The 142,921-nt window shown below is 35.4% G+C and overlaps 13 protein-coding genes, 1 non-coding gene and 7 pseudogenes across 17 annotated transcripts; 12 read left to right on the top strand and 9 right to left on the bottom strand.

Annotated features, from left to right (window-relative positions):
• Window positions 1-4,453: 4,453 nt before the first annotated feature.
• LOC147937181 (uncharacterized) lies at window positions 4,454-16,310 on the top strand. The gene is made up of 8 exons (XM_087468700.1): window positions 4,454-4,616; window positions 5,373-5,402; window positions 5,484-5,562; window positions 5,685-5,809; window positions 5,896-6,046; window positions 6,158-6,247; window positions 6,319-6,384; window positions 15,573-16,310. Exons 1-5 carry the CDS (start codon window positions 4,454-4,456, stop codon window positions 5,910-5,912), a joined length of 414 nt encoding a protein of 137 aa, XP_087324826.1. The 3' UTR covers window positions 5,913-6,046; window positions 6,158-6,247; window positions 6,319-6,384; window positions 15,573-16,310.
• A 138-nt stretch (window positions 16,311-16,448) lies between these two features.
• LOC104719463 (E3 ubiquitin-protein ligase SINA-like 7 pseudogene) lies at window positions 16,449-17,439 on the top strand (annotated as a pseudogene).
• A 21,151-nt stretch (window positions 17,440-38,590) lies between these two features.
• On the top strand, window positions 38,591-39,521 carry LOC104720541 (E3 ubiquitin-protein ligase SINA-like 7 pseudogene; annotated as a pseudogene).
• Window positions 39,522-44,593: 5,072 nt separating this feature from the next.
• Window positions 44,594-47,572, top strand: LOC147937180 (uncharacterized; annotated as a pseudogene).
• Window positions 47,573-48,395: 823 nt separating this feature from the next.
• LOC104719461 (1-aminocyclopropane-1-carboxylate oxidase homolog 3) lies at window positions 48,396-50,152 on the bottom strand. Its single transcript, XM_010437398.3, has 3 exons — window positions 49,357-50,152; window positions 48,945-49,266; window positions 48,396-48,845 (listed from the first exon to the last, which is right to left on the bottom strand). The coding sequence occupies exons 1-3, from the start codon at window positions 49,875-49,877 to the stop codon at window positions 48,591-48,593; spliced, it is 1,098 nt and encodes a 365-aa protein (XP_010435700.1). The 5' UTR covers window positions 49,878-50,152; the 3' UTR covers window positions 48,396-48,590.
• Window positions 50,153-62,016: 11,864 nt separating this feature from the next.
• Window positions 62,017-63,652, bottom strand: LOC104719460 (1-aminocyclopropane-1-carboxylate oxidase homolog 3). The gene is made up of 3 exons (XM_010437397.3): window positions 62,991-63,652; window positions 62,579-62,900; window positions 62,017-62,454 (listed from the first exon to the last, which is right to left on the bottom strand). Exons 1-3 carry the CDS (start codon window positions 63,509-63,511, stop codon window positions 62,200-62,202), a joined length of 1,098 nt encoding a protein of 365 aa, XP_010435699.1. The 5' UTR covers window positions 63,512-63,652; the 3' UTR covers window positions 62,017-62,199.
• Window positions 63,653-65,134: 1,482 nt separating this feature from the next.
• Window positions 65,135-66,426, top strand: LOC147937179 (uncharacterized protein At3g43530-like; annotated as a pseudogene).
• Window positions 66,427-67,129: 703 nt separating this feature from the next.
• LOC147937178 (uncharacterized) lies at window positions 67,130-69,375 on the bottom strand (annotated as a pseudogene).
• Window positions 69,376-78,138: 8,763 nt separating this feature from the next.
• On the bottom strand, window positions 78,139-79,471 carry LOC147937177 (uncharacterized; annotated as a pseudogene).
• Window positions 79,472-79,984: 513 nt separating this feature from the next.
• On the bottom strand, window positions 79,985-81,117 carry LOC147937176 (glutathione S-transferase T3 pseudogene; annotated as a pseudogene).
• An 8,856-nt stretch (window positions 81,118-89,973) lies between these two features.
• On the top strand, window positions 89,974-91,037 carry LOC104719459 (uncharacterized). The gene is made up of 3 exons (XM_010437396.3): window positions 89,974-90,012; window positions 90,110-90,185; window positions 90,278-91,037. Exons 1-3 carry the CDS (start codon window positions 89,983-89,985, stop codon window positions 90,904-90,906), a joined length of 735 nt encoding a protein of 244 aa, XP_010435698.1. The 5' UTR covers window positions 89,974-89,982; the 3' UTR covers window positions 90,907-91,037.
• Window positions 91,038-91,463: 426 nt separating this feature from the next.
• On the bottom strand, window positions 91,464-94,973 carry SOS4 (pfkB-like carbohydrate kinase family protein). Of its 2 annotated transcripts, none has more exons than XM_010437395.3 (13): window positions 94,683-94,973; window positions 94,476-94,582; window positions 93,974-94,067; window positions 93,742-93,846; window positions 93,518-93,601; window positions 93,252-93,325; window positions 93,005-93,069; window positions 92,668-92,731; window positions 92,443-92,508; window positions 92,273-92,329; window positions 91,956-92,000; window positions 91,805-91,858; window positions 91,464-91,722 (listed from the first exon to the last, which is right to left on the bottom strand). In XM_010437395.3, exons 2-13 carry the CDS (start codon window positions 94,554-94,556, stop codon window positions 91,582-91,584), a joined length of 930 nt encoding a protein of 309 aa, XP_010435697.1. In that variant the 5' UTR covers window positions 94,557-94,582; window positions 94,683-94,973; the 3' UTR covers window positions 91,464-91,581. The 2 variants fall into 2 exon arrangements, with proteins under 2 accessions (XP_010435697.1, XP_010435696.1); XM_010437394.3 differs by having other exon boundaries at window positions 94,476-94,572; window positions 94,683-94,809.
• A 1,834-nt stretch (window positions 94,974-96,807) lies between these two features.
• Window positions 96,808-98,069, top strand: LOC104719457 (uncharacterized protein At1g66480). The gene is made up of 2 exons (XM_010437392.2): window positions 96,808-97,422; window positions 97,830-98,069. Exons 1-2 carry the CDS (start codon window positions 96,838-96,840, stop codon window positions 97,881-97,883), a joined length of 639 nt encoding a protein of 212 aa, XP_010435694.1. The 5' UTR covers window positions 96,808-96,837; the 3' UTR covers window positions 97,884-98,069.
• A 425-nt stretch (window positions 98,070-98,494) lies between these two features.
• On the top strand, window positions 98,495-103,345 carry LOC104719455 (5-oxoprolinase 1). 2 transcript variants are annotated; one of them, XM_010437390.2, is made up of 3 exons: window positions 98,495-98,775; window positions 98,954-102,452; window positions 102,655-103,345. In XM_010437390.2, exons 2-3 carry the CDS (start codon window positions 98,965-98,967, stop codon window positions 102,965-102,967), a joined length of 3,801 nt encoding a protein of 1,266 aa, XP_010435692.2. In that variant the 5' UTR covers window positions 98,495-98,775; window positions 98,954-98,964; the 3' UTR covers window positions 102,968-103,345. The 2 variants fall into 2 exon arrangements, with proteins under 2 accessions (XP_010435692.2, XP_010435693.2); XM_010437391.3 differs by having other exon boundaries at window positions 98,607-98,775; window positions 98,936-102,452.
• A 1,359-nt stretch (window positions 103,346-104,704) lies between these two features.
• LOC147937175 (mediator of RNA polymerase II transcription subunit 31-like) lies at window positions 104,705-107,131 on the top strand. 2 transcript variants are annotated; one of them, XR_015568098.1, is made up of 6 exons: window positions 104,705-105,277; window positions 105,587-105,652; window positions 105,763-106,151; window positions 106,232-106,329; window positions 106,444-106,540; window positions 106,854-107,131. XR_015568098.1 is itself a non-coding variant. In XM_087468278.1 (6 exons), the coding sequence occupies exons 2-6, from the start codon at window positions 105,885-105,887 to the stop codon at window positions 106,870-106,872; spliced, it is 285 nt and encodes a 94-aa protein (XP_087324404.1). In that variant the 5' UTR covers window positions 104,705-105,652; window positions 105,763-105,884; the 3' UTR covers window positions 106,873-107,131. The 2 variants fall into 2 exon arrangements, 1 of the variants encoding a protein (XP_087324404.1); XM_087468278.1 differs by having other exon boundaries at window positions 104,705-105,652; window positions 105,763-105,901; window positions 106,098-106,151.
• A 161-nt stretch (window positions 107,132-107,292) lies between these two features.
• On the bottom strand, window positions 107,293-108,741 carry LOC104720540 (putative aquaporin NIP4-2). Its single transcript, XM_087468276.1, has 5 exons — window positions 108,527-108,741; window positions 108,191-108,415; window positions 107,841-108,038; window positions 107,661-107,722; window positions 107,293-107,555 (listed from the first exon to the last, which is right to left on the bottom strand). The coding sequence occupies exons 1-5, from the start codon at window positions 108,656-108,658 to the stop codon at window positions 107,456-107,458; spliced, it is 717 nt and encodes a 238-aa protein (XP_087324402.1). The 5' UTR covers window positions 108,659-108,741; the 3' UTR covers window positions 107,293-107,455.
• Window positions 108,742-109,248: 507 nt separating this feature from the next.
• LOC104719454 (putative aquaporin NIP4-1) lies at window positions 109,249-111,688 on the bottom strand. The gene is made up of 5 exons (XM_010437389.2): window positions 111,378-111,688; window positions 111,048-111,272; window positions 110,414-110,611; window positions 109,798-109,859; window positions 109,249-109,595 (listed from the first exon to the last, which is right to left on the bottom strand). The coding sequence occupies exons 1-5, from the start codon at window positions 111,507-111,509 to the stop codon at window positions 109,361-109,363; spliced, it is 852 nt and encodes a 283-aa protein (XP_010435691.1). The 5' UTR covers window positions 111,510-111,688; the 3' UTR covers window positions 109,249-109,360.
• Window positions 111,689-115,688: 4,000 nt separating this feature from the next.
• On the bottom strand, window positions 115,689-116,992 carry LOC104719453 (putative transcription factor bHLH086). The gene is given in 7 exon segments (XM_010437388.2): window positions 115,689-115,808; window positions 115,911-115,976; window positions 116,074-116,139; window positions 116,274-116,354; window positions 116,456-116,724; window positions 116,727-116,838; window positions 116,840-116,992. Coding segments are annotated over 7 exon segments (867 nt in total).
• Window positions 116,993-119,867: 2,875 nt separating this feature from the next.
• On the top strand, window positions 119,868-119,941 carry TRNAN-GUU (transfer RNA asparagine (anticodon GUU)). The gene has a single exon. It is a non-coding gene; the product is annotated as a tRNA-Asn (tRNA).
• Window positions 119,942-125,627: 5,686 nt separating this feature from the next.
• On the top strand, window positions 125,628-128,958 carry LOC147937174 (uncharacterized). The gene is made up of 5 exons (XM_087468698.1): window positions 125,628-126,737; window positions 126,834-127,193; window positions 127,450-128,201; window positions 128,361-128,626; window positions 128,711-128,958. The coding sequence occupies exons 1-5, from the start codon at window positions 125,628-125,630 to the stop codon at window positions 128,956-128,958; spliced, it is 2,736 nt and encodes a 911-aa protein (XP_087324824.1).
• A 9,279-nt stretch (window positions 128,959-138,237) lies between these two features.
• LOC104719451 (putative serine/threonine-protein kinase PBL7) lies at window positions 138,238-141,085 on the top strand. The gene is made up of 6 exons (XM_010437387.3): window positions 138,238-139,130; window positions 139,350-139,607; window positions 139,707-139,885; window positions 139,960-140,039; window positions 140,135-140,282; window positions 140,414-141,085. The coding sequence occupies exons 1-6, from the start codon at window positions 138,521-138,523 to the stop codon at window positions 140,765-140,767; spliced, it is 1,629 nt and encodes a 542-aa protein (XP_010435689.1). The 5' UTR covers window positions 138,238-138,520; the 3' UTR covers window positions 140,768-141,085.
• Window positions 141,086-142,921: the final 1,836 nt, after the last annotated feature.

The following is a 142,921-nucleotide window of genomic DNA, read 5'->3' as shown; positions in this document are numbered from 1 at the left end:
AGGTTGAACTTACGGTCATTGTGCGTGAAAATGTAATGGTTTGTTCGACCGTCATGAGTTGTAGCTCGGTCAAACTGCCATGGTCTTCCAAGAAGAAGATGTCCGGCTCTCATTGGAAATGCATCGCAAATGACTTGATTTTGGTATTTCCCGACGCTGAATGATACAGTAACTTGTTCAGCAATTTTCAGCTCAGTGTCATCGTTCAGCCACCTAAGTTTGTATGGCCTCGGGTGCTTTGTTTTCTGAAGACCTAACCTGTCCACCATGTACTTGCTAGCAACATTAGTACAAGACCCTCCATCAATTATCAAATTAAATACCTTGTTCTTGATTGTGCATCGAGTGTGGAAAATATTTTCCCTTTGAACTTTCTCCTCGGGATTGATATGTACACTCAGCATACGTCGGATCACAAGGAGCTCTCCTACGTCAGGATACTCCACGTCATTCTTCGGATCGGTCTGGTTCTCATCTTGCTCGTCTTGAGACTCATAATCTCCACTAGGTATGACAATCATCACCCTTTGGTTTGGACATTCTCTCGCCATGTGTCCCCTACCTTGACATTTAAAACAAGTAATGTCACGGGTACGATATTTACTAGTGTTAGGGATCTTACCTGGTTCGGATTTAGAGGTTTTAGGTGCCTCATTAGACTTGTTCTTGAACCTAGAGTCATTGTCTACGGTTTTGCCTTTGTCCATGCTCCGGTTGTTGCTTGCATTCCAAGGCGTGTTGTTTCTAGTACGGTTCCTTAAAGACATCTTACGCTGGATTTGTTGCTCCACTTGTACAGCCTTGTGAAGTAGTTCATGTAGGCTGTGTTGTAGTTCGATGTCTCTACCTTTCGGGCTATACGCTCTTGTAAACCATCAATGAATTGAGCCATTAGGGACTCACTCGATTTTTCCAGCTCCAAGGAGTTCATGAGCTTCTCAAACTCCTCAAAATACTCATCCACAGTCCTTGTTCCCTGAGACAATTTTCTAAAACGTTTTTTTAAGTCTCATTGATAATGATTAGGGACATACCTCAACCTTAAAAGGTACTTCATATCTCCTCAACTGCTGATGGTAGCAAATCGCTGCCTCCTTCTATCGGCTACCGTCCTATCCCACCATGACAAGGCATTGTCAGTGAGCTGCGCCAATGCAAGGGCTACCTTTCGGGCTTCTCCATAGCCATAACATTGGAATATGTATTCCATACGTCTCTCCCAGTCCATGTAAACTTTCGGATTAGACTTTCCTGCAAAAGTAGGAGGTATTAGTTTAACATCTCGGTTTTGTTCTCGTGGTTCCACCTCTCTAACGCGGTTCCGCATCAAAGGATCTTCTCTCCGCCGATGTTGACGCCTTAATGGATCTGGTGGTGGATCATCATCATCATCCATGTCAATGGATTCGTCTTCCACGTCGCGGACATTCCTTCGTTCTGGATCTGGTCCAACGTCAACCCTCGCCTGAGGTTGCTCCAAACGGAATATCCTATCGCCAAGTCCTCTCAACTGCTCTGTGAGGGTTCTCATCATTAGCATCATGGCGTCTTGGGGTATTTCTGCGTTTTCTCCCATAGTGAGTGTCTAGAACGGATCTGCGCTTAGACAAAAACAACAAAGGATCAACGTACCACAGAAATTGAAAAGGAAATCACAAAAAAATGAAATAAACTTTTTTTTTTTGAAATACGAGGTGAACTAGTACGGCAACTAATACAGAGAGTGAAACAGGAGACTTAAGGAAATAATTTTTTTTTTTTTGGATTTAAGGGTTGTAAATAAAAGCTAAACAACGTAGAGACAAGGCTGTGAAATAAAAGAAACTAGGTTTTTTTTTTATATATAAGATAAAACAAAAGCTACAAATCAAAGGAGAGTAAATGGAAAAGATAAACCTTGCAAGGGAACAGCGAGAACTGCACTCTGATACCAGATGATACAAAATGATAGAAGTCCTAAGGATTGGAGTAATTGATGTCAGCGGAGTCTCCTAAACTACCAATTGTTTAACATGCCACAAGAAAACTATCCCTAGACAATGAACATCATAACTTAGCTAATCCAATCTCTTGGCAGAAGCTACTCAAACTCGAACACTTCCAAACCTAGCTCTCGCTAGAGAAACATGGTCGAGTAGGCATGACTAACCAGTTCATTCACGTCAACCAACACCCTAGACAACTAATCTCTTAGGCTAGGAATGCAAGTCTCTGGCACTAGTTGGTCAGACATTTCATCAAACACCTTTTGGATGCGGAAATGTCTAAGACCTAGTTCCAATTGATCAGAGAGAAACTAGTATTTCTAACTCTAGTTCAGAAGGGAGTATACGAATCTAAACTTAAACACCCTACATACTAAGATCCTCCACCTAATCTATCCCATCCTCAAGAACCCTAACACTACTCATATCCGGAAATCATCATCAAGGATACAAACTCAGAAAGCATTGAATCAAGCATCATGAGGTAGATAAACATGAGGTGAACAACTTTGTATAAGAAATCCAATGAAAAAACTCAATAAAATCAAAGCTATCTTGATTACAAGATTAGAGAACGTTTTAGGTGGCTAGTAAACCTTAAGGAAATTCGAGATGTCTCGGGTAAAAACTTAACAAAATGTATTTATAGTAAAACATGGAAAGCCCTCAAATATAAAACGACAAGATAAAATGTCGGTTCAGGAACTTGGTAGAGTCGCTTCTAACATATCCGATCGAGTGGGAGGTCTCCTTTGCGTCCAGGTCGAGTCGGAATTCAGAACGTACATGCATCCACTAAAACGGTGATAACTTATGAACCACGCCTCCGATTGGCTTGAAATCAATGGCATTAGAAAGATGACTCGACTCTCTACAACTTTAATGAAGACGTCAAAAGCTGAATCCCAAAGTAAAATCTTCACTCGACTCGATCAAAGACGTGGTAGGTTGGGTCGTTGGATTGCTCTCGTGTTCCCTTTTTGCTTTTGATGGTTTGGACATCTCCTAAAACACCTGAAACAACTCCAATATGCAAGATGCATGCAAGACCAATACAAAGACTATCTAATATGAATATTATGCAAAAGATACTTAAAACAATGCAAAACAATGAGTTAAGAGAATAAAATGAATGAGAAATGCATGATGAAAGAGTGTAAAATATACACATATCAGGTCTAAGTTTGAGATACACCCAATCTCCCACCAGAAATTGCAGGTCTCGGCGATGCTTATTAGCTTCTTTCTGCATTGTCCGCTGAGCTAGCTCCAAGTTTTCGCCCAATTCAACTAGCAGACAATCTTAGTCTCGAAGCAACTCATCTACCTGAGCATTCGCCGTAGGTACATCTCTATAGCGTAAAACGTTTGGGAGATCTCTACCATAGAGAGCATTGAAGGGTGTATTATTAAGAGATGAATGGTAAGAGGTGTTATACCAATATTCTGCCCAAGGTAGCCATTGTGCCCACAATGATGGTTTCCTGCTGGTGAAACAACGGAGAAAAGTCTCCAAGCATTGGTTTACGACTTCAGTCTGGCCATCGGTTTGAGGGTGATAGGCGGTGCTTTTGTGAAGAGCTGAACCATACAACTTAAAAAGTTTGGACCAGAAATTACTCAGGAATACTCGATCTCGGTCAGACACCAGTATCTCTGGAAACCCATGCAAACGTATTACTTCCTGCACAAACGCTTCAGCAACGGTCTTAGTAGTCAAAGGATGCTTTAATCCAATAAAGTGCCCATACTTGGTTAACCTGTCTACCACTACTAGGATAACATTGAAACCTTTGGAATTAGGCAAACGTTCAACAAAGTCTAGGGTAATATCTGACCAAACTTGTTCTGGAATGGGCAAGGGTGCTAGTAGGCCTGCGGGGACAATGTTGAGTACTTGTTCTTTTGACATACTTGGCAATTAGTTATATACTCCACCAAATGTTTTCTCATGCCACGCCAATAAACCTCCTACGTCAATCTCTTGTACGTCTTAAGAGCTCCCTCATGACCTCGAAAAACACTTGAGTGAAATTGTTCCAAGAGTATTGGAATGAAGGGAGATCCCGAAGGTATTACTAATCGTCCGTCTTTAAATAACATTCCTTTCTCCAAGTTGTAACCTTCTTTCACTTGTTCTCCATCCTCCAATCTCTTGAGGATGACTCCCAATTATTCATCCTTTCTCACCTGCTCCAACAATTCACTCTTATCCACGATTAAGGGTGCCACCAATGTGAGCTGACACAAGGTTTCATTAGGGGGCCTCCTTGACAGTGCATAAGCTACTCTATTCTCCACACCCGGTTTGTACTCGGTAATTCAAACTAATGAGATTGGCAGCCTACTGCTACTGCACGGTTGAAATGGCTTTCTGCTCCTGAAGATGCCTTAAGCTCCTTTGATCTGTCTTGATGACAAATTTACGACCAATAAGGTAGTGCTTCCACTTGGTGACTGCTTTTAATATGGCCAGTAATTTCCTCTCATACACTAACTTAATGCTCCCTTGTGAAGAGAAAGCTTGGCTTATGAATGGTAGTGACGTCTCTCTTCTCTCTTGTGACAGAACGGCTCCTATCCCAGCTCCAGAAGCGTCAGTTTCAACGGTAAACTCTTTAGTAAAATCAGGTAAGCACGGTTTGTTAGTTGCAATTTGAGGACAGAGAGTGCCGTATCTAGAGGCATGATTTAATCAGCATATTCATTAACCAAATAACTGCTCTTAAACTTAGGATCGCACAGGGATATATGAAACACACCCATATGCTCTTTAGCTGCAATGTTAAATTTCTTTACCCAATTACCGGAACTGGATCCATGAACGAAAATGAAGAAGAATGAGGAAAATGAAGTTATGGATATCTCTGTTGATGTGAAGAAAAAGTTGAAGAACATGTAAATCCTTTACTTTTGAACAAGGTGAAGAACAAGAGTCGAAAAAAGACGTTTCATATTTCCTTTGATGATCATGACATGGAATAATGACATGGAATGATGTATCCAAAGTGGCAAGTGAGCCACCAAACGAACATGTAATCAGCCTAATTAAACCAACCATCAAATAAAATAATTATAAGTCAGTCGCAACATGAAAACTTGATTATATTGTTAATTTTTTTCGAAAGAACCAAAGCAATAAAAAAAGGACAAATGTTTTATGCATATCTATTGAAGTTCTAAGAGCATGTCCAGTGAGATTTCTAATAGGGTTGCTCAAACCATTTATGGGCCAAAAATAAACAAAAACAAAAAAATGGCCCACTAAGCTTAGTATCGTTCTCAAACGAGAATTGGAAGCAACCTTGAAGACAAAGTACGTGTCAAATTCTGGTTGGGTGTTGATTAAATATAATACACATTTTTTCGATCTCCGAGTGCGATAAGGGACGGCGAGGTGCACCGGCGAGAGGCAAGGTTTTTTTTCATTATTCAATCCTGATAGGGGTTGTCTAGGTTCATGCAAAAAGAATATGAGGTTTAGGTTTTGTTTTGCAGGTTCTCTCTCATCAAGAGGTGTATGTCTGTATGAAGCCAGAGAGATTGTGTATGCTTCTCTCTTTCTCTCTCGTCCACGGTTTGCCTTCCAACTTTGCTTCTTTTTTTTTTCTTTTTTTTTCCTTTGATCTATGTTAGCTGATTTTGGTAAGATTTATTTGTATTTGTATTCTTTGTGATGTTCTATGTTGTCTATCTTAGACGAGACCTATGGTATTTGGTGAAACCAAAGATTGCTTTCGGAGTTGTGATGTTTAATGAGAGTCATTCCTGGAAGCCATTCGTAGCTGCCACTGATCTGTTTGATGAGAGTCATGCCTACCAAGGTCTGTTTGGTTTGTTTGTCTGTTTTACTTATCTTATAGATTGTCCGATGATGTATAATCTGTTTTGGGATGTCTCTTTCTTGTAGGTGCATCTTGGTTGTGAAAATACATAACAGAAAGAGGCAAGTTAATGTTTGTTCTGTTGATTTGTGGACTCGATGAAGTAGGCTTCTCGCAAAGCTAAACTCAAAAAGCCAATCTCAAAGAGCAATCCAGCTTCTCTCTTTCTCCTCCACGGTTTGTCTTCCAACTTTGTTCCTTATTTTTTTTTTCGGTTTGATCTCTGTTATGTAGTTTTCTAAGATTAACATTTATTTGTTTTTTTTTTTTATGTTCTATGTTGTGTAGCTGAGACGAGACATTGTTGTGTAGTTGAGATGTTCTCTATTCTGGCCATTGAAGATACACATATCACAGGCAGCCAATCCAGAAGTCAAGGTAAATACCCTAACCTTTTTTTGTTCTCTTCTTACTTGCAACTAGTTGAAGATGTTCACCACTTCTGCCAGGATTCAAAGACGGTTGTGGGCTGAGTTCATGGATCATCCAGATTATGGAGCAAGCATAAAATCCAGGTACATTCTGATATTTTTATGTTTGTTGTCACACGTTTGAAGATGCCTGTTTTGGGTTTAGGATAATCTAATTGTGTTTTGGTTGAAATTTGCTTGGTCATGCTTACTCTAAAAGCATGTGCAGTACGGCTCTCTCATTGAGTCTCTCACCACTAAAAATAAGAAAAAATATTAAAATTTTTGGTTTAGAAAAAAGTAAGTGAGATTGATTATTACTTGAGAGACATTGAACCTGTTATGTAGGTTCCATATAAAATATGTTTTCTTCATAATTGGTTCTATCAAAATCAATCTCTAATAGTTTCAAAAATTAATTAAAAGTAATATATATTATTTAAAATTACAACAGTTTTTAAATAAGAAATTATGTATTAGTGTTTTATTTCTTAGATATAGATTTCATCTCTTTATTTCTGTACACACCTTGCATTTCTTATTTCTCTCTCTTTCTTTGGTGATAAGAGTATGGATTCAAAACTACCATTTAATTTCTCCATGTTATGAATCTTCTTAGCACTCAACAAGAAAGAAACACTACGATTCATTTTCCTTTTAATTCAACCTTATTATTTGGAATTTAAGGTGTCATGATAATAATTTTACACATAATAATTGTCCTTTATGTAGATTATTTTGGAGAGTACTAGGATAAGAGAGTATGTGTTTATTTTATAGAGTAAATGAGATGTCGAGATCACACTTTATATAATAGGATAAGAGAGCCTTTGATATGTTAGTAACATCTATATTATTATGCCCTTTTGATTTTACTTATTTAATTTTTTTACAACATTAACCCCTAAAACAATTCTATAAATAACATTGCAGAGAAATTCAAATACTAAACTTTTTTAAATTGACCAACATTTGTTACATTTATTGCCAAAAAATCTTAACAACATATATACATTATGATTTTTCCAAAAACAACTCTATCCATTAAAGTTTTAACCCATTAAATCTCAAAAACTATTTTTATGGATGCTAGAATCTCTCAAATTTAAATGATATACAACAGATTTGTCAAAAAAAAATTATAATCTCCATAATTATATTAACTGAAACGACCTGACCCGTTTTTATTTTTTTTAATAATAAATAATAAATAGTAATAATAATAATAATAATAATAATAATAATAATAATAATAATAATAATAATAATAATAATAATAATAATAATAATAATAATAATAATAAACTACAACAAATGGTCCAATACCCACTAGTCACCTAACCACAATCACAACGAACAGCGGAATAACCAATACCAATAAATAACCAATAATAAACCAATATCATAATTATAACAATATCCAAATACCAAACAACAAGAAAACATAGAACCGGCAACCTAGCAATGTTTCTAATGACCCAACTCTAGCAACCTAGCAATGCCAGACAACATCCAATCGAGTCCCTAGAACATCTTCCTCTTCATTGCCTTGATTCCACAATCACACTTTGCCTTTACCTGCACCACAAACACAAATTGAGATGCATGAGTATTTGATAAATACTCAGTGAGGCAATCCTCCCATCTACTGTGTTATACACACAAGCAACAATGAATTCAATGTTCCAAACAATAGACAAACAAAACACACAAACCAGGAAAACGAACATCGTCTCACTGGAAGGGAGGTGTCGACCGACACTGGCTTGGTGTCGACCGACACCAGCCTATTGTCGACCGACACTACCCCACAGTTTCGATCGATGCCCATTTTGCTGGTGTCGATCGACACTCCACCTGCAACTGCGATCCGTACGAAGCCGAGAGTCGAATATGGCTTCCCAATCTCCTCCAAATCATCCAATACTCAAAACCCATGCCGGAAACATCATTATGAACCTGTATAATCGAATCCCCAGCAGGAAAACACACAAAACAACAACAAACAAGCAAGAACAAGGAAATCAAGGGCTTAAATTAGCCATGGTCATGCACTCACCTCTTTGCAGGAAGATTCAGACCAAAAGCAACGAATCCAACCCTCCTAGCAAGCCTCTAGATCCTTCCTAGCTCCAAATCTCTCAAGAACAGCCAAGAAATCTCACAAATATCTCTCTAAAACCTCAAGAACAGTTTCTCTCCTTTCTCTTTGTATTTTTCTTAAAAACCACAAAGCGGCAGACAAAATAAAACTCCAAAACCCTTCTGGTAAACAATTCCCTTATATAACCCGGTCCAATGGTTTTTCCTTAACCAAACCGGTTCAAATCGAAAATTAAATCGATCTGGTCGAACCAGAATAAGTGGTGTCGAGCGACACCACCATGAGTGTCAATCGACACCCACCCCCAAAACGCTAAGTTTGGTTCGCGGGCGTTACAATTCTCCCCCACCAAAATAGATTCGTCCTTGAATCTCGAACAACACTCACCAAGGACTCATGTGCTACCGACTCCACAGCCCGCACTCCTCCGACCGACATACGAAAGGTCACCTCCAGGTGATAGACTCACGCTCCAGGCGTTATTTGCTCTCGACTTTTGGACTTTCCTTTACTCATAGACCTAAACCTTGAGTTTTTGTTGGCTCCTCATCAGACCTAAGTCTACATGCCATAATGTTGGCTCCTCATCGGGCCTAAACCCGCATGCCATAATGTATAAGGAGAAATCCAATATTCGTTTCTCGGGTCGTCACCCTACAGCGCGCCTTCGGATCGTCATCCGAAGTCGATATACCAACCACACTCCCAAGCCACAAAGTCTTGGAATATGACGGTACTAGGAGAACCAAAGTCCCCCAAGAGTCGCGAGCAAACAATTCTGAACACGTCTGAGTCCTATCCCTAACCAGGTTCCCTTCCCGTGGCTCGCATAAGACAACACAATGTCCTACCAACCACATATCCCCTCACTGGAATACCTCATGACCACACAAGGATCATCTCACTGCCCCACAGGCCGCCACGAAGGCCAAACAAATGTCCTAAATAGGACCGCCTCAACAGGCACTCTGGCTAAACAGCCCGCCACGAAGTCCACACAATGGCTAAACAGCCCGCCACGAAGGCCACACAATGGATAAACAGCCCGCCACGAAGGCCACACAATGGCTAAACAGCCCGCCACAAAGGCCACACAATGGCTAAACAGCCCGCCACGAAGGCCACACAATGGCTAAACAGCCCGCCACAAAGGCCACACAACGGCTAAACAGCCCGCCACAAAGGCCACACAAGCCCTCTCCCAGGCTCTCCGCCACCAAAAATGGACAAATTCTAACTCACATAAAACTTTCCATTTTTAACACTTACCACTTCTGGAAGCTTTCCACTTATAGAAGCTTCTAATTCAGAAAACTGTCCTCCAAAACACTGCCTTGCGGAAACTTTGTACCCCAAATACCACCTCATCTTGTTACTTAGTCGCACAACCAACCATTCCAAGCGACAAAGTAAACAACAGAGATGGGCTGGAATACTCCATTCCCGCTCCAGCAACGGATTACAGACGGGACCAGGCTAGGCAAGCTCAAGTCGCGGCTTGCTTCTCATACCACTTCTTAAACATTGCCTTCATCCTCGCCTCAGGCTCCCAAGTCTGCTCCTCAACACCATCACAGTCCCAAAGGACTCTCATCAAAGGAATCTTCTTCTTCCGAAGTCATGTTAGGCTGAAGATCCTCAGGAATCTTAGCCAACAACTGATCATCCTCACGGAGACACTTCCGCAACATAGACACACGGAAAACCTTATGGAATGCTCGCATAACCTCAGATAACTCCAGTTTATATGCCACTGGTCCAACTCGCTCAATCACTCTGAACGGACCCATATACCTCGGACTCAACTTAGTGTCAGTCAATGACCTGTTCGGTCCCCGCAACATGAACATCTTGAGGTCCACTCTATATCCAATCTGAAACTCAAGACCTCTCCTCCTCCTATCGGCATAACTCCTCTGCCGATCCTGAGCTTCCTTCATGTTCAGCTTGAGAACCCGAATCTTCTCCGAAGTCTTCTGAACAAAATCTGCCCCGTACATGCTCCTCTCCCCCACCTGAGTCCAGCATAACAGTGTACGACACGGCCTCCCATACAAAGTCTCATAAGGAGCCATGCCAATACTCGCCTAGTAACTGTTGTTATAAGCAAACTCTACCAAGCTCAAATGATCTGCCCAATGGCCACCCCAATCCAACACACACATCCTTAGCAAATCCTCCAACGTCTGGATCGTCCTCTCTGACTGTCTATCTGTCTGGGGATGATAAGTTGTACTCATATGCACCTTGGTGCCCATCTCTGCCTGAAATGCCTTCCAGAACACCGAAGTGAACTTGGAATCCCTATCAGACACTATGCTCGCTGGCACCCCATGCAACCTGACTATCTCCTTCACATACTTCTTAGCCAAGACTGCTGCTCCATCAGTTTTCTTAATGGCAAGAAAATGTGCTGACTTAGTCAACCGGTCCATAATGACCCAAATAGCATCAAATGTCTTGGACACTGGCAAACCCACCACGAAGTCCATAGTAATCATATCCCACTTCCACTCTGGAATGGGAAGACTCTTCAGCAAACCACCAGGTACCTGATGCTCAGCCTTCACTAGCTGACACACATCGCACCTCGCAACCCAACTAGCCACATCCTTCTTCATCCCGACCCAGTGATAGTACCGCTTGAGATCTCGGTACATCTTAGTCGCTTCTGGATGAATAGAGAACATGCTAGCATGAGCCTCTCTCAGAATCTCCTACCCCAACTCCTTATCCTTGGGCACACAGATCCACCCATGCACTAGAATAGTACCATTAGCCGAAACCTGATACTCTGAGTCAACATCCCTTGAGCCATTCACCAGCCCCAAATCCAACTCCTGAGCCAACCACACTCTGCTCAACAAATCTGCTCTATCAGCTGCAACCAAACCTAACGGCTTCTGAGAAACCGCACACAAACTCAATGCACTGATCTCTCCTACCAGAGAATCCATATCAATGCACTGATCACTCCTGAGCCGAAGCCGCCCGCTTCCGACTCAAAGCATCTGTAACCAAGTTAGCCTTACCGGGATGATAGGCTATCTCAAGATCAAAATCCGCCACCAGCTCCATCCACCGCCTCTGCCTTAAGTTCAGCTCGGACTGAGTGAATATATACTTCAGGCTCTTATGATTTGTAAACACCTGTACTTTTGCACCATAAAGATAAGATCTCCAAATCTTCAGGGCAAAAACTACAGCACCCATCTCCAAGTCATGAGTAGGATAGTTGTCCTCATGCTTCCACAACTGCCGCGAAGCATAGGCAATCACCTTCCCATGCTACATCAACACACACCCCAGACCAACTCTGTATGCATCTGTATAAATCACATAGGGTTCTCCCTGCTCAGGCAAAGCCAACACCGGTGCAGTAGTCAACATCTCCTTCAGGCTTGCAAATCCCTCCTCACACTCCTGTGACCAGACAAAAGGAACATCCTTCCCCGTCAACTTAGTCATAGGACGTGCTCTGTCCGCAAACCCCTGAAAAAATCTCTTGTAATACCCTGCCAACCCGAGAAAACTCCTGATCTCCGTGGCATTCTGCGGTCTAGGCCAATCCCTGATAGCCTGAATCTTCTCCGGATCTACAGAAACACCATCTGCAGACACAATGTGACCCAGAAAAACCCATCTCACGCTGCCAGAAACTACACATGCTCAACTTAGCAAACAACTTCTGCTCCCGCAGCTTCTCCAGAACTGCCCTCAAATGCATTGCATGCTCTTCAGGACTCGTAGAATAAACCAAGATGTCGTCGATGAAAATGATGACAGACACGTCCAGAAACTCCTGAAACTCGCTGTTCATCAATCTCATAAACGCAGCTGGTGCGCTAGTCAACCCAAACGGTATCGCCACAAACTCATACCCATACCACGTCCTTTTACTTGACGAACAACACCGATGCTCCCCACGGTAAAGTGATAAGACGTAAGAATCCCCAATTTTATTCCTCAGCTCTACTAGACTAATAATCAAATATGCTGACATCAACGCACCACCACCCACATATCCACACCTCTTGTCCATCCAAAAACCTCTAGTAACTTGCCTCTTAGGGAAACTTCCACAAGATAGCTTATTAGAAAGTTAGTTGTTCGCTTAGCAATTCTCCACAGCAAATCATCAATACGAGCGTAATAAACAAACAAGTACCATACGTTTCGCACATTCTGATTCACCGCATCAAATGCTTTGCAAGCTGCCAACTCAAACCACTTGCCTTATTTCCCACAGCAAGCTTACCAAAACCTTGAATCTAGTAACCTTGTCCATCTCCAATGAACGTAATCCAACATCGTCGCAACGATTAGATTATCCTACCATGAAGGCTTCTCGTGAACTTATGTATCTGGAAAACATGCCTTTCCCGGCTCAAACCAGCACCACCGACCTCATAATCCTGGCACAACAGCCACAAATTCATAATCGCTCTGGTCAATAAAATCCTGGCCCATTGGTCAACACATCTAAAACCTGAGATTAAACCACCGTCAATCCCTCGAGGTCTACATTCAATCGGTTTGTTTATACTCATGTCCTAGGTATTGCCTGCTTCCAACTTTCCACCCTTAGGTTGCAACTTTCGAGTCATACTGATCTCACTCTCAGACCACCGTCTTCGAGTTATACCATCTCACTCTTGGACCATAATCTTCAAGATCTCGGTATCACAGGAAATAATCATCCCCTCAGGAGAACATCATCCCCTCTGCCCCTCTCGGAGCCCACAGCCCCTCGAGCTATCGGTATTTTGGGAAAACCACCATCCCTTCAGGAGCAACAATCATTAACGACTATAAACATCTTCTGACCAAAAGTACCTCCTATGGTCCGAGTATAACATTGAAATGTTACACCTGCCCACTCAACTTCTAACATCCAACTGGATTAACCACCAAACAGCAAAATATCTGCTCCAAAAACATATGTCCACTTATCCCCCTCTCTAGGCTCAACAACTCTCGCAAAGCATCTCGCACCAGTCATCTACAACTTCTCCATCCTCCTAACATAAGATGGAAAAATCCTCAACCTCCTCAGCCCTCGGCTGCACCACGCCACATGCGGTACAACTGGAGCCTGCACTGGTACCCCTCACGGTCACCGCTCCAACAGCACGTCAACAGATCCGCCAAGCGATCATCTCGACCCTGGGCTTCACCAGCTGCAACCCCACACCTGGGTTCCCAGCACATCCGGCACACTCACCGGCTGAAACCCTCTCTGGTCCCTCCTGATACGCTTGCGACCCTCTAACATACCTCCTCGTGGAACTCTGGACCACACACTCACTCGCCTCGAGAACTCGCCCGACCACGGCCACGACAACGCCCACGTCCACGACCAGCAACTCAAACACCTTTAACCACTGATGTTCCAAGAACAGAGGCTAACAAGCATAGAACAAATCAAAACCACACAAAAAACATAACAATAACTCACCGTGGAATCTCATTGAAGGCTCGAAGAGGATTTTCTAGGACTCCATGCCACACACAATTTACTAACTCACATAATCAATCAAGACATGCAATCCCAAACATCACAACTCACGATCACACTTTGCCTTTACCTACACCACAAAAACAAATTGAGATGCATGACTATTTGATAAATACTCAGTGAGGCAATCCTCCCATCTACTGGGCTATACACACAAGCAACAATGAATCCAATGTTCCAAACAATCAACAAACAAAGCACACAAACCAGGAAAACGAACATCGTCTCACTGGAAGGGAGGTGTCGACCGACACTACCCCACAGTGTCGATCGATGCCCATTTTGCTGGTGTCGACCGACACCAAGTAGTGTCGATCGACACTCCACCTGCAACTGCGATCCGCGCGAAGCCGAGAGTCGAATCTGGCTTCCCAATCTCCTCCAAATCATTTAATACTCAAAACCCATGCCGGAAACATCATTAGGAACCTGTATAATCCAATCCCCAGCAAGAAAACACACAAAACAACAACAAACAAACAAGAACAAGGAAATCAAGGGCTTAGATTAGTCATGGTCATGCACTCACCTCTTAGCAGGAAGATTCAGACCAAAATCAACGAATCCAACCCTCCTAGCAAACCTCTAGATCCTTCCTAGCTCCAAATCTCTCAAGAACAGCCAAGAAATCTCACAAATCTCTCTCTAAAACCTCAAGAACAGTTTCTCTCCTTTCTCTCTGTATTTTTCTTAAAAACCACAAAGCGGCAGACAAAATAAAACTCCAAAACCCTTCTGGTCGACAATTCCCTTATATTACCCGGTCCAATGGTGTTTCATAAACCAAACCGGTTCAAATCGATATTAAATCGATCTGGTCGAACCAGAATAAGTGGTGTCGACCGACACCACCATGAGTGTCGATCGACACCCACCCCCAAAACACGAAGTTTGGTTCGCGGGCGTTACATTAACATTAATAAATTTCCTAAACCGAAAATTCAATTTTAGAATGATTAGAAAACCAATATTCACAAATATTTAACTTTAGCAAGAGGACATACATTTAATTCAGTATATATTTTATTTAGAAACTGACAATCTATATATACATGATGGTTTGAATTAACATTAATATAAATATAAAATATTATTAATTCGGTCTTGAAACACAGGTTTTCTTCATTTAATTATTTGGCCAATACTACTAATATTAGAATATGAGAAATATTAAATCAGGTAATTTAACTAAAATTTTGTAAAAGAATTAAAACATTGGTAATATTGTGACTTAATGAGACAATAGCTTATAAATTACATATTTATGTATTTAATTCCCTTATTATTCTTCTAATAATTAACAATCCAAACAAAATTAATCAAACAAAACAAACTAAATATAATAAAAACATATTATTTTTTAAAAAATGAAAAGTAGTCGTGTCTTTTATTAACAAATAGTTTCTTTTTTGTATTCCAAAATATTTTAAAATCACCAAAGTTTAATAAAAAAAAAATCTTACATAATCACATTCAATACCCGTCTAAAAACAAATAATAATATATTGATATTGATATTAGACTGACTGTGTTGTTAGAGTGGGTGTCAGGGAACTTAGGGGATGTGTCAGTTCGGTTTGATGTTCCGTGGGCTATCCTGTTCGGTATTTGTGTATGGTGGGCATGAAAATGGAGGTGTGGTAATGTGTTTGGTGTGGTGGGAAAATGTAGGGACAGGGTTCAGTTTGTGAAGGATATGGCAAAGGAAGTTCATCGTGCAAACTTGGCTTGTCAAGTGTTATCGAATGAACGGGTAAGGGTAGAGAGGCAGATCTCATGGGTTCCACCTAGGGAGAACTGGTTTAAACTGAACACGGATGGTGCCTCACGGGGTAATCCAGGCTCTGCAGCGGCTGGTGGGGTAATTCGTGATAGTGAGGGACGATGGATCCATGGGTTTGCGTTGAACATAGGTTACTGTACGGCCGCATTGGCAGAGCTATGGGGGTTTATTATGGTCTCTATCTCGCATGGGAGCGACAGATCACTCATGTGGAGCTGGAGATAGATTCAGAATTGGTAGTTGGGTTATTAAAGACAGGGATTTTGGATTCTCATCCCTTGTCATTCCTAGTACAATTGTGCTATGACTTCCTTTTAAAGGACTGGTCAGTCCGGGTTACACATGTGTATCGTGAAGCTAATCGTCTTGCAGGCGGGTTAACAAACTATGCTTTTACTCATCCATCAGACTTCCAATTGTTTGATACTTGGCTGGAGGATCTTCTTTCTGTTTCGATGAAGGATGCGAGAGGGGATGCCATTGCCAGATGGATTTGTTTGTAATTTTTCTTTTTTCTTTTCAGGGAGGTTTCTCCCTTTGTCTTACCAAAAAAAAAAATATTAGACTGACTGCGATATATAATAGGAAATAATATTAACACTTGTGAAATAAAGACGTATTAGGGTTTCTCTCCGGTTTTGATTTCTTAGAGCCGCTGACATGATGGGAGCTCCGAGCGCAGGGAATGATCTCACAACATTCTCTTGGAAAAGAGAACACGTCGGACGTTATCTTCCGGTGATGAAGCAAAGAGACGCTCGGAGATGATGCTGATGGATCTTGATATTCTTGATTGTCCTATTTGCTACGAAGCATTGACGGTTCCTATCTTCCAGGTTTGAGTATCCCTAGCTTTTTTTATTTTGACGATTTTTGGGGATTTTATTGAACTTTCGAAAGTTATGTTTTTTTTTTTAGTAAACAAATTGTTAGTTCTTGAAAATATGTTTAGAATTTAGGAAGACAAGGAGTATATATCACGAAGTTTAAAACATTAATGAATCATATTTGTTACATTATGTTCTCTCATATACTAATGTTAGTACACATTGCAAGGGTTAACCGGAACTCATTGGTTTGCTATTTCAGTGTGATAATGGACATATAGCTTGCTCTTCTTGCTGTCCTAAACTGAAAAATAAGTGCCCTGCTTGTGCTTTGCCTATTGGTCACAGTCGTTGCAGAGCAATGGAGAAAGTTGTTAAATCAGTTTCTTTCCCATGCCCAAACTCCATCTTTGGTTGCACCGAGAGTTCCTCTTATGGGAAAGAATCAAATCATGAGAAAGAATGCAACTTCTCTCCATGCTCATGCCCTGAACAAGACTGCAATTATACTGGCCCATACAAGGATCTCTACAATCACTATGCTCTTACTCACTCGAAAGGATTCAGGCTTGATTCCTTCAGTTGTGGCGTTTCCTTTACCAGCCTTATAAACATCAGCGGCACGATGAAAATCGAAAAGGAAGACGTCAAGAGGCTACTGTTTGCAGTGCAGTGTTTCAGGGAACCGTGTGGTGTGTATTTAACTGTAAGCTGCATTGCACCATCTACTCCAGAAGTGGGAGAGTACTCATATCATGTTTCCTACAATGTGGACGATGGACACACTTTGACTTATGGATCACCAAATATGAAGAGGATTCTCGAAGTGAGTTTTCATGTCCCCCAACAGAATTTCATGTTCATCCCGAACCATTTCTTGCGTGGTGACTGGTTGGATATAGAATTATGCATCCGGAAGTTGAACTAAAAATAACAAAGTTGGGGATATAGAAGAAGGTCCCTTTATTAATTATTGTTTTTGTTGTCATTGTAGTTAAAAGTTTTGACATGATGAACTAAGATTAGTCAATGTCTTGACTTAGCAAGGTTTCAGATTAGACCCGATGATAGGGTTGTAACTCGATTAAAGCTTTTGTTATAAGTTGTAACTCGTTTGGTTTTGCATTTAGTGTGATGATGGACGTTTTGTTAGTGTGATGATGGACAATTTTGTGGAATCAACCAACAAAACAATTCTCAATCAAAAATTCCATGATATATTTATGCATGGACCAAACTGACAAATCTTTTTTTCTTGTTCAGTTTATCTATGCATAAATATATATAAAACTTTTATAACCGATGTGCTTGACTACAATGTAGTATAAAACTTTTATAACTTTATCTTTATTAGTTTCCCAGTACAAGGTTTGATCAAATAATATTTGGTGATAGAAATCTTTTAAGAAATCTTGTTAATTTTTTGTCATTAGTTGAGCTACTTTCTTGTGTAATAATTATTAATTTGAACTCAATTTTATAAAGATAACCAAAAAGGAATTACCAAAAAAAAAACGAACTAAATTTTCATATAGTTGATTTATATTTGGTTTTCTTTTCTTTTTAAAACCTGAAAACTGAAAACCCCAAAAAATGAAGCGAACCAAATCAGAAAACCGTACGTCCACCTCTAATTTTACATAGGGAAAATCACATTTTAAACCTTCGGAGTGTCACTGAGTAGCACTTTAAACCTCGAGAGAATTTCACTAACACTATAAACCTTTAAAATGATTTTACTAACACTTTAAACCTTTAAAATGATTTTACTAACACTTTAAATCTTGAAACTGACTTTCATGTTTGTACTGCTATAAAAAATAGCAGAATCATAATATACGTCAACGCAAAATAGTTAAACTATGGTGGTTTAATTTAAAATTTAATTAGTTTTAGTTTTTATATATAAAATATATATATATATATATATATAAATGTGCATTCATATTCATTCTAGAAAAAACTTTTACATGTTAGTGTTCACATTATTAATCCTTTTAATAAATGCATCTTCATTCGAGTGTTGCGGCAATTGTGTTGCAGAATTCTGTTGGGCATGCAATTTCGAGACATGTTAGTATTTAAGTCTTGATTCATTAATAAAATTGGGAGTCTAACTCCCTCTGTTTTACCAAAAAAAAAAATGCATCTCCACTGGATTCTGATTCAAACCGATTGACTTCTCATTGAAAATAATGAATCTTCTAAATATGTTGTCGTCTTCAGTTTTACATTTGTCAAATGTTTTAACCTTACCTCTGATTCTTCATTTTTTTTCTTTGATGCATTTTATTTGTTTGTTTTTGTTTTTTAAATTTTTTATCAGTCGTAATAAATAATTAAATGAGTATTTAAAACAAACTAGCATAGTTTAACTATTTCATGTTGACAGATATTACTGTTTCATCATCTTTAATGGTGGTAAAAACATGAAAGTTAGTTTTAAGGTTTAAAGTGTTAGTAAAATTATTTTAAAGGTTTATAGTGTTAGTGAAATAATCTCAATGTTTAAAGTGCTACTCAGTGACACTTTGAAGGTTTAAAATGTGATTTTCCCATTTCACATATACTGTTAGGATTTTTTATAGGTTGGTGAAATTTAAAAATTAGATTTTTTTTTCTTACTATGTTAACATTTGCAACAATCAACTTCAATTAGATTCAAAGGTAAGCATTCATTATCCCTATATAAGTAAAAGAGAAGTACAAAATTGATTATGGGTCGGGTCAATTAAAAAATAAACAAAATCAAAGGTACTCGGATTCGGTTGTGAAATATCCAAATTCTATAAATGGGTTACTCGATCATATATTTTATTAAATCATAAATAAAATATTAAATATTAAATGAAACTAAAATACATTTTCTAAAATAAAACTACAGTAGTTGCGAGAATATTTTCTGTACCTGAAAGTTAGGAAACTAACAAAATTAATGTTATATTAATCAATTAGTAAATAGTAAAATACCAAACAAAATATTTTAGGAAATCTTAATTATAGAAATACAATTTATGGGTAGAACCCGTAATCATAGGGATCTTGAATATTTTATATTTTATGAATAAATTAATAGTAAACAAAATTTATGGGAATGTTTTTAATTTATTATTTATATATTATTTTATTTAAATTTGGAATGTTGTAGTTTAAATCATTTTATTTTGGGTAATACCTATCCTTGGGCGTTCGGATATCGGGTCGGTTTCAGGTCGGGTAATTCGGATTTCGGATAATTTGGATATTGATTCTAATATCCATATGGATTATTAGGCATAATTGTTTGGATGTCGAATTGGTTTCGGATCGGGTAATTCGGATTTTGGATAATTTGGATATTGATCCTAATATCCGTACGAACTATTTGTAAAATTCGGATCGGATTTCGGATCAGGTTTTCATGTATTGGATACTCTTTTCAGATATTTCAAACCCAATTATTCTTTGCATATCCGAACAATCCAAAACTTAGAAGAAAAAAAGCCAAGAACATATTAAAATGTTGAAAACCATGTCGATAATGTCTTTAAAATTTTGAAAACTATGCCAATAAGGCAATAACATCTTTAAAAATTTGAAAACTATGCCAATAAGGCAATAACATCCTAAAAAGGTAAATCACCATCCAAAAGAACTAAGATAAGTAGAAAGATAAAAACAAAGTAAATCACAATCCTAAAATTTGAAAACCAAAGTAGAGCACCATCCAAAAAAACAAAGATAAGTAGAATGATAAAAGATGATCTTGCATTAATGACCTCCAATGCAAGCCAGCAACAACGACCTCCTTAAGATTCTTCTTAGTCCCATACTACAACTTCTTCATGTCCCTAATACAACAAAGAAACAAATTCTTAGTTAAAAATCAATTTAAGCATCGGTTTTTCATTTAACTTCTTCATGTCCCTAACATAAATCAAACATCAAATTTTAAACATTTACCTTACAAACGAGTGATGTGTTTATGCAAGTCTTCTAGTTTAAGTCTTGACATTCAAACTCTGAAAAGAAAGAAAAATAGTAATTGATAAGTGTCAGTTATTAAAACTAGTAACTACTAAGAATGAAGTAATTAGGTTTGGGCATACCTTTTTCAAGTTTATCAAGCAGTTCAATTTCCGCAAGCAATTGTGTATTCGTAACAATTGCTTTCTCGCCAAAGTGATTCTCATTCTTCATCCACTGCTGCGTGCATATCAAAACTTCCACCATATTATGCGTTAAGCAACTTCTGTGTGGCTCCATGTCCCTCCCACTAGTACTAAATGCACTTTCAGATGCAACTGATGAAACCTGCATTGCAAGAACATCCCTAGTTATTTCTGATAAAACTGGACAATACATCCCACTCTGATCCAACCATAGTTCTAGGATTTTCCACTTTTTCTTTCAAATACACATCCAACTCATCCCTACCATCGTCAACCCCAATCTCATCGACCAACTCCTTATAAGCAAAGTCCATCCTCTCATACCCCATACTATCAGACATTAAATCAGTGGACTCACCTTGGCTAACAGAAGTCGATGTCTGAGTGGACTGTGATGATTGACCACTTGGTACTTTCTGAAGACGATTGCTATACTCCTTAAACAGAGATGTCAAAAAGTGGTGATTTTATCACTCATCTCCTTCGAATCTGTTGTATCTTTCCCATAAAGCTTATCAAAGCACATCTTAGCAAATTGCATTTTTTTCCGTGGATCAAACACACTTGCAACAATCAGAAAAACATTGATGTTTCTCATTCCATCCCAGTACCTATCAAATTTCAACAACATAGCATCGACTTTTGACTTCAACTCACTATCAATATTATTGCTTAGTGACATCAAATTCCTCTCTGTAGTCACTATCTCTCCATAACACTTATAAGAAGCAACTGAAGTTGAAGCGGACACAACCAAAGTAGAACTATAGAATATGATTAGAAATCTCACTAACCTTTCTACGGCACTCCAATCAGCCTTTGTAGGCGGCCCAGTCTTTTTCTTCCCATTCTCGACCTCATTTAAATAGTCATTGTACATCTTGTCCTCCGCCTCCATTCTATCAAATGCCAATATAAAATCAATAGCTCTTGACAACATTAAGTATGTAGAATTCCACCTTGTTTTGATGTCCAACGGTACCTCCCTCTAGTCATCTTCCCTGAGAAAACTTTCTGCTCAAAGGAATCACATCTTGAAGTAGAAGACCTCACATACTGAACAGCATTGTGTATGGCTGTCACATTTTCACTCAACTCATGCAAACCGTCCCTCACAATCAAATTGATTATGTGATCACAACACCTCATATGCATACACTCTCCATTTAAAACAAATGCTTCACTGCTCCTTAAGCTGAATGCCTCCTGAAACTTTTTCAAAGCAGAAGTATTTGCAGTTGCATTGTCGACTGTCACAGTTAAAATCTTCTCTATGCCCCACTCAGCCAAGCAGTCAAGAAGAACCCGTGATATTGTTGCTCCTTTGTGATCAGTAATGTACTTAAACCCAATAATTAGCTTCCTCAATCGCCAAGAAACATCAATAAAGTGTTCTGTAATCACCATGTAACTAGCACCTGTAGCTTTAGCAACCCATATGTTAGTTGTCAAAGAGACTCTTGGCTTACTAGCAACAATCCAAGTTCTCGGGGATGCTTTCATCTCCACATACATTCTAACAATGTCCTTTGTAGTTGTTCTTCTCGAATATGGCTTGTAGAGGTTGACTTTGTTGCAGAAATGTTTCCAACCGATGCTTTCAAAGAAAGCAAGTGGCAATTCTGATAGCACAATCATCTCATTCAAAGCTTCTCTGAAAACTTCTTCAGTAACTTTTCCACTCTGAAGTTGACCCTGATTATTAATCATTGTCTGTGATTGTTTCTGCTTCCATGCTTGAAAATGCTTGCAGCTATCCATATGAGCCTTCAAGTGAGAAGTCCCTGATTTTGAATCACAGCTGTAACATTTGTGGCAGCAATTGCACTTACATCTCTTGAGATTATCATCAAATCTCGTGAAGTGTCCCCAAACAGTAGATCTTGTACTCGGTTTTCTCTTTGGCTGGGCTGGTTGTGAAGTAACTCCACCATCTTTCGGAGCATCTGTCGGGGCATCTATTGGACTCGGAGCATCTTTCCTTTTGGTTCCACTCTCAGGTGTCAGATTTGGGTCATCTCTCTCCATGCCAATGTTGTCTGGAAATGGTGAGGAATCCATCTACACAGAAAATAATGCATAGTTAACAAACTAAAGTTTTGTTTCTATTTAAAGTTGTAAACTATAGACCTTATCTGCATCCTAAGGACATAAACTAAAAGACAATTCATTCACTGAACAAAATGAGATACAAAGAGCTTTTGGTTTTCTCAAATTACCGGAGGACAAGATTGTCTCTGATATTTACGGACACTTCCTATCACCATCAAACCAGTCTCAATGAAAATTTAAAATCCTACTTGCTAGTTGCAGCAAATTTTTCAAATGATTGCTAATGCTACAACCGTTTCAGAAATGTATTGGCACTAAAGGTAACAGAGTTTCTAAACCAGAACTTTAACAATCACCTAATTACATCGTTGCAAGCTGATCTTAAATCAAAGAACATATAACATCTCTAATTATTAAACATAAAATCAGCAAATAAGTTAATCCAACCATTAGGAGTAAATAATCAAGAATCATACAATAACGAAGGAAGAAGAAGATGATAACTAAGGAAGAAGATGAATCATAGACATACCAGAGATCGATTTCTTGATGCCTCTGATTGAGGAGACTTGGGCGGCGAGATTGGTATTAGGGATTCCAGCTTGAAAGTTTAGGGTTCTACCTTTATTTATATGTACATAATCGTGAGAGATAAGGCAATTGGAAGAAGGTGTATCAAGGAGGATCGCGAGAGATAAGGGAACGGGAAGACTGTGTATCAAGGAGGATCGCGAGAGATAAGGGAAGTTGAAGGTGGTGTATCAAAGAGGATCGGGGGAGATAAGGCAAGTGTTCGGATGTGTTCGGGTGTGTATCGGATATTGGTTATTATCCGAACCGATCCGATATCCCATAGTTTTAGAAAGCGATAACCGTTCGGTTATTATCTCTGCTTTGGTTCATATCCGTATCCGAGTTTTTCGGATCGGAGACGGATCTGGTATTTGGGTTCGGATATAACGCCCAGAGCTAGTAATACCTATGTACACAAAAGAGATACTAACTAAATTTGATCTTAACAAATGTGTGTAATTTTCAAAGAATATTTTCAAAACCCTAAACCTATAGTCGGTTATCTCTAAACTATAAATATTAGCATCATGCTGTGTGATTCACATATCATTCTCATTTTCCCACTAAACTTTATTTGCAAAATTGTAACAAAATTATGGCTGGTAATGATGGTTTCACAAGCCTCAATGCTATCAAACCTTTCAAACAAATCTAGAAAAAATTCAGGTGAAAGTCGTTCATTGGGAGCAATACTCTACTATCACAAGAGAGACAAATTACAAAGTTGATGGTTTTGACCGAATCATATGTAAGCTCTAGCTCTCACTTTCTAATATATTAGTAAAATAGAAATGACATTTTCTCATTCATTTTGTTTAATCTTAATATTAGTCCTTTTATTTGAAATTGTAGGTTTTGGAAAATATAATATTTTGAAGGTAAAAAAAAACAAAACCTAACCCGTAAAGTCATTTTTATATGCTTAACTATATCTCTAATTTATATAAATTTAGTTGCACCATGTCTAATTTGTGGATACTGCTCTTCTAGAAAATCAAAAGCATTGGTAAGTCTACTACATTTTTCATTTTTATTTGTATTTTCTTGGACATTATTTAGTTTGTAACTTTCATTTTCATATTATTGTAGATGTGAATTGGTTGTAAAATGAATAATTAACTATGAAGTGGAAGCTCAAGAAAATGTACCTGAATTGGTTAGTTAGAATTTTTGAATATAATATTCGGTTGGTGTGTTATAAGTATGCATCGTTTAATGAATGATCAGACTTTAAATTTGTTTGTAGATGACTCAATCAAATTTTGTAGATGGTACACACGAATTTGTATTCACAAAATATACTATTCAAATATATACGAAAACAAATTTTATTGGAAAACTATATGACACATTTTGCTGTTTAAATTGTCGACTGGTTTTTTAATTAATGTGTGTTTGACAAAAAAAATTAAGCACAATGTTAACTACAAACAATGTTAAAATCTACCAATACTATACATGCAAAAAAAAAGTATTCATCTGCGATGGATAGTATTTTTCTTTTTTTGTCTGTATTATATATTTTAATACTTAAATACAAACAATGTTAAAATATATGTAAGTACCCACTATATGTCAATACCTCTGTAGTATCACTTATTTTTGCTCTAAGAGTTATGTGGTTTGTAAAATTCACAATTATATGTTTGAGAAGGTTAGATTTGATATTTTAACAAATGATTTTTTTTGCAAGTAGGTCTGTGAAAACATACACTGTAGTCAATAAGTGTGTAATTTTTTGCCAATTGCAGTTTTTTAAAACTTTTTTGTTTTGTTTTTGACTACTCCTACGTATTAATATAAAATTATACTATATCGATAAATATTCTTCCGCACTGTAGCACGGATCCGATCCTAGTATATATTAATAGATAAGCATTTTCTAAAAAAAGCTGATGTGTCATTCAAAATATTATTTTTTTACTTGCACTCAGTTTTTAATAATATTTACATTTACATATCATTATATTTTTTTCCAAAAAAATAATTAACAACCAAAATTAATTTCTTATATTATATTTCTAACTTAATTTTGTCCTTTCATTATACTTTCATAAAATCTTTAAAATAAATTTTATGAACTCTTAGTTCATATGGTGTGATAATATAAACTTGATATTATAATAACTCATACTGGTTAAATCTTAATTATTATACAAAAATTTTACATATTCAAATAAAACTAAAATATATACACTACACAAACAAGTTTTAGATTTCAAATAATATTTTTACAGATAATTATAATGAATTTTGTAAACAAAAATTACAATAATTTATTTAATAATTATTTTATTCTGCACATCGTGCGGGTTGTTATCTAGTTTATCATAAAATCATCCCAACATATTTTGCTTATTCTTTACTGCTGACACGTGGATTCTTATAAGATAATTATGATAATTCTTCTTCACTAGGAAGTTTTTGTTAGGCTTTTGGGCCAAAATCATTTCAAAATCATTTATGTATTTGTACATGTTGTTGGACTTTAACTCACATGTGTTTGTTTGATCTATTTAATAAAAAATAAAAAAAAAATGATAGAAAACAAAACGAATTATTATTAGCTTAGAAATTTTAGGTGTATTAATCCAAATATTTTCATTGGATAATGATTTTAATGATATGTTATGCTGAGAAGAGTCTAAAAAGCTAAAGAGGGGGTATTGAACTTGTATTTTAAAAGATTTTAGAGTATTCTTAAAATCCTTTGTTACTCAACTTAGATTTATGTAAAATCTTTTAAAATCCTATGTTATTTAACTTAGATTTCCGAAAAATCATTTAAAATAATTTACAATCTCTTGTTATTCAATCAATGATTTATAAAACTGACTTAAAATCTACTATTATTCAAAATTTCAGAACTTTTTTTATAAAATGCTATTTTACATGATTCTAGTTGAAAAATATCTCCCTCCAAATCACATCCTTTGAGGTAGATTTTGAAAGGGTTGCAGCAAGAAAAAAAAATGTATTTACTACTAGCAAAAAAAAATTGAAACAGAACTGGCTCTTCCCCACACCTTTGCTCCATTCCCACCACTGGCAAATTGGGTCTTGTGTATCCCTCAATCCTCATCTCTCTCGCCAACTGGAATGTCTACAGGTTCTCTCGGCAATTGGAATAGGGTCTTGGTCTAACGCCTCTTATCGACGATTCACAAGAAAGATGGGGTTAGAGGTATCTATAGAGGCTTATCTGCATCTCTACATGGTGTGATTATTCACCGTGGCTAATACTTTGGAAGGCTCAAGCTGTGACTATATCTGCTGGATTGGCTTCTTACCCAATGGCTATTGTGGAAGAGATGGATTTTTTTATGATGAAATGAAGCAGTTTTTGGATTGTAGGTGATAATATTCGTTTTACCGTAATCGGTTTTGAGGATTTGTGTGTATGAGGAAAGAAACAGAAGGAAACTATTTTTGTAAATAAAAGACATGGATTGGCCTAAGCCCAAGTATTGGCACTGCAGTCGTATTTGATATTTTCTTGTCAATCGCTTTCTTCTCCCCAAATGGATAAAGCTGTGAGGTAAGCTAGAAGTGATATTTTCTTGTCAATCGCTTCATTATGGATAAAAATTACAAACGTTCGAATTTTGAGATACTCTTTTTGTGTGGATACAAGAAGAAAGTGGGTCAGTGGGTCTGTCCAAAACATTGTACTATGGTTTCTCCTTCTAACACGGATAATGTGGATTTTATTACGTACTTGGTTGCTGCAACTTTTCTGCTGTTCGTTGTTAGATTCTTATAGACTGTTTTGTCATCTTCTTCTCCTTGTGCTTCGTTTCTTTTCTTCATCATCTTCTCACTAACTCCTTTCTCTTTGTTGCAGCCTTGCAGGTTAATCTCAACACTAACCTGGGTTTGTTTTTGTATTGCAGTTTGCCCATATGTTCAATACCAAAAAAATGAACATTTCGTCCTTTATGTGGATTATTTTAGAGATCTAGTACTAAGATAAGAGAGGCTGTGTTTATTTTAGAGAGAGTAAACGAGATGTCGAGATCACACTTTATACAATAGTAGTATTAGAGGTTGGTGTTCCGTTTTTCGGTTTGGTGTCGGTTCGGTTTTTTTGGTTTACGATTTTTTTTGGTTTTATAAAATTGAAAATTTTGAAACCATATAGAAATCATATGTATATCGGTTTGGTTAGGGTTTGGTTTTTACGGTTCTACGGTTTATCGGTTTTATTAAAAGTGAATCCTGTTTGTGGATTATTTTAGAGATCTAGTACTAAGGTAAGAGAGGCTGTGTTTATTTTAGAGAGTAAACGAGATGTCGAGATCACACTTTATACAATGGTAGTATTAGAGGTTGGTGTTCGGTTTTTCGGTTTGGTTTCGGTTCGGTTTTTTTGTTTTACGATTTTTTTTGGTTTTATAAAATTGAAAATTTTGAAACCATATAAAAACCATATGTATATCGGTTTGGTTATGGTTTGGTTTTTACGATTCTACGGTTTATCGGTTTTATTAAAAGTGAATCCTGTTTGTGGATTATTTTAGAGAGTACTACGATAAGAGATCCTTTGATATGTGGATTATTGAAATATACTTGTATAAAGTGTGATCTCGTTAGCAAAGCAATCCCGTTGATGATTCCTATATGTCGCGCCTTTGATATGTTATTAACATAAACTTTATAAACAGTAGTCGTTTCGTTTATTAACAAAAAGTTTTTTTGTGTTCTAAAATATTCTAAATCACCAAAGTTTAATAACGAAATCTTATAGAGTCACATTTATTTTCTTGTATTTTAAATATAAAAACCTTAAACTAATCAAATCTCCTAAAAACTCAATCAAATCTTTTATAATTCTAAAATATGGATTTATTGATGGAACGATCAAGAAACCACCTGATGATCATCGTGATTTTGGTTCTTGGTCACGCTGCAATGATATTGTGTCTACATGGATCATAAATTCTGTTGATAAGAAGATTGGTGCTAGTTTGTTGTTTATATCGACCGCATAGGGCATATGGAAGAAACTTATGTCCCGTTTTAAGCAAGATAATGCTCCCAGGGTCTTTGAAATAGAACAAAAGCTGAATTCTATCCAACAAGGCTCGTTGGATGTCACATCATACTATAATCTACTAGTGACCTTATGGGAGGAGTACAAAAATTATGTTGAGCTACCAATCTGCACTTGTGGTAAATGTGAATGTAATGCAGCTGCTCTATGGGAGAAGTTACAGGAACGAGGTCGTGTTACAAAGTTTTTGATGGGGCTGAATGCATCTTATGAGGCTACTCATCGACATATTCTCATGCTGAAACCTATACCAAGCATCGAAGAAGCTTTCAACATGGTGACATCTGATGAAAGACAGAAGACCATTACACCAAAGCCTGATAGTATGATCTTCCAAACCTCTACTCCTGTACAAGACAATGTTGCTTATCCTGGTCCTCTCGATAATGTTGCGTATGCTGCTATTCAAAAAAATTATCGCCCTAGAGGTTCTAGGCCATTGTGTACTCACTGTGGTCATACTGGACATGTCATACAGAAGTGTTTCAAGTTACATGGCTATCCTCCAGGTTACATACCAGGATTCAAGAGAACTTTTGCTAACTATCAAGCGAAAAATCAGCAGAGTTTTGCACCTGTGACTCAGTTTCGAGGACATACACCTCGTCCACAGACACATTCTGTTGCTAATGTGGTCACTAACCAAACTCCATCTTATCCACAAACTACTCCTGCTCCTGCTGTCAATCTTGATGTGAGTGCTCTAACTGGTGAACAGATACAAACCTTGATTCAACAACTGAATGCTCAGGTTAAAACTTCAAGAATCCAGTTTCATCTTCTCAAGTCTCTTCCATCATAGAACATGGTGCTATGGCTATTCAATCTTCCTCTGGTAGTTCTCTATCCTTTCCCTCTAGATTTCCATCTTCCTCTTTACGCTTTGAGAACAACCGCCTTACTTTTCAACATCAATGCTTATCATCTCTATCCAAACACATTCCTCATGGTAGTTGGATCATAGATACTGGAGCAACTAGTCATGTTTGCTCTGACTTGACATTTTTTAGTGAAACAGTTACTGTCACTGGTGTCACAGTCTCATTACCGAATGAGGATAAGGTGGATATCACACATTGTGGTTCTGTTCAGCCTACAAAGACACTCCTTTTGCATGTACCATCTTTCAAATTCAATCTCATTTCCATTAGTAGTCTTTTACAACATAATCAGGGTTCAACTCATTTTTTCCCTGATTCTTGTTATCTTCAGGAGTCTACTCAGGGCTTGATGATTGGTAAAGCCTACTTGTTGCATAACCTTTATGTTCTGCATCTCGATACATCATCCTCTCTCATCTCACCGTCTTCGTCATCTGCATCTCCTCATTTCACTGGATCCTTGGAAGTCGATGGACATCTTTGGCACCAACGCCTTGGACATCCATCCCCTGACAAGTTAAAGCTTCTTACTGGTACTTTGTCTCTATCAAGTTTTAAGAACGATGTTCCTTACTCTGTATGTCCTCTAGCTAAGCATAAACGTTTACCGTTCTTTTCTAATAATCTCTTGTCTTCTCTTCTGTTCGATTTAGTTCATCTAGATATATGGGGACCCTATTCAGTTGAATCTATAGACGGATATAAATACTTTCTTACAATTGTTGATGATTGTAGTAGAGCTACCTGGATTTACCTTTTAAGGAATAAAAATGATGTTGTCTCTATCTTTCCTGCCTTTGTGAAGTTTGTTTTTACCCAATATAATGCAAAGATTAAAAAAATTAGGAGTGACAATGCCCCTGAACTAGCTTTCACTGATCTAGTTAAGACTCATGGTATGATACACCAGTTTTCCTGTTCCTATACTCAACTCTGTTGTTGAGAGGAAACACCAACACCTCCTTAATGTTGCTAGAGCTCTCTTTTTCCAGTCAAATGTTCCTCTAGCTTACTAGACAGATTGTCTTCTCACAGCTTTTTTTCTTATCAATAGGACCCCTTAACCTTTGCTACAAAACCGTACACCTTATGAAATCCTTAATCAAAAGAAACCAGATTACTCCTTTTTACGTTCTTTTGGCTGTCTTTGTTATGTCTCTACTTTAACCAAAGATCATCACAAGTTTAGCCCTAGTGCTGATAAGTGTATTTTCCTAGGATATTCTTTTGGTTATAAGGGTTACAAGGTACTTCATCTAGATGACAATCGCATTACTGTTTCTCGCAATGTTATTTTTCATGAAAATGTTTTTCCTTTCTTTGACAATCGGACTACACATGACTCATCTGATCCTTTTCATATGTCCATATTGCCATTGGATATTCCTCATACAGTAGACTATTTTCATACTCCTGCATCTCATACATCTAATCCTGCACATGCATCCACAAACATAAACTCCACTGGTGACTCTTCTGATGATGATGAGACTGTGTCTCCCGAGACGACCATTGTTTCACCATCAAATGTCAGGCCCAAGCGATCATCCAGAACACCAGGTTATCTTTGTGACTATCACTGTTCTCTTAACCAAATTTCTTCATCTTTATCTCCTTCATGTTCTCTTACCACAAAAAAACTTACCACTCCTTATCCTCTATCATCCTATATTAGCTATTCTAATCTCAAACCGACCTATAGGTCCTATATCCTATCTGTTACTTTAGAAACAGAACCTAAAAATTTAGCATCCCTGCGATGGACTGAGGGTATGAATGTGGAATTGGGCAACATGGAGCATACCCAGACTTTCAATGTTGTTTCACTCCCACCTGGTAAGAATGTTGTAGGGTGTAAGTGGGTCTACACAATAAAATACTACGCAGATGGTTCTATAGAACGGTATAAGGCTCGCCTAGTTGCAAAAGGGTTCACACAACAGGAGGGCGTCGATTACTTTGATACTTTCTCACATGTTGGTCGTCTTGCTAGTGTGAAACTGATATTGGATTTAGCAGCTAAGAAGGGTTGGAGCCTTACTCAAATGGATGTCACAAGTTCCTTTTTGCATAGCGAGCTTGATGAAGAAATCTATATGAGTCTTCCTCAAGGTTCCACACCTTCTTCCGGTACTTTACCACCTAATGCAGTTTGCAAACTAAACAAGTCCATCTACGAGTTAAAGCAAGCTTCTCGACAGTGGTACAGATGTTTTTCAAAGGCTCTGCTTGATGATGGTTTCTCACAGTCGTATGCTGACAACACTTTGTTTGTCAAAGAAGAAGGTACCTCATATATAGCTCTAATCGTCTATGTGGATGACATTTTAATTGCAAGTAATAATGATGAAGTTGTTGCTTCTGTCAAAGTTTGCCTAGCAAAACAGTTCAATACAAAGGATTTAGGTCCTGCGAAATTCTTTATAGGCTTAGAGATAGCCAGGAATTCAGATGGCATTTCGGTTTGCCAGAGAAAATACTGCTTGGACTTGTTAGCTGATAGTGGTTTATTAGGTTGCAAACCTAATTCTGTTCCCATGGATCCTAAGGTTGAACTCACAAAGGAAACCAGAACTTTGTTATCTGATGAACGACCCTATAGAGAATTGATTGGCCGGTTATTATACTTGTGTATCACGAGGCCTGACATCACCTTTGTTGTTCACAAGTTAAGCCAGTTCCTTTCGTGTCCTATGGATGTGCATTTTCAAGCTGCTCGCAATGTCCTCAAGTATTTGAAGAACAATCCAGGCTAAGGACTCTTTTACTCTGCATCTTCTAAGGTTTGCCTCAATGGGTTTTCCGATGCTGACTGGGGAACTTGTAAAGACTCACGAAGGTCAATTTCTGGTATGTGCATCTTTCTTGGAACCTCACTTATATCTTGGAAGTCGAAGAAACAGAACATCGTGAGTTCAAGCAGCACGGAGGCAGAGTATCGGAGTATGGCTCAAACAACCAAGGAACTACTGTGGTTTAGACAAATACTCCAGGACTTACGCATCACACCCGTTTCACAGGCCAAGTTGTTCTGCGACAATAAGTCGGCTCTTCACATAGCAAGCAACGATGTCTTTCACGAAAGAACAAAGCATGTGGAGATCGACTGCCACACTACGGGAGATCAGGTTAAGAATGGTTTTCTTAAACTATTCCATATCTCCTTTGCGAATCAATTGGCTGACATTATTACAAAACCACTCCATCATGGTCCTTTCCATCATCTTCTTCAAAGAATGTCTGTTACAAGCCTTTATGAGAACAAAGAATTATCGGCTTGAGGGGGGGGGTATATTGAGTTATTAGTATATATGTATATAGGTTGTATACTGTATAGTTGAGTCTCCTTTAGCTCTCTATACTTATACACATGTATAGAGTATAAATACTCCCTATGTACTCTCTTTAGTGATTAATGAGAAATATCACTTTTACAACAAAGTTAATAGTTTTAATTAGTTTTTGTTCATTATGTTTAGTTTATGACTCATCCATCATATCATTATCATTTGCGATTAGAACTGATTGCTAAATCATTTGGTAAAACACTCCTTATTATAACTTGACCATGTCATATGATATGTATTTAGATCTACCTTTCTGTATTTAGCAATCACAACTATGGTAACTGATGAGGGGCGGAAGCTATAGCAAGAGAGATAGGGAGCGGTGTTTAAACGGAGAAGACGTATACTGAGCAAATGTGGAGGGTTGCTCTGTTTTGGTATGAGAAAAACAGAGTACCAAGAGAGAAGACGATGATGATGATAAAACGTGGGGAAGAAAAGAGATAGAGTTGGGATCTCTTCCAGGAATCGATCTCAACAAGGGTTGTGCAAGTCCTCCTTGCAGGGCTCTAAGACAAGCTCTTTTGGGTAGTTAAAACTACCTCTTTTTGGTTTTTTTCTTTTATCAAAATCAAAAGCAAGTTGTCCACGATCTCTATATATAGAGATGTAGATTAACACAAAGGAAACCTAAAAGCAAAGAGAATATTCTTCTCCCATAAAGAAATAGAAAACTAACATAAAGCCTAATTGGAAAATAAGTAAACACCAAAGCCGACACCACCGTAACTTGTTGGGCAAGAAACTCAACACTGAAACCCAACAAGAGTGTAAAATATGCTGCATCAGTAACAATCTTTTGAGATCTTGAAGAAGAATGGAGTGATGGACTGGCAACAGAGAAGAGTAAGTTAATTACTCAATTCTTTCTTATTACCATGCATCAATTTTTATGTAAACCATTATCTTTCTTTTTTTGTGTCTTCTTTGGTGTTGAACAACAGAGGTGTTAACATCAACATTAGGATTGTTCATAAGGTAAACGTGAGTTTTGTTATTTTAATATGAGGTTTCATAAACTGCATACTTTTAGTGACATTCTTTTGGGTTTGACATTGTTGCAGATTAAGATAATGGTTGGAAATCATACAAGTGACACCAAAGACCAACGACGAGACTAAGGAGGCCGCTTCGGAAGCACACAATTTTACTGCCACCGAGGTCTAAGATGCAGCTGGTTCCTAGAGGCTGATGCCAATCAAAAAGAAAGATTTCTCCTTCACTATCTTTGTTTTTTTTTTTTTTTCGTTTGTGACATATCAAACATAATACTATAAAATATGAAAGTAAATGTTTGTTTAGCCAAACTTAGAATTCTTCACTTCTACTCCATTTAGTACGCGTGGGTTTGAATCGCTTACATATTCCCATCTTCTAATTTTTTTTTTGGAAGAAACATATTTCCTTATCTATGGGAATCTTATTATACTTTTTTAAACATATTTCCTTATCTATGGGAATCTTATTATATAAAGTTTGATGTCAAAATTATTTATTAACAGAATTTTATGACATGTGTCAATTATATCATTCATATATTGACATATGTCAATTTTTAATTTATTAAAAATATAAAAAGAAAAATATAAAAATTCAAAACCTACCATAAAAAGGTTTTATATAAAAGTAAAATAGAGAAAAGAAAACCTAATTTTATTAAAAATATTTAAACAGTTTTAAAATTTAGAAAAAATCATTATAAGGAAATTATATATATATATATATATTATTATATAAAGTTTGATGTCAAAATTATTTATTAACAAGATCGTGACATGTGTTAATTGTATCATTCAGATGTTGACACATGTCAATTTTAAATTTATTAAAAATATAAAAAAGAAAAATGTAAAAATTCAAAACCTACCATAAAAAAGTTTTATATAAAAGTAAAATAGAAAAAAGAAAACCTAATTTAATTTCAAATATTTAAACAGTTTTAAAATTTAGAAAAAAATCATTATAAGGAAATTATATATATATATTATAAAATGCGAAGTTATAATATTGTTTAATTAAATTAATTTTAAGTTGCTAATTTTACAAGAAAAATATTACTTTTTATATAAAAAAAATGATTGTGAAAATTATACAATTATTTACTGTTTCTAAAAAAATGTAAATACCCACCTTTAAACAAAGAAAAATTGTTGAAAAAAAAATAGATTGTCTCATATTTTTTTCAGCAATCAAATAATCTATTCAAAAAGACTGCTATTGTAATATATAAGATAGGAGTATGTAAGATTAACATATGCGTTTTTGCAACTACACAAATGTTAAAGTAAAGAGACATATAATATATTTTTTAATGTGTTCATAAAGATAAATACAATTTGTTGGTAGTAGTAAATACAATTTGTTGATAGTACAAATACACCTTTAGTGGTGATGTAGATACTAGATTGTAAATAGATATACATTAGTGTATTACAGCAAAAAAAAACTATTTTCTATAATTAAAAGTTTATCTATTTACTTTTATATATTGTTTTTACTTACGAAAAGAACTAAATATATATTCTTTTGTTAAATTTAATTTTATTTTAATAACTTTGAACTCATCTACATCTATTTTCTTTAACTAAAAGTGTATCTATTTAATGTTTTTTTTTTCTATCAAACAATTAAAAGGAAATTTTTTCGGTTAGCTGCCCAAACCAGAGGGAAATGATTTACAAAAGAAACTTCAGAGATAAGAGAACACAGAGCACGGGCAAGACAATCCGCCTTCATATTTGACGCACGCGGGATCCAAGAGATGGAAAATAGTGGGAAAGATTCCAGCGAGTTAAACTCATCGAGAAAGTTGGAGAAGGACGGTCAATATTCAGAAGACTTCACCATTGTGAATAACTTAGCACAATCAGTCTCAAAACGTTGACAAGTGATCCCTTCAACACGTATCCGCTCAATGGCTCACAACAACGTTTTTAACTCCAAATGTAGGGGGAGGGGCTCTGTGTTAGACACTTGACCCCCAACAACAAGGTTCGCTCCTCACCAATGCAACACCACCAGCCCAGTCATTAATGCACATTAGTTGTTTTCTAAGAACCATCAATCTGGCAACGAGGTGAAGAAACCTGGACATCTGAATACGAAGATGGAGCTGACATTAATGCCATAAAAGACAACGTCTATTCCCAGGCTAAATTATCACCCAAAGTCTGAGTACTTATATTATTCGCATATGTCTCTTAACCTTGATTTTTTTTATGGTCTTAAAATCCATGGTAATTTAAGAAGTTGATCATGATCACCCTGTTGAGAGGCGTCCCTCCTGAAAACAAAATCCAAATTCGAGTACACCGACTCATATGGTAAATCCTCTGGCCTCTGACAAGACCGGAGTCAGAGATAAATCCCAAACTTCACACGAACGAGGACATTCAAAATAAAAACGTGGTTAATAGTTTCAACCTAGTAAAGTCGCATATTTTACATCAAATATCACATTGGACACCTCGGTGTATCTATTTACTTACTAAAAATATTTACTTTATATTCTTTGATAAATTTAATTTTAATTTAAAAATTATAAACCCGCACATCGGGCGGGTCCTAATCTAGTAAAATATATAATCTAAAATATATAAACTATTTTGTCTTCTTGTTGTCTAACACAAACTAAAAACAAATCGAAAACTACACTAATATAATTTTAAATTATAAAAGTTAATGATATTATAGGCAATTCTCATAAGTTCAAATCACAATATCTCTCTTACTAGGCCTGGGTATATGAATAATCTGTTTGGACTCGGGTATTAACCGTTTGAATTCAGATAAACCGGTTTAGGAAAATATACCATTGGGTAACTTAAGTGTTTCGGTTTGAGTTTGGTTTGGATACTCTCTTGTTTGTGTTTGTTTGGATTACAAATTTCAGAACCCGATTACTACCCAAACTACCGGGTACAAAAAAAAATTCTTAAAATTAGTTAAATTTAAATAAATTTAACTAAATTTTGACATATGTAACAAATATTTTTTGGATACTTTAATTATTTTAGGTATTTAGGTATAAAAATAATTGATATATTCAAAATTATAATTACAATTTTTGATAATTGAATTATATCCGTGTTAAATATTAGTAATATTGTAGATAATTCTGTATTTTTGGGTTTTATGGGTACCTGTTTGGATAGCGGATATTACCCTAACCCGAACCCAAACCCATCGGTTTAGCAATATAGAGCCCAAAAAAATTATTTAGGTATACCTGAATCCAAGCCTGAACCGATCATTTGGGGTCGGGTTTCAAATGTATTCGAGTATGATTTTTTCCCAGCCATATCTTTTACATATTTCTTTATATGTTGGATTAAAATATATAATCTCAAATGGATATTAAAACTACGATTATGAGATGTACGAAATGAGTTTTCTGTCTTGAAATAATCATACCACATTTCTGTTAATATATTTGTTTTTTTTCATGTAGTGTTCTTTACTTGGTACGAATTATGAATATGAATTTAATAAAATTATTAAAAAATACATTTATAAACATATTTAATATAATGCAAACATAATAACAAATTTAACTTTTAAAATTAACCCCGGTCACTAGTTTGATATTAATTTTCAAAATATTAGAATGTGTAAATAGTAAGTAGGATTTCTGTCAAAATTGGAAATATTTACAAATTACTATTAAATTTTATAATATTTTTAAATTCGAAAACCATGTATAATGTATTATATCATTTAACAAAATATATAAGTTTGCATTATATAAAACACCTTAGATAAATTATCTTGTTATGTAAATGGAGATTTTTTTGTAGGCAATTGAGAGTTACTTGTGTGTGGGTTGTTATATTAATGTAATAAAGATCATAGCATACAGAAATACCATTCATTGGTGTGACTAATTGTTTAATTAATTAGTGTAACCTGGTTTCTGAAATCATGTTAAGCATTGAATTAAACAAACTGTAGTGCTTCTATGTTAATTATATAACAGGTAAGAATGTGATATAGATGTCAAAAAGAATTGTTGTTACATTGGATTCTATAAAACGTACAATTAAAGCCTTCGTAGCCCTCTTTTTGTATGTCTTTATAAGATTCTTAAGACAAAGTTTAATTCATCATACATTTCCTTGTTATAATTTGTTTGTATATATTAACAATAGTGATTGTAATCAGTTGCCCAAAATATTATATCAAACAAAATATAGTAGTTTGAAAAGAATATAACTGATTTTAACTAATGCTCATATATAGACTCTCTGAGTTATGATACAAAAGTTGTTCAAAATACATTAAAAATTAAAAGTTATGATACAAAATAGTTTAGCCATTCTTCTATACTTTTTAATTTTATTGAATTTTGTTATAGAATGTGAGTTATTTATATTACCAATATACAATGTTTTTTATATATAGTCTCAAAAAGCCATAAGAAAACTACAACAACTATGCTGAATTAATTAAAACTTAAAAGAAATTAGGCATTTGTAAACCATTGAGTGAGAAGAGAAACCCATCCTTTGCACCTATATTGTTTCGCCCCTAGCTATATTATCTCACATGAGATTAACTCAGATAATCTCGACTCATATCGAACGCTAGATATTATCTATCATCTGGTGAGATTTGTGGACACATTTATAATTAATCTAAAGAGCAATTGTTACAGGACTAAACACGTGGCAAATCATTGTAAGACGTGGCTAAACATTGTAATTACGCTGATGAACAATGGTTACCACGCAAGTGCACACGTGGTAAATCAGTGTAAACCCTGGTGGTAAAAGTCATTTACGTGTGGTTAGTGGTTAGTGGTTAGTGGTTACAAACAAGTCCCATCAAACTCTTTGGAGTTTGAGAAGACAAAAGTAGGTTTATATATTAAAAAAAAGTGATTTTACAAAAGTAAAACCCTTTTATTTCCTTTCTTACATATAAAAAAGACTCGATTCTCCTATTTATATGTGCGTATGTAGAGTGTAGACGTAGTGTTTAAATGATTCAGTTCCATTTTCATCTTGAATTTAAGCTTATAGATATGGAGGGTGCCTCAAGCAGTGTTAATGGTTCGAGCAACATTAGCTTGCAAAAGAAGCAACGAACAGAGGATAAAACACGTCCGGCCATGTTTGATTTTGATGTTCTCGATTGTCCCCTTTGTTGCGAGCCACTCACTATTCCTATCTTCCAGGTTACGTTTCTACTTTCCAATATGTTAAGGCCAAGACTTTTCTTTAGCTTATTGGTTTTTTATATGCGATAACATAAACATATTCTTGTTCTTTTCAGTGTGATAATGGACATTTAGCTTGCTCTTCTTGCTGTCCCAAACTGAGTAATAAGTGCCCTTCATGTGCTTTGCGTGTTGGTAACAATCGTTGCAGAGCAATGGAGAGTGTTCTTGAATCGATCTATATCCCATGCCGAAACGCCACCTTTGGATGCGCCCTAAAAATATCTTATGGGAAAGACACAACTCATGAAGAGGAATGTGCTTTTACTCAATGCTCATGCCCTATAGAGGACTACAATTACACTTGCTCATACAGAAATCTTTACGCTCACTATTGTTTTTATACCCACCATAACATCCATGGCTCATACTCATCAAACAATTTCACATGTGGCAATTTTGTAAGTGTTCACATGAACATCAGTAATAAGATGTTAATTGTGAAAGAGCGTAGGATGAAGCTCTTGTTTGTAGTGCAATGTTTTAGAGAGCCATGTGGTGTGTATGTAACCGTAAGCTGCATTGCACCATCTGCTCCAGAACTAGGACAGTTCTCATATTATCTCTCTTATCTGTGGATGGACACACTCTGACTTATGAATCACCCGAGGTGGGGAAAGTTCTTAAAGTGAGCTCCCGAAGACCCGAAGAGAGTTTTATGTTGATCCCTGACAGTTTACTACGTGGTGATTCGCTGGATATGAAACTTTGCATCAAGAAGTTGAAGCAAGTGTAATAAAATATAGTTTGGTTTGAGATTGAAAGACGTACCGCGTTTGTGTTGGTTATCTTTTGTCTTTTTGTTATCATCTCTGTTGAATCACCCATGTAGCCCCCTTCGATGTAAAATGTTATGGCTGGAAGGAAAACTAGTAGAGTAACAGAGTTTGGGAAGTAGCGTACGTTCTTCTTTTTTTGTTTTGTTTTGTCGTGCAAAAAATTTATGTATCGTTCTTCTTTTAATCCGTAAGTTCAGCGTTAAAGTAATTCTTAAAATTTAATTGAAAGTATTACTAGTAAACTAAAAATATAACTTAGCCAGCTAGAAATTGAAACTCTAGAAATTGATGTTGGGAGAAATAATAAAGTAGAATTCGTATATGTTATTTATTGTTTTCCACTTAGAAGGAGAACGAAGAGGTTGAAGTGAAATTTATGACTGCGAGGGTATCATCTAAAAATATTTGATCCCTAAAGTTTAAGAGAGTGCTAAAAGTTTTGTTATGTCCACACGAAACTTAACACATTAACTTAAAGACTTTAGGGATTACAATTGCGATTGTTATGTGCACACTGAAAGGCGAAAGCTCTAGGCAGAGACAAGATTGTATATATTAATTCAGTTCCACTTTAAATTCAGACACCAGTTGATTATGTTTTCCGTTTTCGTGAGGAACAATTGTGTAGTATATAGAGGTGAAACGAAGATTTAATAAAAACTTGATAATAAATATAAAATACTATCTGTTCTATTTTTATTCGGAAAATAATAAAACAGCTATATCTGCGTAAATCATATATATATACATGACTACTTCTAATTTTTTTTTTGTCAGACTAATCCTAAATTTCTAACTTATTCTTTAATCGGAAATATCGATATTCCTAATTAGATAATGATATGACTTACGCAGATATAGTTGCATGTTTGCTTACTTTCTAGTATGCATTATTGGTGAAACTCATCTCCAGTAAAAGTAAAAAAAAAAACTATACAAGAATATATATTATGAACCAGAAAAAAAACTTAATTTTCAAATTAAAAAAATCAAAAATATAAATAGAAAAATCTATTCATAAACTCATATTTTAATAGTTTATCGATAAATTAATAATTAATATTTTTTAGATAAATTGAAATCTCTATAAATTAATAAAATTTCAATATCCACATTATTAATTTTATAGAAGTTTTACTGTATAACTTGCTCTTCTTGCTCTTCCAAACTTAATAACACAAGTCCCCATCATGTGGTTTACCTGTTGGCCAAATTCGCTACAGAGCAATGGAGAGTGTTCTTGAGTCAGTTTTTGTCCCATGCCAAAACGCAAAGTTAGGTTGCACCAAGAATATCTCTTATAGGACAAAATCATTAATCATCCCATCAGCTGGAAGGCACCTTTTCTCCATGTTCATGCCCAGAACCCGACTGTATATGTAGAAATGTGATGAGATTAATTTGTGATTGGAAGATTTAGTATTTATTCTTATAAGAATGGCGTTACAATATACAAGCTTATATGAATGTCATCTAACCTACTTTCCTAACTAATGAGATCATATAGAATATTTACAAATCATTTATTTGATTATGGAAGATTTACATATCTTCTAGATATCCTCTTATAGTACATACACTGGCTTATACAAAAATCTCTACAATCCTATAGGTTTTCGATCCACCACCTTCAAAGTTACTAGCAAAGATACATGTATAGTATAGGTATAGTCGTGGAATTTCTTTAGCGCCCAAATGTACATCAGGGACCATGTATTAATCAAAAGTGAGTATAACATGGGACTATACTATGGCTGCATTGCACTATCTTTAGGCTGCATTGCACCATCTTTTCCAGAAGTAGGACAGTTCACATATCATCTCTCCTATACTGTGGCTGGACACATATTATCACTTACGAATCACCAAAGGTGAAGATGATTCTTGAGTTTTAAAACACCTCGAGAGAATTTCATGTTGAGCTCTCAGATTTTATTGCGTAGTAGTGAATGGTTGGATATGAAACTTTGCATCAAAAAGTTGAACCATGATAAGAATTAAGAAGGTTATAGGGTTGTATAGAAGATAGTCTTTTTATTATATTCATAATCCTATATATGGAAACACTCTCTAATATTGCGCCTGCAGGTTTTCATTTTCTTGTTTAACTACATTGGTCCATTGTGGTTATTGTAGAAACTTTGACAAGATGTAGTTTCTTAACGGCTTTTATTTCTGTTTAGACAAGTTCTTTTTAAGGTCAATGTCAAAGAAACCTAATCTTATTATATAAATTTTGGTTCTCAAAGTTAGTAACTCACCAGATCGTAACACGTATTAATTTTAACGATTAAAGATCAAAATTAAAAACTCACCAGATCGTGATACGTGTCAATTTTAACGATTAAAAATTAAAATTAGAAAGTTCATCAGATCGTGACACATGTCAATTTTAACGATTAAAAATCAGAGTTATTAAGATTAGTAAAACAAAACACAAGATAATTGTAATCTTATTATATTAAAAATAAAACAACTAAGATAAATATACTATCTGTCATACATATCAAAGTTTCACTGTTATAAAGATTCTCAACCACTATATGTTAAAATAAATATATTATGTGCCATCCATATTTGGTCGTATAATTATAATATATAATCTAACACATTAAATTTTATGTCTTTGTTTGCACAAAATAAATAAATAAATGAATTTTATGTCTCTATGGTTAGCCAATTTTAGACACTAAGTACTGCAACAAGATTTGTGAAGGCACACGCGAAGAAAACGAAGATCGTGAAAAACCAATTGGCAGTCTTAGGAAAAAAACTTGAATTGAAGTCTGAACTAATATTTTTATTATATATATTAAAAATCTTATTATATAAAGTTGGATTTTCAAATTAGTCATTAATATGATCATGACACGTGTCAAGTACATTGATGGGATATTGACACGTGTCAAAAAAATATTATTTTTCAAAACAGCTGATTAAAAAAATAACATCAAATCTAAATAAAATTTACATGTTTATATCTTAAAAAAAATAAATCAAAAAACAAAATTAACAAAACTAATCTATTTTCCATTGTACGTTACTTATATTATACGTGTTTTCTCAATAAGATTTTGACATGTATAAACAAAAAATTAATTCACTAAGCATGTATATTATTATTAATAAATAAATAGTGAATAACAAATTTAAAAAGAATAACATAAGTTATGTCAAAAAAAATTATTATTTTTGAAACATATTAGGACAGCTAATTAAGAAAATAACATTATATCTACATATCATTACATGTTTATATAGAAAGCTTTGATCTTTGATTTTTTTTACGAAGATCGTGAAAAACCAATTGGCAGTCTTAGGAAAAAAAGCTTGAATTGAAGTCTGAACTAATATTTTTATTATATTAAAAATCTTATTATATAAAGTTGGATTTTCAAATTAGTCATTAACATGATCATGACACGTGTCAATTACATTGATGGGATGTTGACACGTGTCAAAAAAATATTATTTTTCAAAACAGCTAATTAAGAAAATAACATCAAATCTAAATAAAATTTACATGTTTATATCTAAAAAAAAATAAACAAAACTAATCTATTTTTCATTGTAAGTTACTTATATTATTCGTGTTTTCTCAATAAGATTTTGACATGTATAAACAAAAAAATAATTCACTAAGCATGTATATTATTGTTAATAAATAAATAGTGAATAACACATTTAAAAAGAATAACATAAGTTATGTCAAAAAAATTATTATTTTTGAAACATATTAGGACAGCTAATTAAGAAAATAACATTATATCTACATAACATTACATGTTTATATAGAAAGCTTTGATCTTTGATTTTTTTCCTGATATAATTTTGTCGATCTATTACGTGGGTCTTTGATTCGTGCAAGGTTTTTAATGGAAACTATGAGAGGCAATGAAATGAAATCGAAGTATATAAGTCCGCTAATTTAATCGTGGATAGAGACACTGATGGAGGTTCCAAAAGTGATTCTACAGTTAGTAGCATTATAAGTTTGGAAGATAAGTCGGTCGTTGATGTTTTTGGTCAAAATTTAGAGTTGTCTTTTCTGAATAATGTTGATGATTCCGGTACTGAAACAAGAACTGTTTGATCGAGTAATTGAGAAGCGGTTTCAAATTTGGGAAGTTGGAACGGTATACCATTTTTAAATTGGTTTCAAATCGGATTTATATGGTTTTCTATCAGATTAGGTTCGTAAACCGTTTAAATAAGGTATATAGAGAAATATATGTGAACTTTTGATTCGGGTAAAAATAAGTTGTGAATTTATGATTCGAAAATATTTGAGACGAGGTCATAGCTTTAAGTTGTTTTGGTACAATTGGATATTTCTGAAGAGTAAATAGGTCATTGATCCTTAACGTGATTATAACATTTGTCATGTTTTGGATTGGATATAAAGTGTCTATTTTGTGTATATGAGTTATTTAAGACTTATATGTACCATCCTGATTATAATTTTCAAATTATTATTTTCATTATATTATATTAGCTTTGTTTCAATTTCTCAACTTTTATTGAGTTAGTCATAAAATCATTGTAATCGAGTAGATAATTTTCACCAGTTGTTCATCCAAAATATCTTTGGAGTAAAAAAAACTTCATGGTTAAAGAAATTATGTCACAAAACAATTTTAGTAATTATAATAACTATAATTATGCCAAAACAAAAGTAAAGCAACATAAAATTTGTTTAATTTGTTTAGAAGACATTTTATTGGTGGTGATAAAGAGCATATTTTAACAATAAAATAATTTTGGGTATAAGAACATATTTTTAATGGTAAAACATAGAGTAAAATTATACGTGGTTACTTATTAGATGTTGCTTTGATGAATTTGTTACATGTCAAATATTTTGTGAATAAGTTGTGAAACGTTTTTGAAATTTGACAATAATAATATTTGTAATGATGAGTAGTTGACAAAAGTTTTACCACGATCATATGTCACTTTGTTTTTCTTTTTATTTAACAATTTAACATCTCGACTTCTTATAGTTCAATATTTTCATGGAATTGCAGCTATGTATACTGTGGAGTTTCAAAAAAGGGTCTCCCACATGCTCATAAAATCGTCTGGATGGATGCTAAATGTAAGTTCTCAACTGCCGATGAGATTGATAAAATTATTTGTGCTGAAATTCCAGACAAGGAAAAAGATCCAGAACTCTATAATATAATATCAGAGTGTATGATTCATGGCCCATGCGGAAGCGTGAATCCGTTCTCTCCCATGGAGGAGGGTAGTTGCTCCAAGTTTTTTCCTAAACCTAATGTTGATACTACAAATATTGACAAGGAAGGATACCCTGTTTATAGAAGAAGAAAGGATGGTCGCTTTATCGATATGTGGTTCCTTACAATCGTGCTTTGTCCTTGAAATATCATGCTCATATCAATGTTGAGTGGTGCAACCAAACAGGATCAGTTAAGTACTTATTTAAGTATGTACACAAAGGAAATGATCGAGTTACTGTCACTGTTGGACCTCACCAAAAATAAGTAGTTGAAGATCCTAAGAAGAAACTTGCCCAAGAGAATAAGACAGTACAAAAAAACGAAATACAAGATTACTTTGATTGCGGGTATATTTTCAATCTTTCAAAAATAAAACATTTTCTAATTTATGATTCAACCTAATAAAAAATACTTCTCTTTCACAGATATGTTTCTGCATGTGAGGCTATGTGGAGGCTCGAGAGCTATTATACGAAGAAACACCAAGCAGGTATATTTGGGATGGTAAGGATAAAGCTTTTTACAAGAGGAAAACAAGAGCTTTCGCTATAGGGAGAATTAATTATGTTCCTCCAATCATAGACGATGCATATCATTTGAGGATTCTTCTTAATTCCAAAAGAGGTCAGACCAGTTTTGATGACATCAAAACAGTGAATGGGGTCATACACAAAACGTATCTTGAAGCTTGCTATGCTCTTGGGTTGTTAGATGATGACAAAGAATACATTGAAAGTATCAAAGAAGCATCCTTCATGTGTTCTCCAAAGTATGTTCGTATAATGTTTGTGAGGATGCTACTATTAGCCGTTTTGAGTATGTCTCATATTGTATGGGAAGATACTTGAGAGTTATTATCTGAAGATATATTAAGACGTAAAAAAAAAAAAAAAATTGAAGCGATCAGGTTCTGTTTTTAAACCTTTTTTTTTTGTCACCATTTATTTGATTTTATGGATCAATATAATTTATGAGTAACACTCTTATTCTTGCAGAACTCACATTAACAGATGAGGAAAGAAAGATACTTTGCTTACAGAGATCAACAAACAATTGTTAAGGAATGGTAGTTCTTTAAAGTCTTTTAAAAAACTACCCCAGCTACGACATGAGAATGTACCAGTTTTAAACCAGCTCATAGGAGATGAGAGAAGATTTTGTAATCAAGTTGACTTAAAAAAGAATCATGATGAATGGTTGCATATGCTTACATAAGAGCAAAGGAAGGTATATGATGATATCATAGGCGCAGTTTTACAAAACAGAGGTGGAGTTTTTTTCTTATATGGTTTTGGAGGAACTGGTAAAACATTCCTTTGGAAAGTAATTTCTGCAGCGATCAGATCAAGAGGAGACAAAGTCTTAAACGTAGCATCTAGCGGTATAGCATCTCTTTTGTTAGAAGGCGGAAGAATAACTCATTCAAGATTTGGTATTCCTCTAGATGTTCATGAAATTAACATCTATGTGCAACATGTCAAGGTCTTCTGATGAGTAAATATTGCTTCGAAACTTTGGATAGAAGCCTGAAAGATATAATGTGTAATCCTGATGATAAACCTTTTGGTGGGAAGATCATTTGGTGGTAATTTCTGTCAGATTCTACTGGTTATTGTTGGCGCTGGTCGAAAACAAATAATAAACTCATCCTTGAATTCATCTTACCTTTGGAAACATTGTAAACTTTTATGCCTAACGAAAAATATGAGGCTGCTGCAGAACATTAGTCCAAAAGAGGCGCTGAAAATTGAAGAATTTTCTAAATGGATTCTAGATGTAGGTGAAGGTAGGCTTAGTGAGCCGAATGATGGTGTTGCTGATATTGAAATCCCAGAAGAGTTGCTTATAACTGAAACAAACTCTCCAATACAATCCATCATTAATGCAGTCTATGGAGATTCTTATGCCTCAGAGCATGTTGCAAGTTAATTCCAAAGCAGAGTTATTTTTTGTCCAACTAATGATGATGTCAAACTCTATCAATGATCACATGCTATCAAGATTAAATGGTAAGTATTTCAATACTCATAAACTTATATTATACTTTTGTTTTATTTAGTTTAAAAATAAAGTAATTTTTTGTTCTTCTATTTTTGTATTTGGTAGGAGAAGAAAGGGTTTATTTAAGTGCAGATAGTTTAGACCCATCTGATAAACGATTGGCAGGAAACCCAGCATATAGCCCAGATTCTTTAAACACGATGAGAATTTTTGGTGTTCCAAACCATGCTCTTCGCTTAAAAATTGGATGTCCAATGGTGTTATTGCTCAATATTGATCCACATGGTGGTCTAATGAATGGAACTAGACTTCAGATTATAAAAATGGCAGACCATGTTCTACAAGCTAGAATAATCACTGGTATGACTTTTACAACTTAATTCTAAGTATAATCTCCTATATAATTAAGAAATTAATCTCAAAGAAATATACCGTTCCATAATTACAGGTACAGAATTGGAAAAACAGTTCTCCTACCAAGAATGGTAATAATACCATCAGATTCAAGACTGCCTTTCAAAATGAGGCGTAGGCAATTTCCTGTCTCTGTTGCTTTTGCAATGACTATCAACAAAAGCCAAGGACAGTCGCTTTCAAATGTTGGATTATATTTGCCAAGACCTATTTTCTCTCATGGTCAACTATATGTTGCAATGTCTTGTGTGAGCTCTAAGTTAGGGTTGAAAATTTTGATAACTCATCCAAAAGAAAAACCTCAAAGCAAAACAAGGAATGTCTTCAAGAAAATTTTCCAGAATATTTGATGCATTATCATAATTATATTTGATTGGTTCATATTTTATTTTTAATAATTGTCGTAATATAATTTATATTTACAAACTGTATAAGATTTTTAATTTTAATTATCCCAACCGGGAACCCTTAAAGAATGATGGTCGGTTAGTGTATACAAGGAAAAACCGGATTTCAAGTGAACCATTATTGAATACCGGCTATAGTTAGTAACGAACAAAAACAAAGAAATAAATCCTTATAAACTAAATAAGTTGAAACAGAGAGCAACTATACCAGAGATTAAATCCATATTACCATTTTATGGATTTACATGTAAACAATTTTGCCCAGCACGGGTTATTACCTAGTTTAGATTATTCTATACAACATACTTAAAATATTTGTAGGTAATATGTTCATAGAAATCATATGTAGATACTATAATTAAAGTCCTAATTCGTAGGGAATTTTGATGTAAGAAAGATGGTTAGATAAAGACATGATTATAGTGCATACTTATTGATTGATGGCATGTGCATAATGGTGCCACTTCAACATATATAGATTGATGCTTCTGACTAGATACATGACGAGAAAAATACCGTTCCGTACATCAATAGTTTATTCCACATTTAGTTATTCTTAGAGATAGATGTACTCGCTGATTCATTTATTTTCTCAATTGGAAAAGACATTTTTGGACCGATCTTCAAAGCAAGGTGTTACGGAAACAGGACATGATGGATTTGTCGGATTTTCAGAGAACATCAAAATCCTAAGAACCTTTACTAGAGAAACTAAATGACATTCTCAGATCTTGAGATACCATTGAGTCCTTTGGATTTGTAGAAATTTGCATAAACTGTAATGGTTTAATTTTCCACAATGAAACATATCGTTTAACCATATCAGATCACACCTTCATTTGGACGTCCAAACCGAAATAACAATATTAATTCATCAATTCTACATGTGGTTCACACATCTCAACATCTTTACATATCATGACGTAAATGTGTAAGAAAATAGTACCTAGCTCGCCATGTTTCATATTTTAAAGTGGACCAAAGCAGAGATTCCGTCAAGTCCTTTGGCATTGAAGTAAGCATTGTAGTCTCTAATGGTGGTCTCTCTGTACTTGGGAGGGTATTCTTCAGACACAAGCTCTCTAATGGGTCCGTATAGTGTAGGGTTCGGTCCCATGGAGCTGGTGAAGAAACATGCTACAGAGATCCGAGCCCTAGTAGCTCTGTTCGCCAGTACTCTATGCTCTAAACTTGTGAAGTTGTCGTTTGTTATAAGCTGCAATATTAATACCAAAAAATATTCTTTTAACAAATCTAGCGTTATATGGATACTTGTGCATAATTGAGGAACAATGTTTTGGTTGAGCAAACTTGCCTGTAGGAGATCTCCGACGTTGATGATTAGAGCTCCGGGAACATGAGGAACATCGAACCAGTACCCTTCACGAAGTACCTGAAGGCCTCCGATCTGATCTGGAAGAAGGACGGTAAGGAAAGAGTTGTCTGCGTGCTGACTTGTGCCTAAAGTTAGGTCAGGTTCTGGACACGGTGGGTAGTAATGGCCAACCATCACCAAACCCTTAGAGCAGTCCATGTCATTGAGGTGATTAGGGTTCAACCCTAAAGCTTCTGATAGTAGCGTAAAGAGAAAGTCACCCACATTCGTCACCTGCTCTGAATATTCTATCATGACATCCCTAAAACAATTCGCCATATATAGAAATGAATAGAGAGATTACACTTGCTGACTTACACATCAAGTTAAAGATATGGATTCATAGATATACCTTAAAATTTCTGGAAGATCTTGTGGGTTCGGAGGATCTGGAGCCATGTTACAAGTAACTGTGTCTCTCCAATTTGCTGCTCGAGAAGTGTAGAGATCGAAATTACTTGAATAGTGAAACTTTCTTGTTAAATCACGACAGTAGAGCTCTTTCCTCACTTGTGGAGATTGCTCGTGAAACCCACGAACTCTATCTTTCATCTTCTCAAGAAGATCGAGTGAAACTCCATGGTTGATCACCTGGAAGAAACCCCACTTCTTTGCTGCTTCTTTAATCCCTTCAATCGCGTTCTTGCGTTCGATCGCGGTTTCAAAGATCCGTCCTCCAAGATTAATCGTTGGGATCGTCTTGAGATGTAGCAAGTCCAAGGGAAGCGATTTAGGGTTTGCTAGATTGGCAAATGAGTGATGGAAGATGCGTGGAATCTGTGAGATTCCTGCCTCGACGAGTCCTTTCACACCCGTATTCGTTTCATCGAAAGCCTTAAGCTCACGGGTACGATCGAACGAAGCAACCTCCATCGTTTTTGTTTAGTAGAAAATAGAACAATATTATGGTACAAATCAACGATAGGACCAGTTATGCTACAAGCTAGCAAAACCATTTATTCATAGATAAGGTTGATAGCAACTGGGGCAGACAAGTCAACAAGAAGTTATTTAAGACAAAAATTCAAAGTTTGACGCATCTTTTCATTAGAAAAATGATACATTCTCAAATCTTGAGATAGAGTGATCCAGAGCTACCATCGAATCCTTTGGATCTGTATAACTTAATTTGAAAGCTCTGAAACGGTGGTTTGTGTCTCTATATTGGGTTAGTTTTGTTTAGACAAAAAAAAACCAAATTTTGTCTCTTTTAACCTAGACCTACCTATTTTGAGTTAATTAAGGAAATGTCATTGTTTTCTTGAGGTTTTAATTAAAAACATGCATGATAAATGACTTAAATCTCAGAGCACCTCCAAACGGTACAGTTTATAAAGAAAAAAGTATGTATATATTATTTTAGTTATATTTTTTTTTCATTTTTTATATTAACTGAATTATTAGATATGTGACATGTGTTCATTAATTAGTTTTATAGAACCCTAATAGATTTTTCGTTTAAACTATATTTTAACCTGTGGTACATCGCGTGCATATAATTTTTATTATTATTTATATTTTATATGGTATTTTTTGTTTAAATATTGGATGTTTTGCAAATAGAGTAATAACTAAATTTCCTGGCCGTTTATGCGGCTGCATCCATACTATTGTTTTGTTTAGTGTTTACACAATAAAAGTGATTACACAAACTCATAATATTATAAGAGCCTAAAATAGTCAACCGATTACATAAAAGTGATTACACAAACTCATACAAAAGAAACTGATTACATAAAACTCATGAAAATTTATAACAGTCAACCGATTACACCAAGGTGATTACTAAAACTCATACAAGAGAAACCGATTACATAACAGTGATTATTAAAGCTCATACAAAGAAACCTCTCTACACAAAAAATCCTACCACCATAATGATGAAAATATTTCAAACACTGGCATCTCTCTCAGCCTCGGTAACAAGATTATCATTATTACTATAAGTCTATAACCTGTAAACCCTATCACTACGGCCTGGTTACGAGTAAGGAGTATATACCTGGTTATGTCTCAGCACCGTCAACATCTCATCGATGTGAGACTTCATTATCTTCTCCAATTGTGCAAACGCCTTCATTAAACCCTCCATTCGCAAGTTCACCTCATCGATCTTCACGCTACTCCTCTGGTTGTGGGGATTTCGAATCTATTCATGCTCTGTGTTTGAGAGAATGAACACGCAGAAAAAAAACTTCAACCAATTACATAAACTTCATCAAAGACCTGATACTACACCAACAACTCAGAAAGCTCTCGCTCTTCCACACTCGAATCTTTGAAAAAACTTGTATCAATAATAACAAAACACCAAACAACTCAGTAATCAACATACTGCAATAAACGCAAATCCAGATATATTAGGTACTCAAAAGTTTCTTAAATCCCTCTGTTTCTAATCAAAAAAAAAAAAAAAAAACAGAACCATCTATGTATACATTTTCGAAGTACATTTTGGGTTCTACCCTTTTATTTGTACTTTTTAAAAAACTTATTTACAAATTTAATCCCAAAAAAATTCTAAAAATATCATTACTTCAGATTTTGTTTCCTAAATATTTTACATATCATTCCAACTAAAAAATACAGCACAATCAATATGGAAACAGAAACTATGATATAAATAATCACACCTTCTATTGTGTATGGAAGATATTCTATCTATGAATCTTTTGCAAACAAAGAAAACAATAATTTAATTCTTTTTTTGTTTTCCAAAACATGTGAGTTTTGATTCTTAACGTGAAGAACTTCGATTCACATTTATTGAAATATTTCAAGAAAGCGGTCTAGGCGGCCGCCTAGGCGCCGTCTAGGCGCTAGGCTCTCAGCAACCGCCTAGACGACCACGTGAACCGCCTAAAATTACATAATATTATTTTAATATATATTTTTAATTTTTTAACTGTATATATTTTTATTTTTTTTTGTGGAAAAAAATAACTGTATATATTTAAAATTTTAAGTTTTATATTTATATACATATTTATAAATGAACATGTTATTAATCTAAATTAAATAAATGCATTTTCCTATTTTAAGTTTATGATTTATTATATTTTATTTTTTAACATATATTTTTATCTAATTTTATATATAACGTCATATATATAATGTTATATATTGTAAACACCTAAACCGCCTAAAAACGTCTAAACCCCGACTAGGCGTTCTAGGCGCTAGGCGCTGGGTCACCGCCCACATACCGCGTAGCGCTTTCTTGAACACTGGTTAATATATATAAACTTAATATAATTTTAAAATATTAAGAATATGTAAAATTAAAAAAGTCTAAACTACTATATAATATGGTTATATAGTAGATGGGTTATACAGAGGAAATGTTGGAATTATAAAATATCATTAAATTTGTTCTAACACGGGTTAAATCCTCATTTTATCATTTGTAAACACTATTAATATTAGAATATTTGACATATAAAATTAAGTTGATTTAACTAGGATTGTGTAAAATAATTAAATTATTTAACAAACAAATAAAATATAATATATAAATAATAATAAAAATTATAAGCACGCGGTGTACCGCGGATTAAAATCTATTTTATAAACAGAAACACCAACAAAATATAAAGCTCAATTCAATAATTAAGAAAAGAATTCAAACGACCTAACCCGTTTTTTTTAATAATATAATAATAATAATAAATAATTATGACTAGTGGTCGCATACTCACTAGCCACCTAACCACAATCACAATCAACAGCTGAAATAACCAATATCATTAACCAATAATTCACCAATCATAACCCAATAACCAACATTAATTCCAATTCATAAACTAATGATCCAAACAGCATAAACCAGAGAACCAACAATCCTAACAACATTCTAGGACTCAACTCTAGCAACCTAGCAACGCCAGACAACAATCAATCGAGTCCCTAGAACATCTTCCTCTTCATTGCCTTGATTCAACGATCACATTTTGCATTTACCTGCACCACAAACACAAATTGAGATGCATGAGTATTTGATAAATACTCAGTGAGGCAATCCTTCCATCTACTGGGCTACACACACAAGCAATAAGATCTCTCATGCCACAAACAACAACAATAAGACAAACCAGGAACATGAACAAGTGACCCGACACGATCCGGTTACTGTCAGAAGAGTGTCGACCGATACCAGAAGGTGTCGACCGACACTGGATATCTGGTGTCGACCAACACTAGTTGGGTGTCGACCGACACCTGCACGACACCCCTGAAAGCCTAACAGTGTCGACCGACACCTCCACATGATGTCGACCGACACTCGCTAAGTTCCCGAGCCGTCCTCGCGTCGGTGTCGACCGACACCACATTGGTCACCACATCCTCGCGTTGGTGTTGACCGACACCACCCGTCAACTTATTCATAGAACATGCTCTGCTCGCAAACCCCTGCACAAATCTCATGTAATACCCTGCCAACCCGAGAAAACTCCTGATCTCCGTGGCATTATGTGGTCTAGGTCAATCCCTGATAGCTTGAATCTTCTCCGGATCTATAGAAACCCCATCTGCAGACACAATGTGACTCAGAAAACCCATCTCACGCTGCCAGAAACTACACTTGCTCAACTTAGCAAACAACTTCTGCTCCCGCAGCTTCTCCAGAACTGCCCTCAAATGCATTGCATGCTCTTCAGGACTCTTAGAATAAACCAGGATGTCGTCGATGAAAATGATGATAGACACGTCCATAAACTCCTGGAACACGCTGTTCATCAATCTCATAAACGCAGCTGGTGTGTTAGTCAACCCAAACGGCTTCACCACAAACTCATAATGCCCGTACCTCGTCCTGAAAGCAGTCTTCCTCACATCTGCCTCATCTATCGGGATCTGATGATAACCCGACGCCAGATCTATCTTGGAGAACCAAGTAGCACCTCTCAACTGATCCAACAACTCATTGATCCTTAGAAGAGGGTACTTGTTCTTCACAGTGACCCGGTTGAGACCTCTACAATCAATACACAAGCAGAAACTCCCATCCTTCTTCTTAACGAATAATACCGGCGCTCCCCATGGTGATACACTAGGACAGATGTATTCCTTGCTCAAAAAATCCTCTAGCTGCTTCTTCAGCTCTGCCATCGCTGCTGGATCCATCCTGAAAGGAGCCTTTGATAACGGTGTCGTCCCTGGTTCCAGTTCAATCGTAAAAGGATCAAACCGAGAAGGTGGTAATCCCTGCAACGACTGGAACACGTCCTCAAACTCCTCTACAACCTGAATACCGCTAACCGTAGACTCCCTCACTGACTCTGGCATAGATATAGTAACCAAATAAGTCTCACGGTCCTTCTCGATCATCTTCCCAGCCTGAATGGCCAAGATCACGAGACTCCCTGAAGTCGGTCTAATCCCCTGAAAAACCAACTTCCCTCATGAACGCTCAAACTCCACTCTACCCCGATGACAATCCAGATGAACCATATGCCGATGTAACCAGTCCATCCCCAGGATAACGTCATACAGCTCCACTGGGCTGATAAGCAAATCCGCAGGTCAAGACTCTCCCGCGATCTGAATATCGATACCCCTCGCTCTACCAATGACCCTCAGAAACTTGCCTCCAGCAACCCTGACAACTCCTGTACGCTCTCCGGGATCCCCCACGATACCCGCACTCTCAGCGCACTCCGGAATAATGAAGCTATGAGTAGCTCCATAATCAAACATAACGTAGGACTTAAACCTGCCCACCAACAAGGTCCCTACACAAACCTCATGTGTTGAGAACCTAACATTGTATCACAGGACAACATAAAATCCGAACTTACTAAGAATTCACAAAGATAAAATATCAGAGATTATACCTGTGATCGCCCCAACACTGGTCCCACCAGTCTCTACATTTGTGTAAACCCGTGGCGCCTGCTCAATCCGTGCCACCTGCTGCCCTCCCGGCTGCACCAGCTGCAACGTTGTCACTGCTACCGGCTACAACTTGGGACAATAGGGATTGATATGCCTTGTCTCCCTGCAATAGCAGCACACATGATCTGCTTTCGACGGGGCACTTCATGTGTAGCACACCTGAAGCAACTCGCACCACTCGACGTCTGCCTAGCCTCCCACTTCCTCTTGGTTCCCTTTGCAGGCTTACCGCCCTTGCTAGAACCTCCCTGATGTTGAACCCTACTAGGCTGGACTGTTGGGCTAGCCGCCACTGACTGTGCCCGGATATCCTCCTCAATCCCTGCTGCAATCTCGACCAGATCTGCACGCGAAGCATAACTCCGCCCCTACAGTGAACCCTCAAGTCATCACGTAGGGCCCTCAAGAACCTCCTGATCTGAGCCTCCTCAGACTCCATATCCCGACCCTATACCTCAGAAGTCGACTAAACTCCAAGTCAAGCTCCCGCACTGACCGAGTCCCCTGAGCTAGCTGAAAGAACTGCACCTCCAACCTGTCCAGTGCCTCCCTAGGGAAATACTTGCGGTTGAACTCCAAGACGAAGTCAGTCCAAGACATCTCCCTCTGCACTCTCCTGGCTGTCACAGAACTCCACCACAACTGAGCATCACCAGTCAAATAGTGAACCCCAATGTCCACCCAAAACCCCTCAGAGCACCTCAAAGTATGAAAGTTACGTTTCACACTTCTCCTCCACACATCCACAGCGGTAGGATCTATACCTCCCGAAGACCGCTCGGTACCAATACGGCCCATCTCTGTCGGCATGCTGATATAAGGAGAATGGACCCCCACATCCGCAGCCACTGGCTGCCGCTCCTCTGCCACCACTGGTGGCACTACTTGAGCTTGAGCCGGTGCCACAGGTGGCAACCGCTCCAACAACTGTGCCAGCAAACCCGCAAGGTCGACACCCGGGACTCCACCAACTGGGACACCTGCACCTGGGGCCCTAACATCACCGGCTACTGGAGCATCAACACCGCCCCCTCCGGCCACACTCATGGAATCCCTCTTGTGGACACCCTGCAACTCGCCGACACCCTCTGCTGTCACACTCTGGTCCGCAGTCTCACTAACCACTGGGACTCTGCCCCTACCACGACCACGTCCGCGTCCATGACCACGACCAGCAACAACATCCTCTCTAGCCATCTGCACTACCATGAGCAGAAGGCTAAGCACACAATAAACAGAACACAAAAACAAAACTCACAGTGGAATCACAATGTAGGCTCGAAGAAGATGTTCTAGGACTCCATGCCACACACAATTGACTAACTCACATAATCAATCAAGACATGCAATCCCAGACAACACAACAGAAACCTAATGAACCCAAACCTAGAACCGTAAGGGCTCTGATACCAAACTGAAACGACCTGACCCGTTTTTTTTTTAAAAATAATAATAATAAATAACTATGACTAGTGGTCCCATACCCACTAGACACCTAACCACAATCACAATTAACAGCTGAAATAACCAATACCATTAACCAATAATTCACCAATCATAATCCAATAACCAACATTAATTCCAAATCATAAAATAATGATCCAAACAGTATAAACCAGAGAACCAGCAATCCTAAGAACATTCTAGGACTCAACTCTAGCAACCTAGCAACACCAGACAACAATCAATCGAGTCCCTAGAACATCTTCCTCTTCATTGCCTTGATTCCACGATCACACTTTGCCTTTACCTGCACCACAAACACAAATTGAGATGCATGAGTATTTGATAAATACTCAGTGAGGCAATCCTCCCATATATTGGGCTATACACACAAGCAATAAGATCTCTCAAACCACAAACAACAACAATAAAACAAACCAGGAACATGAACAAGTGACCCGACACGATCCGGTTACTGTCAGAAGAGTATCGACCGATACCAGAAGGTGTCGACCGACACTGGATATCTGGTGTCGACCAACACCACTTGGGTGTCGACCGACACCTGCTCGACACCCCCGAAAGCCTAACGGTATCGACCGACACCTCCACTCGGTGTCGATCGACACTCGCTAAGTTCCCGAGCCGTCCTCGCGTTGGTGTCGACCGACACCACTGTCGAGCAGTGATTTCCTTCGAACAGAACCTTCGAATCTTGCCTCCAAACTTCTCCTCTTCGTCCCACACAATCCCAGGAATGAATCCTAGCCTCAGGAGCTACGAAAACTCACAAACAACCAAAACAACAACCAAACAACACACAATATCACAGAAACAGAAATCTTAGCTTAGATAAGCCATGGTCATGCACTCACCTTAGCCAACAATGAGATCTAAGCCCAAACGATGAAGTTACCACCACAGAAACCTTCCCACCACGTTCCTAACCTTGGATCTTCACTCTCACAGCAAGATCTCTCCAAAAACGCCTTCAAAACTCACAAACTCTCACAAGAACTCTTAGAAACTGTTTTCTCCTCTTTCTCTCTCAAAAACAACAAACGGCGACCAAGACAACAATAAAACACGACCTAGGTCGTTTTCCCACTTAAATATCTCGGTTCAATGGTTTTTTCCTAAACCAAACCGGTCCAAATCGATAATTAAATCAATCTGGTCGAACCAGAAATAAGTGGTGTCGACCGATACCACATGAGTGTCGATCGACACCCATCCCCAAAACGCAGAGTTTTGGTTCGCGGGCGTTACAAGAATCGATAGATACAAACCTGAAAGGTTTTCTGGATTTGGTTCACTAAATTCATAGATGGTGACCACCGAATTGTTAGGGTTTCATCATGATGGTCTCGGTCTCAAATATCGATTCATTCTCCTCCGATTATTGTTCCAATTTTGAAACAAATCTCTTCGCTGCATTCATGAAAGAGAGACAGAAAAGAGGAACAAAAAGAACAAAATGAATTTTTTTAAAATTAAATCTTCACCCAACCATGTACCACACATCACCAATAACTTAAACATCTGACGATGATTACACATCAGCATACAACATCTTTTTGATAATTTAAATAATGTAAGCATGCATTAACTCTCCACTGCATATATAAACTAATATACAACTTGTTAATTGTATATATTTATAAACTAATTTAAATTAACTTTTCTTAATTTTTATAAAAGTATGTATACAAATTAAATCAATGAAATTTTAAAACTAATAAGTATAACAATTAAATAATATATTATTAGAATATTTACATTTTTGTATAATTTATATTTTATTAGTTATTAGATAAGGACCTGCCCGTTATGCGGACTTAAAGTTTTGTAAATTACATTAAAATTTACAAAAATATATTAAAATTTGGTTTACGTTATTTATAAGTTTTATGTTTGCTATAATATACATATTTATATCTATTTACAAATCTTTTATGTATGTTACCATTAAAAGCGTATTTTTTACACCTAAATATATTGTATATTACAAATATATTCTTTACCACCACCTAGAAAATGTTTGTATGAACACATTAAGCCAACTATTATGTCTTTTTACTTTCACTTTTACATAGTGTTTTTAAATACTAATATTGTTGTCTCAAAAAACATTTTGAATAAAAAATATATTACATAGTATAATCAATGATGAATCATCACAATAGTGTATAACCAACCATGGAGAGAACCTCGACTCTGCCCTCTTCCCTATGGAGAGAAGCTTGCCTCCAACCTCCTCCACCATGAAGAGAACCTTGGCTCCACCTTCCTCCCTCGGGGAGATAACCTTGCGTCCAACCTCCTCCACCTTCTTCCCTTAGGGAGATAACCTTGTGTCCAACCTCCTCCACCATAAAAAGAACCTTTGCTTTGGCCTCCTCATGTATGGAGAGAATATGTTCACGTCTTTTAGCTATCTCAAAATGGCTTTCTCCAACAACCAATGAAACTAAAGACCATTTTCTAACGTCGCAAAATCTTTTGATAGTAACTAATGTTAAATTTTCAATGTATTTGTGGAAGTGTTCTTCACACCATGATGTAGCATTTGTCTCTGGAACGCCCCGACTGCCACCTTGCTTAGTGGCCTATTTCCATGGAACCAACTTCCTTAGTGGGCCCTACATCTACTCCTGGCCCATCTATATCCGACGGCCGATCTGTTAAATCTGGGTGGCTTTAAATACTTGTTTACTGACCCTACAAATCATCATATGATATTTCCCTGTGTTTGGTTCTCACTCGCACAGTTCTGACAGTCACTTCCCGATATGTTACTCATCCTTAAACTACTCCACCTCAAACACGATTAACTTTGGAGTTCTCTCAGGACTCGTGATCGAAAAGATAAGTGCACTTTGGTGACATAGGTGGTTAAATCAATTCTTTTAAACATATCTGCAAACCAGGGTGTCACAGTTTCGGAACTCCTAGGAATCTATCAACAACAATTTATGTTTTTTTCGATCTATCTATCTATTTTTGTTGTAAGCTTATGTTTGATTAGCCTATTTTATCTAACCATTAGTTTGATGAGCTTCTACTCCTTATCTCAATTTGAGATTGAATGAATGGTAACAATTATGTTTGCACAGAAAGGGTTTATGACCAACCAATCAAGGTTGGGAAATTAGAAGGAAATTAATTTGACCTTAATATATAAATAATAGAAAATTACAATCAAGATAATATATGAATCCTAAATAATTCAAAGGTGAAAAGAGAAATTAAATAAAACAATCTAAAAATACTACATTAAATTCAAAAATACAGTATTAGTATAAGAAGACGCACATATTAATCTTACCTATTCGAAACTGAAAAAGGATAAAGTAGGAGAAAATTTTGGTTTAGAAAAATAAAAATAAGAAAAAATTACCTTTCCATTAAAAAAGTTTTACCAATAGAACAAAGTTGAAAGCAAGATTTTTGAATACATTATTTTGTTAAATGAATAATATGAGACGATTTATGTTTATATAGAAGTGAGTATTTATTAAATTTAGAATTAATAATTAACTGTATATTTTCATTAATCTCATTTCTATTTTTTTTGTAGAATTAATAACTTAAAATTAAAAATAAATGTTATAATTTCAAATTATATCCTAAATTATAATTATTTTTAAAAAAATATCATTTATAATTTTTTGATAATTATATTTTTCATTATTAATATTATTTAAAACAAAATATTTTGTTTTTTGTTGTAATTTTCAAATCCGTCCTATTAAATATTAACTTTTACACATGTCAAAATCTCAAATTGATATAAACTTGACACATGTCAAAATTTTATTAATGACTAACTTTCAAAACCAAACTTTATCTAATAAGATAATGAATATATTAATTGAATTTATGTTTTTTAAGAAAAATATGATTATATGAGTTATGAAATCAAGACTATTTTTATTTACAAATATTTTAAAGTTGCTTTTTTCTTACTTTTAGGTAAGTAATTGTAAATATAACTTAAATTATTAAATAATAATAGGAAAATAAAATAAAAATCGGATAAATTGCTTACTCAAAAGGATTTTTATAGTATTCATTAGTGTGTAAATCTTACATCAGACATAATGCATCATGTTATTTTACTTTTTTGATTTTTAATTATATTTAAGTATTGGTTGTATTTGTATGTTACTTTATAACTATGTAATCTTTGATTTAAGTTAAAAAATTAAGGTGTTAAAAACTATTAACACCAAATAATAGTTTATTAAATGAAAATTTAGTAGACATTACTTCTAATTTTTTCAGCCTCTCTGATATACTGCTTTTGTGTTGAGCTTTGTATAACCCGGCTCCTGGAGGGAGAATTACTCTGTCCAAAAAACTTGATGAATTCTACTAATATAACTGGCCATTTAAATATAAGCCAATAGCCTTTGTGACAAGTAACATGATTTGCTTGATTGGCGGTATGATTAATATAAACACATATGTCAACTCAAGGCGTTGAGACGAAATTTTCAATGCTCAACAATAGTCCCGACCAAGTGACCTATAGTGCATTCTAAGCAGATGGGAGCTAGCTAAACTTCTAGTATAAGCACCCTAGTATAAGCATGCTTTTGAGTTCTTTGTTGATGTTGAGTATACGAACTGGCGACCACGGATACCTCGATACCTTTCAATTCTAAAGAACCCACCACCACCACAAATTCAGCTTTCACTGGAATCTCCTTCTTCCCCACCTGAGGACACAGAGCCAAAGAAACAAACGTTTGATGAGTCAACTCTTTAGATATCTCATACAAACAATATGGTGTCATCAGTAGATATGTTGCATTTTTATTATTTCAATTTTTCATGTGTGTCTATAAAAAAGTTTCACTCTGTTTCTTCTTCTTTTCCGGTTGCACTATTTGTTTTGGTAAGGAGAAACGCGTTATTAGACTTTTATTTATAAACAAATAAAACAAAAAAACAAAAATATGACGTTATTAAGATCCTTGGTAAAATACATACAAAAACTACGTCATCGATTTAATTTAATTATATTTTAAAGACTCGAGTCACTCAACATTAATTTTTACACAAATCATATACTGCATATGTATTTTCACACTTTGCTTCAACTAGTCTCTCACTCTCTCTCTATGAGACCAACCAAACCAAAGTCTTTCCTTTCTCTTCAAAATCTCACACTTTTATCTGAAATTATTCATTCAATTCAATTCATCAAATAAAGAAACAAAGTTTGCCTTTTTTTTTCTGTATCAAAATCTCCGCAGTTATATAATTTTAGTTCATAAAAATTGCTAGTAATTAAAAAATTTTAAGATAACAATTAGATTACTGTTTATTCAGGTGCTTGTACCTTCGGCCTTTATTGGGAAACGAATAATTTTTAACCCATATTATCTATATCAGCTATTTACAGTTTGTGTAATTGTGCTTACTCTGTGATCATGAATGAACAATGAACTAAAAATCTTAGGAAAGTAGGGTTTAGGCATCTCTCCGACATGGTTGGAGCCTCCATTTCAGAAGCTTCCGGCCAAGGAAATGGATCTCACACCATTCTTCCGCAAAATAGACAACTTTCTTCTTTACTAGACAAACTGATTGTTATTCTCAAGATCTTGAGATACCATTGAAATTTGAATCCTTTTGGATCTGTTAAACTTTGCATACAGTGTAATGGTTTAATCATTTCTATAGGCTATAATGAAACAATATCGTTTAAAAATTTACACCTTTATTTGAACCAAACCGAAATAACAATATTAATTTATTATTTCTACATGTGGTTCACACTCCAAGTTCCAACATCTTAAAATATATCATGAGTCGTATATGTATGAAAGTAGTAGCTCACAATGTTTCATATTTTAAAGTGGAGTAAAGCAGAGGTTCCGTCAAGTCCTTTGGCAACGAAGAAAGCAGTGTAGTCTGTAATGGTGGTCTCTCTGTACTTGGGAGGGTTTTCTTCAGACAAAAGCTCTCTAATGGGTCCGTATACTGTAGGATTCGGTTTCAAGGCAGTGGTGAAGAAACATGCTACAGAGACCCGAGCTCTAGTTACTCTGTTCGCCAGTACTCTATGCTCTAAACTAATGAAGTTGTCGTTTGTTATAAGCTGCATTAAAACCCAAAAAGACAAAAAAACCTTTGAACCAAGAGGACGATCACTTAAGCAAATCTAGCATTATATGGATACTTGTGCATAATTGTGGAACAATGTTTTGGTTGAGCAAACTTGCCTGTAGGAGATCTCCGACGTTGATGATTAGAGCTCCGGGAACATGAGGAACATCGAACCAGTACCCTTCACGAAGTACCTGAAGGCCTCCGATCTGATCTGGAAGAAGGACGGTAAGGAAAGAGTTGTCTGCGTGCTGACTTGTGCCTAAAGTTAGGTCAGGTTCTGGACACGGTGGGTAGTAATGGCCAACCATCACCAAACCCTTAGAGCAGTCCATGTCATTGAGGTGATTAGGGTTCAACCCTAAAGCTTCTGATAGTAGCGTAAAGAGAAAGTCACCCAAATTCGTCACCTGCTCTGAATATTCTATCATGACATCCCTAAAACAATTCGCCATATATAGAAATGAATAGAGAGATTACACTTGCTGACTTGCACATCAAGTTAAAGATATGGATTCATAGATATACCTTAAAATTTCTGGAAGATCTTGTGGGTTCGGAGGATCTGGAGCCATGTTACAAGTAACTGTGTCTCTCCAATTTGCTGCTCGAGAAGTGTAGAGATCGAAATTACTTGAATAGTGAAACTTTCTGGTCAAATCGCGAGAGTAGAGCTCTTTCCTCACTTGTGGAGATTGCTCGTGAAACCCACGAACTCCATCTTTCATCTTCTCAAGAAGATCAAGTGAAACTCCATGGTTGATCACCTGGAAGAAACCCCACTTCTTCGCTGCTTCTTTAATCCCTTCAACCGCGTTCTTGCGTTCGATCGCGGTGTCAAAGTTCCGTCCTCCGAGATCGATCGTTGGGATCGTCTCGAGATGTAGCAAGTCTAAGGGAAGGGATTTAGGGCTTGCTAGGTTGGCAGATGAGTGATGGAAAATGCGTGGAATCTGTGTGATTCCTGCGTCTACGAGTCCTTTCACACCCGTATTCGTTTCATCGAAAGCCTTAAGCTCACTCGCACGATCGAATGAAGCAACCTCCATCGTTTTAGTTTAGTAGAAAACAAAACAATATGATACAAATCGCATATAACCCACAAGAAAAAAGGAATGGAACTTTTTTCTTAAGGTCAAAGTCAATCATAGGACCACTTATGCTACAAGCAAAACCATTGATTCATAGATAAGGTTGATAGAAAAAGAGAGCCGCCTTATAAGTTATGAAAGCAACTGGGCAGACAAGTCAACAAGAAGTTATTTTAAGATAAAAAATGAAAGTTTGACACATCTTTTTATTAGAAACATACATTCTCAAATCTTGAGATAGAGTAATATTCGAGAGGGACCATCGAATCCTTTGGATCTATAGAACTTTTCCATGCACTGATTTGGTTTGGTTTTGTTCAGTCAAAAAAGGTAAAACAACTTTTTTCTCTTTTATTCTAAGCCTAGCTATTTTTAGTTAATTAAGGAAATGTTATTGTTTTCAACATTTAGCTGAAAGACCATAAAAAATAGGCTTTCTTTAGGTTTTAATTAAGAAAACTTGCATGATGAATGACTTAAAATCTTAAAGCACCTATATAGGTGAAAGACTCCTTTGTATTAAAAAAATATCATCTAGTTTTACATTTTAAAAAAATTTCAAATTTTGATTTGGAGGGAAATATGTTTCAAATTTTATTTTCAGGGACATATAAATCAAGGTCATAGTTTTGACTCCAGTTGAATATATAGTTAGCTCTTCTATTTATATGTTATTTGAGAGGAATCGTCTGAGGAGTCCCTAAATTTCAAATAAAAATCTGAAAACTCCCCCATACAAAACATTTTTTATTTTGATTTATTTTAAAATCGAAAACAAACACAATTACAACCATACCCTAGTTAAAAATCAGAAATTACCAAAATACCTAGGTTTTTTTCCCTCACCCACAAACGACCCACAAACCCAATCGGATCTATCTACTCCACTATTTTTTTTAATTCCAAACGGTTGTCTCCTCCTCTCTCTTCGTGAAAAACTAGAGGATACTAAGAGAAACGAGAGATCCTTTGCTCACTTTAATTGGAGGCTTTAATTGTTGTGTTGTTTGATTGATTGTGGACACTCATGAATTTTTAGCAAAATGGTGAAGACGAGGTGAACTAAGAAGAGTAAAATTGCTGAGGAAGAACAAAATTCGGAGCCGGCGAAGATTTCTTAGCCTGCGAATCTCCCTGCGATTGGTGATGGAGATGATGATGACAAAGTCGAAAGCAGTGGTAAAGAGGATGAGGGAGTTGGCTCAGAGACTGCGGGAGTATATGAGAAGGGAGACGAAGAGGATGTCGGAAGTGACGACGAAGAAGAAGAGACCAAGCCTGATCTCGATGGCGAAGAAGAAGTAGATTCAGACTCATCATTGGGAGAGACCGATTCGGGCGACTCCACCGAGGCAATGGTACGTAGTACCGATTGGTTGACCATGTAGAAGTAGGGAAAACATGTTTTCTGGGTTTGTAATACTAGGATAACATAGTATAACTGCTTGGGTTTGAAAAACTAGTATATCTAGGTATAACTATATGTATTGGAAAAACCTAGTTTTACTTGGTAGAACTATTAGTTTGGTATAACTTGGTAATACTTGAGACAACTGTTTGTTGCAGGATGCCGATGATGATGAACCGATGGCACTACAACCTATAAGAATGTAATTCCCAGCGGCAGAGTATAACAAGATGATTAAGTTATCTACGAGGTGTTATATAAAGGAAGTTTTGACAACATTTGATAAATTGAAGCATCCGCTCACTACGTTTGAGAGGATTTGGTATGAGAACCATTCACAGTTAAAACACATTTGGCACTTGCCAAGGGATGGAAATCACAAGGTTATGGGCATGTGGATGCTCCTTCTCCGGACGGCATGCATTGAAAAGAAAAGGGAATTTTGGTTTGTTGTTAATGGTGTTCACATCCCTTATGATATCAAGTAACACGCCTTGTTATCAGGATTCAATTGCCGTAACTATCCAATTAACTATAACAAAGCTGGAAGTAAGACCTTTGTGAATAATCATTTTTCGTCTAAGAAGGTAACTCGTGAAGAAGTGAGAGAAAAGTTCAAGGAGATGGTACCTATGAAACGGTCTCGAGATAGGTTGAAGATGGATGTCCTATACTTCTTATCCAGCATTGTTAGAGCACCGGTAAAGACATGAGAACAAGCAACAGAAATTGATGATTTTTTGCAAAACGCGGTTAATGATCTTAATTTTTGTAAGATGTTTCCTTGGGGGAGATATTCTTTTGATTACATGCTTGGATCGATAGCTCACACGATGGATCATTTTGATGGGATCGTCACAAACGGTGTATTATGGCCAGTTCCATGTTTATGTATTCCTTTGGAGGTAAGTAAAATGTATTTAGTATTGGATGTTGCTAATTGTTCTTATAATTGAAGCTAAGTATAACTATATGTTTGTTGTCTAGCTTTTAGCATTTGAGGCGATTCAACATTTGAGGACTCAATTCGTAGAAGATAATCCAGGAGGAGACGTTACATGTCCTAGGATGTGTAGGATAAAGTTCAAGAAAAGTGAACTGAGAGGGTTTCCTCTTGAGAGAATAAATGATAAACTTGGTACAATTAAGGTTAGTTTTTATAGTTATTCTTATCATCCTATTTATCCTTTGCATATGAATGAGTTTCGGGTAATAGGTTTTAATCTTTATATGTTTACAGGACATAGATAGTATCCTAATACCTGAAAATGATAATGAGAAGTCTCTTATGGCTGGAATCACTAAAGAAGATGACGTCGATGATGCACATGATGTTGTTGTCAACATTTGGATGCAACGTTATATACGAGGATATCATGTCTTGTTTGAAAACATGTTCAATGAAGATTTTCAGTCCCGAGCAGTAGGAGGAGGAGTAGGAGGAGTAGGTGTAGGAGGAGTATGAGGGGAACATGAGAACGTGAACAAGGAAAGAGCCTTGATTGAAGAATCGGTATACCCTAGTGTATCTGATTTCGTGGATCTCTGAAACACCTTTAAAAGTGAGATGAAAGATAAGATGAAAGAAATTGTGGATAGTCTTAATGGGTGGGAAGAAAAAGTCACAACATTGGGAGAGAGAGTTGCATCATTGGAAGAGAAATCAAAGGTAAGATTTGTTTTTTTTGGTAAAACTAGAGTATAACAGTTAGTTAGTATTAATATCTTAAAATACTTTTGTCTTTGAGCAACTTGTAAAACTTTGGAAAACTATGCTGTGTTGATTTTATGTTGAAATACTTGGTAAAACTTGGTATTAATATCTTAAATTATTTTTGTCTTTGAGCAACTTGTAAAACTTAGAAAAACTATGTTGTGTTGATTTTATGTTGAAATAATCGGTAAAACTTGGTATTAATATCTTAAATTATTTTTGTCTTTGAGAAACTTGGTAAAACTTAGGAAAACTATATTGTTTTACTTGATAATATGTTGAAATACTAGGTAAAACTTGGTATTAATATCTTAAATTATTTTTGTCTTTGAGCAACTTGGTAAAACTATGTTGTTTTACTTAATAAAAAATGATAAAACATAGAGAATTCTTAAGGGAAGTCTTACAACACATAGATAAAAGAAGATTGTACAGACAAGATAAATTATGAGAATCAAGTCATATGGAACACAAATTCATTCAGTTTTGCAATATCTTCTGCATTGGAATCTGCAACACTTATCACAAACTCTTTTAGGTTTCCAATCTCCATATGCATTTGCTCCATCTGAAATCCGAGGTTTCATAGCTTCACGGACTGCTCATTAACCTCCATCCTTAATTTGCTCACCTCTTCTTTCACAGCATCATCCCCGTTTTTACGAACATAGAAGCCATTGTCTTGCACAAAACTTGGTAAATACACTAGAATTTATGACGACAATAAACGAATCAATGCCAGTACACTTAAATCACCTCAGACACAATGCATTTGAAGTATCTCCTTCCTTCGTTTGAAGAAATCTCTTCGATGATGCGTGCACCACATGAACAAAATGTAGGAATATCGTAGTCACCATCACCATCAGCGTAGGCAGATAATCCGTCGATTAATTTTTTGTTCCTTTTCATATCTCTGTAGTATGGATCCTCCTCGTCCATGTTAGCAAACTTAATGAAATTCAGATAAGAAACGGAATAATAAGATACCGAGATCGTAAAAAATTGAGACAATATTAAAAGAAAATAGCGATTGGAAGAAAAAAATCTTACCCAAGTGATGAGTGAATCTGAATCCGAGATTGTGAAAGAATTGATGGATAATCTCGTATATTTCTAGAAGAGAGAATGGAGATCTCGAGAGAGTGATATAATTTGGGGATTTTTGCATTTTTAGGAATTTTTGGGGATTTTTCAATTTTTTTAAAAAAATAATTCGTATTTTCAATCAATATAGTTTTACCAGTTGTACTTGTTTTACCAGTTGTACCTGTTTTACCAGTTATGCTTGTTTTACCAGTTGTATATGTTTTACTAGTTGTACCTAGTATTACCAGAGTGTAATAGAAGCAAAATATAGTATTACCAAGTTGCAACAGAACCTTAATAGCAAAGTCTCTAAGTGTTGGTGTAGATCCTCCATAAGAAGACCACCACTCAACTGGTGCTTTTAACTTCCTTTGTCTTTTCACCATGGGCATCGCAAAGAGTCCTTCAGCATTTTTAAACACCGCCAACTCTGTGTCTATCTTATCTTGATTTGCAAGTTCAGTAACCAACATTTCAATAACACTATAGAGACCTTTCACAACCTCTTCACAGTTAACCCTAGACTCTAGATTATACTGAAATTCTGGATTCATAAAGTAGCCGGCAGCGTGCAAAAGATGATGGAGTTGTCAATCCCATCTCTTATCAATGATTGCAAATGCATCTTTGTACTGTTCTTCCTTCTCATTGAAGGTCTTAGCAATGGCCTCTTTAGCCCTATCCATGGCTTCATAAATGTACCCCATAACTGGTTTTTTCTCTCCATCAACCAACCTAAGAACCTTAACTAGAGGCCTTGTTAACTTCAGTGCATACAACACGCTGTGCCAAAATATGTTGCTCATGATGAACTTTTTCACATTCAGTGCTCCTACATCCTTTGGCCACTTTAAATCAGTCCATTCTTCAGAAGTTACAAAACTTCTCAAGTTTTTCCTCTGCTTGTGATACTGCGCAAGTGTGATGAATGATGTAGCAAACCGAGTAACAGTTGGTCTATGTATATTTTCTTGGTTTGTGAATTTCCTCATCATATTCACAAGAGAAGTGTGACTATAGATGTTGTCGTACATGTAGATGCAGTTCTTGGTTGCAGATTTCACCATAGGAAGTTTTTCTATATCCTCCAACATATGCAGTGGGCTGCACAAAGAAGCCAATACAGATGTGGTCTTTTCACCATTAGCAATTGGCCTACAATAGTAATAAAACACAAAGACTTGTTAGTATCAATCAGAAAAAACAGAATCTTATAAAGTAACAAACTCACCAGCTTTTACATAGATTGACGCATTGTCCGTTATCACTTGGACAACATTAGATTCCCCAAATTTTTCCATCATACGATCAAGCTTATCAACAGCAAATTAGCATCTTTCACATCTGTTGAAACATCAACTGATTTGATGAAAACGGATCCCTATGGAGAGTTAACAAAAAAGTTAATAATGTCTTTTGCACAACAGAGTCACGCCACCCATCAGACATAATCGAACAGCCTTTAGTTGCACATTCTGTCTTGTGCTCCAGCATCAGATTTTCTGTACTACATTCTGTCTCGGGCTGAGAGTTACAGAGAAGGCAAGTAGGACTCGTCTGGAGACCCCAGCTGAGGATACGATCTCGGGTTGGACAGCGATTCAAGACCATCAGCCAAGAGTGAAAGCTATGCTTTGGTATGCCTCTTTTGTTCCAAACCACCTTGCACCACGGAACCGGAGGATGGACAGATTAGAGAAGATTGTAGACTTGGCCGGTAGAGTAGCGGTTGTAGGTACGACCCTCAATTTCCCATTCATAGTAGTCTTCCTGTGAGTTAAGATTCAAAGTGGTTATGAATGTGAGAAGTGAAACCTGTTTATCTGTTCTAGCGTGGGGGAGGAGCCAACATCCTTGCGAGAAGAGTTGGTTAAGAGTGGTATTAGGGGGGATTCCAAGTCGAGAATCAGCAGGGGCAGAAAGATAGGTCTTTATGTTACCAAACGGAGACCAATTATCTGACCAGAATCTGCCGGTAGCACCATTACCAACTTTCATCTTTATCCAGCAATAAACCGTATCCCTCATCTTCACCAATTTATTTGCTAACCAGGAAAAACCTTGCCTTTTCTTCATTGTCCAGTAGTTACTAAGGGATCCCCTCAAGAACCGTAGTCGAAACCAGGCAACCCACACAGACCCTGACTGGAAAAATATGAGCCAGATAAGCTTTATAATGCACGCCTTATTCCAGATGGTAAGGTCTCTAATTCCCAATCCTCCCTGCTCCTTTGGTTTTGTAACAGTTTCCCAGGAAACTCGAGCAGTATGACGACCTTCAATGCTTCCTCGCCACAGGTAAGCGCTACATAGGGATTGGATCTTAGATATGCACTTTTTTGGGAGGAGAAAAGTGGAGCACCAGAAGTTGGAGATCCCTGCAATTACCGTATTTATGAGCAGCCTCCTGCCTGCAAAAGATAAGTGTTTTGCACTCCAATTGCTTATTTTTCCTTTCACTTGTTGCAGTAGAGGCTCACAGTCTTGAAGGGTTAGTTTCTTGGTGCAGAGTGGGACACCTAGGTACCGAACTGGAAGACACCCATGAGTTAGACCAGTGGAAGCAGCAATTGACTGTACTTCTTCATCTGTCAGATCTCCTGTGAAAAACGAAGACTTTTGAAGGCTTATGGCTAGACCCGATCGCTCTTCAAAATCTTGTAGCACTTGGAGTACATTCTGAACTGAGGAGAGGGATCCATCCATAAAGATAAGAAGGTCATCAGCAAAGCAAAGGTGAGTTAGCTTTGCATCCGCACAGTTATGATGGTATCCAAACTTACCCTCCTCAGCTGCTCTATTCAACAAAAGTGATAGGTTGTTCATTGCAATGACAAACAGGTACGGTGAGAGAGGGTCACCTTGACGGAGCCCCCGCTTCCCCTTGAAGTAGCCATGCACCATCCTGTTGTAACCAACAGTGAAGTTAGGGGTACATACACAAGCATTGAGCCATCTCAAGTATTGGTCCGGAATGGAAAGACCTTTTAGACAGTTAAAAAGGAAATCCCAGGAGAGGGTATCAAACGCCTTAGCAATGTCGACTTTAAGAACAATGCGTTTTGGTCCAGAAGCCTTGTGGTATCCATTCACGAGCTCAGCAGCGAGGATAGTGTTTTCAAGCAATAGTTTGTCCTTCACAAAGGCTGTTTGGTTTGGTAGTATGAGGGTAGGTAAGAGGGGCTTTAGCTTAGAGACAAGAAGCTTGGAGATAACCTTATACAGTGTATTGAGGCAAGAGATAGGGCGGTAATCCACAATTTTTGACGCGCCTGGTCTCTTTGGTACCAAAGTTAGAATCGTTGCATTGGTCGAGGCGGGCAGGAAGGAGGATCTGAAGAAGTTTATAATAGCAGTGGTAACTTCCTCACCAATAAAACCCCAAGCAGCCTTGTAGAAGCCTGAGGTCAGACCATCAGGTCCCGGCGCTTTGTTTGGGTTGACCTTGAAGAACGTTTTGGTAATCTCTTCAGGAGAGGGGATCCTCATCATAACATTGGACTGTTCTTGAGAGCAGCGGAACGGGCAAAGCGTAGTGAACCAAACCTGAGACGACCAGACTGTATGAGGGGAAGACGCAGGGGCTAAGATGGATTGGAAATGTGCAATGGCCAGTTCACTCATCTCTATTGGATCTTCAATTTGGTCCCCAGAGTCAAGAAGGAAAGACTGTATAGTATTATAACTCGCTCGCGCCTGGCAGACTTTCTGAAAGTAAGAGGTATTAAGGTCTCCCTCCTTTAGCCAATTTACCCTGGACTTCTGCCTGAAATAGCTTTCTTCAATCCCTCTGAGAAAGTTCCATTGTAAATGCAGGTCTCGCTCACGCTGGAAGGTGATTGGGGAAGGGTCACTCAAAGCTTGTACCTGCACATCTTGCAACAAACGGTTAGTAGCACTCACTCTCTCTTGTATTTGTGAAAAGTTCTCTCTATTAATAGTTTTTAGGTCTCCCTTAATGATCTTTTGCTTCCAACAGAGATCTTTTAAGTTATCCGCAAAGCTTCCGGCCTGAATCCAAGACTCAAGTACCAACTGGTGAAAATTTGGATGTTTGGTGAGGTAGTTAAAGAACTTGAAAGGTCTAGTACCAGCTTTGGGGAGCTGATAGGCAAGATCTACTAAGCTGGGAGAATGGTCAGAAGGTAGGGGAGCAAGGAAGGTAGCTACACTATCGGGGAAGATGGTAAGCCAGTGGTCATTGACAAGTACACGATCCAACTTCTTAGCTATTGGGCCCGCAGGTTGGTTATTACTCCAAGTATAGAGAGTGCCTTGAAACTTGAGGTCAAACAGATCCATTTGTGATAAACAGTCTTTAAGTTCTGTCATCGATGCAGACATGCCGTTTACAGTAGAAGATGAATGCTCCTGAGGATGAATGATCTGATTAAAGTCACCACCTACTAACCACGGGCAAGTATCCAGGGAGAACATCTGTTGCAACCGTAAGAGCTCCACCCACAGGTCAGTTCTTTCCTCTCTTAAGTTGGAAGCGTAAACAGCTGTAAATACGAACTGAATCTTGTTTGCAATGTTGACCTCACAGGTAACGGTTTGACGCGATTGATGCAGGACTCAAACTTCAACGGGTTCCTTCCAAATTATCACAATACGGCCATCCTCATCAGATAAGTGGTTCGACGTAAACTTCCATCCTTTACAAACCTTTTCCATTACTCGGTTCAAACTAGTTTCTTTGATATGTGTTTCCAAAAGAGCTCCAAAAAGCGGCTGATGAAGCCTAAGCCAATTACAAAAGGGCTGATGCTTATCCGGGTCATTTAGGCCTCGGATATTTCAAAAAAAATGTTTTGTATCCATTAAGGAAGGGCTGGAGGCACTCCCTGGGGAGTGGTAGCCAATAGTAGCTCTTGAGTAGTAGCCAAAAAGGGGGTTGGTGTAGTAGATTGGCTAGAAGGCAGTGAAGTGGGCTGCAAAGGGGGACTGCAAAGGGATGGCTGGGATCTAGAGCGTTTAAGAAGCTTTTTGGGAGAGAAGGGGTAAGGGGTGCCCTCTTGAGTGAAAGCTGCAGGAAGGCCAATAACCATTGGAAGATCATGGTCAGATTCTGGGACATTGACTGCTAAGATGGTATGAGACTCAAAAGGTGTAGTTTGTTTAGGGTCAGGAAGGGAATGGCTAGGTATAGGAGGGTCTGATAGGGCTGGAGCAGGAGGAAGGGGAGGGGGAGCCGCTAATTGAGAAAGGACTGCAAACCGGTTAGTGATCGCGGGAATAGCAGTTTGAGGAGGAGGGGTAGGAGTAGGGGATGAGCAGGGGTAGAGATATCAACAGAACTTTCCACGACAATAGAAGGCGGATCAGAAGTGGAAGGTAGAGAGTCCTCTTGTCGCTGCGAAGAGTCTTTTTCTTTCCAAATAGCCTGGGCAACTGATTTTCCTTTGTCTTTACTTGCTTTTTTAGGCACAGCCCGAGGCTTTGTAGGCTCAGGGGGAGGAGGAGGAGGCAACTGAAAGCAGTTTTTTGCGATGTGCCCCAGTTCATGACAGTGGGTACAAGTGGGTGGGAGCCAAGGATATTCAATCGGGACTTCTACAACTTGACCATTATCTCGAGTGAACTCCACTATATCTGGCAGTTTTTTCGTGAGGTCAACAAGGACTTTAACATGAGCAACCCGCAAGCTTACCAGGTTAAGGGTGAAGTCATCTGTTTCCTTAGGCTCACCCACTAGACCTGCTATAAGACTAATGCCTTCAGTGGTTCTCAGGTCTAAAGGAATGTCCAACATGTGAATCCAAATGGGGATTGAGTCCAATGGAGGAGTAGCTGAAGAGTACTGGGGCGCCCAAGGAGCAGTATGGAACATAGAGTCCCCAATGTACCAGATACATTTTTCCAAAACTTTGGCCCGGATGTAGTCATTTGGAATACGCACAAGGACTGAGTTCGAATGGTGGTTAACATGAATCTCCAGGCGGCGTCCCTTGCCCCCACATGTGGTTGAGGACACTTTGGATCTGGTGAAAGAGAGGGGGCCTACCATTGAAGAAACAGAGAATGAAATCCTTGTGCATCTCTGCACCTCGGTGGAAGACTTCATCTGGAATGTGAATTGTGGGTCTACCCGAGCCAGTGTACGTGGCAGGAGCAATCCGACGAAGAGTTCTATCACTTGATTTTCTAAGCTTATCCACCAAAGTTTTAGGCTTAGGAAGTGGGGGCAAAGCTTGTGAAGCAGTTGGTTCTGGTATCACTTCAGCAGAGGTAAGTGATTTAGTGGAGACAGGGGTTAGGTCCGAAGGGTCAGTGGGGGTTTGAGTGGTTGGGATTGAGGGAGGGAAGGTTGTAATGGTTGGAGTTGGGGAGGTTAGGAGAGGGGAGGTAGAGGCTTTATTAGTGAGTAATGGAGAAGAGGTTTTTGGGGCAAGAACAGTAAATTGTTGTTTGGTAGCAAGGGGTTTTGCTACAGTGCAGCCAGATCTAGGGTTAGAAATGACTGGAATAATGGGGGCAGTGGCACCGTCATCATTTAGTTGCATTTCCACATCGGAGGATGAGGCAGTAGGATCAGCCGAAGAAGCAACAGCAGGGGGAGAGATACTCACAGCAGGCCTATTGGATTTGGCAGTTTGCGATGAGGGCTTCCTCGAAGCTTTGGTGACAGCAGGGGAAATGGGAGGAAAGTTAGAAAGGGTGCACGGGGAGGAAGGGTCAGGGGGGTCAAGAGGGAGGAGCGGAGGAGGGAGGATACCACCAGCGGTGGCAAGTCTCGGATTCAGGGCGGAAGCACGACCATCAGGGAACCAGCGGTTCGCCATTGGAAACCGTGTCAGAGAGAGAAAAAAATGTGTTTTTGGCTTATTCTCTATCACTCAAGTAGTTAAAACTTGTAGTGTTTATGATGAACCAGAAGTAATATTGTGATTCCAATCAGCCTATCGCCGTAACCCAACTTCAATCACCGGTGGTGTTTTTCTCCGTGACGGTTAGATTAGATGCATCCATACCAACAACCCCTTCTTTGCCTGAAACCTCAACTGCCCTCACCAGCAACCTCTTCTTCGCCTGAAACAACCAATCTTGTTATAAAATAATCTTTTGCATTGTAGACTTTGAAACAAAGCAAAGTTGATGACTGATATATTCAGTTTAGAAAGAACTCTCTTTCTCCCCTCTAACATCATGACAATTACGCTAAAAAAAACATAAGGGTAAAAATGTCAGTCACAGTCACAGTGATGTTCGCGTGTATTATAATGCCTTTCACTATTGTAATGGCTAAAATCGAATCTCTCTCCAAAAAAATGCCTATTTTATATATTTCCCTAATTTTTTCATCAAATTATAAATAAAAAATGAATCTTTTTGCTAAAACATTCTATAGCCTTGAGAAACTGAGGATCATTTCTAAAAATACCAATGAAATTAATGAGAGGTTTTCTAGTACGATCACCCAACCATCTGAAACAACAATTACTCCTTTTTCTTTTCTTGACTTAAGTGGTACTATACCCTTTGAAAATGATTTCTCTTTCTGTAGAAAAATCATTCTCAACTTATTATAACCAAATGTGTGAGATTTAGGAATGTGCTAAAACACTCCTCCCCCTCACAGGATTTGGGCCCAACAAAACCTAAACCGTTTCATTTATGCTAGGTTCGAATAAAAAAATTAGTACGTATAAAGATTGTATCACTTGGAAAGTAATTTAGATGGGAGCGTTTGAAGTACTGAATGTAGCTAACAAATACGGTTATGACTGCGTCATGCTGGGATGGTATCGGAAATATAGTATTAGTCAATAACTTTAGACCAAGAGCATTACAAGCACAAAGAAAAAATGATTATAGAAAACACAAGTTATTTTAACTAATAGAAACTCTTGGATCCTCTTAAGTTCACTTGTATCACTAGTTTTATCAATTGGAGTTCTTGAGTAGGAGAAGCCAGATCCAGCAGGCTGATCCAAGAAATATTATGTTTGCCATCTGAGAAGTTGATACAAAATCTGGAAAAAAAATAAAGAAGAATAGGAACTTCTATGAACATTCTGATAGACCTATATAGGAACATTTCGGCTAACCTTTTTCCATATGAATAAGTAATAGAGACCAAATAAGTCTAAATCATTATCTAAAACTCTCTTTATCCTAATAAGAGCCTCAAAATGCCTAGTGGGTGCAATAGCCGCTAGACAGGCATTCTATTAAGTAAGTCATGATATCTCATAAAGTTTCGTAATCTCGTTTCTGTTTAGACTAATTAATACTATTGGTCTGGATCCATGATGCCTTGTAAGAATCAGAGAAAACACAATCCATTAGAGAATGAACACACATTTAAACGGATTTTAGGAGAAATAAAGATACTATACAAAACTTTCAGCGATCAGAAATTCCATCAAATTTTCACCATATGAGAGAATTATTTCGAAATTTAGTGTAAACGTGTTTTGTAAAATCAATATAATACTTTACTTTTTATATGTGTATACTTGATTATTCCAAAATTCTAATGAACATAAAAGTATTAAAAACTATTTCTTGTTCCATGACTAGTATAATTTCGTAAGATGTATTTCAGTTTTGGGTTTCTACAACTATACATACAATAACTAATGCATTTTACTAACAAAAAAACCATAAGGGAAGATGAAAACCCAAATGAAATTTTTTCAAAACAGAATTGTAAATTTTTACCAATTATTTTTTTTTTCTCTAAAATACTAATATATTCATAAACTAACAAATAGGTTACATGGAAATGGAAGAGCTATGTCATGCCACTAAAAAAACACTTAAGAAAAAACCTTACTTTTCTGCTTATACTCTGCATATGTTTTGCTTATAATTTACATATGTTTTGCTCATTTTTGTCGGTTTACTTTTCTAACACAATAGAATGTTACGTAAACTCAAAATAATTTTGTTTAAAGTGATTATAGGTTTAGAGTCCTTTTTAGTTTTCTTCTTAGTCTTATATGTATTTAAAAGTTTAGTTACATACAATTTTTATTGATATATATGTCTTTATGATTTTTAAATTGTTTTAGTTCAACTTAACCTATATAAATATGATTTTATAATGCGTAAAAAAAATATGATTTTATAATCTGAACATTTGTAAAAAATTGATGCCCTCTAATGATGATGTGTTGATCAAAGGAGAGTTTCTTACTTTATTTAATCAGTTATATGTGATGTTCTTAAACGTTTTATCTCGGTTATAATAGGAATTGTCCCTTACGTTTTTCAACCTTAACTTTTTGAACCGAGAAACAGACATTAAATAATTACAAAAAATTATAGTAGTTTAGGTTTGGTATTAAAAAATTATATATATATATATATATATATATATGTTCATTAACATCACATTACGGTAATATAGTCAAGGTACTGATTGGTAAGGTACTCCAGTGGTGTTAAGCCACAAATCTTCTAATAGAAGTTTTCTCATAGCAAAATTGTTAGCTTCCTTTACTCGAGACAAGGTCCGAACTTGCAGTTACATTGCATCCCTAGAAACTTCGAGTCTAGGAGCTCTATTTCTCGCTGAAATTGAGCCGTCAATATTTTGTTTTGTCCTTCATCCAGCTTACGTGTCTCGATTAAGCAATACTAAAACAATCATGGTACAATTGTCTACCCGCGTGAGCATAGAGGGCGTCTTGAGGTACACCCACAGCCGTGCGAAAGACTAATTAGTATAAGAAGCGAACAAAAATAAAATACCTTAGATTAAATAAATAAAAATGTCCACAAAACTTCCTATAACAAAACTAAATAAAAAACAAACTAAATTAAATATTAGTTCTTAAACATTTTTTTTTACTACATTGTAATTTTAGGAAAAGAACATTTAACCAAACAGAATAAATAGAAAAGAAAAAATATATAACTACGGTTTAAGTTTGATAGAATCAATTTGGTGAGAAAATGTTGAAGGAAAAATTGTTACTGTGTTATCTTAATTAGAATCAAAAGATAACGCTTAAGCACCAAAGAGAAAGCTATCAAAACTGAATTTGTAACTTTAATGTCTAGTTGTTTAATAGCGTAGGTGTCGTAAGAAAAAACTTACGCATAATGTATGTGTGTAGTTCTTTTTAGTTCATTAACATACTAAGAGTACCTCCATCAAAAGTTGTAATGAAAGTATTAAAATAGATTTTATTCTTAATTTTGAATAAAAGTGAAATTAAGAATTTTTTAAAAAACTTTAACATTTCGTAGGTCCATTGAAGGTTGTTAAATTTGAGGTTCTTAAAAATATTTTTCTTTGTAATTGTAAATTATTATGATATTTTGTTAAAATTTATAAGACTTGTATACTCTTAAAAACTTAAAAATATTGCATTCAATAAAAGTTTAAACAAACATGACATAAAAGCATATCAAAAATAGATTACAAAATGATTAATTTTAATTTTGATTTGTACCAAACTTTTCCCATATATGCTCAACCAAATCCGCTTTTCAGTCGATCATGCATTTTTTTTATCACGAACTTGATTTCGAATTGTCATCACATTTCCCATTATATTGCCGAGATTTGAAGGGATATCTGTAGAATACGCAGAATCAACTTGTGAAGTTCTGTTTGAGTCGTCTCGTGCAAATGAGGCCATATCATACTGAGTATACCCATCACGTTCGTCTTCTACAATCATGTTGTGCAATATGATACATGCTTTCATTATGTTTCCAATTTTTACCTTACTCAACATGAGAGCTGGGTTTTTGACTATGGCAAATCGAGCTTGTAAGACTCTAAAAGCACGCTCGACATCTTTACGCACAACTTCTTGGCATGTAGCAAATAAGGATGCTTTCGGATCTTGTGGAATTCGAATTGATTGGATAAAAGTAGCCCAGTTTGGATAAATACCATCAGTGAGATAGTAAGCCAGATGATATTGTTGTCCGTTGACAATATATTTCACTTTGGGAGCTATACCTTGTAATATGTCATCAAAAACTGGTGAGCGATCGAGAATATTAATATCGTTTAATATACCTGGAGCTCCAAAAAATGCATGCCATATCCAGAGGTCTTGTGAAGCTACAACCTCTAAAACAATTGTTGGCTTTCCAGATCCACTGGTATATTGACATTTCCATGCAGTCGGGCAATTCTTCCACTCCCAGTGCATACAATCTATGCTTCCTATCATCCCGGGAAATCCGCGGTCCTCTCCAATATTGAGTATCGTTGAAGATATTCTGGTGTGGGTCTCCGTAGGTACTCATCTCCAAATAAATGAATGATTCCTTCAGTGAAATTTTCCAAACATAACATCGCAATGCTTTCAGCAAGCCGAAGATATTCGTCAAAGGCATCCGCTGCAGAACCATATGCCATCATATGAATGGCTGCTGTACACTTTTGTAGTGCAGAGAGACCAAGTCTTCCGTGACCATTTCTTCTTTGTTCAAAGTATGGAACTTCATTTGAGAGTCGTTCGACGATACGCATGAACAAGGGTTTGTTCATTCTGAAACGGCGACGAAAGATTTGAGGAGAATATGTTGCATCTTCACGGAAATAATCATCCCATAAGCGTTGGTGACCCTCTTCACGTTTTCTTTCAATGTGGACTCAATTCTTCTTCTCGGGTGCAAATTGATTCATTGCATGATCGAAATGATTCTCGAATGCTTGATCAAAATAATTGTCCATTGCATGATCAAAATACCCATCCATCATTTCTTCAATGTTATTAGAAGAAGATGCCATTTTATAGGGAAAAAAATTATTGTAAAAAGGAAGAATATATTGTAAAAAAGGAAAAATAAACTGTAAAGAGAAAAATAAATTGAAAAAAAGAAGAATATATTGTAAACGCTTGATATTGTGGATACAAAATGGAAATGGAATAAGCTCTAGCTCTCATTTATGTGTTTACAAAGATGTTGTTATATAATGGAGCTTGATATCGTGGGTACAACATGTCCGTGACCGTGACCAACAACAACATATTCGTGACCAACAGCATCATATCTGTGACCAGCAACAACAATGTCTTCTTCTTCTTCTTGTCCGTGACCAAGAGCAACAATGTCTTCTTCTTCTTCTTGTCCGTGACCAAGAGCAACAATGTCTTCTTCTTCTTGTCCGTGACCAAGAGCAACAATGTCCGTGATCTTCTTCTTGTCCTGATAGAAAGACACATAGAAACATAAATCAATCATACAACCAAACTAAACTAGATATCTCATTTAATACCAAGCTACATGAACAACACATCTCATTGTAAAACACATCCCATTGTAAAACCATTACATATCATTAAAACAAGGTAAATTCATTACATAGCCGATAAACTCATAGTCAAAAGCATCATCCAACAACTGAAAGAAACAACACAAAAGCAATCATAAACTCAAACTGAAACTAACTTGACAACATGTCATTAATTATCTTATTCTTCAAAGCATTTTATGTTTTAGCAAGTAAACGGTCAAGCATTTTATGTTTGCTTTGCTTCTCTTTAATCACACTCTGTTTCTCTTTCAAGACAAATTCCTTTTGCCTTATCTCCCACATGGTCTGGAACTCCACTAGAGAAGAACCTTCGGGCTGATTTATTGGCTTGTTTACAAGCCTTTTACCTTTCGCCTTTGCTGCCTTAATACCAATAGGCCGAACTTCCTTCTCTACTTGAGTAACTGGAACAAAGCTTGATGACTGTGAATGAAGATCATCACACTTCCTTCTCTTTGATGCTCCATTACCTTTCGCAGAATTAGAACCACACCATTTTTGATCATGGCGAAGCTCCCTCCAAGCATGCTCAAGGGTGAACTTCACCTTATAATCATTGAAGTAGATTTCATAAGCCAGTTTCATGACATCATCTTCATTCTGGCCACTTGATTTCAGCTTTGTTGCAGCCTCATAGCTTCCAACAAACTTGCAGACTGTTTCGTTGATCTTTTGCCACCTTTGCTTACAATGACTAGGCTCTCTCTTTTATACACCAACTAGCTTAGGATTTTCAGCATAATAAGTTGCAATTCGTGACCAAAAAGTACCAAATTTTTGATTGACAGCAATAATTGGATCCTTGCTAGTGTTGAGCCAAGCACCGATGAGGGCCACATCTTCTGTGTGTGACCACTTCCTTCTACGCTCCTTTGATTTTTGTTCACCTATAGGGTCCTCCTCAGCATGTGAATGGGTTTCAAGGGTGTGGCTTTCTTGTTGACTACTTTACAGGTCCAGAAAACCTAAAGCTTCACTAAATGGGTCCATAGGCAAGTTTCTGGGTTGAGTTTAAAAGAGGATCGAAAATAATGAAGGGTTGATTGTTTGGTTAGGTATGTAAAAGAGAAGAAAGGTAAGTGTTTAGGTTCAGCTAAACACTTAATATATAACTAGAAGTGAGGTGTAAGTGTATTTGGTTTTAAATGTGACATAACAAGCAATCAATGACAACTACCAAGCATTGAGTATAACCTAACACTAGACAATAAGTGTATTACTGTGACAACAACCAACAATGTGTGTTTAAGTGTGACAATACAAGCAAACATGACAAGTTACAAAGCATTGAGTGTTTAAGTGTGACATTTACCAAACTGATCTTGTCAATTTAATGATGCAAATTCATGACGCAAATATCCAAAAGACTAAGAAAGAGAAAGAGACATCAATGAACAATAACAGTGTCAATCAAACTGATTTGTTACCAAATAGGCTCACTAATGCAACCAAACCATCAAAGATATCAATGAATAAGTAAACAGAATATAGTTGAGTAAGATAACTCATCTGGAACTGTTTGGCATTGCGTAACTGGAACCACCTTCCTTTGCTTCTCTTCAAGTCCTGCATTGTCACCATTTAAACACTTTGAACAAATAACCACACACATAGATAGATACAGAACAAATAAAAGCTGATAGCACACTAGCTAGAAGCAATACTAAGAATAAAATACATAATCAGAAGCTGAAAACTACATAATCAGAAGCTGAAAACTAAATAATCAGAGACAAGTATGAATCACTCAAAGTCAGCTTTGTTGCAGCCTCATAGCTTCCAACAAACTTGCAGATTGTTTCGTTGATCTTTTGCCACCTTTGCTTACATGACTAGGCTCTCTCTTTTATACACCAACTAGCTTAGGATTTTCAGCATAATAAGTTGCAATTCGTGACCAAAAAGTACCAAATTTTTGATCGACAGCAATAATTGGATCCTTGCTAGTGTTGAGCCAAGCACCGATGAGGGCCACATCTTCTGTGTGTGACCACTTCCTTCTACGCTCCTTTGATTTTTGTTCACCTACAGGGTCCTCCTCAGCATGCGAATGGGTTTCAAGGGTGTGGCTTTCTTGTTGACTACTTTACAGGTCCAGAAAACCTAAAGCTTCACTAAATGGGTCCATAGGCAAGTTTCTGGGTTGAGTTTAAAAGAGGATCGAGAATAATGAAGGGTTGATTGTCTGGTTAGGTATGTAAAGGAGAAGAAAGGTAAGTGTTTAGGTTCAGCTAAACACTTAATATATAACTAGAAGTGAGGTGTAAGTGTATTTGGTTTTTAAATGTGACATAACAAGCAATCAATGACAACTACCAAGCATTGAGTATAACCTAACACTAGACAATAAGTGTATTACTGTGACAACAACCAACAATGTGTGTTTAAGTGTGACAATACAAGCAAACATGACAAGTTACAAAGCATTGAGTGTTTAAGTGTGACATTTACCAAACTGATCTTGTCAATTTAATGATGCAAATTCATGACGCAAATATCCAAAAGACTAAGAAAGAGAAAGAGACATCAATGAACAATAACAGTGTCAATCAAACTGATTTGTTACCAAATAGGCTCACTAATGCAACCAAACCATCACAGATATCAATGAATAAGTAAACAGAATATAGTTGAGTAAGATAACTCATCTGGAACTGTTTGGCATTGCGTAACTGGAACCACCTTCCTTTGCTTCTCTTCAAGTCATGCATTGTCACCATTTAAACACTTTGAACAAATAACCACACACATAGATAGATACAGAACAAATAAAAGCTGATAGCACACTAGCTAGAAGCAATACTAAGAATAAAATACATAATCAGAAGCTGAAAACTACATAATCAGAAGCTGAAAACTAAATAATCAGAGACAAGTATGAATCACTCAAAGTCAGCTTTGTTGCAGCCTCATAGCTTCCAACAAACTTGCAGATTGTTTCGTTGATCTTTTGCCACCTTTGCTTACATGACTAGGCTCTCTCTTTTATACACCAACTAGCTTAGGATTTTCAGCATAATAAGTTGCAATTCGTGACCAAAAAGTACCAAATTTTTGATCGACAGCAATAATTGGATCCTTGCTAGTGTTGAGCCAAGCACCGATGAGGGCCACATCTTCTGTGTGTGACCACTTCCTTCTACGCTCATTTGATTTTTGTTCACCTACAGGGTCCTCCTCAGCATGCGAATGGGTTTCAAGGGTGTGGCTTTCTTGTTGACTACTTTACAGGTCCAGAAAACCTAAAGCTTCACTAAATGGGTCCATAGGCAAGTTTCTGGGTTGAGTTTAAAAGAGGATCGAGAATAATGAAGGGTTGATTGTCTGGTTAGGTATGTAAAGGAGAAGAAAGGTAAGTGTTTAGGTTCAGCTAAACACTTAATATATAACTAGAAGTGAGGTGTAAGTGTATTTGGTTTTTAAATGTGACATAACAAGCAATCAATGACAACTACCAAGCATTGAGTATAACCTAACACTAGACAATAAGTGTATTACTGTGACAACAACCAACAATGTGTGTTTAAGTGTGACAATACAAGCAAACATGACAAGTTACAAAGCATTGAGTGTTTAAGTGTGACATTTACCAAACTGATCTTGTCAATTTAATGATGCAAATTCATGACGCAAATATCCAAAAGACTAAGAAAGAGAAAGAGACATCAATGAACAATAACAGTGTCAATCAAACTGATTTGTTACCAAATAGGCTCACTAATGCAACCAAACCATCAAAGATATCAATGAATAAGTAAACAGAATATAGTTGAGTAAGATAACTCATCTGGAACTGTTTGGCATTGCGTAACTGGAACCACCTTCCTTTGCTTCTCTTCAAGTCCTGCATTGTCACCATTTAAACACTTTGAACAAATAACCACACACATAGATAGATACAGAACAAATAAAAGCTGATAACACACTAGCTAGAAGCAATACTAAGAATAAAATACATAATCAGAAGCTGAAAACTACATAATCAGAAGCTGAAAACTAAATAATCAGAGACAAGTATGAATCACTCAAAGTCAGCTTTGTTGCAGCCACATAGCTACCATTACTAACAACAACAGCAACATCGACATCAGCGGGAGGAGTACAAGAGTCCAAAGATTGGTTACCGGAATCAAACACTTGCGCGACGGAATCCGATACTTGACTAATGGAATCGGATTGTTGACTGACGGAATTATCTTCGTCTTCGTCGAGATTGTTGATCTCGTGTCTGCTGTATCCTATTCTTAATCCACCCGCTCTTTTCTTCCTCCGTGACACCTGACGTCCATGACTCTTCGTCGGAGATGGATGAGTAGTAGTAATAACTGACTCGATCGGCTCAGGCTGATGTTGAACCGGAGTCACAATCGTTAAGTCTGAAAACTGATTCTCGTCCAAAGCTTCCGTCGCATCTAACAAAACAGAGACAATAAAAAAAAAATCAGATCATCCGTTAAAATTATTGACAGATTGAAAATTACTACAAACCCAATTGAGAGATCTTACAAAATTAGGGCTACTGGTTTCGAGAGAGACGCCGGATGATCGGCACTTCGCACATCGATGGTGTCTATTACGGTGATCGGTTTGATTCTATCGTCGTGTTGTTTTCTCTGTCGATCAAAGATAGAGACGAGAGAGAGAAAGAAAAAATAAAAGAAAAGTTTATTTTTCTCCCACCCAATCAGAAACTGATAGACACAAGTTTCTAAACCTAACAAAAATATCTTAGATAAACAACGATTCTAAACTAAATCATACAAAAAAAAATTAATCACATCTAATATTTTAGATACTCTTAGATACTTTGATGGAGGTACTCTAAGAACATGTTTTAAATAAAATTGCAATATTATAAACCCATAGGGATAAAACTATATATAGTGAGTATGTGACCTTGATAAATATATGCCTTAATTATTTTTCAAATTTAGATGTCCGAAGCTGCTGCTTCTTTTTCTACAACTGTTGCAACGGCTCTGGGTGTACCAAATCGACAATAATACACGATTGTGACAATGACATCAACACTTATGGGGAGTGCCACAACCTGCCCCTTCTTCGGGCTAGCTCATGAATATTAGTATCATTACTATAACTATTGAATAATTAAAATGAAAATGAAACGTAAAAATATCTAGTCTAAATGTTAAATCATCAGTATATAGGTCCTGATTGGTGAAGGCTTTTAAAGCTTTTAAAAAATGTAAAAATCTTAAAAGCATTTTATTTGACAATAAGATTTCTATGATTTTTTTTTTCTAAAGTTTCAACAGTCACTTTAATATTTTCCTTCTTTACTTTTCTTTTTTTTTAAAGTCTCAAAATGACATTGTAAAACCAACAAAATTTTTTAAAAAAAAAACTTCTTTCTTCATCAGAATTAAAAACTGTCTACAATTTTTTTTTTTGTAGATTAATTGTCAGCATTTTTTTTTCTTTCTTTGGACATCCAGTTCTCTTTACAAATTTATTATTTTTATCATCACCATTGTATTTCCATACAATTTTGTTATTAAAAAAATAATTATTTTGTCACTATGTGACATATCGATTAATATTTATCATGATATATATTTATAAAATGATATATAATTATAAAAAATTACAGTGACAAATTATTTAAATAAAATTAACAGTCAAAATATTTACAGCCAAAGTTTCTGCAGCCAAATTTTTTACAATCAAATTTTTAAAGCCAAAGTCTCTACAACCACAAGTAATAGTCGGTACCAATCGGGACCTTAATCTCATACTATACAAGAACGTAAGAAACATTTTTTATATATATAATAATAGAAATTTTGATTATAAAAAAAATTAGTTGCGAGGAAATAGATGATAAAATAAATTCTAACAGCATATTAAAGAAAATATTTTGATGAATCATAACATTATTTATTATATTTATTTAATATTTCTATAATTTTTGAGTTTATATTACATATAACTTTGAGTTTATAAACTAGATATATCTTAGGGGAAGTAATTTTATCAGGTCAAAGCTTATATATATATTTATAACGACAAAAGGGTTAAAAAATAACAAAGATGGTGATAGTTAAGCTTATTACCATCCATAATTACAAAAAAAAGAGTGTTCCATAAAAAATATTTATGTTAATTATTATTATAAATATTGTTTTTTAGAGGAAGTTTTAGTGAAGACTCTTAAAGAGCTTCTCTCTTATTTTTAAGACACTCATCACAATATTTTTTTTTTTTTTTGATGACACCAGTTAGACCTTCTCAACAGAAATGTAAAAACATATTTAAATGACCTTCTATACACTTCTCCCTTCTATTTTTGGTCAATTTCTACACGAAATCTTCATCTCCAATTCTTCGTCATGCAATAAACTGTGAGGAATGAATCTATAATCAGGCTGCATGTTGACCAACAACAATTCTCAAAAATTTATATACTTCTGAACCTTAAGACTAAAGAGATATAATATATAAGCACTTTTTCTTTACAATTAAATTGTATAAACAACTTTTAGTCACCTAAAGTGTATATATAAACATTTGTTTCAAAATTTTAAATTTTGTTCATCTAACCTTATTTTCAGTCGATTTTTTGTGTCGAAGAGATGTGGCATTGTAAGGATCACAATAATGGAAATATATCTAAATTGAAATACGATATTAAAAAAAAATCATAACAAAAATATAAAAGAGGAAGTTAGAAAACAAAACAATACATGAAAATGAAAAGACATTGTAATAAAATGTAAAATATTTTTATAAAATAATATACCATTAACTCATGCAAAAGAATCAACATGCTTGCAGTGTAATTAGATTAATTTGGCACAATTTTTTTACTTTGATTTTTCTTTTTTTCTTATCAAATTTTCGTTTGTGGACTCAACACTAGCAAGTGTTAAAAGGTTCTCTAAATTTTACGGTTTTGATGGTTCTGTCAACAGTTGTACACTTTTTCTTTGGACAGTTAATGTAACGAAAATAATTATTATAAAATTGAACAAACACCAGTGTAAATTTGTAATATTTGTAGTGTTGAACTATACTCGGATAATAGATTCTAATGAATATATATTCCTAATGTGTAGTTGCGTAGGGTTTTGTGGGCAAAATTTTGTAATGAAGACTTATGAAATTCCTTGTAATGAATATGGACGAGTAATACAATAATCAGGTGACTGATTAAAATTTCAAAAGCAGCATATAGTGTAAATGGGCAGATACGTTTTACCTCTAAAGCATAACTTTTGAGCCCACATATCTCCCTTACCACCCAGGAAATTTCATCTCTCCTGCAACTTTCTTCATATTCCCCCTATAGGTCGTGTATCATCATAACACACATAGATCCTTTATCACTATGTAGCATCCCACTTGTTAAAAGGGAAAACCCGATTGTTTTTTTCACTTTCTGTGAACTTAAGGATGTGGCGAATGCCTCTTAAAGGTAACATTTAAATTTGGTTATTATGACGCTTACAAGTTACAATGACTTTATTGTTGGTACAAGGTGCCCTTTGCCTGTCTCCAATGTGGTTGTAAATAGTATTGCACCATTGACTCCAGAAGTGGAGAAGTTCTCATATCGAATCTCTTACTCTTCGTAGCCATGAACCGCTGGAGACGAAGAGGATTCCTGATGTGAGTTTTCAAACCTCTCAAGATAAAAATAATTCATGTTTGTTTACTTTATTGCGTGAAGAAGTGTGGGGATGGAGCTTTGTATATATCAGAAGTTAAATCAAGCACGATTGTATGTGTCGACAGGGATTAAAAGATGTCTAACTGTCTTTGTAGGTTCTCTTGTTTTTTGGTTATTTATGTCTTGTTATTAATTTAGTGATGTTGCGTCTTTGTTCTTACATTTCATTATGTTATGTATGACACTTCATTTTATAGTCATTCAATCTATCTTCTAAGATTTGTTAAAAAAGTTTAAATGATATTAGTATAGTACTCGTTTAAATCACACATAAGACCACCAACTCCATCGGGAGTTTGTTCCCAGCGTATATAAACCAAAAAAAATAATAAAATATGAGAAAGTATGAGAGAGGAAGAAAAATGTGAAACAACGTTTCTCAAACTACAGATTGCGAGAACCCCATTAGAAACTATGAGCACACATGTCATATTTCTATTTATCAGTTTGGTTTACAAAAATAAAACTTAAGAATACTAAAAATAAAATTCAAAAATATTAATATTGTATTGTTGAGATACCCAAATAATACAGTCTATAATTATGATTATGGTACTGTATAGCTTTTTAATAAAATACTATCATTTAAAAAAAATCTAACAATAAAATTTATTGTTATATTTTTTAAAAAAATTATTTTATTTGAGATAATATTTATTTTTAATTCTTCTGTAAATCTATTAGCCTTTTTGAATACTAATTATTTTATAATATTATAGTATTTTATGTTTGACGTATATTACAGTTTTATAATGCTTATTTGTTGCATTTTTATCATTATTTTGTGAAATATGAAATAGTAATTTTAATATTATAATTGTGAACAAATAAAAATTATCAATTTGTCATCTATATAAATTTAGTTTTACCAATGTGGAAATTAAAACACACTTTTTTTATAGATTGAGTAATATATCTTCGTTTTAAAAAATCCAAATCACAACATATGGAGAAAAAAATCTGCATTTTATTAATCTTAAGTATTATATGAAAATTTAAAACAATTTGTAAATAACAGAAAATAAAGATGAGAGGAGAATCAAAATTTGAAATCTTAACAAAATCTTCAAAATTTAGTTATTAAAAATAATTATATTGTGTACTTGGATATAAAATCTTAGTTTTTGAAATTCTGATTGTTTTATATTTTTTTAAAAAAAATATTTAGTAATTTTCGTCCATAATTTACTAGAGAGAGAAATTTTTTTTTTTCAAGATTTTTTTATATTTGATCTGTTAGCGTTTTTTTATTTTTTATTAATTCTTTATTTAATTAATTAACTAACTGAAATTAATTTTTTCTAATAGCAATTGAATGTAATTGTTTTACACATTTTAAGGTTAGTTTCATATTTGTACTTCTCAAGGATAAATACTAACATTTTAGGTTTAATGGTTGGCAGATTATTGCTGTAAAAAAAAATGGTTGCAGGTTATTTAGTTCAAAATATATGGACCAAAAATGTCATATATTATTGGCTTGATTTAGCCTTTGGCATTTTATTTCTATTTGGTATGGTTAAGTTCAGCAGATATTTCAATTTATTGGGTTTTCAGGTTTTGAAAAATGAATCCATAGTATCCAAACTAAAACCTAATTGTCAACTCTGTCTGATTTTTTTTTTTATTATTCAGGCTTAATTAGTTGATGTGTTGATAAATTTCTTTTTAGAATCTATACTATAAATTTTGAAAATTATCTTAAGAAATATATAATTAGTTAATTTTCATTGTAATAAGAAAAAGAATAAGAAAGTTCGAATTAATAAAGTCGTTCTCAATAAATTTAAAAGCTGAAGAAGCTTTGAAGAGAGTCGACAGAGACTAGAGTGTGTAGCCACAACGCAGACCTATGCTTGATAAAGAAGTTATAACCTAAAAAAAAACATAAATACTCAAAAGCTCTGAAATTTTCAAATACTCAAAAGTTTCTTACAAGTGGTCCTCCTCCATACTTATTCGGTTATTCCCCATATTTATTTTTACTTTTTCTTTTTATCTTTTACAATTCTCACATGAAATTTAACACTTAGAGGAGCCAGTGATAGTTGACCAACACAAACCATCTTCATCACAAGAAACTGGTGTGTTGTCCTCTGGGACTTACCTGCTCAAAAAGCTGACAAGATCGAGATTTCAATGTCCACCAGAATCTTTGTCTCTCTCTCCATATATTCTATATATCTATATCTCTCATTATTACTTCTCTACTTATATACAACCACATTGTCTTGTTTAGAGTCCCAAAAACACAAGTGAAGTTAAGGAAGATCATCAAGTCCAGAAGTCAAGAATGCCAAGAAACGTCTATGAACCTTTGAAGGTACTGTAAAACATCACTTCTCTCTTTGGTTCAGACACAAACATTCTTCTTTTTTTTACTTTCCAACATTGTAACCTCGTTTTTGGTTTTGTGACAGACATATTTCCTCCAGGTTAACATCAACTGCCAAGGATGTAAGAGGAAAGTGAAGAAAACACTGAGAAAAGTTGAAGGTGCGAATAAACAGAACATAAGATCTTTAATCTTATAGGTTGGTCCAAGTAGTGTTTTTTATGAGTTTTTGTCCCATGGTTCTTGGTTTCAGGTGTTTACTCTGTTGATATAGACACAGATCAGCAAGTAGTGATTGTTAGAGGTAACTTAGATCCAGAGATTTTGGTCAAGAAGTTGAGCAGAATAGGGAAACATGCTCAGCCCATGTTCTTGACCCCTTACCATCAAGCTGGTCTTAACCAAGAGAACAGAAGCTTGGGGAACACACAAAACTTCGGAAGAAATCTCAACAATGTCCCAAGTTATGAAAGGCAGAGTCATAATCAGAGTGATGAAGAGATGATGATGATGAACATGAAACCTGTGATGATGAACGATGCAGATTACATTGATCTGAGCAATTCACCTGAAGATTTCCAAGAGCTATTTGGGGAGATACCGCAAAGACACAACAGCTATGAAGAGGTGAAACCAAATCTGATGAGGGACATGGATCTTGGATATTCTACTGCATACCCTGCAGCAGAAGCAATGAATATGCAGAGTGGAGGAAGAGTGAACAATATGATGATGAATGAGAGAGCTTTCCGGGGCCAGATGATGAACGGTCAATCTCTTGTTCCTCAGTCTATGAATTATGAACAGTTCAGCTCAAGACCACTTCAGTCTATGAATCATGAACAGTTCAGCTCAAGGCCACTTCATGGCTTTTACTACTGACTGAAGTTAGCGTAACTAGATATATGTGTTTTCACTCCTTGGTTTCATTTCAAGCATATTAGTATAGTCTTTTTGTGTTTGGTTCAGTGTTTGTTAAGAACGTGGAAGAACAGAGCTCTGTTCCTACATTAGCTAAAAACTATACTTAAATGGTAACAATCTTAACGCTAAATGATCAGCATAGAGCTATATATGCACCCCATATCATCAAATTCTCTTCAGAAATCCAAGTATTCCAATCCCCAGGGTTATGGCCTTTGAGCTTCATTTAGTACACAGTTATGTGGACACAGTTAACTTAAACATGCATATGAGCAAATACCAACAAATATGAAACATGATTAGATCTTCATTAGGCCCTCTAGTTGCACGCCCATAAAGAAGACAAGGCGCTGTTAAAGATTTGCAAGAGATGAATGCATACCTTCACTCCGTCTTTTGTTGTTAACGTATTAACACTAACAAAATGATGAACTATAAGTATCCAAACAAAACAGCCAAAAACCCATCTGTCTAACCACTGTTTAAACGCTTTATAAGAGCTCTTGCACATCCTCTTACTCTAAAGTCTGAAAGGTTTTATATGCATAAAAGAATCGTGCAGCATAATTAATGTAGCCCCATAATCATCTATGTTTTTTTATTTGAGATAAATATGTTACATTTCCACCTGCTTCAGCTGTATCTCTCAGCTTTCAGTTCAACATTTGGTTTACGAATCTCACCCTGGCTTTGTATTAATCTAATCTCCAAACTGCTCGAGGTGGGATCATACCCCGCCCGTTTGTAATCATCTAGTGTTCTTCGCAATAGCGCCTACACACCATTACAGAGTTATTCAATCATTAGTTTCCATGTCTTCCAAATAACAATTAGCACACACAGGTAAAAGACTTACCTGCAACGTTGAAACTGCAAGCTCAGCTGCCTTGTCAAGGTTGTCAGGGTATTTCTACATATTAAAATTATTTAAACAATAAACGTCAAAGCGTATAAGGACAATCAGATAGACAATATTTTGCTTTCATAAGGAAATCAAGAAGCATTACATTACTCCAACCAAGTAGAAGAGCAGTCATGAGATCTCCTGTTCCCTGCAAGTGGTGTATCCGAAAGAGCTTAAAACTTCAACATTTAACAAAAACAATGTAGAAACAGAAGTGAAAACCATATGATTGGTATTTTATTAGCATGTTCCAAATTCCGGCATCAAGGAAACTTTCATCTTGGCCTTAACATGTCAGTACCACTGGAACAAAACGCTCCTACTTGCCAAGCACTAGCAACCCACTCTGTACTTCATCTGTACAAACTTAAACTACATTTATGCTAACATTTAAATGCCTGGAAGTTCTGAAGTGAGTACCGTAAAATAAGCAGGGATTTTGTGTATTTCAATCTTGAATTGCTCAGGCTTCAGACCCTGAGGTTGAAAAAAACTAAGATCAGTTTACTCGGAAAAGGACTAGAAAAGCAATTGTAAGCCACTTTACATACTCAGGCTACCAAAAAAGCTATACTTTTCCAAAAACTTACCTTTCCTTTTTGATGGCTTCCAATAAGCAATAGAATGCCTCCTATAATAATGCTAGTGATCACCACCTGCCAACCATTAAAATCATTGAGTTTTTATAGAAATAGTAAAGCTAATCTTGAATGGTTGCACACTATGCAAAGTAGCTTCTCAACTCTCTACAGATGGAGATCATAACCAACACGAAATTATTTGGAAACCCATTTAGGCAGCTCAAGAATACAAACCTTTGAAGGACCAGCTGCATGAAGAATCGCACAAGCTTCCCTGCCATCTTCCTCAGAATTTATCCTGTACATTTATTTCGGACTGTGATGTTTGGAGCCATAACAGGAGAAAATATCAAACATTGGGGATTCCCGATGTGTTGTGCTCATACTTTTCACTACTAATATAACTATCAGCTAACTCATGCAAAGAGCTAAATCTCACTCTCATGTGAGCATGAACTTCATAGGAGCAAAAGATATGAACTGATGATCTAGGAAAACCACTTCAAACACAATTCCATTCCATGAGACCTCATTGGCTAATAGAATGCAAGTTTCGCTAATAATCAAGTACCTTAATCCTGTTAACTTCTCTGCCTCGAACTGATTAGGAGTCAACATAGAAGCCAGGGGAACAACCTAACCACAAAATAATACCATCAGGAGATTTCACATCAACTATTCTTACAAATATAGGCAATGGATTGCCAGATTAGGAAAACAAATCTTTGAACTCAGTGAATGAATCGTTTATGCTGAGAATAAGGGTCGTATATAAAGTATAAAAGTACATAACCACATTTCTTTTAGTCACATTTTACCTTTTCACGATATACATGTACCAATTCTTCAGGCACATACAACTTTCCTTCATCGCCCATCACCGGATCACATACTAATAAGAATAGACTTAAATTAGCATAATTTAACCATTGAGATCTTGGTCATATATCAGATCATGCCTTCACTACAGAGAAACATAACTACATCTTTGTTTTAATACTTCCAAGGTATCCAAAACACAGAAACCTTCAAGGGAGTAAATAGAGAAAGCAAAAGGATTTTGCGGGTGTAGTAGTGCACTCACCATATGTAAGATTTGGGTTTATAGTGCGAAGCTTATTGATAACCTTCAAAATTGTATCCAGGAACGACACTGATCCAATATATCCTGTATTTTAAAAACATAAAAAGCACTGCTTCTTTTAAAAAAGAACTTCCCACCAAAAGCATTGTCAAACTCAGATTTGACCCAACAACGATACAACAGCATTTGAAGCATAAGAGGCATTTAGTGTTCAAAGTGAGAACCTGTTAATACATGAGTGTAGAACAACAAATCGTTTGCTTCAAGACCTTCAATCAAATCCCACAATTGTTCACCATTCAAAACCTGTCCTTTGAATGTAGGATACCCTGGAAAATAAATAATTTAGTACAGCAGCCAAATCAGTAGTTTTGCATACTCCAATCCTGAAAACACTATAAACACTTGTTTCAAGAACATTAGGCTCTACTCTACATTACTGTGAATGAATCTTACCCGTATGATTCGAGAATTGTACAGAGTTAACTGGATCCACATCATACCCCAACAATTGAAGAGGAAACACAGCTGATTTGTTACCAACATATCCCTAAAATGTAAACGGCATCACAATATTGGCCAACACAAAGTTAACAAAAAAAAAAAATGGTACAACTCTTAAGTACATGAACAGGTGTTTCATTGTCAATAAAATCAATCATAGTACTCTCATAGAATAGAACCAATAAACACAAGACTATCCTCAAAAATTGGTAAATTAAGGAACCGAGTATAACTATCCTTCAATTCAATAAAGTCTAAACCTTTATGTAAAAATTCAGCAAAAGTGATCAAGTAGAATCTTTTTATCACTAATACATTCAAAAGCTTACATATTTATACCAAAATTCAGGTTCAATTGCATAAAGCTCTGTTCTTTCTTGTTGAAACCAACAAATCAAGATTGAAAAATTTATACAATAAAAGAAGTAATCTTAAAGGGTCGATATAGAAGAACCTGAACAGTGTGGGACTGGATACTAAGAACACGACCAGTGTCTGAAGGAAGAGCGAGAGATAGAACAGGAGGCGTCGTCATTCTCCAATTTCTCGATCTTTTTTTTACTAAAGCATCAATCAAAAACAACAACACAAATATAAATATCGAATTAAATAAACACAGCCAGGATTAAATTTATAATTTGATTCAAGGTTTGAGCAAAACCGGAGATTTCGATTAAGGTTGAAGTGATGATTCAGAGATCGACGAAGAGAAGTGGTTGTTGTTGTCGGGAGGGAGAATGGCATCAGGAGCTGACCTTTAAAGATTAGCCTTTGTTTGATCCATAAGACTTTTTTAAGTGTGCAACTCCACTGTTTAATAACCGGACCAAAACCAGTTCGTCGATGAGATTCGGTTTGGTTTCTACAGTAAACCGGACCTGAAAATAAGGTTCTAAAACCGGCGGCGAGAGAATAAATTAACGAAGTTGTGACTTCTGGATATCAGGGTTACGTTTTTTCGTCAAGTCAATATCTCTATTTGTTTTCTTTTTTTTTCTAATTTTTTTCAAATATATATATGATAATAAAGAGCTATAATTATTGATAAACTAAATGTTAATGAGCTAAGTGAGACGACAAAAAACAAAAAGAAAGAGTTAAATGTTAATTAGCATTTTTTTCCTCTTGGTTGTTGTTTTGGTACTACTTTAATTAATGTTATGTAATTTATTTTTTTGTTAAACCATATGATTACTCTTTATCTCTCTTTTATGTGCTTTAGGAAACACCGTGACTTACAAATAAGGAAGGTATCTTGATGATGAGCTTTTTTTTTCTTTTTTTTTTGAATAAATGTTAAATTATATTTAAAATGAAAAATACTTTGGTACAACTAGTACAGCATATTTATTATAAGTTTTGAAAAACTAAACTTTAATACATTAAACTACTAAACTCGAGTGGCAAACCAAGCTTGCAGTCCAGTTTCATAGCGCCGATCCCCCAAGTCCAATAGCTAAGAGTTGGTCCCTCATGTGTCTATCAATCGCGTGAGCTTATACTTGTGGAAAGTATTAATTAAGTTGTCAATCTGTCACTGTCATGATACGAAGAACATAATTAAGGCCAATCAATCCAAACCCGACAACTTGCTTCAAATAATCTGCTTAACATCACTTACCAACCGAGAGGAAGCTTTCAAAATGTATAATGTGATTTTTTGATATTTTTTTGACATCTGAAAATATAATGTGATTTCTGTTGGAGTAAAACTAGAAATTTCAAATTTTCTGGAAATTTACATGAAGAACATATGCATTTAATTTTTGTAGAATACATTTTTAATATATGTATAAGAATTGATAGACACCATCATTAATTTATTCACTTAAACAATTTTTTTCTATAGCTGTAGCAAAGAATACCTTTAAAAACGATTAAAATGACCGAAGAGAATACCTTTCAGTTGAAACGAACGTTAACTAGTGGTTTCTTTCTTAACATAAAACCAAATGAAGAAGAAAAAACTAATGGTTAGTTCATTGGTAAAATAATTATTTACAACAACAAAATAAAATTATAGCAGAAAAGAATTTGAATTTTAGTTCTGAAATTTTTTAAGAGAATAATATAAACAAAATTAAAGGTATTTTAAAATTTACAAAATATTAAAACTAAGAAAATCAAAATAAAATCGTTTATTTGGCAAAAATGTCAACGGTAAATCACTTTTTTTTTTAATGGTTCACGGCCGCTTCATTTTATTTCCTGACTGTCTCTTTGAACCTCCGAATTCATTTGAATAATTTATGCATCAGTACTCTACTCGATCCTCCAACCAACTAGAACACTGATGAATTCGGAGAATCATGCAAATGGAATCAAAGCCACGAATAATATTTTTTTTTTTTTTTAAGAACCATAAATGCATATTTTGTATAAAGGGTTGTATTAATGCATACTTCAAATGATGGAAATTTGGGATAGGACAAAAGCTAGAATAAAATTTCTCGTAGATATGGCGACGGAGTATATTTGGATAACCGCCTAACAGAATTGAATATATAACATACGTACCTGGTCATTATTATTAAGATAATCTTGGCGACTACTGATTGCTTTTTAAATTAGCAAGAAAAAAAGCTATGAGCAAATGTATCGAGATGGACCGACTTTTTCACGTTTATTCTTTTCAACATAATTAATTAATTAAATTTCAACGTTAAGACTTTATTTTAAAAAAAAATAGGAATCTCCAGAGAATTTCAAAGTTTCACACACCAATCAAAAAACTTTAACCAAACCTCCTCAACATATAAAAAGATAGCACATGCTTTGTGAGATCTATACAATTAAAACAATAAAGGAAAAAAAAAATGGGAAACACTATAATGGTGAGGAGAAACAAGGTGAAAGTTATGAAGATCAACGGTGATATTTTCCAGCTCAAAACTCCGGTAACAGCGAGTGACGCCACGAAGGAGTATCCCGGACATGTGCTGCTAGACCCGGAGACCGTGAAACGGTTAGGAGTTCGCGCCAAACCGCTAGAGCCAAATAAGATCTTAAGGCCGAATAAAACGTATTTTCTGGTGGAACTTTCGTTGGTTGATAAGAGGAATAAGCTTCCATACCGGAGAGTTATGTCTGGTAATATACATGTTGGCGCCAAGGAGCGTCTGGAGATGTTAATGCTTTCTAGGAGAACGGTTTCCGACATCGGTGTCGGTAGTTTAGAATGTGGAGATGGGCCTGGACCTGGGCCGACGAGGGTGACACTAAGGCTACCTAGGTCTCACATCACGAAGTTAATGGGAGAATGCCAAGATGCTTCCGAGGTCGCGGCCAGGATTGCAAGAGTTCATTTGGAGAGCTCCGGTAAGATACAAGCCGGAGATAACGATGGCTTACGTCGGAAAATTGGAATATTTGAGAAAAAGAACCATTACAAAGCACATGAGGTAAATGACGTCGGGAACTTGTCAAAATATGTTTACAAAATCTTAGTATATATCAAATTTGAAACCATAGCACACACTAACATAGCACGTATCATTTATATACACATGTAAACGCAAACAATTATGAAATTCACATGTTGGCTTTAAATTCTAAATCGGATCCAACTAAATACTCTGAAACAATTACGTTAACTTGGTTTAAATATTGATCACATGATCACATGATCACATCTAAAGTATTCTCTGTTATGTTGTGCTTCTTTATTTATGGAAAGATTACACATATATCATCAAAATGACCTCTTGTCACATTACTACGTCTACATATACTAGGGTTAGAAATTGCATTTAGTTGCGAACCGTAATTAGATTAAAATAAATTGTTTGCTGTGTCAACTAATATGCAGAAGCACGTAAGTTTCGCAGAGAAAGGAGGGAGAGTAGAGATCGTTGTTTCATAATACATGGCACGATTCAAGGTTTTCCATAGTGTATCTTGGTTAACACACGTGTGAAAAAACTCTCAAAAGTCTATGAAGAGTGATATATAACTCTATGAGGCCGACAAAAAAGAATATGTTTAACATGCGTCCACGGTCCACCAATAATTATTTTTAAAAAGATATGCAAAGCTATCTAACCCCAAATGTATTCCTTTGTTCCTAATTGATCCATGTTTTGAAAGAAAAGGTTTCAAAAAATTACTTGTTCTTTATTCTCATTTCATATTCATGCTATTTCTTACTTAAAAAAAAAAAAAAACTTATATAATATTCAATAAAAACAAAATTTAAAATGTCATTTTAAAACATTTCTTAATCTGTGTGAAAATTCAAAAAAGAAAAAAATGGATTAATAAAGAACATAGATCAAGTATGATTTGCTAGAGTAATTAAAACCTTTGATAAAACATACTCGATTAAGTTCTAAGTTGAACTTCTAATCTAACCAACTGGTAATCAAACCGGAAAAGCAAAAAAATCCTTACACAGAATGGTCCAAACCTGTCATCGTCACCTTCATTATTCTCTCAAATGTATAATTTTATTATTATTAGGCTCATTATTTTATTGTCGGCAAATCAGTAGTCTGATTGGAAACATGCTCAACTAAACGATTTTACAAAATCTACATATTATTATCCGGTTAAATTTTAACCAACCAAAAACCAAAATGGTTTAGTTAGTCAACCTTGAAAACCAAAGGAAGCTGGCTTTAATGGAGAGATCCTTCATATCCCAATCTCATTCATCAATCATCAATCATCATCACCTGATCCACTCTTCGTCATCATCCTCCCACTTCAGTGTTGACGCTTTCTTCTAACAACTCGACCCTTCAGCGATCTTCAAGGTATTTCCATGGCTATCTTGATTTTGATACATATACTTGACTCTCCTCGTTTCATTTGAATTGATCTCTTAGCATCGTTGTTGTTGTGTTGTGTCATGGTGATTAGCGAAATTTACTTGTTGGGTTGATTTTGATTTAAGCTTTATTTATGTGGTTTGAGTTGTGATTGATGATGCAGAGAGGTGTGAGATGGGGACTGTAGTTGAAGGGAAGCTAAGGTTTTGTATGGACAGGGGAGGTACATTCACTGATGTTTACGCTGAGATTCCAGGGCATTCTGATGGTCGTGTGTTGAAGCTTTTATCAGTAGATCCATCCAACTACGATGATGCTCCTGTTGAAGGAATCAGGAGGATACTTGAGGAGTATACAGGGAAGAAGATACCAAGAACGTCTAAGATACCAACTGATAAGATTCAGTGGATCAGGATGGGTACAACTGTGGCAACGAATGCGTTGTTGGAGAGGAAAGGGGAAAGGATAGCTTTGTGTGTTACTAAAGGGTTTAAGGATTTGTTGCAGATTGGTAATCAAGCTAGGCCTGATATTTTTGATCTTACTGTGGCGAAACCGTCGAATCTTTATGAAGAGGTGGTTGAGGTTGATGAAAGAGTTGAGCTTGCGCTTGATGGTGATGATGATGATTCAGGGTCTTTGATTAAAGGAGTTTCTGGTGAGCTTCTTCGAGTTGTGAAGCCGTTTGATGAAGAAGGTTTGAAACCGTTGTTGAAGGGTTTGCTTGATAAAGGGATAAGTTGTTTGGCTGTTGTTTTGATGCACTCGTATACTTTTCCAAAGCATGAGATGGCTGTTGAGAAGTTGGCTTTAGAGTTGGGTTTTAGACATGTGTCCTTGTCTTCTGCGTTGACGCCAATGGTTCGGGCTGTTCCTCGGGGTCTAACAGCCACTGTGGATGCTTACCTGACACCGGTGATTAAAGAGTATTTGTCGGGTTTCATTTCCAAGTTTGATGATGATCTTGGGAAAGTGAATGTTCTATTTATGCAATCTGATGGAGGTCTAGCACCGGAAAGTAGGTTTTCAGGGCACAAAGCTGTGTTATCAGGTCCAGCAGGAGGAGTTGTTGGTTACTCACAGACACTCTTTGGTCTTGAAACTGTAAAACCGCTGATTGGATTTGATATGGGTGGTACATCAACGGATGTTAGCCGTTATGATGGGAGTTATGAGCAAGTGATAGAAACTCAGATTGCTGGGTCAATCATACAAGCGCCACAACTTGACATAAACACTGTTGCTGCTGGTGGTGGGTCGAAGCTAAAGTTTCAGTTTGGTGCTTTCCGGGTAGGACCTGATTCTGTGGGTGCGCACCCAGGTCCAGTTTGTTACAGGAAAGGAGGAGAGCTAGCAGTTACTGATGCAAACCTCGTTTTGGGGTTTGTTATTCCTGATTATTTTCCATCCATCTTTGGGCCTAACGAAGATCAACCCTTAGATGTAGCAGCAACACGAGTAGCATTTGAAAAGCTTGTTGCACAGATTAATTCTTATAGAAAGAGCCAGGATCCATCTGCTAAGGACATGTCAGTGGAGGAAACAGCAATGGGATTTATTAGTGTTGCTAATGAGACAATGTGTCGTCCCATACGTCAACTGACAGAGATGAAAGGTCATGAAACAAAGAATCATGCACTTGCATGCTTTGGAGGTGCTGGACCGCAACATGCTTGTGCAATTGCTAGGTCTTTGGGCATGAAAGAAGTTCTCGTTCACAGATACTGCGGAATTTTGAGTGCTTATGGAATGGGTTTGGCAGATGTTATTGAAGATGCTCAAGAGCCATATTCAGCTGTTTATGGCCCTGAAACTCTTTCAGAGGCCTATAGAAGGGAAAATCTATTACTAGGAGAAGTGAGAAAGAAACTCCAGGAGCAGGGTTTTGAGGATGAAAATATCTCCACTGAGACGTATTTGAATATAAGATATGACGGCACAGATACAGCAATCATGGTAAAGGGTAAGAAAACTGGAGATGGCTCGGCATTTGATTATGCTGCAGAGTTTCTCAAGCTTTTCGAGCAAGAGTATGGATTTAAACTTCAAAACCGAGATCTCCTTATATGTGATGTTCGGGTTAGGGGAATTGGAGTGACTAGTATACTAAAACCACGGGCAGTTGAAGCTGCCCCTGGTACTCCTAAGGTTGAAAGGCTCTACAAGGTTTACTTTGAAGGTGGATGGCATGACACACCGTTGTTCAAGTTGGAGAACTTAGGTTTTGGCCATGAGATTCCTGGCCCTGCGATCATCATGAACGGGAATAGTACAGTTATTGTAGAACCTCAGTGCAAAGCCATCATCACAAAATATGGGAACATTAAAATCGAGGTAGAATCTGCAACTAGCAGTGTAAAGCTTGCAGAGAATGTTGCAGATGTTGTTCAGCTGTCCATCTTTAATCACAGATTCATGGGTATAGCTGAGCAAATGGGAAGAACCTTGCAACGTACTTCCATATCAACAAATATCAAGGAAAGGTTGGATTTTTCTTGCGCCTTGTTTAGTCCTGATGGCGGCTTAGTTGCTAATGCGCCACATGTTCCAGTTCATCTGGGTGCCATGTCGAGTACAGTTCGCTGGCAGCTCAAACATTGGGGTGAAAATCTGAACGAAGGAGATGTTTTAGTAACTAATCATCCGTGCGCCGGTGGTAGCCATTTGCCTGATATAACCGTTATCACGCCTGTTTTTGACAAAGGGAAGCTTGTGTTCTTCGTGGCTAGTAGAGGTCACCATGCAGAAGTTGGAGGCATAACTCCAGGAAGCATGCCCCCGTTCTCAAAGGCTATTTGGGAAGAAGGTGCTGCTATAAAATCGTTTAAAGTTGTTGAAAAAGGTGTTTTCCAGGAAGAAGGAATCGTTAAACTTCTTCAATTCCCTTCTTCTGATGAGACAACAATTGAGATTCCGGGAACCAGAAGGATTCAGGACAATCTGTCGGATCTTCAAGCTCAGATAGCTGCAAACCAAAGAGGAATTTCTCTAATTAAAGAGCTGATTGAGCAATATGGACTTGGAACTGTTCAGGCTTACATGAAATACGTGCAGCTTAACGCAGAAGAAGCAGTGAGAGAAATGCTGAAGTCTGTTGCTAATAGAGTTTCATCTGAAACGCCTAAATCAAGGGTTGGTAATTCCGTGACCATAGAAGAAGAGGATTACATGGATGATGGATCCGTGATTCACTTAAAACTCACAATCGATGCTGACAAAGGAGAAGCCTTCTTCGATTTTACAGGCACAAGCCCGGAAGTCTATGGTAACTGGAATGCCCCAGAAGCAGTTACATCTGCAGCAGTTATTTACTGCCTCCGCTGTCTAGTTAATGTCGACATTCCACTAAACCAAGGCTGCTTAGCTCCGGTTGAAATTCGCATACCCGCTGGTTCTTTCCTGTCTCCAAGCGAGAAAGCAGCTGTTGTTGGAGGCAACGTTCTAACATCCCAGAGAGTTACAGATGTTGTTCTAACTGCTTTCCAGGCTTGTGCTTGTTCCCAAGGATGCATGAATAATCTCACATTTGGAGATGACACGTTTGGATACTATGAGACCATTGGTGGAGGATGCGGAGCTGGACCGACATGGGACGGGACAAGCGGAGTCCAATGCCATATGACTAACACTCGGATGACTGATCCCGAGATCTTCGAGCAAAGGTACTGAACTCTTAATTAACTTGTTAGATTTGTAGCTATATGCTAAGCTATTAAGAAAGCTACAATCCACTACAAACTCAATTAGGATAAGTACAATGTCCTCCACTTAGGGGTGGACATAAGAAGCAAACAAAAACAGATTTAAAAAAAAAACTGAATGGTCAGACCTACTTTTACTTTACTGACACATGGGTTTTACCAGGTACCCTGTTCTGTTGCATAGATTTGGATTGCGAGAGAATAGTGGAGGCAAAGGGTTGCATAAAGGAGGGGATGGATTAGTGAGAGAGATAGAGTTCAGAAAGCCTGTGGTTGTTAGTATCCTCTCAGAGAGACGAGTTCACTCGCCACGTGGATTGAACGGTGGCCAGAACGGAGTTCGTGGAGCAAACTATCTCATCACTAAAGACAAACGGAGAATCTACCTTGGAGGTAAGAATACCGTACACGTGGAAGCCGGTGAAATCCTACAGATTCTTACCCCGGGTGGTGGTGGATTTGGCGCCAGTGTTTAAACGATTCATCTCCTCCTCGTAAGTCTCCTGTAGAACTTCATTACTTCTTCATTGCTCGCATAATCCGCTTAGTGGTTTATGTGTCTTTTTAATCTTTCGGTGTCCCTTGGCCGGACATTCGTTGGAGGGTTTGGCCACTTTGGGTAAATAAGGATCAGATTCTTGATTCAAAAAGAACAAGGTAATGACATTGTTGTGGTGAATAAGTTTAGTAGCTGATGTTATGTTTTTATGTTGTTCTTTAAGTATTCAGACATTGTACAAACACTTCGTTTTAAGTACAGCTTTGTTTTATTCGTTTAGCAAACGAAGCAAAACTGGTCTGTATTATTATAAAAGTTATATAATAATAACAATCTCGAAAATGTTTTATATGAATGTTTGATAACTCTTTTGTAAATTTTTTAATTTTAGATTTTACGCGGCATATTCAAAAGTTCAAACTTATTCAACATCTTTCCGAGTCAAAACGATGAAAATTATTAACTCTACTCATATCTCTGATTTACTTAGGGATTAAAGCTACAACTACAAGAGCTTATATCGAGGAAACAACTCGACGTCTAGTCCGACACATCTTAGGTTACAAATAGTATGAAAATTACGTCACCTACAAATCTTAGGATTCGTTTGTTTGTTTACAGACACAAGAAAACAAAAGTGGTAAGTGAAAAACACTCGAGCGCATTGTATCGGTTCAACTTCAAACCTATACATAGACCCGGATCCGTTCCAAACCCCCACTTTTTATCCGATATAGTAGGGATATTACATTCTCTTCAACGAGGGAGGGATCAGAACTTTTGCTTATTTTTACTTCTAGCATTAGTCACTCACCCTAGAGAGAGCAAACACTCTTCCTCTACTCTTTAGAGATTGCTCATCTATTTTTCGTTCATACTTACAAGTTACAATCATATTCTTGTCACACCCAAAAACCGTTTCTAGGTCATCCATGCATGTTACCTAAACATGTTCCTTTTCATTCATTTAACCTCAAAGTTTCTCCCATAGCAAGTACACCCCGAACCAAAGCCGGCCCAAGACACAAGTTGATGAAACATCAGCTACGGCAAATTATATTAGTCTATAATAGGCCCTATTTTACAGAAAGTTTGTTTAGCCTAGTGGTATAAGCAGTGGAAGAGAGTGAGTTTGAGCCTCAAAACACTGACTTATTTGTGTCTAGTGTGAACTTAACCATTATCTTCAGTTCTTCACCCGTTTTTCGAGACCTTCCTTCATTTCTCTATTCGTCTTAATTCGTGGTCCCTTTTTCCATTATTTTATGTTTCCGACTTGAGCATCGCATAGCCGTCGGAAAACACCATCCCCAAACGTATTCTTTTTTTTTTTTAACTCTTGACATGTTTGTTGTGACAGTACGACGTGATTTTTTTTAAGATTTGACTCAACTTTTTTTTTTTTTGGTGCAAAGATTTAACTGAACTAAAAAATCAACTTAATTAAAGAATTTAAGAATCCATACAAAATATTCAAGAGGAGAGAAAAGTAACAATAAGATACAAAGAGACCAAAGATTAGCTCTTAGTAGAGTTAGAATCATTGTCTTTTGGAGCAACGCTACGAAGAAAAGAAGCACTCTTAGTGAGTTCCCGGAGTGGCTTATTCGTGAATCTCATAAAGTTGTAAACAAAACCTCCAGCTAAAATTCCGACGAAGGGACCAACAATGTAAACCCAAATTCCTTTATATCTTCCCAACACGCACTACAAGAAAAGTCCACATTGATAGCAGTAGATTATAGCTCATTTTCTCTAACTGCTATGAAAAATAGACTTTTTTTTTAATTACTATATAATAGCACTAGATAAACGCTAAGATAAAAATTCGTTAAGCGAGAACCTAAAATCGTTTATTCCGCTATTACTTAGATGAAAATTTTCGTTTAAGCGCGTTTCAGATCCAATTTTTTTTTTTGTCAACAGAACCAAAAAATTTAAATGCCACGTTTACAGCAAAAATAAAACCTTATCCCTTCTCTGTACGACGAGACGAACAAAACATCAGAAAATTTTTCTTCGCCAAATTGAAATCTAGGTCTTTTTGAGTCCACCATAGACTCCACCGTGAAGCTCGTCGGTGGCCTCATTTCGCGTCCATTCCGATGTCATATCTCGGCAAAAAAGTGATTAACACGAATTGTTATGTCTCCCTCTACCTCAATTTTTATTTGCTTCCTTCTCTTATTATCTTTCTCCATCCAAATCCGAGTTTGCGAGATTTCAAGCTACCTTAACAACAAAGTCATCCACTTTTTCAACTTTCTTTCAACTACTTAAGCTCCAGGTTCGTATTTGTATGTTTTTTCTTGTTCTTCTCTGTGATTTGTACCTTTTTGTGTTTAGATGAATGATTAGATCTCGAGACTGATTTACTCTCTTTGCGATGGATATGGTTCAGATTCGGTTTCAAAGTTTTAGTATTTTGATTGCTTGTAAATCAATAGATGGGTTAAGCTTTTGATTGTTCAACATTTCTCTTTATTATATGCTTTTCTGGAGAGGTCATATTGAATGGTATCTATGGTATTGGATGACCTATATGATATGCATATTTCTCTCATGACATAAGCTTGTTAATTTTTTCTTGTTTTAGTGCACAACGCTTGCAGGATTTAGGTGATGAGTCTAAGTCGCTTCAGCAATAGTTTTGTGTACAGAGGTATTGTAGATTGTTTCTCGAGGACATACAGAGAATCTGGATTATATAACTATGGTTTTTGTTTGCAACTACATCAGCGATTTTACTTACTTAAACTTGTTCTTATTTAGGTCAATGGAGATGGAAAGTATGAGCGGATAAGTGGAACAAGCCTTTGGTGGAGGCACAGTTTTAGGTCTTGGTGGAGGCACAATTTTAGCAAAAGAAGCCTTATGATCTTAGCAAAGCAACGATGCGCAAGAAAATAAGGTTTGTATTTTCAATTTTAATCAGAACCGGTTTAGTACTTTGGTGGATAACCCAAACTTAAATTCAGAAATCAGAACCACCATAAATAGTCCTCCTCTCTGTCTGTTCTCTCAGTCGATCTAATGTGGGTGTGTGAAGCTTTTTCTGATTCCGCTTGAGAAATCCAAAATTCGATTCTTGTTTTTGGTTGATTTAGGTTCACTGTTTCTCCCGAGGAGATTGATGATGATACATCAGAGATTCCATCCCCGTGGGTTCATCTTCTTCCTCTTCTGTACTCTTTCATATGTTTCAATCTACTCTTTAGTTGTTTAATTCACATATCTACAGGCCAAAGAAAACTTACAAGGATCCCGACGGTGGAAGGCAACAGTTCTTACTGGAACTTGAATTCATTCAATGTCTCGCCAATCCTACTTACATCCACTGTTAGTTTCTCTTCTTCTTTTCCCTTCTATAGTTTATGAGGATTTGTTCTAGGGTTTAGTCTTTGTGCTTTTTTAAGTGTTTGCCCTTATCCTTTGGGTTATGCTGTTTTGTAGACCTGGCACAGAATCAGTATTTTGAAGATGAAGCATTTATTGAATACTTGAACTATCTTCAATATTGGCAGCGACCAGAGTACATCAAGTTCATAATGTGAGTTGGAATATCTTATTGGAAGTTTTGGTAGTCATATGAAGGTTTGGAATATATCTTATTGATCTGCTTGTTTTATCCGTTTCATTATGTTTTTGTGTTTATGTCTTGGTATAGGTTCCCACATTGCCCATATCTGTTAGTTGTCTATTTGAACATGTTGTAACGTTAAATAATAAGTTTTGTAGGTTTCCGCTCATGTATAGGTAACACTTACAATTTATGGTTTATTTATCTCTATGTGATTGCTATTTGCTTATAGGGTTAATGGCATATTGTGGCTTCTCACGATTCTTTTGTTTCATATGAGCAGATACATATGGAGAGGATAACTAACATGTCTTTTTCATATATTCAAAGTGAACTAGTAGCTGTTCATTGGACTGTTTCTAGAAACGCTAAGTGAGCAGCTAAAAGAGAGCCTTTGCTACAAGTAAGAAAGGCTTGGATGGGTTACATGTACATGTCAAATAGTGTTTCTATTCTTTTTAATGTTAATTTTATTTTGTTTTAGACTTGGTGACACTTTGTTATGTAAGACTTATTTTGGTTAATGTAATTTATGTTATGTATGTTGATTATTTTATGAAATGTAAAAATATAAATATATTTAAATAAATTTTGAAAAAAAAATTATAATAATAAATAAAACAGCATGAATTTTGTGATCCAATAAAATATATTATAGCATTCGATTAGTGCTATGATATAATTACGGTAAAAACTCTTAACATAGCGTGTAAAATGACTTATAACATTATCTTTAAAAATTTGAAAAGCGGGATAATATAGCATTTCTGTACTGCTATGGTATAATACTATATCATAGCATACGAATTCTGTGCTATCATATGTGAGGTACCTACAATAACAGTGGCCTAACATAGCGTTTGTAAAAGAGCTATGAATTACATATTATAGCGTTTCTCTCATGCTAACAATGTACATATTTGTTGTAGTGACGATTGCTGGCCCTAGACTTCTTGCTGGATTCATCGATGCTCCCGATATAGGTCTAATAATAATAATAATAATCAAAACCCAAATTAATTAATATTTCCTATAGTATATGAAGTAATTGTTAAATAAAGAATCTGTTATTTAGTAATTTGGTTTTTACCCGGCAACAAAAACGTTCAAAATTATAGTCATCCCCACGGCAATCCCAGCTAGTTCTCCGGTCTGTCAAAAAAATTTAAGAACAGTTCAATAACGTAAAAACTTCCACTTATGAATATTCTTAAAATATATGCAGTAGCTAGTTGAAACAAAAAAAAAGGATGATATAGAAAACACTAACCGCACGACTATCGGTGGCAACGCCAGAAATAACAAACATGAGGAGGAATGAGATAATGATTTCTGCAACAAGTGCTTGTCCCGATGAATCACTCGGAGTTGTTCCAAAGAAAGCTTTGGGTGTCAATGTGAACATTAGTTTCAGTGTCAAACTCGCTAGTAACGATCCCGTAAGTTGTGCACCTATATACAATGGTACCTGCCCAAAACATAATTATACAATCGTATATACGTTATTCAGTTATCAAATATCAAATCATATATACATTAAGATTTTAGCGTGGGACGGAACGTTACGTTTTGAAACAATTTAGATCATACTGAAAAAAGGGGGTAGATAAGAGTATTTACCTGATACCAAGGAAACCGCCGGAAAACGGCAAAAGTGACGGTGACGGCCGGGTTAAAATGTGCACCGGAAATGTGACCGGTAGAGTAAATCATGACCATAACAATGAGACCCCAAGTCACACAAATACCCGGAAACGTAACTATCCCATCGTACAAAACATTCACTACCACCACTCCACATCCAGAGAATATTATGAAATACGTCCCAATTATCTCTGCTATCAACTGTAATCAATTTTTTAATAATAAGAAAAAAAAGCATAAACAAATATTTATTAGCATTGTTTAGATATGCATTAATACAAATAATAGAACATATAGTTATTGTTCTGTTACCTTTTGGGTAAGGCAAACAATGCCGGGAGAAGTACATATGACCGTCTCGATACCTCCATGGCAACCATTGCCGTCGCCTTTCTCAATCCTTGACATTTGTTCTTCTTCGATTTCTTGACAATGCGAAGTCATTTTTTTCTGGACGAATTTATATTTTGATAAGAGAAAAAGGTGGAGATTTTTCTTTCAGGAGAAAATTGAAAATATTTGTTTTTGTTGTTAGAGAAGATTAAAGAGTTTTTATACATGTGAAAACAGAAATTAGTTGAAATTAATGACTGGATGTGAGTTGGAACAGTACTAGAGCTGTAATTAGATGTATTATATGAAAATAGAGAAACAGGCTTTGAATGTTATGTTGAAATGGGTCAAAAAGAGTGGCAATGATTTGTAACAGTTAAAGGAGTCAAATAGGGACTTCGATGTTTGTTTTGTATGCGTTATTGTCTTTCTTCAATTACTATGTTGACCTATCTGCCCAAAAAAAGAAAATTTACTACGTTGACCTGTTAAAGAAAATTAGTAATTGCATTGGATAGCCTAATTTTGGCTGAACCGAACCAATCTTATCATCTTAGCTGTTTGGTTTTAAACCGAAACAACCAAACCCAACCGATTCACTCCGAAAAAAACTTCCATGTTCGGTTTTACTAGTTAATAATTTACTGTTCTTTAATCATATAAGTTATTTTTGTTTTTAGGCTTATTTCATTTACGTGTTATTTTTGAATAACTGAGTATATGTTAGATTAAACTAATGTTAAGTTAACAGAAGAATACAATTATTCAAAAGAAAAAGAGTAACCCAATAAGATAACACTGAGAGAATAAAGATTAGCTCTTAGAACTAGAAGCTTTGTGGCTTGGGGAAATGCTACGGAGGAAAGAAGCGCTCTTAGTGAGTTCTCGGAGTGGCTTATCGGTAAATCTGATAAGGTTATAAACAAAACCTCCGGACATGACTCCGAGGACAGGACCAACAATATAAACCCATATGTGTTTATATACTCCCATCACTAATGCTGGTCCTAGACTTCGCGCTGGATTCATTGATGCTCCCGACACTGGTCTGTCATTTTTTAACATATGATATAAGATAAACCAAAATTTTAATCAGAAATAAAAACCAAATCCGAAAGCATATAAAATCATTCATGTTATACTATATGAAGTTTTATTATTAATAATATTATGTATAAAATGGAAATTTGGAAACCACGAATTTTATGAATTATGTTGGTTGTCTAAATATAGAGAATGAGTATTTTTACCCGGCCACAAAGACGTTCAACATTATAGTCATCCCAACTGCAATTCCAGCTAATTCTCCGACCTGTTTAAAGCATATTATAAACAATCCAACAAAATAAGAAATTTAGAATATGCACTAGCGAGTTCAAATGAAACAAGTGTTCTCAAAAGAAGTACTCAGACTACCCATTATGAATAAGGTCTCATTAACTTGCTAAATGATAAAATCACCTAAAATTTTTACAAGTCATAAGTTTTGTGAAATTTTGATTTATGTGTTAATACTTTTTTTTCGACTCCACAAGAAAAATTCTTTTTTTTTTAAAGGAATTTCATCGTTCTAGTAGTTTTGTACAAAATAAAATATTTCTTGCCTTATTAGTGTTTCCTTTTTTCGCCATAAGTATTATATATACCACGATCTTAAAAATATTTCAAAACAAAATATGACTAAAATTATAACCTAATGTAGTTACCTTGCCCCAAAATAATATACTGATCAGAGGTTATTAGAGAATATTAATATTGAATAGCAAGCAATTCCAACCGTTGATTTTTTTTTTAAATAATGTCTTAAATAAATTTTGTGTCCATTTTTTGGTTATAATGATTTACCAATATGAATATTTTACTTACGGCGCGATTATCAGTGGCTACGCCGGAGATAACAAACATGAGGAGGAATGAGATGATAATTTCTGCTGCGAGTGCTCGTGCAGGTGAATCAGCCGGAGTGGTTCCAAAGAAAGCTTCGGGTGTGACTTTGAACATTAGTCTTAGTGTCAAACTCGCTAGTAACGATCCCGCAAATTGTGCACCTATATACAATGGTACCTGCTCAGAACATCATACAATTTATTCATTAAAAAAGAACATCATACAATTAGATTCATTTTTTTTTTTTTTTGCACTTTATAAACTCATATTAATTAAACTACATCACACATTGTTCGAAAATATTGCAAAAAGTAACTACGAAATTGCTACGATCAAGCCATGCAATGTCTTTAGCATATGTCGATGATCCGATCTCTACATACAGATCTGCTACCATTTTGCTTTTAATTTTGGAATAGCTACAAGTTTGCGTTTATATTATATAAAAGAATGCAAATGTTTTTTCTTTTTCTTTTTTTTTGTCAATTCACTTTTTTATTTTTGATAACTCATTTTCTTCACATTCGGATAAACACCACGAAGTAATTCTTGTTTCTGAAAAAATCGTAGATCTTGTTCAATGTAGAGATAGAGAATTAGAGAGTGTAGTGACCTGATACCAAGGGAACCGCCGGAAAATGGCGAAAGTGACGGTAACGGCAGGGTTAAAATGTGCACCGGATATGTGACCGGTAGAGTAAATCATGACCATAACAATGAGACCCCAAGTTACACAGATTCCTGGAAACGTTACTGTTCCACCATACAACACATTCACTACCACCACTCCACAACCAGAGAATACTATAAAATACGTCCCAATCATCTCCGCTATCAACTGTAATCAATTTCAAAAGAAAAAAAACATAAACCAATTTGGCAAAAATACTTATTATCATTATAACTATGCGATAAAACAAATAAGTTTAGGTTTTCTTTTAACCTTTTGGGTAAGGCAGACAATGCTGGGAGAAGTACATATGACCGTCTCGATTCCTGCATGGCAATCTTTGCCTTTGCCTTTCTCAATCCTTGATATTTGTTCTTCTTCGATTTCATCACTATGGGAAGACATTTTTATGGATACTTTTCTGATGGAATAATTTTAGAGACAAAATTTTTTTGAAAGAAAAAAGTTGAGTAGAGAGATTATTATTTGAGATAAAAACGAAAATGAAAAATTTTTAGTGGTTAGAAAATTTGGAGAGTAATTTTATTTATTTATTTATGTGAAATATTATTTGAACCAATCACAAAAGGAATGAATTAAATCTAATGAGTTAAAATAATGAGAGCTGTGATTGGATGTAATAGATGAAAAGTAGGATCAGACTTAGCGTTATGTGGAGATGGGTGAAAGAGGCAAAAAGGCTAATTAAGGAGTTTAGCTTTGAGTTGCAGATTTATAGGAGAACTCCCCTATCTACGTAGACCTGTTAATAGAAATTTATTTAAACCACTTTTAAACATGAGTGCAAAATTATAGTAAACATGAGTGTCAGCAGGATGTTATAAATTTTAAAGAGTACGTATCCGAAACATAAAAACAAATCTATTATTTGGTATAATATATGTGACATTTTTCTTCGTTGACAATTATCATTCGATTCTATGTATAAAACAAAGTCAAGACTTCCACTTATTAATTCAATAATCCATCGAAATTCAAAGAGCTATAAAGAAGATAAAAACAGTGAGCCCTCTTTTCTTCCAACAAGGTTAACTTTGAGAAATCATGTTATGTGAATGAGTATCAAAATTGCAGTTTTTATGAGATTGTGGTGTCATCATATTTTTTTCATATAGATTAACTTTCGATACAAACAACACAAGACTTTTCTCTAAGTCAACTTTACGGCAAACCTTATCTATCTTCCTAGCAAAATAATGCGCGAGACAACTGTCAAAACGACATGGCTTTGTCATACTTGCCAAAACCAATTCAAGAATTCATATATATATATATATATATATATATATATATTTTTTTTTTCGTTTCAAGATTTTCTATTATAAGATACGATTGTAAAGTATCAGAGATTTCTCTATGAAAAATACGAATCGGAGTAAGGGTGAAATGCGTTTTTAAAACACTAAGCTGGAGGAAAAACAAAATATCCCCATAAACTACAGTCCAAAAAAGGGAAATTACATCCAAACAATGAAAACTTATACAGAAAAACTACATAACCTGAATGAAGCACAAATGGCATAGTCCCAAATAAATCCAAACAAGGAAACCACGGAGAAGGCGAGTTGAAGTAGAACGAATCGCGGAGTCTGACAGAGAATTTGACAAAGGAAAATGGACGCACTAGCTTAAGGAAGACGACCAAACCAACCTTCTAGCAAAACCGGAGGAAACCCAAACAAGTGGGTAAACTGAACCATCCACGCTTTGCAATAAGAGGAACCCGATTGAATACCGTAGGAGGGCAATCAGAGACAAACCACAAGCGTAATCCAAGACAGATTACCGTAGCAGAACAAGTCAACCAGGCTAACAACCAAATCAAAGAAGAGAGGCCACAAAAGAGCTGATACCGGATTGCACGAAAAGGCCAACCTGTAGATTAAGGACCTCTAATTCCAAAGATCTAGCCTAAACCAAACGATTAGACCGTCCTAAACAAAGAAAGACATAAGCGATCAAACAACATAAAACCAAAGCCAAGTCACTCAACACAACCAAAAGAGGAGGAACCCAAAAACAATGAGGCCGTTGTCGCAAAACCAAAGAGAACTTCAATGCGAAATCAGGGATACAAGAAGCTGACTAAATAGAAGCCTCAGACGAGACAACACCACCACAAAGCCAGAAAAATCCAAGAAAAAGCTCTTCAGATTCATCTCGAAAGCAACCGGAACATGCGACAAGTCACCACCGACTCACAATCAAACAAGAACAGAGCCGATGAACTAGAATGTCGAGACAATAGAACCAGATCGGGAACCTGAAACCTCCACGACCATATCGGAAAGACGAGAAGGAGCCACCGGGGGGTAGATCCACTTTCGAACATCAACAATCGGCCACCAATCCTCCAAGATAGTCACCACGCCGGAAAGTACTACCACCACCGATAGGAATGGACAAAGGGTGGAGACGACGAAGCTGAGGTTTGACAAGCTAGAAAGAAAAACAAGGACAAACGACAACTAGAAGAAACTGGAACCGACGATGGTGCCGTGGAAACCCAACATCGTCGACCATCGGAGAGCAAATGTTGATTGACGGCTAGGGCGAACGCTTCTTCGAGAGATAAGAATTCATATCTATATAGAGAAATTGGCATAAATAAGGTCCAAAAAAATTATAATTCATTAACTAACTACTCTAACCAATGAAAGGTAATATACTCTATATTATCTATATTATATACTATTTTAACCTTCCCATAACCATTACCCTTACCACCTTGCCACCATCACCTTTACCTCCTACCACCACCACCACCTCTTTATCACCATCACCACTAGGGTTCTCAATGTATTAACTTCTAGGGTTTAGATTTCCTTCAGCATCCATCACCGGCCGCCACCACCTCCGGTCACCAGTCACCGCCACCTCCGACCTCCGGCCACCGCCACCTCTGGTGACCTTCTCCGGCCACCATCTCTGACGACATTCTCCGGCGACCTTCTCCGACGACCAACTTTGGTGACCAATTCCAGCGAACGTCTCCGGTTACTTTTTCCGGCCACCATCTCCGGCGACCAATTCTGGCGACTTTTTCCGGCAACCATCTCCGGCGACCAACTCCAGCGACCATCGCCGGCGACCAACTCTGACGACTATCTCCGTCGGCCATCCCCACAGGCCACCTCCGCCGGATACCTCCGCCGGCCACCTCCGCTGGCTACTTTCGCTGGCCGGCCACCATCACCACCATCAACCAATACTACATTGGTAATTTACTCTGTCCCTAATTCTAAATTCTTAATTTTTTCAAATAGTTGGTTATTTTCTTCTATAGTTTTTGTGTTCAGTGAACTAATTTACCCATTTATATATATATATATATCTTTTTTACCAAAAAAAGAAATTCATATCTTGATTACTTAATCATTGGTACCTAAAACGCTACAGACAAATATTGTTAGGAAAATTATATATGTAATTTACAAATAGTTTATGCATGAAGTGATCTGGCGTATGTATAGAAATATCACATGTCCATTATTATTATTTTTTTTTTATTTTTTTTTTAATAGTGTCCCTTATCATGGAGACATACAAACAAATTAAAATTTTTACCAAGTAGTTAACAAGAGAACTTTCGAAGGAATATCCACAAAACTAATTAATTAAGTTTTGACGTATAAGTAGACTCCATCGAAAATTTTAGTATATTGAATTGTTGAAGTTTTGTTTGTAATGATCTACTTTAAAGATCTGTGGATTAATTATCCAATAACTTCTTTTGTCTTATTCACTTAATATAAGTTATACAACTACATAACTAATGCAAGTACACAATTACAAGTACAGCGCTAAATTTGGATTCAATGTGGGTTACTTAACATAATTTGTAATATGTTTTTTTTGTTTTTGTTTTGCGCAACTTATAGTAGAAATTATTCATAAATCATAATATATCGAGCGCGTATCCCTAACGATTTGACCTTGGGATGATCATCGAGATCTTAAGTATGTCTTCCAATGAGTTAACCAAAGTTGTTGTTTATTGCTTTTTTGGCTTATTGATACTTTAGAGTTTAGGTAATCTTGGCTAATAATCAAAAGTTTCTATTCTTGTATCAAATATTTATATATAACGAAATAAGTTAAGTGTTGAAGTTAAGAGAAAAATAAGTAGTGTTGAGTTTTATCCAATATTTTATCTACTCTAGCTAACATACTTCAATTAATAAACGAGAACTGAGTCAAAATACTGAAAACATAAAAAATTTCCTCAAAGTGAAACCCAATTCAGAAAGATCCAATATTTTGCAGCATCACATTACGCATATCGGCATATGGCTAGGGAATAACAAAAATATACAAATTAAGTAGAAAGATACAAATTAACATAGGGGTATATATAAAGATTCCATCCTCGTGTGGACCGACTGTATGACATATCATCAGTGACTTCAATGTGGTGGCTCTCACTCTTACATAATAAAAAGAATCCATAACTTAGCTTCTTGATTTGCAGACAACTTAACGTTAATTAGAATAATTCTTTTTTGAAACCCAATTCAGATGTGATGAATCGTCGGCAAATTATTTTGCTATTTCCTTCACTAGCTAGTTCGAGTTCCTATATCGTTGGGATGATGAGAGGATTGCGTCAATAGCTTCTTTAACTTGAGAAATGTCCGGAGCTTTTCTTCCTTGTGTCAGCCAAAACTCATTGGCTGCAAGTACCTATCAAAATATTAAAGTAATGTTATTTGATAAACCCTAATAATATATAACATTGCTTCTGGTAGTATAAATGATAGAAGGTTTGTTAAGATGAATCTATACCTTAACTTGTAGTTGGAGAAACTTGACATAGCCAATTGCTTTCTCAAGCATAGTCACCAAATCAACCTACAAAAAAACCACCATAAAGATCAAAATCATTAGTACATGAGATCTTTACTACTCTAGGTTTGAAATTATGATGTTACTTTTATACGTATTATACCTTGGTACCATTAGGTACAAGTTCTTACAATACTTTGAGGCGTTCGCTTATCCTTTCTCGTCGATTCTAGACAGGAAACATATATTCGTATTGGTGAATCGACAAAAACACTTATTTATAATTTTAAATTTCTAAACTAATTTTAAAATTTAAAAGAGCCTTATTGTCAATAAATATTGATCAGGAACCAAAAAAAAAACCTTGGCTGCTAGGCTTTGTGGATCTTTCGGTGGAGTTGTTGCCATAGTCTTGGCCTTCTGTGAAGCTTGAGTATTCTCTCCCTATAGATCATTAGACGTAACCATTTAACATCGTCAAGTGATCTTAACCATATATGAGAAAGATTAATCATAAATCTTAATTTGGAGTTAGTAATTATTACTGTAGAAGGACGTTTATTTCCAGGCGGTTTAGGGGATGCCGACTCGACCATCGAATCAGTGTTTACAAGGGTTGAATCACAATATAACCAGTCTCCATTGCTATGGTCTGTAGCCGGTTTACGCGCAGAATTTGAAATCAATCCGAAGCTGCTCATTGTTTCAAAGCAATTTGAACCTTTTATGACTTTAGGGCTAATGCGTTCTATTTGTTGACTCCAACCTGTGTAGCTGTAGCTCATGTTCCCGTCCAAGACCGAGAAGGCGCTATCGTGGGAGGGAGAAAGCTTCGGTGATGGTCAAAGCTAAAGAATGACGAAGTGTTGAAATCCATCAAAGAATTATGATCCTCAATGGTTTCATCGGAAGGATAAAAAAGCAAACCCTTGATTACGTTGATGATCGGAATTTATGGTGCTATTGCTTGAAGCTGAAGCTTCTCCGTCTAATCCCCAAGTCTCCGGTGAAGAGAGATCTTCTGAAGAATTTGGGTTAGAGATGTAAATAGGCTCATTGTCATGGTTGTTAATGAGTGACATTGTGTTAAATATAGGGTGTTCTAGTGAGATGTTCTAGTAAGTTAGGTGTTAAATGTTTTATGTCTAAGGTTTTGCTCTCGAAGGTAATGATTGGTAAGGAAAGAGAGAAAACATTTGTGAAGTTAGTTACCATAAAGGTTTATATAACCAGTTCTTTGATTACTCTTTCTAATATTTTAAGAGAAAATGATGACATTTTGATATATTTAGAAAAAAATTCTTATTTCTATTAGAGTTAAAACAATTCAGAAAAGAAGCTGGCGTGAGATTCCCAATCCTTACACCGAACACATGTGAAACAATCTCACCGGAACCCCATAATTCTGACAAGACAACCAGCTGCTTTGATCCACCCAACTAGCTAGAGGAAACTTTCTCATACTCTGCACCTACTAACAGTAATCATACAAACGTACTTCAGCTCCACAAGCATTTTATATTTATAGACTCCGATTACTCCTCCAACTGGCCACTTCATGATCCACCCAAACAAGCCACCTAAACATGTATCCCAAACACCATCTCATCTAGTTACTGAGTCGCACAACCAACCACCCATAGCGACCGAGTAACAAGAGAGGTGGGCTGGAATACTTCATTCCGTCCAGCCACGGAAACACTTCTCCGATGAATCCATCGATTCACCGTCTTAACTCTAACTTGGTTCTACAACCACCATGATCTTTCTTCATAATCTTATAGAGGTTTCAGCTCAAACCGAGCTTGTTGGTTCAACCAATAACACAACTTAACACAATTCAATCCATACAAAAGCTTATATAAACACTCTAATTATTCACAAACTAACCGTTCAAATCAAAGTTCCACCGTTGGATATGGAGCCCGTACTATCACGAGTCTCTCCACCAAATTTCTTCTCGATCAGAAATGTTTTGAAACCCCAAAGCCGCCTAGAAAGAGCCATCTCGGAACATTTTCTAGGGTTCATACTTAGCCAGATTTCACAGTTTCAGCGAAGTACTTGTCCAGGAAGCAACGAACATTACTCCTCGAGATCAACACCGAATGAAGCTATTTCAGATGCTATGGACTCTTGGCTTGATGGAGAACACGCCAGTATAATCATATTTTCGAACCAATATAAGATCCGGGGCTGGGGAGCCTCTAAATTCGGCTCCTCCACACTGCCTCTATCTCCAACCTTCTTTCACTTTCTTTGTCCTCTTCAGCTCTGTTCACTTTGATCTGTTCTCCCATAACTAGAGAAGCTTTCCACAGCCATAACATGATTATCTAGACCCACAAGAGGCTTCCCCACCTCCGCCGCGTCTCTCTCTCTCATCTCCGTCATGACTCCAAAGTTATCCTCTCCTTCACGTCCTCGTTTATGTTGCTTTAAGATCTGTGAATCGAGTCTTGGGATAAATCGGAGACATCGATTTACAACAAAACAGAAAGAGTATTAAATTCATTGAATTTTTACATATAAAGTTGAAACTTATTTTATAACAAAATATTATTCCTCAAACTATATCTAATGAAAATTTTTTGGGTTCACCCCTAGGGGGTGAACCACTCTCATTCATCCACTCTCATTCACCCCTTCTTTATTAACCAATCAAAATACAATAAACTTTCATGTCATATCATATTTATAAAATAAATCAAAACTAAAATAAAAAGACAAAACAAGTTAAAGAAACCAATTCTGTAGATTTTTTATTAAGGAAATTATGTTGGTTTAGGTTTATAAAATAATGATTAGAGTTTGGATTTTACAATCAAACGAAATCGTATGTCGGTTCGGGTTTACAAAAAAGTGGTTAGGGTTTAGTTTTTACAATTAAACACAATTATGTGTCGGTTTGGGTTTACAAAAGAGTGGTTAGAATTTAGGGTTTAGATTTTACAATTAAATGAAATTATATGTCGGTTTGGGTTTACAAAAGAATGGTTAAAGTTTAGAGTTTAGATTTTACAATTAAACAAAATTATATGTCGGTTTGGGTTTACAAAAAGAGTGGTGACATTAAAACCTACAAATTTATAGATGTCATTAGTTTAAATTGTTAGTGTCGCTGACTACAATGCCACATGGATAGGTAAAATGACTAATTTTTACACAAACGAGTCTAACCAACTAAAACAACGTCGTTTCATTAACGGTAATTGAATTGCACTACCATTCAATAAGCTTTGAGTTCAAACCAAAGTCTACAAACTTTTAAGTATGACTCACAAAAACTAATGTTAGAGCGAGTTTGGATGCATCTTAATACAATTAGGTTTTGATTTGTTCTCCTCCTCTTGGATGCATCTTAATAAAATTAGGTTTTGATTTGTTCTCCTCCTCTTGGATGCTCTTACGTTCTTTTCATTACCGCTTCATCTAGACAACTATATCCATTATCCATAATTAAGCATAGTTTGTACTTTCTATAACCTTTTCACATTGGGTGTTATCCTAACTGAATCTTCCATCTCTCAATTTTCCCCAGTGCATCATTTAGTGTTATAGGTATCGATATATATTATTTGATAGGTTAGACCCATGCATCGCTAAAAATTAGATTCAAACTAACCATATAAAAACTTTGGAATAAAATTCACCACAAAATCTATAAACATTTGTAGGTTTAGTTAGGCCCAACTCTTACCATCATACAATATTCAATGTTTTATTGATATTCCGAACCACATAATCACACAACTAGGCCGAGTGGCCGAAACACAACAGTTTATAATTTTGGCTCAAATTATAGAGCCAAAAATATTTCCTTTGACCACATTGCGTACTTGACACTTTCACAGAGTTTGTTCTTTTGTTGCACCTTCTGGGATTTAATAATTCCCTGCCTTAATCACAGGAATATTGTGTTAATTATATTATATATGTTTGATGTTATAACAAGAAGCTGGAATAGCTCAGTTGGTTAGAGCGTGTGGCTGTTAACCACAAGGTCGGAGGTTCGACCCCTCCTTCTAGCGTTTTATATTTGCTCTTCCAATGATATTGGGCCTTAGGGAGCCCATACTCTGATTCATGTTATACACAGCATATTATAGGCCCGCGAGGGACCCAAAATGTGTATCAAAATTGCATTTGTTCCTCTTATTTTTTTTTTTAATTTTTTTTTTTTATTATTTTTTTTTTTTGTAATATGTGACACCATTTTACTAGTCAAATGAATATTTAGATAATTCTGCATTTTTATAATTTAGTGATATATATTGTTCGAATGACAACGTTTGGTCCGTTCTGTAACGGAACAATGGATTTTTTTTAAAAAAAAAATTCGTTGGGCACAGAAACATAATATTTAAGTGATAAAGTTTTCTGTTTAAAACCAAAATATGATTCAATGCCAGTATTGAAACAACAATGCTACGTCTAATCATCGTTAGAAATAATTAAAATGTGGGGAAATTATGTTTAGGTTGGTTAAGTAGTAGTTATCATAAATTAAATGTGAACAGATTTGAAGGTCACTAACTTGTGGCTCTTAGCATCACAATCAAAGCATAGTCACCAACTCACGATAACATACATTAATTAGATTGTAGTAACATAAGTATAGGTGATCATCATAAGCCTTTAAATCGAAAAAGACGAAACAATAGTCTACTTCTATATTATTTTTTATTTCGAGTATATAGTGTTTATTATTTTATTTTATCAAACGTACTAATGAATCCATTTTGGCATAACTTGGTACATTTTTTGTTTCCTTTGATATATATTGGCGTTTGTATTCGCAAAAATAAATGTAGCTTTTTGTTTTCTTTCATGTTGTTTTTGGCATCCTTTTCTTTTTGTTTCTATATTATAAGTTTTCCCCTTTAGATTCAGTAAGTTTTGACTTTTCTAGCTATCATCGAAAAAATACAATTTGGATGATAGCTAGAAAAATTACCCTTTTATCATATATAAAATATATGTAATCCATGCACATGCAAGATAATTCAAAGTCATGTACGTTAAAAATCTTAAGTGGTGATTATAAGAATTACATTGGCGCTGTGATCTGTTCAAATCATTTTACCATGTGAACGAACATTAATGTTGTTACCTGGCCAAAAAGCATTTGATATTGTTTATATAGCTAGTGCCATGATTATATGTACTGAAAATTTGATTTCTAAAAATCCATTAGGTCGAGGAGTATGCTTTAGCCGAATCTTGATTGAAAAATAATAGTTAGACAATTAATGCACCATGTGATGTTGGTCTCCTCTCATGTTCTGTTAATCGAATAATATAACTACCCTAATGAATGAAAAAAAAATTTCATTGAAAAGTACACTTATCGACTAGTTGACCTCTGTATTAAACTTTCAATATCTATCTTAACATTTTTTAAGTACATTTTTGTGTCATTCTCTATTAATCTTTGTATTTAAACAAGTCCTAACTAAATTCTCTACAATCCTTGCAATCAAACATAATCATTTTCTTCTATGCTAATATTAATTTCCTAAAATATATCTACCTAATTTAAATCAATATGTTAGATTAAAATATAATTCTCCTTTCACTTTTATTTAATTTTATATTTAATTTTTTAATTACTATTTAAAAAATAAAGTTAATAGAATATTTAGTTTTTTTTTATCATATTAAGTGATTTGAATTTTTATAAACGGATATATATTTTATTTGATTTAATTTGAAGTACATTTTTGTGTCATCACTTTTTGTCTACTTCGGGTCGGGTTTTAAGTAAAATTATAACCGATTCAATTATTTGGATCCTATTTAATATAGTGAATATTTTGGGACGATTTGTTATTAATTACATACCTATAATATAGCAACCAATCAATGCTCATTGTAACTTAGGAAATATCTAATTTGCATCTTATAAACTTAGGAAATATCTAATTTGCAATGTCAAATTTTTAGGGCCGAGTTTGACAAAAATAATTAATAGAACAAATTCTGTAATCACATCCTCTTAATCACATCCCTAAAATATATCAACTAATTCAAATTAATAAACATCTTAGGAAAGATCTAATTTGCGTTTAATAAACATTTACATATTTGATAAGATTGTATTAGCTTTAAATGTACACTATCAATCCAATAATATCAATTGAGAATCAAAATATGAATATGTGAAGATGTGCTCATTATAAATTATATTAATCAAGTTAATATTAGTGCCATATTTTAATATTACTAACATAACATTATAATATGTGCTTCTCTCACATACTATTAATTAAGTAATGAACTCATGCATAATCAACTACATTTTATATCAAAAAAAATTATAGACCTGTGGTGTACCACGGGGTAAAACCTAGTTATGATTATAACAAATATACTATGAATTTATGATTACAAAAAAAAGATATAGTAGTTTATTTTGAATCATTTACATTTTCATTCATCACTACAAAAAAAATTTAATTTTATATCACTTATTTTATATATTTGTATCATTTTTAAATGATGTTAAAATAATTTGCATCACTCAAATAAATGATTTACATTTTGTTGATGTAAATAATTTGCATCGGTTGAAAAAATATTTACTTCAATTAGTGGAAGCGATGTTTATTTACATCACTTACAAAAAATGTTGTAAGTCTTACATCATTCTTATTAAATTGATATAAAATATTTGCATCAATTTTCAAAACTAATGTAAAAGATTTATATCATTTAGAAAAGTTGATGTTAAAATAAATATTCTGAAACCATTTCTTTCTATAGTAAATTTTTTAATTATTTATCTTTATATCATATTTGTTTTGTGCCCACTAAAAACGTATGAATAAGGGAAGATAATATATATAGAAGCAATTTGGAGTAGATTGTTTTGGTAGAGCCGATGTGGGATACATGCTACATTACAGGTTGGTTTTTTTTTTTGGTTGGCATCCATTTAGGTTTTAATTTTAATTAATTAAAGAATAGTATAATTATCTTTTTTTCTAATTCGCTTTTTGTTCTCCAATTAAATTTTTAAAATTTATTTATTACTAATTTGTTTATGTATTGAATTTTTTTAAAGATAAATATATATATATATATATATATATATCATTAATGAATAAAAAATTAGTATATATCGATAGTTATTAAAATTAATAACTTTACCCAAAATTTAAAATTTAAATCCAAGCAAAAAAGTTTTATTTTATAATTTTACTAACATTGTTTAAAATGAAATTAGAATCATTTTTAAGTGATGTTAATATAAATTAATAAATACGTCATTTATTAAGTGAGGTAAATTTATATATTTGTATCAAAATTTAGTAAGTGATGTAAATGATCTAGATTTGCATCAGTTATAATGAAATGATGTCATACAAATCAATAACAATATCGATTATTGTAACTGATGTCCAAATATAATTTTTATAACAATTATTAAAAAGTAATTTAAAATAATACTAATTAAGTGATACAATACGACTAGTTTTTTGCAGAAAGCGCTAAGCGGTATCTAGGCGGTGACCCAACGCCTAGCGTCTAGAACGCTTAGTCGGGGCCTAGACGGTTTTTAGGCGGTTTAGGCGTTTACAACATAAAACATTATATATATATATAATTATATTAAAATATATGTTATAAAAATAAAAAATTTATAAATTATAAACAACAGTAAGAAAAATACATTTATTTAAGTTATATTAACAACATATAAATGTTTATAATTACGTATATAGATATAAAACATAATAATTTAATTATATGTAATTTAAAAATCAAAAATAAATATTAAATAAAATGTATGTAATTTTAAGCGGGTTAGGCGGTCATCTAGGCATCTGCTAAGCGCCTAGCGCCTAGACGGCACCTAGGCGGCCGCCTAGCGCCTAGACGGCACCTAGGCGGCCGCCTAGACCGCTTTCTTGAACACTCGTTTTTTGTAGTGCATCTGTTACAAGAGACATTGTTTTTCGCTAATCTAATAAGTTTATGTCTAGATCATATCTACTTTAATTAACGGGTGGATCACTTGTTACTTGTTATATATGTTAACTCATGTCATTTAAGTGTTGCACAAAAGAAAAAAAAGGACACACAAATAGGAACTCTTCCTTTACTCATACAAATTTTGTAGTTAGGTTTAAATGATATGGTCCCTTTGCCCTTTGGGGACATCATATGAAACAAAATTGAACTGATGACTTGCTGTCTGTATAAAATCTGTCACATGCTCCTCCGTGCACGGTGCTGCTGGTCTCGAATATTCCGATTTGCCGAGATGGTAGGAGATATAGTTCCAATTATCTTGTTACATTTTAATATTATTACCTTGATACCATACTATTTGTAATAATATTTTGTAGAAGTAAGGCGACGACTATTTAAAACTTTTTCATATAGTGTAGAAGTAATTACTGAGTTTGGCCTTCTTTACGTATAAACTAGACATAAATAATAGGGGAACTAGACGAAACAATTTGCTTTCACAATTTTATTAGTAAAAACAAAAAAGTATTTACTATTTGAATATATGGTAGTAAAAAAAATATTTAACTCTTTCACAATTTTATTCTATTTTATTATAAGATTTCGATCATTATTGAATATGGTAGTTTTAACTGATCTTCGGTTGTGTGTATATTTTTTAGGTTGTAGACAAAGTGAATAAAACATAATTTACCCCATGATCATTTCATTAACCTTCGATCTCCATAATAGAAATAAATATATAACCATAGTCCATATTAGTTGATATAATAAACAAAAATATAAGAAATTATAATAAACTCGATCTAAACTTGTTAAGCAAAGCGCTTAACCTTGGTCTGTTTCAAAGCAAAAAGGTAAAACCAAAAAAAAAAAAAGGTATTAGAGAAATGGCAAAAAAACACGCAACATAACAAAATATTAAAATAAAATTTTTAATCGTATGGAAAAGATAATTAACAAAGTACTCTTAACAAAGACCAACTGTGCTATATTTAAAAAAGGAAAGAGAAAAGGACATCTCAACACATAATAAAATTTTTTTTGAAATTATGAAGATGTACTGTTAGCACCAAACAGAAACATGTATATAAATGGACTTTGATATGTTTCTCCCTCTCTGTCTCACGTTCATGCATGCCTGCGTCGAATTATTACAATCTACAATCTAATAATTTCACATTTTAGAATATATATATATATATATATTTTTTTTTTTTTCATTCACATATAATTTATAAATATATGTGTATACATTCTTATCTCTACCTTTAAAATATAAAAAAATTAGGTTAGCGTACTTTTGGAAGATAATCTAACATTCTTGAAAGGTTTCGCAATTTTGCTATTTAATCTTTTTTATATAATAAAGATAGTAAACTCTCCATACATAGTTTATACTTTATACTGTCAACAAAAAATCGACATAAAGATTTTTCGTAATATAATTAATTTTGGATCATTTCACCATTTGTGTGAATTATATCATTGTAAGGTGGTCGTGGTAATTTTTTGTTTGCTTCGTTCCTGCCTACGGATCTTGATTTAGAATTTCATTTAAAAAATATTCGTTGAGTGTCTAGAATTACTTTATCTCAATCACCGAAAACACTAAATGTTCTAAACACAAACTATTTTTAGGTTTGGCTTTTCAACTTAGCTAAGTCTTTTTAACAATGTGTATCTATATTAAAAAAAGGTAAAACAAGGAGAATTTATGTGAAGGAATTTATTTATTGAATGGCTGCGCAAGGCGACTCTAGGGTTCCTGGTCCGACTGAACAAGATGCAATGATGTTGGACGTGGGGGGAAGGGATCGTCCGCCTGAGGATCCTCCGGATGGATCTCGCTTGTGGGTGCAAAAAGTGATTGGGAGTAACGCGGGGGACATGTTTGTTCCGGAGGAGATCTTGGATGATGTGTTTGTGGAGGATAGGGTTCAGTTAGAGTTTCCTGATGGGGATGATGGGGAACCGGTAGTTACAATTGGACAGGAAGTGTTGGAAGTGATGCACGTCATATGGAAGAAATGTATGATTGTTAAGGTATTAGGGAGGCACGTCTCTATATCTTTTTTGAGTAGGAAGTTGCGGGAGTTGTGGAAACCTCTCGGAGCCATGCACGTGCTTGATTTACTGCAACAGTTCTTCATGATGTGGTTCGAGACCGAGGACGAATACATGGCGGCTTTAACTGGTGGACCATGGAAAGTATTTGGGAGTTATTTCTTGGTGCAAGCATGGTCACCGGAGTTCGATCCGGCGTGGGATGAGATTGTTACCACACCAGTGTGGATTAGGCTATCGAACATCCCGGTGAGCTTTTATCATAAGTCGATTCTAATAAGGATTGCACGAGGATTGAGCAAGCCAATTAGGGTGGATCTTACTACTTTTAACTTTGAGAGGGCTCGTTTTGCAAGGATATGTGTGGAAGTTAATCTGCAGAAGCCTCTCAAAGGGATGATCATGATTAATGGATCCAAATACTTTGTGTCCTATGAAGGCCTCTCAAATATTTGTTCGGGTTGTGGACTTTACGGACATATGGTTCATACTTGTCCGAAGTTGGTAATGGACAAAGTGTCGGCTCCGGTGGTGAATGGTCCGGCGGTGGTGAGTAGTACGGAGGCGGTAACTTCGTCAGATGATGGCTTTACGATGGTCAGAAAAGCAAATCGGCGGAATGAGACGGTGGGTCGGGCACCAACGGCTAGCATTAATGGAGGACAGAATATTCGGGAACCATTGTGGAATACTGACGTAGGAAACATTCCTTTATCAAACAGATTTGGTAGTTTACTTAGGGATTCACCAGCCGAGGATATCGTGTTGACATTAACTCCTTCGGTGGAGAATAAGGAAAACGAAGGTGTTTAGAATCAAGACGAGAAAGGAAAGCGTGGTCCTCAAGTTAATTTTAATTTAAAAGGCGTGGGTTTACAGGAGAATAAAGGCTCTGAAAAGTTTGAGGCCCATAGTCGTAGAATTGGGCCTAAGCAAAGTAGTGGGGTTAAAGGGCCACGACATAAAAAGAATTCAAACCCTCGGCCCACGAGGGGTCTGATCTTTGGTCCAGTACGGGAAGACATTGAGATGTCTGTGAATGGTAAACGTCTTCGGGTGGAGAAGGAGACTCTTGGTCGTGCTGATGGATTCAATAAGAACGGGGGTTGTTCCGGCAGATCGGAGGAGGGCCAGTTACCTGGGAATGTGGAGCCAGGGGGACGGTCATGTCCCGACTTGGGGTCGGATTTGAACACGATGGAAATAACAATGAGGAGTGAACCGTCGGTGGAGGAGACGGTGATTTGGGCTGCATAACGGCTTTCCCCAGTGGTTCTAGTTGTCATAAGGAAATTCAGTATGAATTATTTGTTATGGAATTGCCGGGGGGGGGGGGGGGAGAATAAACCCACTTTCCGGAGATCAATCAGGTATATTCTGAAGCCCTTTTCCCACGAATCTATTGGCTTTGTTCGAAACCCACGCAGGAGGGAGTCGAGCAGATCGGATCTGTAGGGGACTAGGGTTCGAGAACTCGTTTTGAGTTGATGCAAAGGGTCAAAGTGGAGGTTTGTGGCTGTTATGGAAATTCGATATTGGTGAAGTGGAGGCGGTTGAGTCTTCGGAACAGTTTATTCAACTGAGGATTGTTAATGGTGTGGAGGTTTTCAATATGATTATGGTCTATGCGGCGCCAACTGTTAGTCGCAGAAGTGGTCTCTGGGCGAAATTGAAAGAGGTTGTCACTGGGATTTCTGGTCCGCTTATGATTGGAGGAGACTTTAATACAATAGTGAGGCTGGATGAGATAACGGGTGGTAATGGTCGGTTATCCGCTGATTCCTTGGCGTTTGGGGAGTGGATCAATGATCTGTCCTTAGTGGATATGGGGTTTCAAGGCAACCGGTTCACATGGAGACGGGGATGGGTAGAAACAAACTTTATTGCTAAGCGGCTGGATCTAGTGTTGTGTTGTGCTCAGACTCGGTTGCAATGGCAAGAGTCTATGGTAAAATATCTTCCGTTTTTAGCTTTTGATCATGCACCTCTATATGTGCAACTTTCTCCTGAAGTGAGAATGGATCCTCAGCGTCAACCATTTTGTTTTGAGGCGGCATGGCTAACGCAGTCTAGCTTTAAAGACTTGGTGGAGACTTCGTGGAATGGCGGTTTGAAAACTCCAGAGGCTCTTCTACAGTTGCGCTCTGTATTACAGAAATGGAATGAGGAGGTTTTTGAGGTTGTGCAGAGGCGTAAAGAGAAGCTAGTGGGAGAGATTAAAGTGGTTCAGGATTTGTTAAAGTTCAGGTAGACGGATGCTTTACTGGCAAAGGAGGAGGATTTGATCAAAGAACTTGATGTGGTGCTGGAACAAGAGGAGCTGCTTTGGTTCCAGAAGTCGAGAGAGAAATGGATAAGCCTGGGAGATAGGAATTCGAGATTCTTTCACACTTCAACAATAATAAGGTGGCGAAGGAACCGTATTGAAAGTTTGAAGGATGATGCAGGAAGGTGGATTTTGGATTCAGCGACACTGGAGAAGCTAGCGATTGAGTTTTACACGAGACTATACTCAATGAATGATGTCGATGCAGTCGTGCCAAGTTTATCAGGAGATAGCTTCTCGAGGCTTACTCAAGCTGATGGTCTATGGTTGAGTAAGAGTTTTACAACCGAGGATATTGAGAAAGCAGTTCGTAGCATGAGAAGCTTTAAAGCGCCTAGACCAGATGGTTACGAACCACTCTTTTATCAGCAATGATGGGACACTGTAGGAGATTAAGTGGTGAGATTTGTGCTGGAATTTTTTGACACAGGGTATCTTCCTCCAACAACGAATGATGCTCTGCTAGTGTTGATTGCTAAAGTTGCTAAACCGGATCGGATAAATCAGTTTAGACGTATTAGTCTATATAATGTTTTGTTTAAAACCATTATTCAGACGATAGTCGAGCAGCTCAAGATTCTGATGTCAAAGCTTATAGGGCCGGCTAAAGCTAGCTTTATCCTTGGACGTGTGAGCACATATAATCACTACAACAAAATAGTGATATTGCAATATTGAAAATTGTTGCTGCATGCCCATATATAGTTGCAAATATTGAATTGCAATGAGGGTGCAACCAATTTACATAGTTGCTGATTAAGCGTTGCAAATTATAATTTGTGGCATAGACATCGTAATATTTGCAATGAATCAATTTGTGGTCGTATTAGTGCAACAATATTTTTGTAGCAGATTTGTCGTATAATTACAACATTAAATTGTTGTAAATCATTGCTACACAAAACATATAACAAATACCGTTGAAAATTTGCTGTATTTATATTGCAAGATACATTTATTACAAAGGTTTTATACGGTGACATGCATAATTTGTTGTAAATACTCTTACAACTAATATTTTCTATTATTATAATATTATATATAGTTGAGATTATTATGAATCGATATATCTATTCGTCACCATAATTTTACTCTATTTGGCCCATATATTGTTACTAAATTATAATAATTAATCAAAATGAAAAGTTTTAGTTAAAATCTATTATAATAGAAATTCCACGATTGAATAGAAAAGAAAATGTATTAGATCTACAAAGAGAAACATCCAAAAATGAATTAATATTAGAATACTCATCAAAGGATAAAAAAAAAATGCCAAACAAAATCACTAAAACTTATACTAGCTGATTTTAAAAGAGATAACAATTTGTTTTTTGGAGAAAGGGTTTCAAAAAAAAGAGATAGTAGCTTCTCCAATCCTTTAAGCTCCGTATTCCATCTTTGATTTCAGAAATTTTTGTAAGATCTGCTTTAACAAATCCATGGTTAATGATTCATCTGAAAAAAAAAATAGAGTTAATACTAAAATAAACTCAAACAAATTAAAACAACAAAACACTAAATCAAACATTCACCTTTGTTGGAATGATAAAAAAAAAACTTATATAAATTTGGTAACACTATTAGTGACTATAGAAAATCTTGGATCATTCCAAGGCATCTTTATTGTTAGAGCTGAAATGGATCATATGCTTCAGTGAAAATGTATCTCCGTTTTTTTTTTTTTTTTTTTTTTGCTGAGACTTTGGAAAGACCTGAGATTCTTTCGGTCTTTCTTAATTACCTTTGAGATTTTTGAATTATATATACAAAGAGGAAAGTCTAATTGACATATTAGGGTATCTAGTCGTGTGATACTATAAGTCCCGAAATATTTGTGATAAATTTTATCTAGAGGAAATGGCAAATGAGAAAATAAAGGAACGGTACAGAGAAGTCAGTTACATGTGCCAATTGCAAGTGATATTAATTAATAATAAATGTTTAATGTTTAGCAAACACTATACGTATGTAACTGATTTGTAAATAATAAAATAATCTTAGTCTCGCCACTGATAATTATTATAGTATATTATACTTTAAAATATATTTTTTTATATAGACATTTTTAGGTGGGGATATAAAATTATTTGTAACATAGAGTATATTTAGGTGTAAAAAAAACACTTTTAATAATAACATACATATAAGATATGTAAGTGGATATAAATTAGTATATTATAAAATAGATAAGTAACATGTAAGTGGATATAAATTAGTATATTATAAAATAGATAAGTAATATACAACAAATTTTAATATATTTTTGTTAAATTTAATTTATAAAACTTTAAATCCGGACAAGTTTTCATCTAGTTAATTAATAATAAATGTTTAATGTTTAGCAAACACTATACGTATGTAACTGATTTGTAAATAATAAAATAATCTTAGTCTCGCCACTGATAATTATTATAATATATTATATTTTAAAATATATTTTTTCTTTGTATTTTATTATTTTATTTTTGAATCTAAACCTGAATTAAAACAAAATTTGATTCTAGTTTTTACTCATATGACCCGAAAAGGCGAAAACCACATTAAAAACAAAGGTATACTTCTTAGTTCTACTTTAATTTCAATATTTTTTTCTGTTAAGTTTGCAAAATATATACACTAAACTTTATTTGGTATGATGAAAACTGAAAAGTAAGTATTGCAAAATATATATACAAAACTTTTGCAAATAAGAATTAAGAGGTGTCCCATTTGTTACTATATTAGTCTCGTAAATTTCTAGCAAAATAACTATATTTCGCAATCTTTGAATTTTTCTTGCTAATTTGCAGCAGTTTTTCACATGTTGCTAAATGATCACAAAAATTTGCAACGATTGTTTTTTTATCGTAAATTTGCAATAACTTTACAATAATATTGTGATGTATATCTATCATTGCAAAAAAATTGCAAAATATGTTACAAAATTGAAACAAACATGACTATTGCAAAATTTATGTTGCAATATTATATTTTTCTTGTAGTGAATATTGTTGTGGCATAGGAGGATCGCACTCCATGACGAGGAATAAAGGTAGAAAGGAGTAAATGCTATTAAAGCTCGACTTTGAGAAAGCTTATGACAGAATTCGATGGGATTTCCTGGAGGATACCTTGCGAGCAGCTGGATTTTCAGAGGTTTGGGTGAATTGGATATTGCAGTGTGTTTCTTGTCCATCCATGTGTTTGTTATGGAATGGTGAGAAGACGGATCAGTTTAAACCACAAAGAGAATTGCGACAAGGGGATCCTCTATCCCCATATTTGTTTGTTTTATGCATGGAGAGACTCTGTCATATGATCGATCTGGCGGTTGTTGACAAGAAATGGAAACCAATAAGTTTATCGCGAGGGGGACCACAATTGTCTCATATCTGTTTTGCGGATGATCTCATCCTATTTGCGGAAGCATCAGTGGCACAAATCAGAGTGATCAGAGGGGTACTGGAGAAGTTTTGCATAGTCTCGGGTCAGAAAGTTAGTCTAGAGAAGTCAAAAATGTTTTTTTCTGATAATATCTCTAGAGATTTGGAGAAGTTGATCACAGAGGAGAGCGGGATTAAGTCTACCAGAGATTTGGGGAAGTATCTGGGGATGCCTGTTTTGCATAAACGGATCAATAAAGAGACATTTCAAAGTGTTCTGGAGAGAGTCTCATCAAGATTGTCGGGATGGAAAAGTCAGGTTATGAGTTTCGCGGGGAGGTTAACTTTGACCAAGGCGGTATTGTGTTCCATTCCTGTCCATACCATATCTACTATTATGTTGCTGCACTGGCTTGTTTGGATAAAGTATCTCGTTCCTTCTTATGGGGGAGCACACCGGAGAAACGTAGACAGCATTTGGTGGCATGAGATAAGGTTTGTTTACCTAAGTGTGAAGGAGGTTTGGGCATTCGAGCAGCAAAGGATATGAACAGAGAACTCATAGCTAAGGTAGGATGGCGATTGATCAATGACAAGGATAAGCTTTGGGCTCGTGTGGTAAGGAGTAAATATAAAGTCGGTCAAATTCATGATACGACATGGACTGGAGTTAAAAGCAACTGGTCTTCAACCTGGAGGAGCATTGGGACAGGGCTACGGGAGGTTATTGTTCCCGGACAAAGTTGGGTTATTGGCAATGGAAGAACTATAAAATTTTGGACTGCTAAATGGTTATCGAATGAGGCTTTAAAGGAGAGTTGTACTGATAACAATTTATTTGGGGATGCAGAGTTATTGGCGAAAGACTTATGGATTGATGGAGTTGGTTGGGATATTTCCCGTATTGCGATTCATATTCCAGAAGAGAAGAAGCTTGAGCTGTTGTCAGTAGTTTTGGACAGGTTTACGGGTGCGAAGGATTGTCTGTCCTGGGGGTTCACTTCGGATGGGAAGTTTACTGCCTGGTCTGCCTATCACTTATTAACACGTAATGATGCTCCTAGGCCAAATATGGCCGCTTTCTATGGTCGAATATGGGGAGTTCAGGTGCCTTAGAGGGTTCGTACTTTTCAGTGGCTCGTGGGGAACCAGGCTCTTATGGTGAATGCTGAAAGATACCATAGGCATTTGTGTGATTCTAACATTTGTACGGTTTGTAAGGGTGGAGTGGAGTCTATTCTCCATGTTATGCGGGATTGTCCCGCTATGTCGGTGTATGGTTGCGGTTGGGTCCACTTAATAAGCGGACTGTGCTTTTTTTACTCATACATTGTTTGAATGGCTGTTTGACAATTTGAGTGTAGGTTGACAAGTGGAAGCCTGTCCATGGTCTACTTTGTTTGCCATGACTTCTTGGTGGGGTTGGAAATGGAGGTGTGGTAACGTTTTTGGAGAACAAGGTAAGTGTCGGGATCGAGTAAGGTTTCTGAAGGACCTTGCGCAGGAAGTGGCTACAGTACATTGGTCCTCTCTGGAGGGAAGACAACCGGTAGAGCGGGTAGAACGGATGATAGCTTGGGTGGTGCCAGAACCGGGGTGGTTGAAAGTGAATATTGATGGTGCCTCTCATGGTAACCCGGGTCTCGCGACGGCAGGTGGAGTTTTGATAAATGAGTCAGGAGAATGGAGGGGTGGTTTTGCGCTTAACATTGGGCGATGCTATGCTCCTTTGGCTGAGTTATGGGATGCCTACTATGGGTTGTGTTTAGCTTGGGATCAGCAAGTGAGTCGAGTGGAGTTGGAGATTGACTCGGAGATGGTGGTGAGTTTCTTGAAGATAGGGATACGTGAGTATCATCCGCTGTCTTTTCTGGTACGGTTGTGTCCTGGCTTTCTCTTAAGGGATTGGATAGTCCGTGTTTTACATGTGTATAGGGAAGCTAACTGCCTGGCGGATGAGTTAGCTAACTATGCGTTTTCGTTACCATTAGGTTTTCATACTTTTGAGTCTGTTCCTGATGTAGTTGAGTCTGTATTTCGAGAAGATCTTCTTGGGCACTCACGCTCTAGAAGAGTACGATTGTAGTTTTCTAATTCTTTAATAAAACACGGGAGGCTTTGGCCGCCCGTCCCCTTACCAAAAAAAAAATGTGTATCCATATTAACATTTTTGAAGTACATTTTGTGTTTTGCCCTTTTAGTTTTGTTTATTTAAAAAGTTATTGACAACATTAACCCCTAAAATTTTTTCAAAACTAACATTACTCCAGATTTTGTTTCCTAAATATTTTACATTTCATTTCAATTAAAAAAAATAACAGCAATCACTATGGAAATAGAAACTATCATATATTTAACCAAACATTATGTTGTGTTTTGAAGATATTCTATATCTGAATACTTCGTAAACAAAGAAAAAAACAATTTGATTCTCATTTTGTTTTCCAAAATATGTGGCCTTTGATTATTAACGTAAGAAAAACTTCGATTAACAATTATTTTAATATTATAATTAACATATATAAATTTAATAAAAATTTTAATTATTATGAATATGTAAAACTAAAAAATTCTAGAATACTATATAATGTGGTTATATAGTAGATGAGTTATAAAGAGAACATGTTGAAATTAATAAAATATTATTAAACTTGTGTTAACACGGGTTAAATCCTTATTTAATTATTTATCAACACTACTAATATTAGAATATTTGACATAAAATCAAGTTGATTTAACTAAGATTGTATAAAATACTTAAATCATTAGGAAAAATGTGACTTAATCATAGTGTATAATTACTGATTATGTATTTAGATCCCTTATTTTTTGTTATAATAATTAAAAATCAAAATAGAATCTCAAACACTAAACAAAACAAACTAAATATAACCAACAAATGGTCATGAAGTGTATTGCGGGTTAAAGAATAATATAAATATTTAGCTGCACAACAACTAGAAAATTTAGTTATTATTCTATTTACAAAACATTCAATATTTAACAAATAGATACAACATAAAATATGAATTATAATAGAAATTATATGTCTGCGGTGTACCGCGGGTTAAAATCTAGTATTACAATATTTGTTAAACGATTCATTAAATACTAACAAAATGGTAGTTAGTTAACCGCATGGATCAACACTAACTAACCCTCTATATATAACATCATGTTTTTTTTTTTTTTTAATATAGGAATGACGTAACTCTTCTTTTTTTTTTTGACAAAGAAGAAGTGATCCTAAAAGGCTTCCTAGGTCCAAAAACTAATCTTTTGGAGTCGAAGGAAACCATGTTAAAATTTGAACCCCGGTGGCCAATACTACTCGAACCTAGATAATAAGACTTTTCTCCTTTTATTACTGGACCAAGGCGACGTGGTTATTGACGTAACTCTTCTTCCGAAATATAATTACAAAATGGTACGGACTCCCACGTACGCAGGGGATGTGTGTTGTATACATGAAAATAAAAACTAATCCAAGTTGAAGTTGATCATGATGATGACTATCATCATTGGTGTCAATGATGCTATGCTATCTCAGAAGTGAAAAATATGACCAAACCGACACCGGTGGTAAGTTGAACGAACCGACACCGTACCGGTCCACCTACTTTTGGACCTCTCTCATTATCACATCATCACATCTTGGAATCTATGAATCTATCTATCTACACACCACATCCTATCGTTAGTTTACCTACACGACTCATGGTATGGCTAGTTAGGCCACCGTACCGTTAATAACAATAATGATCAAAATCTACGTACTATCAATAATAACAATAATAAAAAATAAAGAAAAGGTTCTTCAATGAGCCATTGTGTGGTAGATTATAGTTTTGACTTGAGTTGATGTTTTGGTCTTTATATGCTCTCCCAGACTTTATCCATCTCACAATTCTCCGTTTCGTCTAGTTTTCGCGTTTGCGAAGTTTCATAATTTTTCTTGCAATTTATCAAAATGTTTTAATTGTTTTAATGAAAAGTATTTCTAACTCAAATATTTATATGACTCGTCTTATATTATATATCGTTTACTTGGTTGAACGAGTAGAGTAACTGAGTAAGAGACTTTGTAGTCATATGACTCGTCCAAAGAACATGTTATTATCCTTTAAATGAGCTCATGTTAGGACCATTCTTTTCTTGTGACAATCTTTATTGCACTAATTAGTATCTACAATCAAATCTTTTTACAACAGAGAAAAAAAAAACGGAATATTTTCTCTTGGGAGATTATTAGTGAATTTGAATTAAAGAGTGTTGGGAAATTATTTACTTTCGAATGTTTTTATTTTACTAAATCTGTCGAATATTTTAAACGTTCTCATGGACTATTTTTTTTATTTTTATTTTATTTTATATAATAGAAATATGGAATTATTTAAATTCTGTTTAAACCTTTTTGTTACAAACACATCCATTTGAACTTCACCAAAAAAAAAAAAAGAACACATCCATTTGAATTGTATAATGTCACATATATGCATAATTAAACAAACCATATAGACAACACTAGCTTTTAGATATTTACAAATCAACCTGCCAATAAACCTCAGAAAAAAAAATTAAGTTACGATGTTGGTGTTCATATTTTAGTTTTATAAGTTAATTAGGATGGTCATATTAATATTAAATTTTAATGTAATATCTTATGGTCTCTGAAAACTACTTACTTCAAATATTATATATGTTTGCTAGTTCTATGTGGACACATGTGGTTTAATAAAATTGAAGAATTAATTAATTTCTAGACTATGAAATCAAGAATCTCTGACCACGTACCATCACCAATTGATTTATTACGTAATTAGTTACATTAATCCATACCTTGGACTTAGCTTTTATCTAAATTTATCTCCTAAATTCTTCGTTCATTTATTATCAAAAGTTGAAGGGGTGTGTACATGTTCTCATCTATCTAAACTCCATGATTTTTTTTTCTTCTATATATACTATATGAAAAATTTTGTGCTGTTATAAGCCATTTATTTTGCAGATAACATCAAATTTAACTTTTGTTATAAGCCACATTGTAAGAAAGTTTAGGTGCCACCATATAAAAACATATATGCCACTTTCTGTGGAAACAAACACATCATTATCACATGATAATTTGTAAACACACTCGCCATAAACACAAAGACGTACGTTAAACATATTATGCACAAAATATATCGTTCTCTCCAGATGTACCTTTGGTGTGTCCCTGGAATATCTGATTGTGCTATATGGTATAACATATGCTTCAGTCTCTTAGTCTATTTAATCTCTTTAATCTTTTAAAACATAAAGTATTGATGTAAAAAAGTTTAAAGCCTATTTTTCCGAATAAATTTTACATTTTATTCAATATATATATGCTTCAGAAAAATGGATACAATATGATAGCGATATGCAATGTGACATTTTCATTGAATACGTTGTGGTGGACCTACGTACGTACCTGTCACTATTCAACATAGTGACAAATTCTAAAATCTTTATAAGTTTCACCTATGAATAAGAATGAAAACATTGTATTGTAATTCACATTTCTTAAAACATTTAAATATCCCAGCCAAGGAATGTTTTGCAAGTACTCTTAGTTATTATTGCATTAGTATATTATATAACACGTCATTAGCACAATATAACTCTTAGTATGTTTTGGTTAACTAAACAACAAAATGGTACGTACATTGGAAAAAAGAAAAATATCAGTGAGGGCTAGATCTCCAATGATAAGTGTTACAAGATTAAGCTTTGTTATATAATGAATAGTTTATGGTAGAACCAATTGTCACTATGTTACAGATAATTATATAAAATTGTCCATATAAACGAGCAAAAAAAAAAAGCTGTAAATCTCACTCTTCTTCACAGCATGAAATATCACTTACCATAACTTTTTTTTTTTTTTGTCTTCTTCATTCTCTTTGAATTTCTTACATAGCTAGTAAATTCAATTAGCATACTTTACTGTTATATATACCAACAAATGATTTTTTTCCTCACCATGTATAAATTCTTTCTTAATATATATAGTTTCATAGTTGTTGAACAAGAAGGTTCATATTTTATTTTCGTGTATTTAAATGACCCAAAAAAAAAACATAATCATGAAATAATATGTAACCCGGGCCACCGAACACCATGTAAAAGTTTTTACCTACATATGTCTACAATTCGCCACATGTACGAATTAAAACACAAGAGAATAAAAACTAAATATAGTAACACTTGTGAATTTTTTAAAATTTTATTCGATAGTAACACTTGTGAAATTTTTAAATATTCTCTTTTTCTCTTTCACTTCTCCATTATTTCCGAGAACCATAACCTCGTGGGCTCTGTTCCTGTCCCCTTTGAAGATGAGCTAAACAGCCTTTACCCATATATGACCCTTAAAAAAAACATTTTTAAAATCATTTATATTTTTCTACGTAAATACACTTGTTTGATTGGTTTTGTAACGCTCTCAAATATTTTTACATATTTTTCTGTAACGCTCTCAATTATTTTAAAAATCTCAATTATTATTTTTTAAAAAAAACATTAATCATACCTAATTATTTCCCCCCTCTCTCTCCTGTTTTTTCTTGCTCAAGATCGCAACAACAACTTAACGGTAATACAAAATTAAAATTTGCTTCCACCTTCCACCACTAATCATATATTAACTTAATTAATCCTCTTCTTCTTCGTCTTCATTTTCTCATTTATATACCTAAAAATAAAATATATATTCTCTCTTTCTCTTCCATCAAGCAAAGCTCTTCAAAAAGAATCAATTTTTTTCAAAAGAGAGAATCAAAATTTTGCTTTTTTTCTTGGTAATTGTGTCTTTCTCTAGATCTGTTCACTGAGAGAGAGAGAGATAAAAAATGGGTTTTTATGAGGGAGCCTCAGTTCATCCAAAAACCCCAGAAACTACAAGCTCAGTGAACATACCAATTCTCACTTCTTCATCATCATCATCAGATCTTGATGGAGACAACAATGACAAGAAAGGAATCAAAACCCGTTTGAAAAATATGATCTTTGATTTGGGTTTAGCTTGTTTCCTTCCTCCTGTAACTGGATCAACCTCAACCGAAAACTCCGGCAGCAACAAAAATGGAGGCGGAGGAGAGAACAACAAGGCTTGGCTTTTAGCGGAAACAGCACCGGAGAATATGAATCCTGATCCACACTCAGTTCACTCGTCGTTTAGATTCAGTCTTTGTTCACAGATTGAGCTTGAGAAGCTGAAAGGTGAAGCGCCCTCTCTGTCTGCTTCGTCTTCTTGTCGGAATCTGTCTGTCTCCGGTGGTTCCACGACTGTTCTGATGGTGAATTTGGAGAATGGTGTTACGGAGACTACTGGGAATGCTACTGATGATTTGAGGTGGACGAGAGCTAGGTCGCTTGAGAAGAGTATCTCTCCGGTCGCTAATACTCTGGTTCGGTTTAGCTACGGTGAAATCGTTGCAGCTACTCGTAATTTCTCTAAAGGTACAAAAAAGTCTCTAAAATTAGTAATTAAAGATTGAATTTTGAAAACTCTTTGTTTGGTAATAAGATTCAGATACATGTAATTTGGGTACAAATTTGAGAAAATTTTGGTAGGTTTTAGCTATATGTTTGGTAAATACCGGGTTTGGGTCAGATCGGGTCAACCGTCCCAAAATGGAAAATAGTGTAACATTTTTGATTCAATGGTTTGTTTTATAGGGAGAGTGTTGGGAAGAGGAGCTTGTAGCTATGTGTTTAGAGGCAAAATCGGAATTTGGGGAACGGCTGTAGCAATCAAGAGACTTGATAAGGAAGACAAAGAGTCTCCTAAGTCTTTTTGCAGAGAGTTGATGATTGCAAGTTCTCTTCATAGCTCCAACATTGTGCCTCTTCTTGGATTCTGTATAGATCCTGAAGAAGGTCTATTCTTGGTTTACAAGTATGTCTCTGGTGGTAGCCTCGAACACTATTTACACGGTAAGAGAAACCTTTTATCATCCTTTGTGTGCATAGTTCAGAGAATGTTTTAACCTCTTCTTTAAAGACTGACAGATTTTGATGTTCTGTTTCTTATAGATAAGAAGAAGAAGAAAGGGATTAAAGCCGCTTTTGGTTTACCTTGGTCAGCAAGGTACAAGGTCGCGTTAGGTATCGCTGATGCCATTGCTTATTTGCATAATGGAACAGAGCAATGTGTTGTTCACAGAGATATCAAACCTTCCAATATTCTTCTTTCCTCAAAGAAAATACCAAAGGTAAAGATAAAGTCTTTTATTTGATGATTGAAGAGCAAACCAATAATGGTTTTGATGTTTTTTTGTTCGTTCAGTTGTGTGATTTCGGGTTAGCTACTTGGACAGCTGCACCTTCTGTTCCTTTTCTCTGCAAAACCGTGAAAGGCACATTCGGGTATAGATCGAAAGCTTTGCCATGAGTTGTTTTTTTTCCTCCTTTAATGCCAAATTCTTAATGATCTAATCAGCTAACAAAAATATTTCTTGCAGCTATCTGGCTCCTGAGTATTTCCAGCATGGTAAGATATCTGACAAGACCGATGTTTACGCCTTTGGAGTTGTCTTGCTTGAGCTAATAACTGGTCGGAAACCAATCGAAGCCAGGAGAACATCTGGTCAAGAAAACTTGGTTGTTTGGGTATGTCACATCATTCCCTTGTTAACTACTACTAGTAGTATTGAATTTGTGATCTTATCGGGGTTTGTTAAGTACATTTAGGATTGTTTTGGAAAAAGACTTACTTAGCTCTTTTTTGAAATCCTTTATAGGCAAAACCGTTGTTGCAAAGAGGGATAGAAGCCATTGAGGAGCTGCTTGATCCAAGACTAAAATGTACAAGAAAAAACTCGGTTGAGATGGAGCGGATGATCCGTGCTGCAGCGGCGTGTGTGATCAATGAGGAGTCCCGAAGACCTGGTATGGAAGAGATTGTCTCAATCTTGAAAGGTGAAGAAGGATTAGAACCAATAACACATTCAAGCGGGAAAAATACAAATATTGCGGGTATGATTGACACTTATACACAGCTGCAACAGACCAAATCCGAGATGAAATGTCATCTTGATCTTGCGATGCTCGGAGTAACAGAGCTTGAAGATGATGATCATGTGTACGGCCGATGAAAATATATCAAAGAGATGGATTTAAAGTGTGTAAATAGGGTATTTATGAAAAGTTTGAAACAGAGTTGTTAGTTTCTGAATCAGTGATTTGTGCTGTGTGTACATTTGGTTTCGTTTTTTTTTGTTTGTTTCCAACTGTGGAGAAAACCGGTTTAGGTTTTTATTTTTCGGTTTGGTTATGGTGACAAAACCGATTCTCCGGTTTTCGTTTTCCGTTTTCAATACTTTTGAGTTTTTTTTTTTTGAGAAATCCATAAAAACAAAGAAAATTGTTATTTATTTGATAACTGAAGGATAAGTGTAGTGCGTTGTTTGTTATCGTGTATCTTATAAATTTACTAGTAGTTAATTTAATCCTAATAACTATTGTTTTCACTTTAATTTTGTGGATCCTAATTTACTAGGATAAGTACGACGTTAGCGACTATGACTAGTATTTTTATCCCTACAATTATTATTTGTAAAGTCGTTTAACTAATAAACCTTTGTTTTATAAGAAATTACAAGGGTATGTCATTGAAGTTATGACCAGATATTCCAATTAGAAAAGGATATATATCTATTTTCCTTTTCAGAAACCGTAATCAATTTAAAATTTTCTAAATTTATTATTCCAAAAATTTTAGGAAACAATTACAAACTATTTAATTTCCAAAACCGAATTTAGATAACATAAACGGATAAAATCGTGAGCATTTAAGGTTTAAATGGAGAGAATATCGGCATATCAATATTTACCTTTTCAAAAACCGTAATCAATTTAATATTTTTAAATTTTATTATTTTAGGAATTTTAGGAAACAATAACAAACTATTTAATTCTCTATAAATATAATACTATACATATCCGATTACTTCATATTTTTGTTTGTTCTCAATTATGATGGTTTTTTTTTGTTTTTCTTAATCCATATAGTTCTAAATTTCTTGCTATGTGTGTTTCTTCTTTTTACAACCAGCTCTGTTTAAAGTTTTAGTTAACGTTTCGTTCGACCAAATATATGGAAGTTGATTTCTTTTGATCTAGATCGATGGAATCATCTTCCAATCACATGGTAAGCGTAAAAGAGTGGCCAACTAATTTTTATGGAAAAATACTACTATTATACAGTTAAAATTTTACGACCTAAAAAGGTGTATTATTTGATTGAATATATGTTTTACCAGTGTATTTTTGAAGTAATTCAATTTGCTAATTAAGTATATATATTTTAAATAAACAATAATTAAATTTTGAGAAAAGTCAAGTTTAATTATGGTATTAAGATGAGAAATAGTATATGTAAACTGAAACAAGTAAATTCGAATAATGAAAACAATATATTAAATATTATTTTTAAAAAAGGGACAGATATTTTAGATAAAAGTACAGAATCAAAAAATATAGGTAGATAAATTCAAGTGTCAAGCTTTCACAAATATGGATAAGAATTGATTATGCGACATGTAATTAAAGACTTTGGAACGGGTACTTTGAAAATTTTGGTATTTTTGAAAAATAATTATATAATTTTTGAAAATATAATTTTGGATAATTTAACTAACTAAAAAAAATTACTTTAACATTTACAACAAACACAGGCGGTCATTGATTATTATGGATGGACTGCAAAAAAATTTACATTTTCTAGCTGATGAAAATGATGATCATGTTTATTTGCGGTACAGGTTGCAGTATTCTACATATACACCAAAATATTGACAAAACATTGTAAAAGAATTGCTAACTAATTTTTAAGAAAAAATACTACTATTATACAATTAAATCCAACCGAAAAGGGTTTATTATTTGACTGAATATATGTTTTACCAGTGTTTTTTTGAAGTAATTTAAATTACTAATTAAGTACATATACTTTTAAAAACAATAATTTAATTTTGAGAAAATTCCAGTATATGTAAACTGAAACAGATAAATTCGAATAATGTTAAACAATATATTGAATAGTTTTTTTTTAAAAAGGGACATAAATTTTAGATTAAAGTACAAAATCAAAAAAATATAGGTAGATAAATTGAAGTATTAAGCTTTCACTAATTTGGATAAGGATTGACTATGCGACATGTAATTAACCACTTTGGAACGGACACTTCGAGAATTTTGGTGTTTTTGAAAACAATTATATAATTTGTAGGATACTTTTAACTAACTAA

Source organism: Camelina sativa, chromosome 10 (genome assembly GCF_030686135.1).
Source record: "Camelina sativa cultivar CO46 ecotype springtype chromosome 10, ASM3068613v1".
Lineage (NCBI taxonomy): Eukaryota > Viridiplantae > Streptophyta > Magnoliopsida > Brassicales > Brassicaceae > Camelina > Camelina sativa.
Note: the sequence above shows the minus strand (reverse complement) of the source record. Positions and strands in the feature narration are given on the sequence as shown.

What these genes read in the sequence shown, in the direction of transcription:
- LOC104719451 (XM_010437387.3), top strand. Translation starts at nt 138,521, where the DNA reads ATGGGTTTTTATGAGGGAGCCTCAGTTCATCCAAAAACCCCAGAAACT. An exon ending in CCTCAAAGAAAATACCAAAG is followed by an intron (nt 139,886 to 139,959) that starts GTAAAGATAAAG and finishes TTGTTCGTTCAG; the next exon opens with TTGTGTGATTTCGGGTTAGC. An exon ending in AAGAAAACTTGGTTGTTTGG is followed by an intron (nt 140,283 to 140,413) that starts GTATGTCACATC and finishes AATCCTTTATAG; the next exon opens with GCAAAACCGTTGTTGCAAAG.
- LOC104719454 (XM_010437389.2), bottom strand. Translation starts at nt 111,509, where the DNA reads ATGTCTTCCCATAGTGATGAAATCGAAGAAGAACAAATATCAAGGATT. An exon ending in TTGTCTGCCTTACCCAAAAG is followed by an intron (nt 111,273 to 111,377) that starts GTTAAAAGAAAA and finishes AATTGATTACAG; the next exon opens with TTGATAGCGGAGATGATTGG. An exon ending in GGCGGTTCCCTTGGTATCAG is followed by an intron (nt 110,612 to 111,047) that starts GTCACTACACTC and finishes TGTTCTGAGCAG; the next exon opens with GTACCATTGTATATAGGTGC.
- LOC104719455 (XM_010437390.2), top strand. Translation starts at nt 98,965, where the DNA reads ATGGGGACTGTAGTTGAAGGGAAGCTAAGGTTTTGTATGGACAGGGGA. An exon ending in CCCGAGATCTTCGAGCAAAG is followed by an intron (nt 102,453 to 102,654) that starts GTACTGAACTCT and finishes GGGTTTTACCAG; the next exon opens with GTACCCTGTTCTGTTGCATA.
- LOC104719461 (XM_010437398.3), bottom strand. Translation starts at nt 49,877, where the DNA reads ATGGAGGTTGCTTCGTTCGATCGTACCCGTGAGCTTAAGGCTTTCGAT. An exon ending in GATCTTCCAGAAATTTTAAG is followed by an intron (nt 49,267 to 49,356) that starts GTATATCTATGA and finishes GAATTGTTTTAG; the next exon opens with GGATGTCATGATAGAATATT. An exon ending in ACGTCGGAGATCTCCTACAG is followed by an intron (nt 48,846 to 48,944) that starts GCAAGTTTGCTC and finishes TTAATATTGCAG; the next exon opens with CTTATAACAAACGACAACTT.
- LOC147937181 (XM_087468700.1), top strand. Translation starts at nt 4,454, where the DNA reads ATGGCCAGTAATTTCCTCTCATACACTAACTTAATGCTCCCTTGTGAA. An exon ending in AAACTCTTTAGTAAAATCAG is followed by an intron (nt 4,617 to 5,372) that starts GTAAGCACGGTT and finishes GAGTGCGATAAG; the next exon opens with GGACGGCGAGGTGCACCGGC. An exon ending in CTCTTTCTCTCTCGTCCACG is followed by an intron (nt 5,563 to 5,684) that starts GTTTGCCTTCCA and finishes TGTCTATCTTAG; the next exon opens with ACGAGACCTATGGTATTTGG.
- LOC104719459 (XM_010437396.3), top strand. Translation starts at nt 89,983, where the DNA reads ATGCCAAGAAACGTCTATGAACCTTTGAAG. An exon ending in ACGTCTATGAACCTTTGAAG is followed by an intron (nt 90,013 to 90,109) that starts GTACTGTAAAAC and finishes GTTTTGTGACAG; the next exon opens with ACATATTTCCTCCAGGTTAA. An exon ending in AACACTGAGAAAAGTTGAAG is followed by an intron (nt 90,186 to 90,277) that starts GTGCGAATAAAC and finishes TCTTGGTTTCAG; the next exon opens with GTGTTTACTCTGTTGATATA.
- LOC104719460 (XM_010437397.3), bottom strand. Translation starts at nt 63,511, where the DNA reads ATGGAGGTTGCTTCATTCGATCGTGCGAGTGAGCTTAAGGCTTTCGAT. An exon ending in GATCTTCCAGAAATTTTAAG is followed by an intron (nt 62,901 to 62,990) that starts GTATATCTATGA and finishes GAATTGTTTTAG; the next exon opens with GGATGTCATGATAGAATATT. An exon ending in ACGTCGGAGATCTCCTACAG is followed by an intron (nt 62,455 to 62,578) that starts GCAAGTTTGCTC and finishes GTTTTAATGCAG; the next exon opens with CTTATAACAAACGACAACTT.
- LOC147937174 (XM_087468698.1), top strand. Translation starts at nt 125,628, where the DNA reads ATGGCTGCGCAAGGCGACTCTAGGGTTCCTGGTCCGACTGAACAAGAT. An exon ending in AACCGTCGGTGGAGGAGACG is followed by an intron (nt 127,194 to 127,449) that starts GTGATTTGGGCT and finishes GTTGATGCAAAG; the next exon opens with GGTCAAAGTGGAGGTTTGTG. An exon ending in TAAAGCGCCTAGACCAGATG is followed by an intron (nt 128,627 to 128,710) that starts GTTACGAACCAC and finishes TTTTTGACACAG; the next exon opens with GGTATCTTCCTCCAACAACG.
- LOC104720540 (XM_087468276.1), bottom strand. Translation starts at nt 108,658, where the DNA reads ATGACTTCGCATTGTCAAGAAATCGAAGAAGAACAAATGTCAAGGATT. An exon ending in GGCGGTTTCCTTGGTATCAG is followed by an intron (nt 108,039 to 108,190) that starts GTAAATACTCTT and finishes TGTTTTGGGCAG; the next exon opens with GTACCATTGTATATAGGTGC. An exon ending in TTGCCACCGATAGTCGTGCG is followed by an intron (nt 107,723 to 107,840) that starts GTTAGTGTTTTC and finishes TTTTTTTGACAG; the next exon opens with ACCGGAGAACTAGCTGGGAT.
- SOS4 (XM_010437394.3), bottom strand. Translation starts at nt 94,765, where the DNA reads ATGCCATTCTCCCTCCCGACAACAACAACCACTTCTCTTCGTCGATCT. An exon ending in CTACACTCATGTATTAACAG is followed by an intron (nt 93,602 to 93,741) that starts GTTCTCACTTTG and finishes TTTAAAATACAG; the next exon opens with GATATATTGGATCAGTGTCG. An exon ending in GAAGCCATCAAAAAGGAAAG is followed by an intron (nt 92,330 to 92,442) that starts GTAAGTTTTTGG and finishes TTTCAACCTCAG; the next exon opens with GGTCTGAAGCCTGAGCAATT.
- LOC147937175 (XM_087468278.1), top strand. An exon ending in ACATCAGAGATTCCATCCCC is followed by an intron (nt 106,152 to 106,231) that starts GTGGGTTCATCT and finishes ACATATCTACAG; the next exon opens with GCCAAAGAAAACTTACAAGG. An exon ending in CAATCCTACTTACATCCACT is followed by an intron (nt 106,330 to 106,443) that starts GTTAGTTTCTCT and finishes GCTGTTTTGTAG; the next exon opens with ACCTGGCACAGAATCAGTAT.
- LOC104719457 (XM_010437392.2), top strand. Translation starts at nt 96,838, where the DNA reads ATGGGAAACACTATAATGGTGAGGAGAAACAAGGTGAAAGTTATGAAG. An exon ending in ACCATTACAAAGCACATGAG is followed by an intron (nt 97,423 to 97,829) that starts GTAAATGACGTC and finishes ACTAATATGCAG; the next exon opens with AAGCACGTAAGTTTCGCAGA.